Source organism: Microtus pennsylvanicus, chromosome 17, assembly GCF_037038515.1.
Source record: "Microtus pennsylvanicus isolate mMicPen1 chromosome 17, mMicPen1.hap1, whole genome shotgun sequence".
Classification (NCBI taxonomy): Eukaryota; Metazoa; Chordata; class Mammalia; order Rodentia; family Cricetidae; genus Microtus; species Microtus pennsylvanicus.
The window spans coordinates 1,995,689-2,139,867 of record NC_134595.1 but is presented as its reverse complement, the minus strand read 5'-3'; positions in this window follow the sequence as shown (position 1 = coordinate 2,139,867).

Below are 144,179 nucleotides of genomic sequence, written 5' to 3'. Positions count from 1 at the left end.
CATCAAACCTTTTTAAAGTCAATATGCTAATGATTGACTTGTGATTATTTTTCAAATAGTGGTTTTCTATGATTTAATCTTATTCGCTCTCAGGAGGTTTTCATGCACCCATGTTTCCATCATTACATGCTTGGAGCTCTCTCTCTCTCTCTTTTTCGTGGGGTTCACACTGGATTAAGAGCCTACCAAGAATCCAGGAGCTGCAGAGGCAAGCATTTACCACAGACTTTCTTCTAAACTTGAGAGACCTGTGACCTGTTCTTTTTTCTGTTCTTTAACATCTAAAGAGCAAAAATTGCACATGGTTTAACTCTGAAGGTGATTGTGAAGGGAGGGAGGAATCTCTCATAAAAATACCACAGAGCCCTTTGCCAATACAAAGTGTGAAACGGACACAGGTGGGCATTTGGCTGGGTGCGCAGGGAGGCTGCAGATATTCATTATCACACCATGGAGATGCATGCCTCCCTCTCACACATTCCTGGAGAGAAGTGTTCTGATGCAGGTGAGCATGCCAGGCCTGCAGTTTGGAGAGCTCAGCGAGAGCAAGAGCTATTCCAGGAGAGTGTGCAGTTCAGTCTGTCAGCCCATGGGAGTTTGGGGTCTGCGGTCTGGCTTCCTATGTGTTCAAATCCTCCATCTTCAATCTCTTTACCATTTATTTATCTGCGGGGTCATTTATTGGTCCCTTATACACCCAGTTTCAATATTTTTGATGGTGATGATAAAGTATCGTGTTGAGAATACCATGGCCCACTCTATACAGTACTGAGCCAACAGAAAACACTCTTGCTATTGTCACCCAGAAATATATGCAGAAGTTTAGAGATATTCAGGTAAAGGGAGTCCTCATTTCAGGGCCTTACAGTGCAATCGGAGCAAAAGCAAATGCGTCCAGTATCTAGGAAGTGCTACAGGACTTCAGGGGGTGGAGATTCACTCTTCACTAAAATCCAGGCCTCGTCTTGTTCAGAAACTTAAGAGGAGGAGGGAAACACTGGCCACAATATAGATAGACCTAAATTGGATTTGGATTAGCCAGGACTAATCACAAGATAGGTCAGCATTTCTATTGCACGGGATCAGGGTTTAAAATTTCTTAAAAGGGAATGGTCCTTTTAGAGAAAACTCATTTAGCACCATGCCCATTTGTGCGCTCTTTGTGAGCAAACTACCTAATACATGCTGTCTTAGTTAGGAGAGTGTCTTAGTTAGGGTTTCCAGTGCTGTGACGAAACACCATGACCCAAAAGCAAGTTGGGGAAGAAAGGGTTTATTCAGCGTACATTTCCACAGCACAGCTCATCACCAAAGGAAGTTAAAAAAATAAAAGGAACTCAAACTCAAACAGGGCAGGATTCTGGAGGCAGAAGTTGATTTAGAGAAAATGGAGGGGTGCTGCTTACTGGCTTGCTTCCCTGGCTTGCTCAACTTGCTTTTTTCCAGAATCCGAGACCACCAGCCCAGGGGTAGCACCACCCACCATGGGCTGCACCTTCCCCCATTGATCACTAATTAAGAAAATGTCTTACAGCTGAACCTCATGGAGGCATTTGCTCAACTGATGCCCCTTCCTCTCTGATGACTCTAGCTTGTGTCACGTTGACACACAAAACCAGCCAGGACACATATGCTGATAGAATCCTAACTGGCACCATTACAGTTATTCTTTCTAGATGAGGATACCTTCTAGCCCACTGAAAACATTTTAACTTCTCTGCAAGTCTGCTTTGGGACAATTTGAGTTAGAACTCAACAACTTTGAATACAACTGGATACAATGACTGGAAGAGTTTTGTTATTCTGAATTTTCCTTGACAGAGGCAAAATAGGCTGTAATCTCATCAGTCTCTCCTTATCATTGCTAGCCTGGGTGTTGGGCTGTCTCCTTAGCAAAAGAGGGTAAGAGTCCAAAACACCTTCTACCTAGCCTTTGTAACTGTGGCCTTGCTTGTATCCTTTATTAGCAGATGGCTGGATTAGGAAATGTCATCAGCTGAGGTGAAGAGATCCTAAGTGCTTGAAAGAGGCAAGCATCCTCCATCAGTCAGAGAATTCAGATTGAGTTTGGGTCTGAAGAGAAATGATGGGTCTAAAAGGTATAGCAAGAATGTTCAATAAATTCTTGTGGGGCTAAGTTGGAGGAGAGCAAGGATATGTAGGTGTGGTATAATGAATGTCTATTTGGTCTCTGCCCCTGGTTCTTGGCATACAGCTCCTAAAACCCTTGATGTGCCATTGTGTGTGCTGCCAAAATGACTGATGTCCAGGAGCTCCTAAGAGCCTCAGGATAGGGCCTGCTTGTCAGGGGAACTAATCATATCATTAGAGGGCTAAAACTCTCAGGCCTACTCTCATTGCCCCCAGGAGAAGGAACTGAAGGTCAAGTTGATTGCTGGTGGCCAATGATATAATCAAGCATGTCTGCATGAAAGAACCTCTAGAAACATCCCCAGAGGACCGGCTTCACAGGGTTTCTGGGTTGCTGGAGGGGACATGGAAAGTGCTCATACCTGCCTAATATCTATAAGAGGTGGGTGGTATCTCTTACAAGTGGGTGTTCACCCCTAGCCCTTACTATATCCTTTGTTAGAGTATGGCAGTAATTGCAAGTCAGTGCTTCCTTGAATTCTGTGAGCCTTCCTAGCCAATTAGTCAGACCCAAAGCAGGGACCCTGGGAATCTGATTTGTAGTTGAGTAGCCAGAAGTACAGCTGCCAACTGAGTACATGTGACTTGCTCGCAGTGTGGAACAACCCTGAGAGACTGAGCCCTAATCTGTGAAATCTGAAAGTATCACAAGGTAGTGTCCAAATAGCATTAGACTGTAGGACACTGAGTTGAGGTTCACTAGAAAATGTCTGGTGTATGTGGAAAAGTCATACCCTTCCAGCCAATACACACACACACACACACACACACAAAATACATTTGGTAAGCAAGCAGTGGTGAAGTCTCTGGAATTATACTGAGTACATCAAAAATGAAAATATTGGTTTTTTTTTTTACCTGTCTCAAAAAGGATGAAAACAGAAACCCCAGAAGGACCATGACCTGAATAGAGGCAGAACCCTGAAAAGGATGACAGTAGCTGCCGACATTAAGTGAGCACTTACCACGTGTTCTGTTCAGTCCTCACAAGGGTCTGTACTTTCTTTGCATAAAGGACCTGTTAGCTTTGCAGACCATATGGTCTCTATCACAGCTATTTGGCTTTGCCTTCCTAGCATAAAACAGCCATACACAATATGAAAATGAGCTGGAATGGCTGGCTTCAGCTTCTAGTGGACTAGCAGACCAGATGTAGCCCAAGGGCCACAGTTTGGCCCAGTCATTGCTCTGGGAGGTGGGTGGTATTATTCCCTTCATCACAGACATGCAGAATCAGGCTCAGCTGCTTGGAGAGAGAGTGCTTTAGTCCCCTGGAAGGATACTCGTAAAGAGCAAGCATGAGCTGCAGCCAGAAGAGAGACATGGAAAATGCCCAGCAACCAGAGTGGCGAACACTATGCTCAGATAGCCGCTGGGCACCTGATGCCTCCAGAGAGTGCTCACACAGCAGCTGGAGAAAGAGTGGCCATGGCAGGCTTTGTGAATTTTGCAGTTTGGGAGAACACTGGGCCTGAAAATATTAGGAGGAAAGACACACTGCCTGGTGGAGCCTTCAGCTGCATCCCTTGGGACCATATCTCCCTCATCTGTTTCCTGCTGAGAAGACAAGGCAGACTGGTCTTCAGCAACTGGGCAGTCTTCAGCGACAGACAGCCCTGCAAAAAGCCTCTGTTTCGCCCACTAACAAGTGTGCAGTCTTGGGCATTGGGCAGATGGGCCTCTGGTGCTCAAGAGCCTGTGATTGAGCACAGAAAGAGCACAACAGATTTGACATTAGCACAGATATTCTGAAGTGGCTTTGCTCCTGCATCCTCAAGACGAACGCATAGAATTGTATATTTGCTATTGAGGGCTTGCATTTGACACTCCTTTAAGGTTACAGTCCTCTGCCACTGCCTAACTTTGGGTATTTACAACCTCATATTAGTAAAGTAAATATGAGAAACAAGGAATAGGGCCAGTATTTTGATGATTAAAAGTCTGATATCTTCACTAACACAAAAAAGAAAAGACTAGGAGAAAACAGTTTTGACACTATACTTCTTATTTCTGTCTCAGGGGAAAGACCAAAATCACAATGATTTCATCATTCCTGGCCAATTTTTCTAGCTGTGGGAATTCATAGACATGGTCTACAATTGGGACAAGCTAGTAGCTTTCATGCTATTTTCCTCAGAATAAAACAAGAAATAACTTACAGTCTGCTAAATTTTCTGAGCACCCTACCTTGTGTTGAAGCAATGTAAACACTTGTAAGCAATGTGTACCATGGCGCCAGAGTGCAGGCTTTGCTTGAGAATGACAGTGAGCCCTGTTGGTGCTTAGTGAAGGGTTTTGTTTTTTTTTTTTAAATTGGACTTTTCTGACCTGAGTCTTCCATGATGTCATTATGGTTAGCAAAAATTCATCTTTGAACTTGAGTAGTGTGTTGTATAGATTCTGTGCTCAATGTAAGAGGCCATTAGCCACATATACTTGCTTAAATGTAATCCCAGAAGATTAAAAATTCACTTCTCCAGTGTCCATCGTCACTTTGACTGACTGCTATTGTATAGCGGTCACACTGGAAGCACAGGCACAGAACATGTCCACAACTTATGGAACTTCCCCAGAGGGTACTGGCAGTATAAACCGGTAACTGTAGGCAGTCAAGGTACTCACTTCATAGCCTCTCCCTCTGAGAGCCTACCTGAAGGAACTGAGGGCCATAGGCCAGTATGGTGACAAGGTGAAAATCATTGCTGGCTTCATCGTACTTAGGCTACCCAGCTTAAAACTTTACATATTAACAAGGTAAAACCTGCTTGAAAATAGAGACACGAATAGATAACAAAAATAAAGCAATGAGAAACCACGACTGTTTCAAATGATGGGAATATGAGCAGTCATTTAGTTTCAAGAGCTTTGTAGTGGATTGTCCAGTGGTTTTGTCTGCCCTCCACCTCCACATGGGGTGCCCAGGAGACATTCACTGCTTGAGCTCCTGGAACTAGCCACGCCTGAAGCTCTTCATCTAATCCAGCTGGATTTCCTCATTATATGAGCCATCTAAGCTGATGGAATTGGGATGTTATTGCTTACAACCAAACAAATACAAATAGTAATTTGTCACTTTTATGATTTCTATACCTTCTGCAGTGTGCATGCATTACTCTTAAAAGAAAAAAATATTAATATTCAGAGCTTAAACACAGTCAACAGTGTTCTACTGTGTTTTCTACATCAACCATGTGCTGGTATTCAAGAGCTCCTACTGAGCAGTGTATCTGAATAAGCTAGAGTTGATTTGCAAAAATCCACAAGGAACACAGCATAACCTGCCAAGATAACTTTGCTTATTAAAGGGGAATTTGAGACAACTGTTATTGCTGAATTGTTTGGAGTTCTGGCAGAAACACTCCCAAAAATCTGATTGGAAGGTCTTTGGTAACTCCTATGGTCGGCTTTGGTTGTAAAATACAAAGTAACATCTCACTTGACCAACAAAACTCAAATTAGCATAATTTATCATTAGAGAGAATTCTCATCTGCTAATCTGGCTCAGGCCAAGGATACTAAATCACAATTTTCCATTCTAACAAATGAGCCTATTTGCAAGTCTTCTAGCACACATAGGTTTGGCAGTTGAAAGGAATCTACATGACTTGGCTCTAGGTACCGGCTAGGGAGCTTGCCCTGGGATGGTATTTTGGTTGGCGATGCTACTGAGATTTTTGAATCACCCCATTCAAAAGATCCTTCTTCCTTCTTAATTGACTGGCTGGCAAGAGAGTCACATGAACACTTAACAGCTCTTTACCTGTTTTGAAACTCTGCTAAGCATCGAATATGTATGTCCCCTTGCCTATAATTGTTCACATAACTAGTCAAAAGCTAACAGAAAATGGCCCGTTGCTGAGGGCTCCTTTTGTGTTTCTGGGCTTTTTTTGTGAGTGTTTTGGCAGTGGGTTTGACTGGGACTTTAAACACATTAATCCTTCCCTTGAAGTCACACATTCCAGTTTGCTTGGAGGTGGCAGGGTAATGTTGGCTGGAATGAGTTGCTTGCTGACCCAGGCTCCCCCAAGAGATTTGTCACTGGCTTGCTATAGCAACCGGCAGCATGGCATTGTACTCCCCCTTCCAAGGGGACAGTCGGCCCTCAGGCAGGGTCGTCTAAGGGCAGGGCATCTGCAGCTGTGCAGAAGGAAGTGATGACCTGAGGGAGGGGATGCTTCATACCTGCTCCTCACGCAGCCCCTCTTCCTACTATTGTTTTCTGTGGACTTTCCCTTCTCAGTTCCAAAAGGCACAAGTTTTCTTCCCCCTCCAAACTGGTTCTTGTTCTTCAGCAGTTTGTGACCCAGGTTCCCAGTGTGGCTTGCCAAGCCTACGGTGGCTGTGGCTTATGTAATCAGGGTATTTCTTTCAGCGTTGTCTTGTGGGTAGGCTACACATCTGTCAGATGTCAAAGGGCCTTTAAGTTTGCTATCCTTTGGTCTCCCATTTGACCCTCAGGCCCTCTCAGCCTTAGATAAGGTAGGATTCTCCCAGCGTTTAACAATGAAAAGATTATTGTATTTCTTTCTTTCTTTATATCTAATAAGATTTTTTTTTCTTTTTCATTTGACTTTTTAGTTCCAAGAGCTGCTGTGAATGACTATCACAGAGGAAATGAACGGCCACAGTGCTCCAAGATCATAGAATGAGGGTCATTGAAAGAGTCCATCACAGTGCCCGTCACCAAGAACAATTGTACTAGTTATCTATGGTTGGGGACTTTTATTTAATTCCTTCAAGGAAGAACAAAATATGTTCTTATTCCAGTTTTCACTGGTAGAATTAGTCATATAGTCTGATATTTGTCGTGATTATTAATAATGATAATTATTGTGATTTTTATATGCTAGGTACTCTGTTAAATACTTCAGATAGATTATAAGACCACAATAGAGTCTGAATGTTGTTATAATTGACAAAGGATAGTAGTGTTTACTGTGATATTTTCATGTATGCTTGGTAGTATGCTAAACACTATGGACAGATTACATCATCTACTCTTGCAACCAACACTGCAAAGCAACTCTTTATGAAGACTAAAGTGACCACAATAGAGGACACAGGAGGGGTGACTTCACATCTGATCAAGAACACGGAACTTGTCAGCATGCAGAGAAGTGTGAGCTGAGTGCTGGCCACAGATGGGGCTGCACATCTCATCTGAAGCTCAGGGACCAACTCAGAGGAGAAAGTTTGTCTCCCTGCAAAACCACTCCGTCAACCTAAGAGGGCTGTGCTAGCCAAGTAGGAGTCTTCTTGAGTTGTTCCTTTCCAGCACATTGGAATTGCTCCAGAAATGTTAGCTTTTATTTATGTTAGGTTCTAAGTTGAAATATTAGGAAGCTTAAGTGCCAGCTCTGTTGAATTTTTCTAGTCTGATCTTTTTTTTTCCTTTCTTTCTTATTTTTAAACAGCGTCTCTCTGTGTAACAGCTGTCCTGTCCTGGAACTCACTTTGTAGACCAGTCTGGCCTCAAACTCACAGAGATCCTCCCAAGTGCTGGGATTAAAGGTGTGTATATGCCACCATTATCCCAGCTAGGTTTGTTTGATTTTAGATTTGCCTGCATGCATGTATGTGTACCATATGTGTGTGCCTGGTACCTGAGGTCAGAGGAGGGCCTCAGATCCCCTGGGACTGGAGTTATAGATGGTTCTGTGTGGTGCTGGGACTTGACCTTGGCTGATCTGCTGTAACAAGTGCTCCAAACCTCTGATGCATCTCTTTGTCTCCCAAACACTTGGTTTGACAAGGTAAACAAAAACAGTCTTTGTGGATGACAAGCGATGGAAATAGCTTACAAGCTGATCATTGTCGATGACCCCAGCCCCACTGTTGACTCACGCCACCTCCGGGTTAGCTTTTCTTTTTGGTTAAAACCTTTTCCTATATGGAAGGTGGTGTTCCAATAAGGCATCTCGTCTCTGAAAGGCCAGAGCTTTGAGAAGAAGGGACAAGGTGACATGACATCACCAGAGAATTTGAGGACATGAGCACCAAATAGAAGTACCTCACCATACACACACACACACTCTCACACACACACTCAAGCTGTTAGGGGCGCCTAGGGGTGGCGACGGGGATGGGGGGCAGGAAAGGAGCTGTTCAGAGCGGAGGGGAACCTATCTGCACAGTGCATGAAGCTGCACTAAGGGACCAGTACATGCCAGGAAAGGGCTGTGGGTGGGGCGCCAATCCACAAAAGCACACCTTGGAGCCCAGAGAGCAGGTGTCTGGCACCTCAGCTTTGCAGCCGGTGTCTACCTCAGCTGACATTTCAAAGGCATAACGGTAGTGTGTATCTCTGCCAAGGATTTTGATGTGAGATTTAGACAGTCTGGGCAAACCTACCCATTCCATGTGGAAATTGGCTCCCTTACTCATACAATTAAGAAGGATACAGAAGACCAGAGGGAAAGGTTGCTATTTCATTGTGGTAAGTTTGGGTCATAAAGTTTGCTTTATAGCATAATTCTGGATTGCCAAGTTTTATTTTGCTGGAAAACAAAATAAAACAAAAAGAACCTCAATGCAAACCTTTAGATGAGAGTTTTCTCCCCATCTAAGATGGCACTGGTCACCATCTGCAAAGTTACTAGTTGACCTCTGCAGGGTCAGAAATTTCAAAGGTGAGAGAAGAGCATGGTAACCTGGGAAGTTGTTAACATGGTAGCCTGAGAAGTTGTTAGGAAGAATCAAACTTGGAGGCTTGCTCTTCTTTGATTAAAGCCATGTCAGAAGATTCTTCCAAAACACTCTGCTCCACGCTTGGCCGAGTCTGCTTGGAGGTGACTGTAGAGTGGATTGATCCTAGCCTCTCAGGACTCCTGGATGGACTTTCATTACCGAGCTTCCTCAGGTCATTTCCCAGAAAAGTCTTCACCCCAAGGACTGCAGGCCAGTCACACTCCATGACGCTCTGCATGGCTGACTCTGTGAGCAACCGTGTCGCCCAGAGCTGTGAGCTCCACCTTCCCAGTGCTCCCTGCGGCAGTAAACACATTGGAAGAGAAGGTGTGCCATTCTTCTTGAAGTAGAATTTGTCTCCCTGAAGATAAGCAGACTGGAAGGGTCCTATGACTGGAGCAAATTCCCATTAATAACGAATCTGTGGGACATGGATGGTGAGAACTTATGGGTCCCCAAGCCAAGGATGAGGTGAGCCCTTGGCCTTTTTCATGTCACTAGTAAGCTGTGTGGACCTGTTTACTGCTTCAGAGAAAGCACACAGAAAGCACATGGGCAGAAGCAATTTCTTAGACCCTGACATCACAGTGAAACAAACTAGAGAAGTAAGAAATGCACACGGCAAACTCTCCTACAGTTTAGGTGTGACCTGGACCCAGAAGTCACCCTTGAGTGCACAGAAGCCTTGTGGTGTCATATGCCTCCTAACCAATAGGGCCTAGGCTATGGTTTTCAGGATTCATCTCTCAAACACACAATTTATTGAACATTAGCTTTTATTGATAGTGTGAAATCTGTAGCTTTCACGTTAGCGGGGACTTTAATCAGGTGTGCTCAGAGGGTCTGAGCAAACGAAACCAGGCTCTTGTCCCAGAGGTGCTGAGTGATCTGAATTCCCAAAGCCCACCCCCAGGCAGGCCTGAACCAGTATTTATTTCTCTCCAACTGGAAAGAGTGACCAGAAAGCTATAGTGGCTGGGGTTTTCAAGGCCATTTAATAGCCAAGAGTCACTGATGCATCTTGCTAGAACTGGCATTTGGGCTTGAGCTGTGACTTCAAAGTTTCCTTAATCCTGAAACATCCCAAGTGATCAGGGGGCTGCTTATCAGTAAAGACAGAGCAACTGAAGAGGTTCTGAAAGGGTCCCTGTTGTTACAGGAAAGGCTCCATGCTCACTCAGGAAGGTCTGTGTCTGTTTAAATGCTATACTTAGGAATCAAGTTTTATTTCCCCAAGTCTTGATAGTGGAGAGCTAAAAAGGAAGGAATTTTAAATTTATCTAAAGCTAAAGCATGTTTGAAGCCCTCTAGTAAACAGTTTTGGTGACTTAGCAAAATATTCAGATAGCCCATACCATTACATAGACACATTCATAGATTGTGACTGGGTACACAAGGCTTGCGAAAGATCAAGCCCCAGCGTGGATGGGGCAGGCTTATAAATCCCACCTTCTGGCTGAGAAGCTCTCTGCCAGCAATGGCTGATGTGGAAGGGCCGGTTCTCTGCAGGGTGACCACGGCCGTGGGAGAGCTGGTTCTCTTAGGGTGACCACGGCTGGGGAGAGCGGGTTCTCTGCTGGGTGACCACGGCTGGGGAGAGCCGGTTCTCTTAGGGTGACCACGGCCGTGGGAGAGCTGATTCTCTTAGGGTGACCACGGCTGGGGAGAGCGGGTTCTCTGCTGGGTGACCACGGCTGGGGAGAGCGGGTTCTCTGCTGGGTGACCACGGCTGGGGAGAGCGGGTTCTCTTAGGGTGACCACGGCTGGGGAGAGCGGGTTCTCTCAGGGTGACCACGGCTGGGGAGAGCGGGTTCTCTCAGGGTGACCACGGCTGGGGAGAGCGGGTTTTCTGCGGGGTGACCACGGCCGTGGGAGAGCCGGTTCTCTGCAGGGTGACCACGGCTGGGGAGAGCGGGTTCTCTCAGGGTGACCACGACCGTGGGAGAGCCGGTTCTCTTAGGGTGACCACGGCTGGGGAGAGCGGGTTGTCTCAGGGTGACCACTGAGAAGCTAACTCTGCTTCAGAGGTTGGCTCTACAGGCATGTACATATGGGCGGCACTAAGTGAACTCAGTCGGGGGAAGAAAGAACCTATGGGAAGAAAGGTACTAAGAGGATAGGGAAAGAATTGGAGGAGGGGGGAGGATGGGTGGTGGAGTTTATCAAAAGGCATTACATGCATGTATGAAACTTTCCAACTAAAAACCAAGTGGTTGTGAATTCCTTGAGAATGAGCTTGATAGCACTGCTCTGTGGCCCTCCCCTTGCAACAGTGCCACCTGCATGTTCGTGGGGTGTTTGCTGGGCAGGAACCCAGAATCTCTAACTAGAATACTGTAAAATCCCTAGTATCAGGACCTCTTCCGCACGGTGTGGAAGACCTCTCGCTGTTCTGTTGATTGCCAGTGTGACCAAGACACAGCGTTCTGTGCTGTAGATCTCTGCGTCCTGCCTGGACCCCCGAAGAGTTGAAATGCGGAATATTTCAACTTTAAAACTGGACCGCTCTGCTATCGACGCCCTCTGTCCCTGACTGTCACACCAGGAGCTCCCTGACATCAGCCATGTGCTGCAGAGGCCCTTGTGAAGCTGCCTTTGGGAAGATGAATATAAACAAAGGTTCTAAAGAGCCCACTGTCAGTCCCAAATGGGTTAAGAAAAACTGTCCTTCATCAGAAATGGGGATTTTGAAATTATGGGTAAGAATTCCAGGCTTGTATTCTATATAGATTGTGTCCTCCCCCACACACACACCCTGAAAACAGGGCTGCCAAAATTAGGGTTGCTTCCTTGAGCTATTTTGACTTACTCCTTTTTTTTTGAAATATCTTAAAATACAATTTGAATCAAAGACTTTTCTACATCTAAGTCTCTCCAAGGATTTGGTTGCTACTTTGTAAGTTCTGTTTTAAGCTGCCTTCTTTCATGTGCAAATGGGTTAAAGCAAATTGCTATCTCCCGGAGCAGATGCCGTCTACTCATTCATTCACTTATTCTTCAGTCATTCATTCACAGAAAATCCTCAGTGGGAGATAGACTAAGATAAGCTCCCACATCATCTCTGAATGGCCTGGCGAGGAAAGACAGCAGAAGGCACCAAGCAGAACACTCACGAACACGTAACGCGTAGCCACTTTGAATCAAGACAGCCATCGCAATAACGGACACAGGGACCTGGGCTGTGTGTCACACATCAGAAGAGGAGGCTCTGACTTCCAGTCACCATCAGAAGCTGTGTTATTACAGAGGAGTAAGAAGCAGAAGGGAAGAGGTAGTAATCAAATGTCAGCTTCATCTAGAGGCTCAGTTCTGGAGGAGCTTACTGGGGAACATACCAGAAGCTATTGTTTAGGGTTAGAAGGGAACAGAAGCAGCAGGAAAAACCATCCACCTGTTACCCCGGAAGCCTTAGAAGAGGAAAGAAATATTGACTGCTGGAGGGGGTGGGGAATCCGTTTTCTTTAGGGGTGTGGTCCCTGAGAAGTTAGTTCACCATCACCTTCCCCCACCCCCGCACTAATTAGACTCTCTGTATTATTTAAAAAAGAAAAGAAAAGAAAAGAAAGAAAGAAAAGGGAGAAAGAAGGACCTGAAGTTGAGAGCGGGGCAGGAGGGGCAATTCAGGTGGGACTGGGGGAAAGTACTGGGAGGGAACTTATGATGGAAATACATTGTATGAGTGAAATCCTCAAATAATAAATTTGAATATTATATTAATATTAAAAAGGTAGGGTCAAGCAGGCTCCACAGAAGGAGAATTAGAAAGTACAGAGGAAAACATCAGAGACCTTTACTAGGGTGAGATAAGATATTGGCTTCACTTGGAGACGTGTATGAAACTATTAATCTCTCTTCCCCATTCACGATAGCGGTCTCCCAGGATGGGTAATGACCAAGTGGCTCATTCCCAGACTCTGGGTGCCGGGTGGGAGGAAGCCGATGAAGAGGGCAGCAGTCTCCCCGGGGCTGCCATGTGGTAGGCCTGGCTTCATGAAGAACCCTTTGTTCTTCCTCTTGGTAGCCAATACAGTTGCTCTGTGTTTTATTTTCAATTAAATTTCTACTAAGCTCAAACTACAGAAACACATAGCTGCCGGCACGCCCCCTCCCTTCTGAAAACAACCTGGTCTGCAGAGAAGCCATTCATTGTACAAGCCCCGCCTTGTCCGCGCCGTAAAAGACGCATATGCCACCAGTTTGCCGACAAGTACTTTCCAAAAGGTGCTTAATGGATCCCCGGACCCCGGGCTTCCAAGGCAGCCCGTGAATAGAGCCTCTTGTTAGGGTGGTTGCTATAGCAAGCCTTTGTTTTTAATTCAATTGCACAGTAAATAATACTTTATACACAGTGGGAAACAAATGGTCACTATAAATTGCCTAGCCTTCATTTGGTCAAAAAGAGGCTTCTGTGCTTTGAGGGACAGAGCAGAGCACCTGCGTCCTTGGGCCCATTTAGGTTTCAACTGTTTCCCCACCTGGTGAGGTATTGAAACTTAGCGAGTTGTAAATACTTGTATCACCAATGAAAATCAGATTTATTAACATTAAAAAAAAACGTTTTAAACAAACACTTCCCTATTTGTTTGCACTGGAGTCTAAATGTCGAATTTCTACTCAGCCAAGATGCCCTGTAAGCTCTACATCTCGAGACACTGAAGAGCTGGAGAGAACACTACAGCAGGCACTAAAAAATAGACAGTGTGGTTTGGTCAGCTTCTACATCACATGATAAATAGTCGACAGCTTCGGGAATATCTGATTATTCGGGAAACATGGAAAATGGGGAGTGACCTGGAAGAAATCAGACGTGGATACAAAGGGGGTACCCTCACAGTAATACACAGTTGGGAGGGGGGGTCAGGAATTAGATGCTGCTGGGTTCAGAAAAATAAAAGGAGCATAGAGGTTAATAAAATGGGGACATATTCCTCTCTCCAGACACAGTGAGGTGAAAATTACCTCTCACCTGCTGGAGTGGATGTGCGAACAGGCCAGTGACCGAGGTGTGCTGGGGAATAGCCTGCACCGGATAAGCAGTCTAAAGCTAGCTAGCTCTCCAACAGGCTTCCGGCAGAGTAGCATCTTGTGGCTGCCTCGTCCTCATTAGAGGACAACAGCTGTTTCTTGCTATAATTAGCTCACAGTTCAATAGTTAGCTCCAGTCTCTTACACCTGTACCACACACAACACGGAGATTACAGAAGCACATGTTGTTTTTTTCTTAAATCACCTCCACTTACACACGTTGTTAAGCAGCTAATAGAAAACAACGTCCCTTCCCTAGTTCCTCCCCTCCCTGGATCACTTTTTAAAAGCAAGTTGGGAAAGTCTTTGTTTTTTATGGGCCCCAGTTCCCTTTCGCAGTCTCACCTCCATGCTCCACAGACCCCCGAATTAAAGAGAGGTCTCTAGCGTTGTCAACCAACCCACCATGCAGCAGGCCATAAAATCTTATTTCAGCCACCTGCGGGATGATGGAGGGACGAGGAAGCTGAATGGAGAAACGGATGGGGGTCAGGGGCGCTCCAGCTGGCCGCTGAAGATGGCTTCCACAGAATTCTTTGTGGGGTGGAAGGGTGCAGAATCTCGGGTCATTTCCTGCCAGGTCTGAGCTGCATGGGGGGAGGACCTCCGTAATCACGCCTCCTCACAGGTCCATTAGTGTCAGAACTCATTAGGAGACCAATCCACTCGGCAGCAGTGGGCACACAAAAGAAAGAACCAGCCAAAGTCTGCAGACCGACTGTTGCTAGTTGTTAGAATGGCATGGAGGCAGGCGGGAAAGAGGGATCATAAAATTCCCGGCTGGGTAATTAGAGTCAGCAGGGGGGCAGAGTGGCAATGACAGGCCTCTCTTTTTCTCTCCTGGTGGTTTTAAAGGATTGGCAAGGGGAGTTTTCTTCCACAGGGTGAGGCCATGGGCCCATGTCATCATTCATAAAGGAAAAAGGTCATCCATTTGCACCTCATTTCTGAGTGAAGCCGATCAGACAGACTGTGGGACCCTTGTTATTGAGATCTGGTCAGGGCAAGAGGAGGAGGAGGACAGTGAGGTTAGTTGCCTTGGGTGCAGCTAAAAAACGACTGAACGGCCCACCTGACATCTGCTACATGGTGCATTCGCGCTCCCAGGGCACTGGACAAGGTAGGAGGAAGTGTGTGGAGGTGTGAAAAAAATTATATCCTGGGCTTTCCAGTGTGTCATGCATAAAGTCAGAAAGGTCAGTAAGGGTTAAACAATAAATTGGCTCAGCTTGTATGTCAAAGTACAGTGGTGGACAGGGAAGATTTCTCAAGTCAGTGAAGTGCTTGCAAGGCAGAATTATCATCTAGCACAACTATCTTTGGCTTTCCAGTATGACATTCTGATTTTCTTCAAGTTCAACCACAGTGATTTGGGCAAAATAGACACAAAACAGCTGTCTCTGGCTGTACTTCTCTTTCACAGCAGTTCTGTCAATCACAAAGGCTTACCCACCCATAAAAGAATGTAGACACTTTGTAATTGAAAAGAAATCTATATGCAATGAAATCCACCCATCTGAAGTGTATAATCAATGAGTTTTGACAAATATGTGCCTTTGAGGACCTGAATTCAATCCCTAAAGCTCATGTTTTGTTTCTTTAAATAAAGCCTGCCATGGAGAGCAAGTGGCCTGCACTTACCACCCCAGTGCAGGAGAGGAAGCGACAGGAGGACCTCTGGGACTCACCCGCCAGCCAGCCTCGCCTACTTGGCAAGTTGCAGACCAGCAAGAGACCCTTGTCCCTCCCTCTGTCCAAAACGGTGGGTAACACTTGAGGAACAACGTTTGACGTTGTTCTCTGACCCCCACATGTGCACAGACACACACACACACACACAACATTATGGCAAATTGCTGCCTGCTTGATTAACTTGACTCTGACATGCCTGCCGTGTCCTTTGGGCTTCATGTAGACTAAGGTGTGGGACTCAGAAGCAACACCTCTGTGGCATGTGAGGGGTGCGCCCTGGAGGAACCAAAGGGCTGCTGTCTGTTATCCTGTGCTGGCTCACAATAGGCCATGGCTCAAGCTGTGCTTTCTTCTGTGGTTCCCAAAATAGAGTTCTGAACTAAGAAATCATTTTAAGCATCAATTTGAAACCAGAGCTTCATTTTTATGAACACCTAAAACCCAAATGATTGTGTTTGCATTCTGTTTCCCTACTTCCTTTGTTTAAAGTCCTGACCTTAACTTTGCTATTATGTGTTTTGGGATTTCTGGAGTCCAGCTTTACCCAGAAGGACAACAAGGAAACAAATAAGCTTAAAAATCTGTTTTCCTACCTAACCTTACGTCCTAAGGTCACCACTGAAAGAATCATAATGAAAATCTGCAAGGTCTTAAGGCCAAGCCCAGGGGAAAATCAGGAAAACTAGAAGCCGTGAAGGACACAGATCTGCTGAATGTATTAAGCTTGCATATGTGTGTGTGTGTTTTTCTAATGCTCTAAGGTAAATTTATACCAACCCATACAGATGTACTCTTTTCTGTTTATTATTCCCAATTGGGCAATGGAGGCTAATGTCATGCAAAGGAAAAAGAAAAATCCAGAGTTTGACAGCACTCCCTCAATTCATCTGAAAGCAACACAAAGCAAATGAGAGCTTGGTCTCTGTGCCAGCATTCATCCCTCCACACACCCATGCAGACTGGATCGTCTTAAATCTGATTTGGGATTTGAGTATTATTTGGATTAGCTCATTAGTGGGGCACCATTCTGACAAGCCACTAATCTGGGGCACCGGTGCACAGCGCCATGACAGTATTATGTTGAAAATGAGAAATCTAAGGAGAGTCGACGGGTCCTTGTGCAAATGGTCCGAAGGTGCTTTTTAGGCAGCTCATGAGTTTGGGAATGCAGGATGTGGACAGATTGAGGCATCAGACTCCCTTGAGCTAACACACAGCCGCTCTGGCACCCACGGGGAAGAACCTTTGGAAGACAGCAGCGATTCTCCATTTCTGAGCAGGGTCCTGGGAACATCAGACAATGACCCAGATTAAAACTGATAATCATACAAGGTGATGACTTTAGGGGTGGGAGTATTAGCGATCAGAGAGGAAACTTTCTGGTGAGAGTCTGATATGTTCTGGTGTCTTTGGAGCACAAACAGAAGCTGGAACCTGCAATTGCATGCATTTCAAGGTTGCTTGTCCAGTATCTGCAGTGCAGCAGAACTCTGCCATTGGCCCAATGTTGCAATCATTTCCTTTCCTTCCTTCACTTGCGATTTTAGTCATTTTTCAGTTAAGCAGAACATGCTGTCTCCCTTTAACTTAGAGTGGTCTGTTGCTAAGATCAGAAAATGCTAGACTCCAATAATGCATGATTTATAATGTCCAGATGTGGTTATAGGGCAGCAGACAACTCACAGTGGAAGGGGACTTTATGCCTCCCCCATCTCTTTCCCTCCTTGTTCCCTCAAAGGGGAAAACAAAAGTTTCCATGGCATTTTCTTGCTTGTAAGTGGAAAATCAAGCTATCAACAGAGGCCTGGGGTTGGACCCTGGAAATAGTTCTCTTCGTATTGTGCTACTCTGCCACCTAACGGTGGCTTTTAGTACTCTGTGAAAGGCCTGCCCGTTTGTGGATGCTCTTCAATTAAAAATTCTTCCTTGACCCTAATGGAAAATTCAACATCAATCGTTCTGTCAAAGATCATTAACGTGAACCTGTGTAAAACACAGAACACACACTTTTCATTCGTGTTAACAACAAGGGAAGTACATGGGTCACTTGTGTTTGTATTATTTTTCCCTACCAGGCAATGAATGGTCGTTTAGATACAAAAGTCAAAACAAAAGTTTACTGTTAAGATATTTGTAAATGAGTTCAACATAGAACTGGTTTCTACGCTGTTACTGTTCTTTACCAAAAGTGTTTAGGAACTTGGAGGAGACAGTCTTCCTGAAACTAGTGATTAACACATTTTAGTTTCACCCCTGCCTGAGGAGTCTTCACTGACTGGACTGAGGTTAAATAAACACCAAGGTTCTAGTCCCAACATGAGGTAAAAAGACCACAGACAGCTTCCTGCTGCCACAGAAGCCTAAGACATCTAAGGCAGACAGCAGGACTGTGGGGAGTGGGTGGCAAAAGGAAATCTGTACTCAAGAAGCGCGTGTTCCCAAGCATTTTAACCTTCGCAGCCAGAACCAGAAGGCAAGTTCAAAATAGTTTCCAGACTACAAAAATCTCAGAAAACCTGAATTCTTAGGCTCTCTGGGAGACAACTGTGAGGAGTGTGTTAAGTTGCTTGTTAGAACCAAGCATGGGTGTGTCGATAAAACACTGGACTGTCTGAGAGAGAGTGATTCATCCAAAGATCATTTTCCTAAACATGGTAGTTCACAGAAATGTGAGCAGCAAGGAGTTGGAGGTTTTCAAGCCCCTTCAACAGAGTCCATTATGATTTCAGTTTGCCGTTTCTTCTTGAGCCTCATAAAGAGCCTTTACCCTTCAGCTGCAACCAAGCAGTTGTCTATTATTTCACTTAAACACACACCAAAACAGATGATGCAGATTAATCAGAGTAGAAGAAGCACACACGCTTTGGAAACAAAAACTCAGTGCTTTCAAATGCAGTGCCCATTGGCCATAAGGAGCTCCGTTGCCAAGGAGATGGTTACCAGGCATAGGTGCCTCGAGAGCAGCCGCATTTCTGGAGGGGTGGTCTTTGATAGCTTACTGATACCCTTTGGATTGACGTCATGAAAGAAGGCTTTTCAAATATTTCATTTTTGCTGTGTGTGTGTTGGCAAGAAGGGACTGTGTTACAGGACTGCTTTGCAAAGGCAAGATTAAGGAAGGAGAACAGGAAGCACTGGGGAACTGGAGAACGTGATCAAGTGCACTGAAAACGGAGTATGGAGAGAGGCAGAGGCGTGGTCAGTGGCAGGAGCCATTTAGACTCAACTCTGAGCTGGTCCAAGGCAAACACACGGAGTACAGGGGAGCCATGGTGTTGTGATTTTGCCGTGTGAGTTTTGAGAAGCATCTTTTCTGGAAAGATGATTGCATAGCAAGCCCTCTGCAGCTGTCTCACACACTCCATCATCTTCATGTCTGTCCTCACCCTCAGCACCCATTCATCCCCTGAGCTCTGGAGTGACTTAGGCAGTGACACCTGTCATCAGAATGATGAGTTCAATGTAAAGGCTAAATGTCTCTTTGCGGAGATGGAGCAGAATGGGCGTGTGAGAAATCTTCACATTTTTGGCAACTTCCAAATTTGGTCTTTCAGGGTCTCTCTTAGAAGTCACTAGAAATTTTCTCACGATTTGTGGAAAAAATTTCCCAGCACTCACTCCACCTGAGGAAATATTTTTGGATGGAGTGTATATTCACAGATGTAACTGCAGACACAGGACTTGCCTTTAGTGATACTGAGAATCGCCATAAGAAATGGAGGTAGCTAAGAAAATAAAAAATAATAAAAAGATAGGGATTAATAGATATTTCTACCAAATCCAGTAGTTAGTAATATCAGCTAGAGCACCTATGGTTCTTCACCCTTAGCTGGGCTAAGGTGGGGGTGGAGCCCTCCAGGCCCAGGCTGTGATGGGTTTTGCACGTGTTGTCAGGCTACAGCTGTGGCAGCTGACATGCGCGCACCAGGCCACATGGCCCCATTAGGAAAAGGTGAGGTTGCGAATTACTTTCACAGCCTGGAAATGACATATCTCATCCATCCAGTGCGCTATTTACGTCCAGATTGAGTGTGAGGACTTGTAAGTCATCCAAACATGCCTATTTCTTTATCTTTGAGGACTGGTGAAAAGTGTGCGTGCGTGCGTGTGTGTGTGTGTGTGTGTGTGTGTGTGTGTGCCACACAAAAAGGTGGGAGAGAGGGTCAGGGGAGACTGATAACATTTCAAGGGCTCATGAGCAGATCTGGTTTCTGGTAGAGATGATTCCTTCTCAGTGGAGGCCCTACCACACAGGAGGGCTGAGAAGGCATGTGTGCTTTCTGATGTAAACACTTGCCAGTCATTACAAACCCTAGGTGAGGCCTGCGGGCATGAAGATAAAACACCTTCCAGTTGTGGGGGGGAATTCCCTGTCTGTAACGTGTCCATTCTTCCGCTAGAGGGTCATGAAAAGGGAGGGCAGAGACTGTCGGTGAGCAATAAATTACTTTTCTACTTTGATCCAAATCTCACCAAAATTGGACCAGGTATTTACTGACCACCCTGCCTCCCTGGCAGTTATCCAGAGACCAGCCTGACTTCAGGAAGCCTCCACCTGAGGGGAAAAGTTAACAGCCTGAGTGTGAATACTTCCTGCACCATTTAGGTATCTTAGCAGCAAACCGCCCTGTCTTCAGTCCCATTTAAATAAAAACATCCAACAAGTAGAGACTGTTTTCCCAGATGATTGATGCTTTTCCATTTATTTTATAATGCATTTTCCCCTCAGCCAGGGATTGTTCTCCAGAATGCCAGGAAGGAAATATTTCTTCAGTCATGTGCTGTGATTGGCTGGGGAGGCCTAGTTAGATAATACAAACAGTCAGGTGGGAAGATGGAGGTGGGGTGGGGTCCAGAGATTTCCAACTGGGGATAAAGAGGTGATTTGCAATGCCAGCCTGACTGTTAGCCACATCTTTTGGCCATAATCAAACTGTCTCTGTCTTTGTGTCTCCGTCCCTTGGGTATGTGTGTGCATGTATGTGCGTGTGTTTATCTGTCCGTTTCTGTGTCTGCCTCCCCGTGTTTGTGTGTGTCTATGTGTGTGCTTATGCCTATGTGTATGTGTCTGTCTGTCTTTATATCTGTCCCTGTGTTCCTCCCCATGTGTGTTTGTGTGTCTATGTGTATCTGTCTCTCTGTCTCTGTGCCCCCGTGTGTGTGTGTGTGTGTGTGTATGTGCGTGTCTCTCTCTCTGTACACTCTCTCCATACATATATGTATATTTGTGTGTCTGTGTCTGTCTGTCTCTCTCTTTCTTTATACGCATACATACACACCTCTTCAGATCTATCACTGACAGAAGACTTATTAAACAAAATCTCAGCCAAGGGAATTAATAATCTCAAAAATTCATTTCTTTATCAAATCTTGTGGCTTGAAGGAAAAGCACTTTGTGCTTGCAGAGGATCACAGTACATTAATCACCTGAGGGGAAGGGCAGGGTTTCTGCTTTTAGTATTTGTAAAATGAAGGGAAAGAGGAGAGAGAGAGAAAAAAAACTAGAGAAGGAAAAAGAGAGGGAAAGAGATTGGACTTGCTCTCAGAAAGTGTATGTAAATACAAGAGGCTAGGCCTGCTTTCGGAAGTGTTCCTGGTGGCAGAGGTTTGGAGGAGAGAGGGGGTGAGTCTGGAGTGAGAGCTGGGATGGGCAGGCACAGACCGAGAGGAGGGACCCAAGTGTCATCAGTGTCTCTCCACTCTGAGAGTACAGTAACTATAATGCCTTTGCAATCAGTCAGAGAGAGGTCAAGGGGGATCAAGGCGGACAGATGCCGCAGCCGTGGGCTCTGGGGTGGGCTCTGGGCGGCACCGCTACTTCACAGGGCAGACCACTTTTAAAGCACAGCTCTACGCTGTACTCACTTGGGCGGTAGCTGTTATGTCCCAGCAGGCAATCACACGTGAAGGATATGAGGTTGGGGCAGGAAATAACCTCTCTTCGTTGCTCTTGACCTTATTCCCTGGGACACTTGTCACTTGTCAGTCTTGTGATCCAGGAGGAGACAGAAGTCAAGAGGCTCCTGAGAAAATGAAAATCAGCTCATCTTGGTAAGGCGGCCACGATTATTAGCATCACAGACTTAGCTGTCAATTTGCTTAAAGCAGTGGTCAGCAGTACGACAAAGCTGTCTTCATCGAGTGTCCACGCAGCCTGTTCTGAAAGTCTGATTATTGTGGGAAGAGAGCACCCTCCTCAAGTTTTCTTCAAAGTAGCCAGGTTACAATTACAAATCACAGGTACTGGCTCATTGTTTTTCCCATTGCCGTCATGTCTCCTTTCCTGACTGCCACTTCCATTCCCTTTCCCCTGCCTATGACTGTCTCCCAGACAAACTGCCTTCCTTCAAAACGCTTACCTTGGACACCACTTTCAGGACAAAGTGAATCCAGACAGCAGTTGTGGAGCACAGACAAGGACACAGACACACACAGACACACACACACACACACACACACACACACACACACACGGAACCTCAGCTGAGAAAATGCCTCCACTAGATCGTCTGTTGAAAAGTCTGTAGGGGCATTTTCGTGGTTGACAGTTGATGAAGGGGGTCTAGCACTCTTCCACTTCAGCTAAGGTTCCTTGTCCCATTTGGCTCTAGCTTGTGTCAAGTTGACAGAAATTTAACCAGCCCAGCTGGTTTGTGCAAAGTTTCTGCACCCCCTATAAACCTCTCTGCCAATGCGATAATCCAAATCAGACCAAATCAAACCAAATTAGAAAAAGCCCAGGTTTAATGGATACCAATGCTCCCAGATGGCTTTCCAGCCCCCTAGAGAGGAGCCGAGGAAGGAAGACCAGAAAACCATGTGTTTGTTCCCTGTACAGTTTAAATACCTTGTGGGAGTGGTCTTGAGCATCTCTGGGGTGGGGCTTTCTCAGGGATGCAGTCTGGACTGAGGCAACTCCCAGGGGAGGTAGCTTGGGATGGAACTTCCACCCATACATTCCGGACCTTGGGATATATGGATGCCAGGGGTTGGGGTGACACTTTTACCTGAACAGTTTGTTTGCTGGTCAAAGCTCAATCTTATCGTGTGCAGGTTAGATGTTTTCAACAGACACACTTGATCTTGTTTCACCTCTGACACTTACCCTTCTAAACAGGTTGGGACATTGTGAGTAATAATGAAATAAAAAGCAGAACACTTGCAGGAATATGGCTGGCATGCAATAAGCTGCCAATAAAGGCTGATATTGACAACTAGTCCTGTATTTTTTTTGTTCAGCTTAGATCCAACCACCTTACTAAATGTTGTTTTTGACTATAAGAACTTAGAAGTTGACTTGAACTTTCTGGGCAATGATTTCTTAGAAAACAGTGTGAGAATTCCAAAATTTATTTATAATGTCTTTGTTTTGTTTTTCTGATGTGATCTCTCACAGTGTGAAACAGTAGCAGTGATGGCAGGTCACCTCGGCTCTGCCTTCCACAGAGACGCTTCCACTGCGTTACTATTAAATGAGGATAGTTGCTATGGATCTGAAAGAGATTACTCCTATTGCTTCTATTCTTACATTGCTTAAAAGGTTTTCTTTTATATAGCTGAGGGAAGTTGTTAGTATTCAATAATTGAAACTAAAACTGACTCCTTTGTCAAGAAGAAAGAGTATAGTGACTAGCCACAGACTCTCTGAACAAAGGTTACTGTAGACATTAGGGTCAGCCATTGCTGCTTTGGGATTATGTCATTGTATAACCAGTAATTGGTTGGCATCAAAACTAAAATTATGTTTTGGGAGGTGGCGAGTCTTGTTGATTGGATGGAATTGCCACTGGAGTGACTGACTCAACAATGGATTAGTTGACCCTCAAAAAGTATGGGCCCATCACTGATTGTTTGCCATGTAGCATACATCAATGAAGTCAGTGGTGATGGATAAGTTAGATTGTAGTGATTCACCATCGACTGGCCAAACAGCAGATAAGATGTGATGTCTGGAAAACAAAAAGAAAAACAAGTAGGTGTCATGGTGAACAGTTGCCATACAGCACCCCAATAAGATGATATACATGGAGAAATGCCTGATGCTAGGAAGTGGGTTACAAACCATAAAAATCTATCGAAACTAATATCAGAAAAAAAAAGGACATGATAAAATGAGAACAGGGTTGTCCTGGTTATCCTAGAAAATTATTATTTCATGATATACAATCAATATTAATGGGACATAGCACGAATGAAAAGAGGGACTATTTATACATCTTAACTAGATGAACAAATTGAGAGAATTTTAGCAGGAAGAAGACTACTGGACAGTTTTTTGATGCTAAAATTTTGATCAGGAAAAATAATATAGAGAAAGGGAGAATTCAAGTTCTAGATACTGGGATCCATGTCAGACTGCCCATGTCTAAGATCATAAGATACATACTCACAATCACATAGAGCGATGCATGCAGACAGATGAAGAGCTGCCAAGGGAAGAGCTACTTAGGTGGGAAAATAAAGAATTCAGGGATACTTAACGGATGGTGATGTACCTACTGACGATAAGTGAGTCGTGCCTAGGGCACAAGGAGAAAAGAAAGGCACAGTGGAGCTCAATCAAGTAAGTGGAGAAAGGGAGGAAGGATGTCCTGGGGTGTGCTTGGTCACAGAAGAGCACAATTATTCCGGGGGTAGGCAAAATTATAAAGCTCAGAAGAAGAGAAGGAAAGACAACTGACCTCTGTTCTCGATGCCGCCCTTCTGTCTAGACTTCCCTTGGTAGACTCCATTGGCAAGACAGCCCAGGTGGTAGAGTCTACAAGAGGGTCAGTGCACTGAGGAGGAAAGATGACGACTCTTGGGAAATGGATGAGGTTGGCTGTGAGGGAAAACCACCGCCATATTCCCCATGTCGGGGAAGACAATCTAACAACAAATCCTTGGTGTTTCTGAAGCTCTTTGGGGATTTACGCACTTGCTGTAGATGCCTACCCATGAAAGCTGTGCTTCTCGTTTGGTGTGTACTTTACATAGGGCTATGCTCAGCACCTCTTCCTGGAGTGGCTGACAGGGAGGAATGACAGGAAGTCAGAGCTGTAACAGAGGCTCCGTGTTTTTATCAATGGATCAAATTATGATGCTCAGAGGAGGCAGGGGAGCCGGTGAACTGTGGGGCTTTGTAGTGTTGATTCAACATCAAGACAGAGACCCACTGCTACCGGGAACCCACAGGAGCCTCATTAAGAGATAGTGAGGGTGGGAGTTTGCCTCGTGTGCCTGACCAGCTGGAGTCGCTGCCTCCGTCCAGATGCGGGGTTTTGTGAGTTAATGGTGTGTGACGCAGAAAAGGAGATGTGAAGGGAGCAAATCTCTCTCTAAAGTGAACATTTTATAGAAATCCCATTTTCTCTGGGGCTCAAAGCCAGACCGATTTAGTGGATTAAGCCCTGAGGTTTCAGTACTGGGATGGATTTCAGGTCAACACCGGCCTACAAATCTGAGTGGAGGTGAGGAGAGACTCACGAAATTCACTGGTGATTTCTGGAATATTCCCTCAAGATGCCTGAGGCTGTGTCACAGAAGTGTGTTGAATTAACTCGGGAGGTGATGATGAACAGAACGGGTACCGTGCTGTCGGGATAGAGCTGACATCGAATACCCTTGCTGTTGGATTTTAACCTGGGGCACTTGTCTGGTGCCAACTCAGAGGAGAACAGCTGTATTTGCTTTATGCCCGTCGAACGCATTTTTTGTCAGTTCCGGACAAACTTTCATAATTATTTCTGTCACCTCAGGATGATTTTTTCCCCTCCAAGTCACTTCACACAAATCAAGAAGCAGGTGCCTCTTGCCTCAGATGCCTCGGCTTTGAGCATCCACAGCCTCCAACACAACCAGCTGCTGTGGTCCGTATGCATTTTCACCCAGGGTGAGAACACGTGATGGGTGATGCCCAGGGTGCCTCGCAATCAGCGGGCTTCAAGTGACGACTGCAGAACAGGCCTGGCATAATTAACACGGCATTCTGTCACGGATGAACACATGCTCCCCATCCCTCTCTCACTTCTCAACTGAGAGGCCATTTCTGGGTCTGATGATGGAAAAATAGAACGAGGAGCTACCATAACCTTACTCTTAGTTCAAAGGAGCAGTTGCTCTGTCCCTAACAATGCGCCCATTTTCTCTTTGGGCTCTACAACACGCCTAACCTCCTAGCAGACATTGACATTAAAGAGCATATCTGGATGGGTTTATTCTGAGGCAGTCAAAAACAGCATCAGCACTCCGGAGGCTTTTAAAGTTGATATCTTTTATAAGCATTTGTGGTTAAGACCCTGGGCCGTTTCTATTTGCCTCCTCTTCTGGAGTCCAGCAGCTCTATGGATGTGAGGAGCATAGTATCTCACTGGCGAGAAACCTGAGTGCCGTCTGTCCTCCAGGCTGTGCTGCGCCTGTATTGTGCCTGAGCCTGAATAAAATGCCAAACACGCCAACCCACGAGCAGCCTGCGCCGCTGAGAATTGCTTGCCGTCCTTTTAGTGCTTGTGGGAAAAGCAAGGTGGTTTTCCTTCAAGGTCTCGATTGCTACCTTTTGCTTTGTTTTTGTTTTCTTTAAGTTTTGTTCTTCTCTTAATACTTGCATTATTTTTTATAATTTCATACAATGTATTTTGACTATGTCTCCCCTAAAACTTCTTGTATATACTCTCTCCACCCTCACCTCACCACCAGTTTTGGGTTTTCTTACTTCCGCCTACCCCTGCCCCTTTGTCAGGATTGTGTCGCCCAACGACACTTTGGAATGTGGCCTGCTCTGGTGTGTGGTGACGCTACCAGAGTCACATCATTAAAGAAACTGTCCTCCCCTCTCCCATGAGCTATAAAATTCCAATCATTTCTCAGCTAAAGGTATAATTCCATGCAACTTCCCCCCCCCCATGTTGGGGTTTTATCTGGTTTAGATTGTACATGCTGGATCTCTAGCCTTTAGATGCTATGATTATTCCCACAATGAAATGCTCATTTATTCCATTGATGGATGTTTATTGAGTGCTGGGCTGGAGCCGATGTAGCACAACTGGAAGGCTTCTACACTCGTCCCCAGAAGAGAAAACAACAGCACAGGCTAGAAGAGTAAACCTGAGACAGCAAAGACTGCATGCATTTAAGAGGTATCCTGGCAAGCCAGGTAGTGGGGTGCTGGCCTTTAATCCCAGTACTTGGGAGATAGAGGCAGGTGGATTTCTGTGTGTGAAGCCAGACTGGTCTACAGAGTTCCAGGACTTCCAGGGCTACACAGAGAAACCTTGTCTTGAAAAAAAAAAACAACAAAAACTAAACAAACAAACAAAAACAAATGCTGGCAGCAGATCTGACGAGATGAGCTCTATGCCAGGTCCTGGGCTTGGCCCTCCGGCTATAGTGATAAATAATACAAATGAGATTCTCACCTTTTCTCTCATGGGGGTGATACTGCAATAGAGAAAATACAGTAAGTAGTGGCACACATTTAAAAACACAGATTTTTTTTTGTAGCTCAAAAAGAGAATAACGGCATATCTGAGAAAGATTATAGGGAGAGATTAAGTACTTTATTGGGTGGTCTCCTATTGGAGAGCATCCCACGTGGATGAGATTTGGAGGGTGGAATGCACTAGACAGACAAGATGCTGCTAAGTACATTCCAGATAGATGGAAGAACCAGCATGCTGGTCTTAAGGCAAAATGAGGTTGACACATCTCAGGAACTGTCAGGCAGCCTGAGGCTGTCAATAGACAGGGAAGCATTGCCACAATCATGTACAACTGGATATGGTGCTAGATCTTTATCTTAAATAAAATTAGGAACCAGTGAAGAACTTGGTATAAGCTAGGAGATATGGTTTTCACTTCATTTTATTTCTGATCATTCTGTTAAAAATATCCTGGAGTTGGGCTCCCATTGAGTCATAAAGGCCGAATGTGAAGTGTTTGTTGAAGTCCTAGAGAATGGCTTGAAAAGGGGGGGTAGCAGTGAAGGCAGGAAAGACAGACTGTATGCAAGATATTTTCTGGGGAAGCCTGTTCTTCATTGGATTTAGGTGAGACAGGTCAAGTTCAGGAGGAGTGGGCTTGTCTATTGCTGAGACAGACACCATGACCAAACCAACTTATGAAGAAAGCATTTCACTGGGATCTTCCAGATGCAGAGAGTGAGTCCATAACCATCATGAGGAGGACCATGGCAGCAGACATGGCACTGGAGTCGTAGCTGAGAGCTCACATCACATCCGTGAGCCCAAAGCAGAGAGAGAAAGAGAGCTAACTGGGACGATGTGGGCTTTTGACACCTCAAGGCCACTCCCAGTGCTACACCTCCTCCACCAAGGCCATACTAGCTAATCCTTCTCAAAGAGTTTACCCACCTGGGGACTACCATTCAAATAATGAGGCTATGGTGACCATTCTCATTCAAACCACCACCAGGAAAAAGCAGGAAATGTTTCTGTTTTCAATAATTGCATGGCGAGTAAGAACATTTAATGAATTGAAGACTGAGGCAGATCAGAAGTTGCAACATCCCTTTCCTTCCATTCTGCTCGCTCTGTCCCCCAACATCACATTGCTTATGCAGTTATGGGGCATACAGAGCACCAGTAGAGTGGAAAGATATGTCTTTCCCTCCAGCTCATGAATCTCAACTAATTCATCATCATTCAGTTTTCTCGTTGCTGCTTTGGACTCTGACAGACAAACCAAGCTTTAAATTGTATTCATGTGCCATGCATAGGGCTAAGGTGTCTTCTCACAACCTTAGTCAGTACCACCTCTCAAATACCTAATGCAGAGGAAGGGACATCAGTCCTTAGGGCTTAATATAATGTTGGTAGTAACGATGGCACTTGGGTGGCAAATCCTTGATCTCCAAAGTAATAATAACCATAGCTCCACTGCCAGCGTACTAGAAGAATCACTGAAATACAGAACTAGAAATTTGGATAGATCTTATTGTTTTTAAGCACCTAAGACTGTATCCATTTACTGCAGGTTACTGTTTAGACACAGTTATCAAATAATAATTTCACTAGTTGATTTTCTTAAAATAACGTTTATAAGGTTTTTTCAATTGCAGAGTGTGCTTACATAGAGTCTTACTTCTGTTCCTGGAAGTACCTTGGATTAACATCTTGCAAAGGCACTTTGCAAAGTTTAAAGTGCCATGCAGATGCAAGATGCTGATCTGTCAGCTAATTGGACAGAGAGTAAAGTAGCTCTCCTCCTCTGGTAGGCATGGTTTCAAATTCTGGGAGCCCTTTAGACTTCGGATCCTTATACTTTGACAGCCCAGGGTTACACTGTGGACATACTGCATTCCGTAGGTCTATTTTGATGCTGGTCTCTGTTAAAGAGATATTTTTACATAGATAATAGGGGCCAAAGCTCAGGTAACTGATTGACTCAAAAGAAAGAGGCACTGACTCTTTAAATCATCAATTAATCCATGGGTTGGCCAGCAACCAGAGAGGCCTATGTCAAGCCAAGTTGAGCATCTCTATAGCTATTGAATTTTTCTTTGGGATCTTTGGAAAGTCTTCAGCTAACTGGACTGCAGTTGTGTATAGAGACAAGCTGTGATGTCAAGTCAGGAACACTCTAGGCTCCACCAAGTGGAGGCCATGACTAAAACAGTGTGGTAAGGAAAGCCCACCACAGCCTCATTTTGACATGACCCTCCTTCCTGTGGCCTGCTAACTGCCACCTCCAACAAGATCTGTCCTTGACATCCTCATCTTTGCAGAAGTCAATGTTTTTATGTTTTCCTTTGGATCTCTACTCTCTTACTCTTCAGCTTCTCTCTCAGTTCTTTGCTCCTCCCTTCTTCTTCTTCTTCTTCTTCTTCTTCTTCTTCTTCTTCTTCTTCTTCTTCTTCTTCTTCTTCTTCTTCTTCTTCTTCTTCTTCTTCTTCTTCTTCTTCTTCCAGTTTTTATTTCTTTGAGGACCTCTACCATTTCCACACAAGTCAGCTTATGAAGATTACACAAGATATATTCTTAGGATGAATTAAGATTCACTTTGATTTTCTGGCCATGAACTTCATTTTCTAACATAACAACACAGGTTTGAACTTATGGCATGACCTCTGTCTTGTCTTTTTCACTGCCATGCCACAGGTCTTGAATGCCTTCTCCTCCTTCCTCTCTCAGTGGTGGCCACCCCACTCCTCTTACACATGTTCTGTTTTCACTCTTATAAATCTGTCTTAGGTGTGTGAATGTTTTATAGATGGATCCATTGGGACTAGGCTCCACAAATCTGAATTTTGGTTGGCTGTGGTTTTCTATAGCGGCCTCTGTTTCAATGAGAAGAGGAATAAGAATTATACTTATCTGTGGGTATAAGGACAAATGTTTATAGATTGTTGTTAGATATGCCAGCTTAGCAAGTTAGTGACTGTAGATTCTCCTTCAATAACCATGATTTCACCAGCACTGATTAGTTACTGACTTTTCCATTACCAGGCATGGTCTTTTAAGTTCAATTAGAGAGCTGCCGATTACTGCTCATGTGCCACCACTGCATCTGTAGTGTTATTGTGCCATGCTGGTCGGTGATGTGGTTCCCAGGCATCAAAGGTGGAGGAGACTGCTGGTTGCCTCTTTCTTGCAGGAGCTTGTATAGTGCCTTCTAGTAGCATAAAAGCCAGTCTTGAGAGAGGGAGCATTCAGGTCAAGGGACCCTGATACATCTACAAAACTCTCCCACACTTAAGGCTCAGGTAACAGTCCAGAAGAGGAAGCATAAAGATTGCAGGAGACAGGAAAATACCAGCTATGAGATTGTGTCTCCTGGTAACATCAGAAGCTACACCCATAAAGTTTCATCAACATGGCTGCTCAAACATGAGCTGAATGAAAAGGACATTAACAAACACGCCAGACTTCAGAGAGAAAAGCTCATGGGGCCTCAGCTCCACACAACAACTGAGACACCGAGCAAAGCAGGGAGCAGGGAAGAGGACAGCAATGGGATGCCCAGTGCCAATAGCCAGCCCTGAAACCTGCATACAAACAACATTATAGCCGGGCGGTGGTGGCGCACGCCTTTAATCCCAGCACTTGGGAGGCAGAGGCAGGTGGATCTCTGTGAGTTCGAGACCAGCCTGGTCTACAGAGCTAGTTCCAGGACAGGCTCCAAAGCCACAGCGAAACCCTGTCTCGAAAAACCAAAAAAAAAAAAAAACAAAAAAAAAAAAAACAAACAACATTATATGGACTCAGCAGGTTATACTTGGGAATATATACACAAGTACATATATAAATGTAATAACAATTGATTAAAAAAAAAAGAGGCCCTGAATTTGAAGGAGATTACGGAGGAGTGTATGAGAGGGATTAGAGGGAGGAAAGGGAAGGGAGAAGTGTTGCCATTGACATTACAATCTCAAAAACAAACAAACAAAGACACCCAATCTAAATCCTGGAAAAAGAACAACAGAAAAACAAACAGATTTTAAATATATGACAAAATGGCAATGTCTTAAAATCAGGCGATGGCTATAAAGGCTTCATGTTACTATTCTCTCTGGTTTTTCTGTGTTTGAACACTTTGTTTCTGTTTTCATTTTGTTTTATTTGGTTTGAGACAGGGTTGCACTGTGTGGCACTGGTTGTCCTGGAACTCACTCTGTAGTCCAGGCTAGCCTCAAACTCACAGAAGATCCACCTGCCTCTGCCTTCTGAGTTCTAGGATCAAAGGTGTGCACCACCATTGCCTGGCAAGTTTGAACAGTTTTATAACAAAAGTAACATTAGAAATTAAAATTGAGAAAAAAATCTATCTTAAATGATTTCTTTGGGTTGTATTATAATTCATCGACTAATGCTTTCTATCATGTAGCCATTTCCTTAAGAAAAGAAATTACTACTGAGAACTCAAGAACAATGGCAGTGGGTTTTTGATCCTACTGCACTTACTGCCTATGGGGGAGCCTAGGCAGTTTGGATGCTCACCTTACTAGGCCTGGATAGAGGTGGGCGGTCCTTGGGCTTCCCACAGGTCAGGGAACCCTGATTGCTCCTTGAGCAGATGAGGGAGGGGGACTTGATCGGGGGAGGGGGAGGGAAATGGGAGGCGGTTGCAGGGAGGAGGCAGAAATCCTTAATAAATAAATAAATTTAAAAAAAAAAAGAAAAGAAATTACTTAAAGAGCTTCATATTCAGTTCCTATTACACACAAACTGTGCCTGGGGCAAATTTATTCCACCGAGGAGGGTCTAAGAACTTGTTGATTTCTAAGAAGAGACTCCTAAGTCCCCATTTCACATTATAGCACTTACATCTAACTGCATTCGTTTCAAGGTGGTAAACTGTTTCTACCTCAGCCAAATATGTAGCCTTGCATTTGTTGCATTCTAGAAGCCTGCTCTGCTTACACATACTTGCAAACCTCAATCCACTATTTAAAACTTTAATGTGAGCAGGCTTATTCAAGCAAGGAAACTGTGGATTGTAGTGAAGGAAAACTGATCTTGTGGGGGTTGTGCTATCTTGGGCATGTCAGATGGCTAAGAAATAAATAGGCTTAAAGGGGGAAGAAGATATCCTTGGCTAAGAGCAAGGGAGTTTGGCAAGGGAGAGGAAAATAACATGAAGGAGTAGGGAGGTGGCAGGAGGCAAATGTTTTTCACAAAGTAGCTTCATCAGGATGTGGCCATTAGTATAACACAGAGCCCAGGCTGACACTTGCCCTTTCTTCAGAGGCTTTAATTGGGCCTGTGAGCATTCTCAAAAATGATAAGATGTCAACACTCATGAAAATAGAACAATTTATTCTGGAAACTTCTACATCAGATACTTCTTTAGTGCTGTTCTATCCACGGTTCACAGAGAGTAGAAACTTCTGTGTTTCTGTTGGAAGGGATGGTCTTACTTCCATATGTCACTGCTGAATATTCCCAGAATTACCCAAAAGGAAGAGTGTTGGCCTAGATATTATTTCAAGTCATTCATAATGTAAATATTTAGTGATCTTTTTATTTCAGTAGTAAAGTTAATTTATGGAGCCTGATCTGAGTCAGACTTCCCAGGAGGAGACACACACTCCCCCAGAGCTGTTCCGTCTCTGTGTTCTCAGGCCATCTCCAGGCTTGCCCAGAGAAGCTGCTGCTCAGTTGTTCTCATCGTGCCCAGGAACCACCATTAGGTAAGAAAAAAGTGAGGGCTGGAAAGGTGGTTGCATGTCCCTCCCCTACCTCAACCATGATGACTCCTAACATGATGACTTTACATTTGTCTGTTTAACATACATTTTCACTGTGGCTTTCAAAAGAAAAATGAGAAAAGATGAAGCTGGGAGCTCATGTACACTGAAAACACAGATGTAGTGACTTGAGTAACCTGTGCTGTCTCGCTTCTGCAGCAAGCCCTCTGGAGAAAGACAGAGCTGGTGAATGTTGCCTTGGAAGTGTGACCTAGAGACTCGATTTTTGAGCTATCCCAGGTCCTACCAATAAATAAAAATTTCCTACCATTTTTGTTCTGTTTTTGTTTGTTTATTTTTGGAGTCTCCTATTATAGGCAGATCCTCTGCCACCAGGGTATTCAGAAGCCAGGGAAAGTGTGGAATGTTTATCACTAAATGTTTTATTTTAGACTTATCATCACTGCAGGCATCTGGGAAAAGAAGAAGAAGAAGAAGAAGAAGAAGAAGAAGAAGAAGAAGAAGAAGAAGAAGAAGAAGAAGAAGAAGAAGAAGAAGAAGAAGGGAAAGAAGAAGACTGGAGTGGAGATTTTGCCTGTTTTATTTATGAGGCACTGAGGAAAGGATAGGAAGGAATGCATAGCTGGATAGTAAGCACATACTGGAATATGGGACTAATAAAAAGGGAGATGTTATGGGAACAAACACAAGCTCTATCTCATTAAACGTTTTACAATTTGCAAGATACTTGCCATGTATTATTGCACTTAAACACACAAACTTCTTATGCTCCATAACTGGGAAAGGAAAAAGGTAAATCTTTCATCTCCAGTTCCCTCTGTCATGTCCACCTAAAGCAACCTCTGCTGAGTTACCCATACCATTTAGTTCCTCTCTCTCTCTTGCTCCAGATTATCGAAAGCTTTTGGAGAATCATGCACTCTGGGTCTATGAAACACTTCAATTTGGCCATTGTCTCTTTTCAGTGATTCTTCTTATCCTTCTATTCCATGTTCCAAGATTGCCTTTCTCCATCCAATCTGTACCTTTTTCTTTACCTTTTATAGGTGGTAAAATATAGCTTGAAGGAGATAAACGTCCCTGGTCTAATCTAATAATGTTAGTATCTCCTAACATTAACTCATTTGGAATAGAGTATAATTAAAGTAAGGATCTTCAGATACAATTATTGTCGACTCTCCAGTTGATTTCCAAAACTAATGAAAAGTGAGAGGAAGGAAAATTTGAGAAGCACAGAGGAGAGAATGTGTGAAGGCAAAGGCAGGGTGCGGAATATGAAAGACAGGAGCAAAAGTTGTCAGTGACACAAGAATCTGGAGGAGGTAAGGCCTTTGGCCCTTGAGTCAAAATTCCTTTAAAGCACTATGGCAATTAATTTTATGTCCTCCAAAAATGGGAGGTTAAAATTATGTGTCTTCTTAAGCAGAATAAACAGAGATACATTGGATAGTTCTGGGAGGGCAGTTCAGTGAATACAGAATGCCCGTGTTTATTTCTCACGATCTTTAAATACCACAACTCAGAAAAGGAGAAAGCAAAAGACTTTTATTAAGAAATCAGGATACAAAAAAACAAACAAAGTGATTACCATTTTAATACCCAAACACCAAGTAACCACACCCTAGGCCAACATATCTTTGTTAGTAGCCAGTCTTAAGTTAACTCTCTTGTCAATAACCTGGAAAGAACAAGAATGGTTTAAACTCTCTGACCTTTAGTCAAGGTGGAACAGATTCACTTCTGTGGGCCCTCACCAAGGTTGGATAGAAAACAACTTCACTCTATTGCCTATGGGTGTTCAAGAGCAACTTTTGTTACCAGAAAAACGTTGACCAAGAGATTCGCCCTCCAGCCTCCCAATATTCTCCTGTCCCATGTGACCCTCACCTCCTATGTGTCCCAGGGCCCCATTGTCTTCATTTTAAAAATGGCATTCTAGCCAAAGCTAAGAGTTTTTTTTTTTTTTTTTTGGTCTTGACATTATTTCTCGATGGTATTTGCTTGTTGCTTTTAAGTACTGTCAGGTCTTTAGGGAGTCTTATGTTGTACTATCCAAGTCTGCTATTTCTTTGTTTCTTTCCCAAGAGGTTATCTACCTCCTTTCTAGTCCTTAGATATCAGTATCCCGAGGCTAGATTATGAACTCCTCTGACTCACCGCTTTGCTTCTATTCTCGGTAACACTTGTTTTTCCTTGTCTGGGGCCGGGTGGTAGAATTTGGTCTAAATCTGTAGTTAAAACTCTTTTTGAAGATGTATAAGACCCAGAAGAGCAGGCGAGTTGCCAGAGGTTGGAAACTGGACAGAAGTGCCATGCTTCATAGGAAGCCACCCATGAGGCATACAAATGCCATGTTTTATCTTAGCATTTTACATGTTGCTTATATCTTGTGCTATAGCTGTCCATGTGGCCGGATTGTAGGAAGTTATTATCCTACCACTTTGGTCACAAAAATATATGAAGTCTTCATTTATAAACACAATCATTTAATCATAATTATATCACTGTGGCCAAGAAAGTATTTTTAAATCAAATTATGTTAAGCCAATTTTATTATTTGACCAATTTTTTCTATATAAAGCACTTAAACAATTTCCGTTTTTTCCATTTTCATTTAACCAAAATTGTTTTCAAAATCAATCCTTTCTCATGAATTTTATGATAAAAATTCAATTTACCCGTCAGGTTTCTCCCGCAAACATATCAAATATTTCCTATTATATTTTCTGCTATTATGAGTTTCCTTTTATGACTCTCATTCTCCTGAGTATAATTGTGCAGGGTCAAATTTTACACATAAAATACTTGTTTAAAATATTTTACTCTTCTGTTACTTTTTAATGAAGAAAAAAAAAATGTTCCATAGGAAATTTTAGGTTAGTAATTGTCTAGTTAATGTCAGTTATTTCAACCAAGTCGACTTTATCTGAAACTCACTTTTGAATTTTTAATATTATCAAAGAAATAGATCCTTTACCTATTTTTAGGTAATTTTGTAATAAACTCTATTGTTTACAAGCTTTAGCCATTGCCAATTTTGTTTCATGATGTTTTTTCTGTGGTATATTAATTATAGACAAAAGATTGAAGTTTTTCATTTTGTGAATCTGGGCCCAAATACCAAGGAAAGTCCCTCTACGCACTAAGTTGTGTTCTAGACACTTGGGATATGTCTGTGGAAGCAGATAAGCCTTCTGCTCTGTGTAATTTCCTTCCTGCTGTGGGTGAGAAGACAGAACACAAGCAAACAAATAAATGTGAAAAAAAAATACTGAAATAAGGACTGTGAAAAAAATTAGTGCTGTCTGACTGTGGCAGCAGAGAGACTGTGTTAGATTGTTGGTCCAGAAAGACAGGTGTCATCTGGGAGCTGAGACTGGATACGTCAGTAACAAGGACAGAAGATGTTTCTTAATTATTGCATTTGCTAAAATTTTGCTTTTTAAAAATTCTTTTAAGCTCCAGAATACATTGCTTACACATTGACACTCCACGTACAGACCAGAGAACAAAGCGTAGGTCAGAGAGAGCCGCAGAGGGAAAATGACCATCTTTCCACGTGGTTTTGTTGCTTGGGACCACATTTGGAAGCAAAGACATGTGTGAAAAAAGGTGGTTGTGCCGGGATGATAGGAGAATAAATACTTTTGCTCCTTTGATGAGTTAACGTTTTTGTTACTAGTTTTCCATAAACGTATGTGCTGTGGTGCCAGCTCCATCTCACTGTCCCCAGTATGGACATGTCTGATGAGGCTGGCAAGACTGAAGGACCAGTCGTGGAAGCATACTGTCTTTTAGTCTTCCTCCATCTTGCTTTTCACTAAAAATACCACGGGTGGATTGTTCCTAAAGATTTTATCTTATCAAATACAAATGATAGATTTAAATATGGATTTTTCTGATAAAAAGTACAATTTTAAAGCTTAAAATACTGAGTTCTTCCAAGATTCACAGTGAGACCAAGACTCTGAATACACATAAATCACTGGAGGGCAACTGTGGGCCTTTCTCTTTCAGTGTGATTGCTGTGCACCGGCTGGTGTTACACACACTCTACATAGCGACATCATGCCAACGGTTCTCTCAAATTCAGAGCAGTTTCTGGAGGAAGGGACTTACTTGCTGAATAAGAACGGAATGAAGTCTGTTGTTCTAAGAGTGAGAAGGCAGCTAACAGCTGCCACACAAAGACTGAGACACCACTGCCATCTGTGGTTTAAATGGCAATCACAGCTCTGCTTGCACTTTCCTCAAGGATATTAGCTAAAACCCTCTAGGTCTTGCCCTCGGCCTGCAGGGGCTTCAGGGGTTTGGCATGCATCTTCCTTCTGAAGGGTAAAGGAGGTGTCTTATCCGCCTCTCCCCGCCTCCTTCCCATTCTTCTAATGTATAAATTGGCTCTTTTGTGCCCTCTGACACTGATCACGTAGCAAAGCAGAGGTTTTGTTTACAGAGACATTTAAAACAAACAGATGAAGCACACACAATATTTTTATCTCTAAAAATCTGGACTCCTTTGCATTCACATGGAATCATTGAAAGCGCTCCAAGGAAAACTGTATAATATAATGTAGACTGCCAATACTTAAATATTTTTTCCTCATAGACTCACAAAAATTATGTTTAAAATAAATAAATAAACCCAGCCTCTCCTTAGAAGTTTAGATTTATGTGGTGTGGTTATATATAAAACAGTAGGAATAACATTTAAATCATTTTGTCTTTGCATTCTCAGTGAAAAATTTGTCGTTTTTGAGTACACACCCCAGCAGAACAGCAGCGTTTGGGGTGGCTTTTCTAGTACTACTGTTGAAGCATTAGCAAGCCGTTTGCCTAGGAAACTCTGCATTTCCTTTGTGAAACACAATATGTTCATCGGCTTGCTCATATCTTAGATCCATCATGTGCCAGCAAATTTTTAGAGCTCAGGATAGAATAAATAAATAAATAAACAAACAAAAAAATAATACAAAAAAATAACCGTGTGAGTCTTGTCCTCAGAAATCTATTGGCTCACAAGAGGGTAGAGCACAAGTAAACAACAATATGGTGTGCTCTGTTTAATATCTTCACTGTCCTTGAATCACTCAGTGCCTTAACAACACGTGACAGACACAGCGGCTGTACACAATGCAGATCTGTCCCACAGTCCTGGAGGTCAATGAAACAGTTCTCTCAGGAGAGTTCGTAGGAAAGTCCAATTCTTTGTCTTGCCTAGCCTACAGAGGCTGCCTACATTCCTTGACTCATAGCATCTTCTTTCATCTTCAAAGCCCTGCGCATCAATCTGTGGCTTCATCACCACAGCCTGTTTTTAGACTTTCACTCTCTTGTCTTTCTATAAAATCCCTTTTTCAGTTTTATTTGTGTAGGTCCTGTGCAGGCAACCATGGCCACTGTAAGGTCCTGTGTGAAACGGCCTTGTCGTGGCTAAAAGATGCTGCTTGCAGGAGTCCTCCCAACCCCTGCTGCTTATTCTTCCTGCCTCCTCTTCCGTGATGATCCCAAGTCTTGAATGGAAAAAGTGTGATATAGATGGACATTAATGATGAGCAGGCTACAACTGCATAGTTTTTGACTTTAATCAGCTGGGCCTCTCTGCAATAACCACCTCCATTAAAAAAGAAGTGTCTCTAGAGTTGGGCTTTACTGATCAATGGGTATATAGATAAGTGTTTATGAGTATAAAGATGAGTATTTAGAAGACAGTACGGTACTATGTCCATTTAACAAATAATAGAAGTAAATTCTCCCCCAAGGTTTATGAGTTACCCAGTCAAAGATTCTTGGCCCAGTTTGTAGTACCAGGTACAATTCTGTCCTTTAGAGTGGGACTTAAGTCTAAGCAGAAAGTGGTTACCCCACAATATTTGTGGCACTATGGTAAACATAGGCACAACTTATCAGACCAGTTGTTATGAGAGCTTTAGATTACAGTGGTTCCAGTTGAACACTTCAGGATAACTTCCTAGTCCTTAATTTGGGCACATTGACCAAGTCTTTTTTCCTATGTACATATCCACACGTTCTGGGGTTTCTAGCACTGGCATCCCTGGAGGACCATTTTTCCTACTAGTGTACTTATCATAGTATAAAGAGAAGCAAAAGTGTAAAATAAAATGTGAGCTTAGGAGAAGGTGAGAAATAAGATGGGGGCCACATTGATAAGGGATTCAATGGCAACACGGTGTTTTATCTGGTAGGCTTGAAAAGGGGGGAATTTTCTAAAGGACCAGAAGCCCCAAAGTCTTGGGTTACAAAAAGGCCAGGTAGAAACTCTATTTGAACTGGGCGATGGTAGCACACACCTTTTATCCCAGCACTTGGGAGACAGAGGCAGGTGGACCTACAAAATGACTTCCAGAAAAGCCAGAGAAACCCTATCTCAAGAAAACAAACAAACAAACAAAAAAACGAAAGAAAAGAATAGAAAGCAGGATGCCCAAAGAGGTAGGCTGAATTAATCAAAGGGTAATGAAGCCCCAGCAGTGGCAGGCCATATAGAGCTTGAGTCCCAACCCCCACCCATTTCTTTATGCAAACTTCTGAGAAAGCCACCAACACTTAGATATATGCTCAGGTCCAGATGGTTGGGATCTCTGCCTGTTTTCCATTTCCATAAAATTAATGCAAACTTAATGTGGAAATCAACCAATTGTTAACTGGCAAAGTACAGTGTTTGATTTTTAACTGAGAAACACAAATATCCTTCCAAAAAAACTTCAGAGGCCTTCTGGGTTGATAGTCTGGAGCAGGAAGAAGGATATAAATAAAGATAATGAGACGTACTCATTTTTAAAATGACAACTCTATAAGCTCAGCAATTTCTTTGTAGAATATGAATTGGCAGGTGTCAGTGGGAAAAACTGTCTGACTAGAGAGTGGATGTTTGTTGAATAAAACCCATTAATGCTTATAGAATTCACTGTCCCCGGGAGGAGCGCGTGACAATATGATGTTCACAGAGATGTACTAAATGGGCTTTTTATCCATTATTTCAGTTGCTGGCAGGAAGAGGACCAGATTTGACTTGCTATCGGCAGCCTGAGTACTTCACAAATACTGATTTAACTGATGGGCAGGACACAATGAACCCTAATTGTGCCACCACAATGGTGGTACTTCAGTGTGACTGCACGAATGTCCTGTTTGTGATTACTACTCTCCCTTCAGAAAAAGATCAGAGACTTCACCTTAATCTCTTCCTCGGATTTCTCCCTGGGAAAGTCTCACATCCATATACAGCACTTGGCTTTGAAATTACGACAATGAAATGGTGGGTAGTTTTACCTCCTTACTCCAGTCCTGTGTTATTGAGAGCCCCTCATGCCTTGTTAAAACAGTCATGTGTATGGCCAAGCTTGTTGCCTAGTTTAAGGATCTCACTATGCCTAGCTTTTTCCTTAATTCTGTATTTTGTCTTTTGGAGAGAATGGCATAAACTGCATGGGGATTTGGACAATAGATCTAAACTAGAAGTTCAAAAAAAAAAATTCTCCACCACCAGATTTCTGTGAATTTGGAAATTCCATCTTCTTTTTCTAGCAGCCTGGAGGGAGACCAGTTGTCAATACCTCTGTGAGAACACTAATGTTGCAAAGAGATAAGAAGGATGAAGCAGGCTGAATCCTGATGGAGAATTTCTCCACTACTTTGCAGGGTGTATGCTGACTGGTAGATTAGTTACAGGTGAGTACTAATGTTTGGCAATGTCCATGCAAACACAAATAACCCAGGAACACATGGAACTGGTAACCAGGGATCCTGTGACGTGAACAGGCTTCATGCCTAGCAGTAAAAGTGATTGAGCTAAGGACAAATCCCGAAGTAGATGTTGAAGAGAAAGACTGGAACATTTCATAATGGCGAGACAAGGAGCAGGAGAATCCAGGGAGAAGAGAACTGTGGTGTCAGACCGGGAGAGGCATGCATTCCATTTCTAAGCCCTAGAATGGAAACTGCACCCAAGAACTCAGACCAGGCAGGACCAGAGTTTGCTTCCTCTCTATTCAAGAGGAAGCAGGATTGAAACAGGGACTCTCTTGTTGAGAGCATCTGGAAAGTATTAACTCTGAGTAATATTTATGCTACCATTAATAGTAATAATGGGAGTAATTTGGGCTGGATTGTGCAGCTGGGCAGAGAGGGTTCAAAGCCAACTCGCTCTAACAAGCAATCTGTGAGTCGGCTTCATCCCTCTGGAATTCAGCTTCACTGAGAAAAATACCACCCTACAATTTGTTGGTGAGGACGCAGTGAAACAATTTCAGTGAAGGGTTTGACCCCTGGCTGTGCCCAGTGAATGCTGACTTCCTTTGAGGCACAAAGCTTTGCCACTTTCTAGGTACAAAACTGGAGCAGGTTTCTGTCCTCATTGTCTCCCATTCTTGGTTCTTTAGTGCCTTTTCTGAAATTTCCTATCTCTAATTTTTATGGTATGATGAAATAATATGGAATTATAGTATAATTTTTATGGTATAAATGGCTGGTTGACAGGCATGAGTTTTAGTTTCAAATTTAGGGATGTTAGCTAGCACCTGGTCATGTGTGCATATGTATATGCACATACACACACATACATATCCAATGGTTTAACATTCTAATTTTGAAACTCCAAAATATGAAATCTCCCCAAATCTGAAACTTCTTGAATGACTACACGAATGTACAAGTGGAAAATTTCATACCTGGTGTGATAACTGGTACAGTCAAAACATAGGTACACTAAAAAATATGTAATATTACCTTCAGGCTGTGCATGTATGTGAAACATAAATGAATTTGATGTTTAACTACATTCTATATGTGCAGATAGCCTAAACTCTGGAAAAATTCTGAAATCTGAAATACTTCTGGTCCTAAGAATGTCAAAGAAGTGATTATATATGCACGTGGACATGCGTGTGTGTGTCTGTGTGTGTCAGTGTGTGTATGCTATCAGGACACACCATCCTCTATACAAACACACATATAAGCCTCTGTGACAAACTATTCCTGATGTCCTTTAGTGGATGACAACAGCAAGGATTGGTGGGAGCTCCATTTTGCACAAGGTAATGCAGGTCTGGTCAACTCACAGCTGGGTATTTTTTACCTGTAAGTTTCTCCAGAAAGAGGGCCCTGGGGAGGCGCCCCATCTTTTCAATGTTTCATGCTTTGATGAGTTTTCTCACAGCTTGTTGGCAACAGTTGTTTATGTGACTTTAAACAAGACTGTAAGAGAAACTGGAGATTTTTTTTTTAATCTCTTCATAAAGTTCAAGTGTATTTAGACTTTGGGGAGAGCAGTTGCAAATTATAGACAAACTCCAGCTGAACCAACTATATTAAAAAGCAAAGATTTTTAGTTCAAATTCGAGACATGGTTCGATTCTAAACCAAGCATTATAGGGTCCAGAGATTGAAATCAGGTAAGTCCTATTTCTTTTGGTCTCTGAGTACATTCTTCTTGCTTCGGCTCCTGACATCAAGATATTTTTATCCATGTATTAGTAAAAATGGCTGTCAGCAGCCCTTAATTCATATACACTTTACTTCTGCCTGGTGACACTACTGGAATAAACTAGCCTTCTTTTATTTATTCATGGAAATGTCCTAAGTAGGATCTTGGTTGTTTCTGCTTGAGTCACATGACATGCTGTGGTAAGGATGGGAAACCAGATTCATCGTTCCTCAAAGAGCGTAAGGCAGGTTTTGCACTGGAGTTCTGAGTTCTTTCGGGATGTGAGGGCAGAGCTGTAGTCACTACACACACCAGCTACCTGTAAATGTATCGTGTGGGGCAGCCACTTGCTTGTGTAACGCCTGCCTGAAGGAGTTATATTGGAAATTATCAGGCAGATGGGCAAATGGCCCCTCAATCGTCTTCTATTTTATAGAAGTAATGGTTGTGTCATTTGTAAATTTAACACAGAATGCAGCTGGGAGATGTTTGAGGGGGGAAAAAAGCACTATGATCAATGATCATAAAATAGCTCTTTTAAAGAAAAAATACAAGAATGCATCATCCTACAGGGAGGAAGAATTTTTCAGGCTGGCTTTATGGGTTGCTGTGTGGCTGGCCTGGATTACTGTGTATCTCAATCTCTTCCAGGAATCCGTTGCTCCATCTCCCATGCCCATCAGCCTGAATTCAATCCTCTGCCTGCCAGGCTTCCATCTGAACGGTCATCTAACAAAATAACCAATTACATTTGTGGCCGTGGCCTCCTGACGACTTCCTCAGTTCTGTTCCGAAACCCATGTAAAATGCATTTCTCGTTTTACTACACATTCAAATTTTATTCCTCTGGTTATAGAGCTATGAATGTCTGCATTTCATATAGACTCAAAATGAAGGGTATATAAGCATGTATAAATCACACTGCAAAAGTTGCATTTTCTTCATTGAATTGTACTCAATATTTGGCTGGATGAAAATTACATTATCTGGCAACTGTGCATTCTTTTTCATATCTAAATATGCAAAAGAGACCCCCACACAGTGAATTCTTTTTGTAATCTGGCTACAAAAGACCGTGTTTTAATGTGAAATAAAATTTCTTTCTGAAATCTAACAATGCTCTAGTGGGTATGTGTGTTTTTTATACCCATATGATTGGAGTTAAGTTTCATTATATAAAAATTTGGGAAGTTGAGTTGTTGGGAATTGAAAATTGATCTACTTTGCAAAATGTGCAAAACGGGAGCTATAATGTTGACCCTGCTTCATGAAGGTGACTACAAAACACAGACCTATCTTCTGATGACACTTGGACTATTGGCTTCAGACTTGAGGCTGGAGAGCTGAAGGCCTCTGGGGCTTTGCACAAATAGGAAGGGAGTGACTTTCCTTAACTCCTGGCACTTAAGATGCTATTTATTTGCTCACTTAAAACAAAAACAAAAACAAAAAGTTCTTAAAATAAACAAATACCCAGATGCTAGTTCCATCAGAGCATGCAGTGGTGGCGTGGTTCAAGGGCTACATCCTCTGCAGCTGTGGGTACCACACAGCAGGGCGGCCTTGACATCAAGTCCTTGGCAACAAAGAAAACAAATCTCTTTCGGAATTTTGAAGAGTAGACCAGGACCCCTGAATTTAACCTAATGTTCACCCAACCAGTACACTCATGTCCTTAATCACTCCTAGACGCATAGCTTCCCCAACCATCTGTCGGCGGCACTGTGGTCTGTGTACAAACATGCCAAACTAGCAGGATCTCTGGAATAAACATGTAGGAGCAATTGACGGTGGCTCAGTCAATGAAGAATTTGCCTCACAAAGGAGAAGACCTGAGTTTGCTACTCAGAATCCACATAAAAACCAGGGCCTGGTGGCACAAGTTTCTGATCAACGTGATGGCAAAATGGGAGGCAAAAATTGATGAATCTCTAGAGCTCTTCAGAGAGCTGACTTGGAGACCTTGTCTACTTGGTAGAAGTCTAGACTGATTAGAGACTCTCTCTCAAGCCTAAGGTGGAAGGCACCCGAGGAACAAAGCTGAGGATATCTTCAGACCTCCACATGCAGAGACAAGAGGATGAATGACGCTTCATTTCCTGAATAAGCAACATCCTTGAGAAATCTATTTATGTCTTAGTCAACATAATTGCTATAGCTTTCAGGAAATATGAACACACATGAAGAAACAAATTCTGAGATGATGAGTTTCTCTTCAGCTTTCCAGTGGCTGGCAAGACCACACAAGTTTCTAATACGTTCTTCTCCTTCCTAAACCTTGACAAATCAAGTAAGAGATCCCCAGCAAATCGTAGAGTTTTAATTATGTAAAGCAGAGATTCTACTTCCAGGAAAAGAGAGATGCGACTATTGTTAACTCTACAGACAAAATCCACACTGCAGAAAGCTCCATCAATAACAAATAGGCATGAGTTCATATCGCTTGGCAAAAGCACCCCTTTCTGAAAGAAATTTAACAAAATCTTTAACTTGGTTTATATGAGGTTACCAATATCCCAGTAGCTCACTTTTATCTCTTCTCTTTTTTCCTGGTGCCCATGTGTCTTTCTTTAGATGTTTGTACTCTGTCGCAATTTACCATTATAGATGTGACCTGTTTACTTTCTGTGCAGTTATGTTTGCTGGCCTGCAGCTAAAAGCAATGGTAGGAGATAGTCTCCTGGGTCCTGATGGCCTCTCTGGAGTCTGCCTTGGGTGTGGAGTTGTCTCACTCAAGACAACGCCATTCTTGGGACAGCTCCATTCAGAAATAGGACAAGTGGATATGTAAAAAGTATGGTGGTTTCTGCCCAGTCCAGGACAATCTGCAACAGTTTTCAAAACAACATTCCTGCCAGATTAGCTGAAATTTTCGCAGAGACACAGGAGAGAGAAGCTTGCCTTTTTCTTCTGGACAATGTCGCTTCTTTTTCCCTCCATAAATGTGAATCCTTAAGCTTTCTGTGCCTTCAATTCTGACCCAGTATCTGCTCTGGAAAACCAGGCCCGTGACTAAGTTAGTCTCAACCTCTTGACATACAGAAACACTCATCTAAAAGCGAATTAAGCAAAAAATATAAAATAGTAAAGTTTATTATACCCAGAGACTCAGTTGACTTAATCAAGATATTGTCTTTCTTTTTCTCTCATGTCTTCCCCTTCCAGCTTTATTCTCAAACAGATTCTGCATGTCGTTGCCACTGGCATTCTAAACTTATCATTTTAGTGAGATCAACATTTTCAGAAAGTTCTAAAACTGACTTTCATTGATATAGATTACTGTTTTATTTGTCCAGCGTTAAAGCAACCATTAAAATGAGATACACAATGTGTGTGTTCCAGTACAAAATAAAAATTCAACACATCTTGTTTTTTTAAAAAAGGTAGGAATTTCACAATGGGACTAGCTGCCCTTTAAATTAATAGAGGACTCTCTGAGGGGTCCAGAGAAGTTGCCAAAATTGTAGGCTCCTAAACCCAGATCTGTCAACCACTGTGACTGGGGAATATGATCTACCTGGTTCCTAAAGTTGAGGTGAGTGCTCCCCAAAGAGAAATTGGAGGCATTGCTGAAGGCTTTAGCAATGCCTTTGATATAGTGTGACAAATTCATATTAGTTTCATACACCTGAACAGGCTCAATGAGGGAAATAATAAACTTCGGTTTCACAAAATCATGGAATCCTGAGTTGGATATCTTTGGAGGCTTGAATTCTGCAAGTCTCATAAGTTCACTGAAAGCAAATGTTCCTTCCTTACAGCAGACCTGAAAAGAGCCTTTTCTTGGGAGACTCAGATAAAGCAATATCCTTAAGTGATTGCCATGTGCCTACCAGAGTAGCCTTTAAAATGCTGATGGTGGTCATGGTGGTGGTGGGATGGCAGAGGGAGAAAGGCAGAGTCTCAAAATAGTATGTCGAATAGAGTGAGACAGCAACACTTGAATTCGTGTCCAAACATTTGGACAAGGGGCATTTTCCTTAACCTCAAGCTCCTCAATAATAAGATGAGATTTCAATGTTTCTAATCTCTCAGGATTATCCTGAGGACAGTTGGTGTAGAAAGCCTGGCACCAGCACAATCTTTGGAGGGCAGATAGGGAAACCCCTCCACAATAACTCCAGACCTGGATAGTTACGCATTTCCTGGTCTGGATAGAATGATATAATGACTTCTGTTGAATATGAGCGAAGGACAAGCAGGGCGCGTGTAAGAAGAGCAAACATAGAGCAGTGTGTGCTGCTGCATCGGAGGGAAATGCAAGTTATACGGAGAGATGGTGAAATCTTAATGCTCGTTCTGTCTAGGTTTACCCTCTCCTGTTCTTTACCACCCTATTCCTCACATCTGGGTTGAAATCATCATCACTTCATCATCTTGAGGCCTCAAGAATCACTTAACACAAGTGTTCCTCGTGGGCAAGCAGACTTCTAAGCCATGGGTTCTTTGTCATAGCTGTACCACCACAATGACATTTTAGTGTCAGACCCAAGTTTTACTTTGATACCTATGTGCGTGTCATTGTATATTAAGCAAACGTTCAATATTCGGTGATCATTTCTACAACATGTAGAAAGTATAATAACTACAACATTCACTAGGGGCATTTATTTAGGTCCAACAGCTTTGAAATTAAATTAGAAAAGTATTGTTGCATCATGCTGGGAATGTAATAAGCATGTCATATTGACTTGTTTTATTTAAAAATAAAACTGAGACCAGTTGGAAATATTTTTCAAATGATTGAGAAACACAGTAATTGATAGTCTGCAGAACTGATTTTGCTAGGAACATTTTTTAAGGCTCACAGGAAGACTCAGCAGAGTGGGTTTTTTGGCGGCGGGGGAGCTTCTTTTCAAAGCATTGTGTTCTTCTGTATTCCCCTGACAATGACCACAGCTCTCCCTGGTGTAATGAGCAAGAGACTAAGTCAGTTCTGCTGAGACACTCATGGAAAAGCTGAATTAGCTTGACGTTCATGGTCATGTCACCAGTGCTGATGGGGAGGGGGCAGGGAAGAGCCCACCAGGATCTGTCAGTTCGAATTTGCAAAGAAAACTCAACTGGAGGCCAGCGAGTGACCCTTTGACCAGTTGTGATTTCTGCGTTCTTGAAAGCGGATTCCCCACTGTCTTGACAAACTGAAAGGAAGCTTGCACCTCGTAAGAATGTGCACAAAGGTGAACTGCAGGGAAGTCTCTAAATTCAACTAAAAACCATTCAAAGTAAGCAAGATAGCACAGTACGCCAAGGAGAAAAATCGCAAACCAGAACTCCATTTAGGTTAGAATTGCAATTAAGACCCTGATTTGGATTTTTTTTAAAAAAATCATGTTTATTTCCATTACTCCATTACTTTTAGTATAATTAGGAGGACTGTGGACCTGATCCACCATCCCCTTCCCCCTTTAGCGCCCATATCCTGCTTTAAAGAGCCCAGCTCCCCTTCCGTCCCGAATTTCCCAATCTGCGAATCACTGCAGTGCTCTAATCCCGTGTAATTGTATTAGTCTCAATAGCAGATTAGCACTAAGTGCCCCCACAGAAAGGGAGCTGTCAGCTCTGCTATTGTTTTTCATTTAATGTGATTCTGCCACAAAGAAGAAAGGCAGCCGGAGCTCTCCGTCTCACATTACAGGCCACAGTTTCTAAACCAATTAAAAGGAAGGGATTTACAGTCCACAGGATTAGAGACTCTGTTTATAGCATTCTATGTTTCTTTTCATAATGCTTTGCATTTTCTGTCTCCTGCTCACAGCCATCTCCCTGGCCCTGGGATGCTGCGCTCACTCCCTTGTGAGGATCTCTGCGCGTTTCCTGGGCTTGCTGTTTGAGAACAGCCACCGATCTGCCTAATTCTCACTGACTGTTTTAATTATGTTTCAGAATCCTCATGCATTTGCTGTCTGGAGAACAGGAGTGATGGAAAGGCTGGTACCAGGCCCATACCTGATATTCAAGTAGACTTGACAGAGCAGTGTGTTTCTGTGAAAGCAATCATTCCAATTAATTGAATAAAAACATCCTGCAGGATGTTTATCAGAGAAATAACTCTTGGCTCTCAGAAAGCAAATTGGTCAGTATCCTGATAATGCAATGAGAAGTGCCAATTGTTTTTTTTTTTCCCTCTAGAATCCTATCTGATATGGAAGGTGAATTAGACTTCATTGCAGCAAGGAATACAGTGGAAAATGCTATTTAAGAAATAGTTTGAAAAAGTCATGGCTTGGTTTGAGGGTTGGTCTGAGGTCTTTCTTTACTCTACCCTTTTAAAGCTCTTGCCTCAAAGAGTCCAGCTGATTTTCTCCCGCCCAAGTGGATGGATAATTTTTCCCTTGGCTGGTACCGCAACAATAAAAAACTCACTCAATAGCTTTCTATTAGAACCAAATGGACGCGGGGAGGCATTTTTACTGTTAATGGAGCTTTTCTATTGAATTCCATTTTTCAGAATTTTATTTTAGTTTCAGTTGAATATTTAAACAGGTTTAAATTTTAAATATCTGTGCTGAACAAGCCCCGATATATATTTTTTAAATTGCTGTAATAGTTCACTGAGTTTCATTTTTAGCCCAATACAATATGCATAATCCATTATGTTAGGATTACATAAGTTAGGTATGCTCAGACACTGGGCTCGGTTACCCATTTACACAGCTAAATCATACCACTGCAATGGACTGTCTTATCAAATTATTTTTATAACAGCTTTGTTACTAACCAAGCATAAAGAGGGTTCTAAAATTCAACCCAGGGCTCATTATGGCAAGAATACCCATTCTGATTAATGAAACTTTTATTTAAGGTTTTCCTTAAGTGGAATTATTCTGTTCTAGTCTGTTAGCATGATCAGGAAGGAAAAGCCAGGTCTCCTTTGGGGAGAGTCATATTTCCGTGCCCATTAGTTTTGTAGTTTCTGGTTGTTACTCAGGGTTTTCTTGGGAATACTTTGATTCTTGGAAATAAAAAATTTCTTTTTTAATGTTTTAGGCATACAGAGGAGGGGAATAAGTAAATATGCAAAAATAGCATCCAGCTCTCAGGGAGCTTTGTTCAGTGAAAACCCAGAGGACTTTACAGAGGTGCACAGAGTACTAGATGGCAGTTCTAAATGGCTCAGGCTGCCTAGGTTTGGATCTTACTTTGAACACTTGTTCTATGATGTTGGACATGTCATTTCACCAAGGCTTTTTTGTCCCATCTGTCAAATGGAGGCAATATATGCAGTTATCTCATCTAAATGCTACTATTCAGCAAGATGCTACAATGTTCTTAACCCAGTACCTCTCTTGTGGAAAAGATCTCAGTTGGCATTGTAGTAGATAAGGGTCTCCTGAACGCAGTATAATGTATAGTCAATATCCTGTGAGCTGAAAGGGAGGGGTGGGTGTGAAGGTGGAGGCGGGCTGTCACTAGCAGAGAGATGGAACCTTTTGCCCTGTTGTTTAGGAACAAGCTCCAGCAACTTCTCCCATTGCCCGAAGCAGAGTCCAGTGCAGTCTCTCAATCAGCCCAGGAAGATTGGAATTGGCACACATAAAGAGGAAGGCGGCAGATGAGACAGCTGTGACTCTTTACTCCACTGTGATATTTAAACTTAACTAGGTGTATATTAGCAGTGCTGTAGAGAAACACCGCTGCTCCATCCGTCCAGCACAAAACCCACACTCACAATTCATGCGCTAGGTTTATAACGGTCTCGGGCTAGAGCAAATTGGAGAAATTGATGTTTACCCTGAAAGCTTGTACCACTCGCTATCTGTAGCTGCCGTTGCCTTGGTGCATGTCTGCCAGCGTGCCTGGACTTAAATCCCTGCCTGATAACCTTTAACTCTTTGCTAGGAGGCAAAATCAATCGAAGGTAGAACTAGGTAGAAGATGGAGAGGGACCATATGGAGGCTCAGGCACATACAGCACATCCCTCTTCAGACTTTAACACATTCTGGACATAGCCAGCCGTGCTAAATAGCCACAAATTCTAAAGTCCTTCCTGTGCTGAGATTTCTAAAGAGTTTCTCGTCACTGTAAGAGAAAAAGCATTTCCCCTCCATCAGGCTGATCACCTTGAGAAGGTGTGAAGAGGCTGGAGTAAGTGTATTCCTTACGTGCTCCCGTCCCTGTGAACCCAGTAGGCAGGACTGCTGTGACCGCAAAAGGCCACCATTACAACTGCGTTCCTCCCTCCTGCCACCTTGCTCTCTTGGTCCCTTCTTCCTTAAGAGACAGTCCATTGATTAATGCCTCAGAGACCAGAAATTTCTACCTTCTGATGTGCTTCTGTGTATTTGCTGCAGGTGTCTAGATGCCCGTAAAGACAATGTGAGGTATCTTGATGTATGTAAATTATGCCCATACTTTGAGCCTAATTGTTATTATAAAATGTATGGAGGATAAAACACAGGCAGCCCTAAAAATAGAACTTTTACTTTGATCATGACCAAGTTTTGGGCTCCCTTGGTAATTGGTCTTTCACAGGCTTTAAGGATTGCAGCCCATGTGAAGACGTTTCCAGTCTTCCTACTGTGTTCAAATCACCCACAGCACAGGAGCAACCAGAAGTCACTGGAGAAAGGTGATGGCAGGAACAAACTTCTCTGCTAAGCAGTTCCAGTCCACACTTAGGTTGTGCTATCAGAGTTAAACAGCAAAGGGCACAGCCTAGGCATCAGGACACACTCCACCAAATGGCTCGAGGCTATGGCTAGAGACAAGAATTTGTTGGCATTCCTCTTGACTATGGGGGCAGGCTCCCAGTTTTGCCTGAGGCTGCCTTTAAGTGACCACTCAGATGTTTACCCACGAAGTTAAAGTGAACCCCACACCCTTCCCTTCCCTACTGCTTGCGGTTAGGTGTTGTTCCCTGCTTCTGCCTACCTCTTTGAATCCCCTCTCATGCTCTGAGAGCAAAGAGCTGCCCGCTGTACACACCCCATCCTCCTTGCTCCGATTCTGGAGTGATAACTTTTGAACTCACTTCTGCTGAGGCAGTGTACTGAATTTGTTTCTTCTGATCTGAAGAAGTCGGAAGGACACAGGCCTGGGACCCATCTTCCCAACCACCAGGAAAGACCAAGAGGTGTGGCTCCCAATACCTGTCATGTCAGGCATATCAGGTGGACATGGGTCAGATAAGTGTCAGTAGGGCATCTGCCAAGCTGGGCTAATTTCTGTGTGAAGGTTTGCAGTCACAGTTCAGGTAGCTAGACGTTATGTCACCTGCTTGGTAATAGAAGTAGCCCATGAAAAACACATTTTAAACACCCACATCCAACACTCCTTTTACAGCAAGACTTTAAACTATATGAACTATTCTGGAAATGAGACCCCAGTGTAGCAGAAGTTGTCAGAGTAGATGAAAATAAAACAAATATATGGGTCAAAAGCAGGGATAGTATTAAAAAATTGAAGATGATTTGGGTGGTGCCTGTCCTCCTGGCCTGATTCTCCTACAAGCCCTTTGGTGACCTTAACACGGCATTGCACTTCCTTGAACAACAAAATGAATAACTTAAAAATTCTCCAGGGTCCATTCCAGCTTGACCATTTTATAAAGAACTGCAATATGCGTTCTACTGTCTCAGAAAGTAAAACCTACCATCTTAATGAAGTAGAGAACTGTCCAGAATCATAAAGTAGGTACTGGTGAGGAAGAGTAGCCCCCACATTGAAGAAAACCAAAACATCTTGAATAAAGAGATTGTTCTGTGACTGATGTCCCATGGGTGTGACATCCTTATTGTCATACAAGAGGAGTAATTCCAACATCATCTACCCTAGTGAGTAGCAAGTAACATTGCACACAGACAAGCAGAAATCCTCAAGTACTGGACAGGGAGGCTGTGCTGTGACAGTTACTGTTGTATTTCTCTGTGTGGTACTGGACAGGGAGGCTGTGCTGTGACAGTTACTGGTTGTATTTCTCTGTGTGGTACTGGACAGGGAGGCTGTGCTGTGACAGTTACTGTTGTCTTTCTCTGTGTGGTACTGGACAGGGAGGCTGTGCTGTGACAGTTACTGTTGTCTTTCTCTGTGTAGTACTGGACAGGGAGGCTGTGCTGTGACAGTCACTGTTGTATTTCTCTGTGTGGTACTGGACAGGGAGGCTGTGCTGTGACAGTTACTGTTGTATTTCTCTGTGCGGCCACATTCTCTCAGACTCCTAATGTTGGGAGGCTCTCCACAGATCCAGTACAATTCTAAGTCCTCCACATGCCTCCAACTAGCAATCCTTGAATCAAACAAGCATGCACAGATGTGTGTGCTATGTGCTTTTATACGTGTGCATGCAGACTGCGTATATGGAGATGAGAGGGAAATATTAGGTGCTGGTCCTGATCTCCCACATTGTCTGAGATGGAGAGTCGTGTTCACCACTGTGACCACCAAGTTCTCAGGCTGTGAGTTCTCAGGTATTCTCCCGTCTTGCCACAGGAACACTGAGATTTCAGACATGTTCTGCTGTGCCTGGCTTTATGTGGTTGTGTGTCTCTGAACTCAGGTTCTCATATTTGCAGGGCAAGTGCTTTTACTCACTGGATACTCTTCATCTCTCAGATGAGTATTAAATAGAAATTATGAATTTTACCACTGAGTTCTCATTATCCTTCTGATTTCAAGGATTAGAAGCTACCAGGTGTTGAGCTTCTATGGGAGGGAGGCAACATAGGTAAAGAGTTGGGGGCAAGACCTGTGGGGATACAAGTTTCCGTATTCAAGTGAGTCCAGTAAGCTAGGAAAGCTGACACATTTTCTCTTCCTACTGAAACTCGCATTAGCATATGAAAGGTTCTGGACACCCTGCAGCAAAGTAAGAGAAATAAATCAGTATTTGCCATCCTAATATCCTCAAGTGCTCACCTCTAAGTGGAACATCTGTTCACACACAGCCCATACGCACATACACATACACACACACCCATATACACATGGACAAACACATTGATGCACACACACCCCAATACTCACATATACACACATCCATCCATGCACACCCATATACACACATATACACACACGCACCCATACACACATATACAAGCACATCAACATGCACACATATGCACCCCCGTACACATATATACACACACCCATATACACACACCCCCATACACACATGGACAAACACATTGATGCACACATACTCCAATATACACATATACACACATCCATACAAACACATACCCATAAACATACACACACACCCATATAAACACACGTACCCATACACACATATACAAACACATCGACATGCACACATACACACCTTCATACACATATATACACACACATACCCATAAACACACATACCCGCCCATATACACACATATATACACACGCACCCATACACATACACACATACCCATACACACATACCTATACATATACATACACACCCATACACACACACCCATACATACACATACTCATAAACACACACACCCATACACACACATACACATATTCAACCATACATATACACACACACATACAGACACATATAAGCACAAACACACACACACACACATATACACACATTCGGCCATACTAACATACACACACATACACATATGCACATGCAGACACATATATGCAGGGACACAAACACACACACACCATTAGGGATCATCATGGAAGAGAGGGCAGCCAGAAGGTAAGAGCTAGCGATAGAGGACATCTGTAGAAGAACACTGTTTGCTAGGCATAGCAGGGCTATGGGCTTGTGAACTCACATCGGCTGTCACTGCATGCACAAGGCTTGCACAGATCAAGTCAGCCAAAATCCCAGCATGGTTGTGGAAGGGGCTGATGAGATTCCACCTATAGCTGAGGATCGGTTTGCAACTGATGACTGCAGGAGAAGGAAGAATCAATTGGAATGCAGACCCATCTAGGGTCGCCATTGGTCCAATAGGTAGTCCTAGACCCATGCATATGGTAGCAGCATTAAGTTGACTCAGTGGGTGTAAAAACAAAAAAGAAAAAGAAAGAAATGATCACACAAAATTGGAATGAAAAGGTGCTGCGGGATTGGGAGGAAGGGAACGGTGATGTATGAGAACTAAATACATTATGTGTACCTGTGAAATTCTCAAAAAAATCAGAAAGTGCAAAACATATTTATTCTCAGAGACTGCAGCAGAGCTTTACAGGATGAGCTAAAAGACTGACAAGTTGGTTTCTTTCTGTCACTGACATGACAACCTCAAACTGCTCATATTCCTAGTCAGAAAAACTGTTGTCTTCATAGGACAACCGAGAAGCTCCCCTGCTCTCTCTCTCTCTCTCTCTCTTTTCCTTCTTTCTTTCCTTCCTTCCTTCCTTCCTTCCTTCCTTCCTTCCTTCCTTCCTTCCTTCCTTCCTTCCTTTCCTCCCTCCCTCCCTCCCTCCCTCCCTCCCTCCCTCCCTCCCTCCCTCTTTCTTTCTTTCTTTCTTTCTTTCTTTCTTTCTTTCTTTCTTTCTTTCTTTCAGACAGGATTTCTCTGTATAACAGTTCTGGCTGTTCTGGAACTCACTTTGTAGACCAAAGTTGGTCTCGAACTCACAGAGATCCGCCTGTCTCTGCCTCCCAAGCGCTCCCAAGTGCTGGGATTAAAGGCATACGCCACCACCCAGCTGAGTTCAACTTCTTAAATCATTGCTGCATATTGTCCCTGAAAGCTGTGTGTGTGTCCTCCTCTAGACTCTCCTCTTCCAACATAGGAATCATTCACATACATACAAACACACACACACACATGTTCACTTCTTTCCCATTTTCTTTAACTCATGGGAACTTCAGGCTATGGCCTCCCGATCTCACCTGTCTATCTATACAATGAGTATTTATTGAGTCCCTGTCTTGTGACTGTGATCATAGTGCCACACACGGTTGTGAAAGGGATTGCTGCCCATGGGACTTTCTGTCTAGATGAAGATGCAGACAGATATTATATAACTAGAATGTGATATGCTAAATGCAATGATAACAGTAATAGTAACAGCTAATATTTATTGAGAGCTTATTATGTGCTTTGTATATATTAGCTCACTTCTGGCAACAGTTGCACATGGTGGACTTTATCACATATTCAATTTTCATAAGTAGTATCTGAGGGGTCTCTATTGCTGTAGTGAACTATTATGACCAAAAGTAACTTGAGAAGCAAAGGGCTTATTTTGTCTTACAACTCCCAGTCAATGAGGCAAGTCAGGGTATAAAGTCAAAGCAGAAACTTGCATTCAGGAACTTAAGCAGAAACTATCGAGGAACACTGGTTACTAGCTTGCCCTTCTTGGCTTGCTCAGCCTGTTTTCTTTTTTTAAAAAGAATTATTTATTTATTTGTTATGTATACAATATTCTGTCTGTGTTTATGTCTGCAGGCCAGAACAGGGCACCAGACCTCATTATAGATGGTTGTGAACCACCATGTGGTTGCTGGGAATTGAACTCAGGACCTTTGGAAGAGCAGGCAATGCTCTTAACCACTGAGCAGTCTCTTCAGCCCTCAGCCTGTTTCTTATACAACTCAATATCACCTGCCCGGGGATGGCCATGAACAGTGTGTCGGGCCATATTAAACATTAATCAAGGATATGTCCCATAGCCTTGCCTAAAGGCCAGTCTGATGGATGTATTTTCTCATTTACCTTTCCTCTACTCAGATGACACTGACTGTGTAAGTCAGCAAAAGCTAAGCAGCCCAAGAGAACACTAGGTTTCTAGGAATCAAGATATGCCATACAAGTATATATTAGGTGGTCCATAGATGTCTTTCCTGAGACCTTAAAGTAGAATAGGAGTGAGTTGAATGAGGCACGGGGCGGTGAAAAGAAAAAGAAAAGGGATTTATTGCAGGACCTAAGAGAAGTCTACAGTTGGAAAATGGTGGGTTCCAAATTGTGTGTGTGTGTGTGTCTATGTGTGTGTGTCTGTGTGTGTGTGTCTGTGTGATGGGGACATGAATGGGTACTGGTGACCATTTATTAGGTAGGAGATTGAAATAATTGCCACATCAGAAAGGGCACTTACCCAGCTTTAAGACATAAAGGGAGTGGCACCCACCTTTAATGCCAGCACTCGGGAGGCAGAGACAGGTGAATCTCTATGAGTTTAAGGCCAGCCTGGTCTATAAGAGCTCAGAACAGGCTCCAAAACTACAGAGAAACCCTGTCTCGAAAAACCAAAAAAAAAAAAAAAAAGACATAACTTTAAAACCATGTTAAATAGATACCAACAGGGATTCTAAGTAAAATATTGAGTCTCAGATGGGGCTATGACTTTTAGTCAGCTCACTTTGCTATAGAGCGGAGAAGTGATTTGTTTCTGGCTACATCATAGTGTTCATGCTGATGTCATGACATAGCACAGAGGCAGCAGTGGTAGGGTGCTTGGGTATATTGAGAGATAAGAACTAGGAAACATTTGCCTTCGGGTTTGCACAGCTGGGTACTAGTTCACACTGCTGGTGGTGAGGGGGTAAGACTAGAGGGATCAGAAAGATCTGGGGATCTTACCGGCTATCTGACTGGACATATCTAGTAGGTTCTTGGAAATGCTGGTGAGAAGTAAAGGAGTAATACAAGCGAAATATGGCCAAGAGCAGGTGGGGAAAATCGCCCACTTGGCTGTCTGGGTGGAACAGTTTACACTCTGAGTAGAAGCAGCAAGGAGACAATCAAGAAGCAAAGGAAGGTTGATCCTGAATTTCCTGAGAAACCGCCACACTGCTTTCCAAAGTGGTTGCACACGTTTGCATTCCCACCACAACCTCTCCAGCAAAGGCTATCATTGGTGTTTTTTTTTATTTTAGCCATTCTGACAGGTGTAAGATGGTATCTTAAAGTTGTTGATTTGCATTTCCCTGATCGCTAAGGAAGTTGAGCATGATCTTAAGTGTCTTTTGGCCATTTGAACTTCTTCTGTTGAGAATTCTCTGTTCAGCTCAGTGCCCCATTTTATAATTGGGTTGATTAGCCTTTTACGGTCTAGTTTCTTGAATTCTTTATATATTTTGGAGATCAGACCTTAACCTTCATCAGGCGATGAAAGGAGACAGAGACCCACAGTGGAGCACCGGACTGAAATCTCAAGGTCCAAATCAGGAGCAGAAGGAGAGAGAGCACGAACAAGGAACTCAGGACCGCGAGGGGTGCACCCACACACTGGGACAATGTGAATGTTCTATTGGGAACTCACCAAGGCCAGCTGGCCTGGGTCTGAAAAAGCCTGGGATAAAACCGGACTCTCTGAACATAGCGGACAATGAGGACTGCTGAGAACTCAAGAACAATGGCAATGGGTTTTTGATCCTACTGCACATACTGGCTTTGTGGGAGCCTAGGCAGTTTGGATGCTCACCTTACTAGACCTGGATGGAGGTGGGTGGTCCTTGGACTTCCCACAGGGCAAGGAACCCTGATTGCTCTTTGGGCTAACAAGGGAGGGGGACTTGATTGGGGGAGGGGGAGGGAAATGGGAGGCGGTGGCGGGGAGGCGGCAGAAATCTTTAATAAATAAATTAAAAACAAATAAGCAAAGGAAGGGAAGAGTCACTGTTCCAGCACAGCAGGAGCTCCTTGGCTCATCTGTCACCGTGGCATGTTTACAACAGCCCAGCACTCAGCAGTTCCCCTTTCTGTATGCAGAGCATCAGTAGCCAAGGGCCATCCTTGACAGAGAGTGTATTCTGGGTGGACACCCCTTCCCATTACCTCAGAGAGCATGACTGTCGGATTCTACCGCATCCCTTAGATGGCCCCATGGGTTTGTAACCCATTCTCCTACAGCAAGAGCTCAGTAACCCACTTAAAAAAACTTTATTAACTTCCAACTCTCTTTTTCCCTGATGTCCCCACTTTGGCTTTCTGGGACCATTCCAAAGTAATCTGCCTGCTCCCAAGCCATTGTCCATAAACTTAGCTCAAGCTAAAAAAAAAACAAAAAACAAAAAAAAACAAAACCATTTCCAGTTAGTTACTTACTTTTCTTGTTTGCCCCTTTTGCTCATTTTTTGGGTCATATATATAATATTTATATATAATAAATTTATATTACTTTTAATATTTTCCATATCTCTCTATTAAGATATATACAGAACATAATATAGGTATATATGGAATACATAATAAACAAACAAAACTGATATCTACAAAGATATACCCAGAGTCTCTGATGGGAAAGCAAAGAGGTAATTTAAAGAAAAAAGTCAAACGAATACAGAAGATGCCTTAAAAGAGTTCCCTTGGCAATGTTCAAGAAAGAACATGAAAGGACGAAAAAATTAAAATATTAAAAAATCTTAAATCTCTGTTTTCTATCACTGAAAGTGACTCTTACATCAACGTCTTAATAAGAAGTCCTTAATGAAAGAACATGGAGATAGCCTCTGCTTAGAAATTTTTAGCTATTTAGTTAACTAGAAAAGGTTCTCCTTTTAGAATTTTCAGGTGATAAGTGCAAAAGTAGTTCTAAAAGTAAAATAATTTTCATTTTGCACTAGTTAATGAAATAAGCTAATTTAATTAAAGACCAATACCATACAAATACCTTAAGTGGCTGGTCTTTCTTGTGATTTCGTACATCACGTGATGATCTGCTACTTTGAGAAAGACAGAAGAGACATAAGAACCAAGGGGGACAGCATGAAGTAGCAAAATATACATATCCACTAAGTGTTTGAGGCCTCAAGCTCCAAATTCATATGTTAAAGTTTTAGCCCCAAGGGTGGCAGTCACCATAATTTGAGATATTAGGAGGTGATTAGGTCAGAGTAGAGCTGTCATGAATGGGCTTAGTGTTTTTGTTAATAAAAGCCCGAGAATGAACCTTCGTTCTTCTCCCATGTGAGGACATAAGAGGTACCATTTATGAGTGAATGTTTCCCTTCTGACATGGAGTCTAATAGTGCTTTAATATTACACTTACAGTCTACATTTGTAGTCATCTTTGAATGGTAGAAATAATAATATTCTTTCTCTTTTTTCCTCCTTCATACCCTTTCATAACAAACTAACATTTTTATTGAAAAGTTATGTGACATATTTGTTTAAAGTTGGAATGGAATACTTAAGTAACTGAGCACAAAGGTAGAGCTCAGAATAATCTGAAAGAAGTTAATCCCTCTAGACCAGCAGTTTTCAACATGTGGGGAGCAACCCCTTCGGGGGTCTAATGACCCTTTCACAAGGGTCGCCTAAGACCATCAGAAAACACAGATATTCACATTATAATTTATAACAGTAGTAAAATTGCAGTTATGAGGTAGAAATAAAAATAATTTTAAGGCTGGGGGTCCCCACAAAATAAGGCTTTTAGCATTGCAAAGGCTGAAAATCCCTGCCCTGGATAGAGGGGAAGCCTTGAAAAGAAAGCAGTAAGGACAAGGTTTGAGTAGTGCTGAATCAAACTCAGAGACAGGCTCTTGTGTGGTGAGCATTTGAGGTGGAAGTTGATGTTGCAAATACTTTATGAATTAAAGCATTCATTTTTTTATAATTGCTGTTGAAACGCGTAAAATGTGTCAGTTGGTTAAATCTCTTCAGTGAAACCACAAATTCTGTGTGAACTGATGAAGAAGATAAGGGGACAATGGTAATTGTGACTGCTGCCATGAGCTCAGGTGTCAAGATGCTGAAAGTCCCAGTGACATTTATCTCTAAGCTAAGTAAGACACCTCTCAGTTCAGGAGCTGCCAAGCAGTGTTTCCAGGAAATTCTGGGGCCCAGAAAACCTTAATGGAGAGGGTAGCTGGGGGTAACTTGATTTGCCTGGGGGTGTTTGAGATATTAGAAATGTAAGTAATTTCAACTGTGAAGAATTAGATGCCCAGAGAAACGAGTCCCGCTGTGTAAATCACATATCCCCTTGATGCTCAGTTATGGGCATTTGCCAAAATACTATGGGTCAGATCCCATCACGGCAAATTTAAAGGAAGGTAAAAGATCATTCACTGGCTGGAATTTTCTATCATCATCATTGCTTGGAATCACATTGCCAGTGCATCTAGTTCATTTCTCTGGGGTCAAGGACTAAACATAAAACAAAGCAAGATCCAACTCCCCTCAAAGATGAGGTGAGTCATTAAGACTGTCCAGGCATACAGAGCAAGGCAGAATCCCCGTTATCTCCCTTCCATGTTTTCTCTCTGGGTCTTTCTCCTGGAAAATGGGGCAGTTCTCATTCCTTTTAATTTCTTCAAAACATTCATATTTTTGTTTGTATTTGGGTTTCCTAATTAGTGCCACTGTGTTGTATTTTTTCCTGTTTGCATTCTACTAACAGTCAGGTTAGATGTTTTCATTATAACAGGTCAACAGAACTGCTAAAGACCACTGATTGTACTGGTACATGTTTAGGGTGTCTTTCCCTCTGTTTGTATGTGTGTGTGACTGTGTGTGTAAAAACACCTGATGAGGAATTTTATTAATAGAACCAACAAAGTCGAATTCTTATGCCATTATTCAGAGCATAGAGACTGAATTTTGAGATTCAGTGATATTCATTAGTGTTTGTCATGTAAGAATTATATACAAATCCTCCATGACGAAATAAAAAGCAAATTGAAAACACAAATGTGAATCGAAAGTACAAAACTAGAATTTCTCTCATGTCAAAGGCTACTTATGGATGTGTATGAAACTTTCTCAATTGAGAAAGTTCATTTCAGTGGGTGAGGGATTAATGGTACTTTGTCAAGCTACCCCACAGAAAGCAGTTATAATATCTTCGAAACAATACCTACATATGTTCACACACGTGCACACACAGTCCATTGTTATTTGACAAGTCAGGAACTTGACTGAGAGTGAGAAGAAAAAGAAGTGGCATTTGCCACAAAAGGGAACTAGAAACCTTGAGATTTACGTTTAGAGTTCTGCTTGAAAGCTCTGCCCATCTGATGAGAAATTAACCCCTTAAGTGGCAGAAGGCCACAGTGAACAGGGTAAATGTAGATCAAGAAATCAGGCAAAGAAAGATGATATCCACGATAAAGGAAAACACAATAGAACAACACTCTCCCGGAGAAGCAATAGAAGACAGGAGGCAAGGTACAATATCGTCAGAGTGCTGCAAAGTAAAAACCAGTACCTTGGAATTCAATGCCTACTGAATATATCTTTTAAAACTGAGAAAAACTAAAACATTTTAAGATGAACAGAGCTACATGAATTCCCTGGCTGCAGATATGTGTGAAAAGATGCCCTAACGAATGTTCTTACGCCTGAAGGGAAATGATGCTCACCTCTTCATGAGACAGTGAAGATGTCCGGAAATAGAATATGTGTGGATAAGTCTAACATGCTTATTTATGCAAACACACATGTATAATACAGTCCAGTCTTGTTATTTGTGGCGGTTTTGTCCTATAACATAGCTGTAAACACTGAACTAGTGAATGCTGAATTATCACTCCTGAGGGCAAGGAAGTGTTAAGATCTTGTAAGTCTCTCAACACATTTTCATCCAGCAATCAATATACAACACTGTTTTATGGGAGCTGCTATGTAAAGATAAGTTAATTAATATATGTGAAGCTTCATTATAATCAATAGCACTTTGTGACTTACGCCTGAAGGGAATTTCTCATATGCATTTTTCCACAGCCTTGTACTTGAGTAGTGCTAGAAAGCATGTTGCTTTAGTCTTATACATTCTGTGCGGTGCCAGGGGGTACAAAATCACCAAGAGAAAGGTAAGTGCCCTAATTGGACCGATGCAAACATCAGTAAAGCATTACTAAGGATAATGCAGAGAACATCAGTCTACAGTGTAAGGTATCAATCTCAGCTGGGAATATACACATCAGATAATTTACATCAGTAAAGCATTACTAAGGATAATGCAGAGAACATCAGTCTACAATGTAAGGTATCAATCTCAGCTGGGAATATACACATCAGATAATTTTTCTGTTTTCCTTTTGACTTACTTCACCTCTCTGCACATGACTATGAGAGAGTCACTAACACTGATTTTTGAGTTTCAGATAAATTTTAGTGAGAAAGTGAATTCTCAAATATAGAAACCATGAGTAGTGAGAACTGACTATAAGTTGATTCTTTCTTATTGATAAAAATACAGGACTTACTGTAATTAACAAAATGCTAAAGCGAGCAGTTTTATGACACAAGTCGACTTAACACAATGAGAAACTCACACAAAAATTAAAGGAATAATACATCCACGGTGTTTCAAGGTAGCCTGATTTTATATACAGTAATATACTACTAGTTCTGAGTCAATTATAAAACCTCACATATAGTAGTGCTTAAAGCTATCTTCAAAAACAATACAAAAAGAAACAGGTAAAGTCAATAAAGGAGACAAAATAGAATACCAAGAATCTATCAGTCTCCCTACCTTCCCCAAAAATGATAAGAAAAAATATTAAAACAGGTAAAATTGAAAACTAAGATATCATGGCAGAGGTAAGTCTAGTCAGATCAATGTTTATACTATTGAGTAGATCAGCACTGTGATGAATGCCGCCTATCAACAGAATGGTATCAAAAAGACCAACCTCAATACCACCGAGACTGTCCACAGAGGGTGCACTTTATCAACCACCCAAATACTGTTTGTGAAATTATTAAAAGCAGTTAATCATGCGAATTACAATAAAACAGATGAAGTAAATTTATTATAAACTACACAAGATAAACACCAAGAAAAGAAGCATTTTGGGGAGAAATAATATTTTTTTATTAATGGAAATATCATCAGGAAAATACAGCAATTTAAGTTCTGTGGGCTTGACTTCATTTCAAAACACATAACTGAGCATACATACTGAAGGGAGAAACAGACAATATAAATTTATATATAAATATTTAGAACATTCTTCCTCAGTAATTGATAGGAAAACAGTAATTACGCTCAAGTTTGGTGCTAAATAACCATTTGACTTTGTTTTCTGTACAGAGAACTACCGGACAACTCTGAGTGCAAGTTTATTCTCAGAACTCATGGAGCAGCCATTGTAATAGACCACAAGCTGATGCAAATAAAGGTCTCTCTATGCTTCAAAGCACTGGAGTTTTAGGAGATCCTTCACTGACTTACATGAAGACTAATCTGGAACTCAATAAACGGTCTAGAAAAACCCCAATATCTAGAAATTAAATGAGAAATTTCCATGTAACCTATGGATTAAAGAAAGAATTACAAGAGAACCATTAATTTTAAATAAAAAATTGGTTAATAAAAATATAGCATGAAAATTGTGTCACATAGCTAAAGCCATGCTTAAGGCATAGGGGAGATCCAGCTTTTGACTGCAATAATCTTTATACATCAAGGAGGAGAACTGAAAGAAACTGTTAGAAGGTAGAACTAATAAAGGCAAGATATCAATAAAACAGAAAGGACAAATAATTTTAAAACCCAAAAACATTTAATGGAACTTTAATACAATTGATAATCATATAAAGGACTGAAGCAAGGCAGCATAACACAAATTACCAGCATCAGAAATAAGTTCTTGTGGCATAAGATTAATATACAAGAAAAAATTGCTTTCCTAAGTGCTATGCTACTATAAAAGATCAGTATTTATAAATTCTGAGATTTGGGGGAGCTGGAGGAAAGGAATGGGGTGAATATGGTCAAGATACACTGTATATACATGTATAAAATATTCCCAAGAAAGAAAAGTAATTTCTACTTGTTCTATTAACAATGAGATAATATAAATAAATATAAATAACAAGTACTTATTATTTATACTTAATATTAAAATATATAATAAAAGGTGAGCTTCATCTTTGTACTGAAAATTATGATTGACAGAAATGAAATAAAACATAAATAAACAGCTCTGCCGATTAATAGATTAGAAAACTCAGTGTTTTCAAGATACTTGTTTTTTCTGATTAATTCACAATTTAATGAAAGTCAATTCAGAATCTAGGTTTTTAAATGGAGTTAGAAGCTGATTCTAAATTTTGTGTAGAAATGCAAATACGTAGAATATCTTATCAATCTTCTTGTTAAAAAAACAAATTCACAGAACTACATGTATAATTTGCCTTCAAGACTCCTTACAGAGTTATAGTAATCAATGCAGAGAAGTATCAGCACAGGGATAGACAAACAGATCAATAGGACAGAAGGCAGAGAACAGACAGAAGTCTACCCTTACACTGTCAATTGATTTTTTTTTCCTCATAAACTCGCCAAAACAACCACCTGAGGAAAACAAGTTCTTAACAATGGTATGTGAAAAAGATGGGCATCGGCTACAAAAGAAGAGAATTCGAGAAAATAGATCCAAGCAAGCAGGAAAAAAGTTTAGCTTATTGAAATGAGCTTTTAATGGCAAGGAGGAGGGCAGTGGTTACCTTTTAAGTGGCATTTAGTTTCTGGTCAAGTTACAACCATTGGCTCAGCCATTTCATTACTTACTATTTATGCAACGGAAATGACAACAAATGCCTGCCAAAAGATTGGTTCAGGGGCATTTGCTGCTCGACTTCCTTCATAGTAATTGATGACTGGAAACAGTCCAAATATCTGTCAACAAAAGAATCAGTAAGCAAACAGTGGTGTTTTCATACAATGAGATACTACCAGCCAAAACAGAGGTGGGGCAGGTAAAGCATTGCTTATATACACAAGAACATAAATAAATCTCACAGACATTAGGCAAAATGAAGAATACAAGAAATAACTATATGACTGTACATCTAAGAGATTCTTAAGAGAGTGAAATAGCATAGTGTCCACAATGACTGAAGTACACAAGGGGACTTTGTGAAGAGGTAGTGATGTTTCATTTTATAAGACAGATAGACCCCATTGTATGTGCACAGGCAAGATGTGTGCATTTCGGCGTGCACACACTATATTTGAGATGGTAAATAACAGCCGAGTGTGGCAGTGGAAATACAGAAAACAAAAATACAGAATATTCACTATTAGAGATGGGTGATGAGAACAGAGAGGTGCAACAATCGACTTCACTTAGTTTATACATGTTTGGAATTTTCAGTAATATTGTTTAAAAGTCTACAAATCTAATAGTAGGGCAGGGTCATTCAAATCAGGCCATTGACCTTTTCATAGAACTTTCTATGAACATTTTAATTTTTTCTAGTTCCCTAGAGGAAAACATTGTTCAAGTTGAAATTTATTTTAGGGATTTGTGGTCAATATTCCATCAACAAATATCTGTGTTCTTCCTATCAGGCTCTGTTATTGAACTGATCTGAGTAAAATGTTTAAAGGTGTGGTTGTCTCTGTGAAAGTAGAGTTGAACCTCTTTTCTTTGAGAAAGAGATTGAATGCTGAGGTTAATTTGCTCAGAAACTTTGGAGCGTCTGAGACCTGAGGGGTTTCATCTAAAACAAGGGCACACATGGTGAAGGTTATGCTGGGCATGACTTGCTTCATCTGTTGCCTTCCTTAACTTTCCTCTACCATGGCTTTCTCTATCACCTGCTCCCTGCTCACTCCAAGAACAGAATGTGCCCTTTTGTTGTTGTTCATTTTGATTTGTTTTGTTTTGTTTTGTTTTGTCTTGTCTTGGACCTACATAGACTCCTGTGTTCTTTACCAAAATCCTATGAGGATAGAATCTGTCTCATTAAAGTAACTTCTTAGAATTCCTCGGTGCTTCTCCAAAGAGGGTTTCTTGGAGGAGGTAATGGATGAGGCTTTTCTGATCATGACAACAGTTAACAGTTAGTTCTGAGCTCATGGGGAGTTCCCATCCGTAGCACAGAACCCCAGGCTCTCACCTGTGCATTAGAGGTAAGGATGCCACCTGCAAGCCCTACCCTTTCTACTTTCTATTAATGCCTTTAATGGACCATTGATAACTGTGAGCGGCAATAGACAAGAAGACACGAGTGGTGACAGAGTCCAAATACTCTGTCCCCCCCAAAATGGGGAAATAATCAAAGCAGGTTGCTATTTTCCTTACTTCCACAAAGACATAGAGATGTTTGAACACAAAGCCCTTGCTCAGTTCCCTCTTCATTCATTACAGTGAATCAGACTCTCCTTTACCAAATTATACTTCCCCATGATAGTCCATCCACTCTCCTCAAAGCACAGGTACATGCTGTGGGAGCTCTTCTGCTGCTTCAGCCAATAGTCTTTAAGATACCAGCCCACATGTGTATGGTCTCTTATACTATAAATGCAGTTATAAAGCTTGAGCTCACTCTCTTGCTTCTGGCTCTCACTTCTGGCTGCTAGGCTCTGTTCCTCTTCCCCATTTGTGCAAAGAACTGTGATCTAGGATCTGTAAGTCTACCCTAAATAAATAAGCCTTTATTACACTTAATTCTGAACTAGTGTGGGGTTATTTTGTATTTTCCACTATCATCTGGTGCCCGAATGTGAGAACCAGTCCACACTTTTTGGGTTTGGTTCACCAGCCACGTGGTGTGTTGGGCACTGACTCTCCCACCCACAGTTTTAGTTGGCCCTCAAACGAAGCAGTCTACTGTTCAATGCTCCCTGGCTCATGGCCCACACACTGCTGCCTGCGATCCCTGTAGTGCACACAGTCCACAACTTGCACTGACAGAAAACTTTGAGTTTTCTCTTCATCCTGGGTCCCAACTCTCGGTATTGTTTGATTGTCTTAATAACTGTTCTTAATTTGTTAAACAAAGCATAGTTTTAGTAAGTAAGCAACAAGTGCTGTTCACTGCTGCTAGTATCTCTCAGTCACATGGCTGCAACTGCGATACCTGCTGACCAATAATGATTATTACACTTGCTCCAAGTCACTGCAATTGCCTTATGACAAGTAAGATCTGCAAAACTACAAAAAATGACTGATAATATCCAAGAGTTCAATAATTATTTTGCTTATATTATGAAAGGTATTTTGCAAGACTTACACTATTTTCCTTCCCTTTATTTGATTCTAAGAATTAGCTTTTTTTCAATATCATTTCATTAAAAATGGTTTAATACTACAGAGAGGGATAGCATCAATTTGACAAAATTAACTTAAAGAATTTGTACTGTTGAATCTAACTGTTGGAATCTGTTGAAAAGTTATGATATGTCCAAAAATGAGACATTATCTTTACTTAACAAGTTGGAATCCTCAGTGAGGACATTAGAACAGAACACTGGACAGGGGATTCAGACTTTTAAAAAGGCAGTAGTAAAAGATTTGAAAAGATTGAGGAATTTATTGAAATTGATGAGCATGGACAGAAGGTACAAGGACAGGATTTAGCCTCATCAGTACATGCCAGACCCCTGGATGACTTATACAGAGTTTCAACTGCATATTTGGTAATTTCCTCAGAAAGACCATCTGGCACAAAGTACACTAAGGCAGTCAAAGGATATGCATGGTAACCAATACGTATGAGTGATCTAAAAGAACTAAAAACAAGCACTAGTTTCTGATGGGCTACATTCACCATTTGTCAGGGGAATGGTGAAAATGTGGGCTTCAAGCACTAAGGCAACCCCACACGATTGGCTTCAATTAATCTCAGCAGTCCTAGAAAATGGACCTCAGATGCTTTGGAAGTGTTATTGAAGAGAAGAGGTAAAAAAAATTTAAGGCAACAGGGAAAAGCAAAAGGATTTGAGACTCCCCAAAATCAAATTATTGGTGAGAGTCATTATTCTGATCCTCAGGAACAGGCTTGCTATGATGAACGCACCTTGTCCCTATGTAGCACAGCAACTTTAAATGCTTGGAACAAGATTCAGGATCCAGGAAAGAGGACTGAGTCATATGTTAGGGTTAAACAGGGCCAGAGAGAACCCTTCACTGACTTCTTACACAGATTAACTAAGGCTGTAAAATTAGAAGTGATAGACACTGAAGATAGATGTGTACTAATTGAATCCTTGGCTTTTGAAAATGCCAACTTAGAATGTAAGAAGAACCTTGGGCCTTTAAAGGTCAGATCAGCACCCATAGATGAATGGATTGTACATACAATGAATGTTGAAACATTTGACTATAGTACTGAAGCTTGGGTAGCAGAAGTGATTTCCAATGGTATGAAAGACACTAAAATGCCAAATGTTTCAATTGTGAAAGAATAGGACATCTATGAAGGGATTGTAGACAAGGAATTTCTAGGAATAATATTTCCTCTAGGAATGGCAAGAATAGGAGAACTCGGCCTTCTGGTATATGTAGGTCAACAAGAGACAGACAAGGCAACCAAATACCGCTGGGAAACTCCTTGGGAGGCCTCTCACAGGCCCTGATGTCAAACAAGGCCCAGTCATTTCCAGTCACTATGGAGAACGTGTCTCATCAGGAAAATTAAAGAATCCAGTGACTACTGTAAAAAAAAAATCATACTGTTCTGGATGATGAAATAGATCTGGAGGATGAGTCAAAAACTCCAGTAGGAAATAGGAAATGTATAATTTGGCAGACTTCTATAAATGATCAAAGACCTAAGCTAAGAGTGTATATAAATGACATTGTAATTGAAGGATTACTAGACACAGGTGCAGCTGTGACTATCATTACTCCAGAATCTTGGCATCCAGATTGGCCTCTTCAAGAAGCAGATATTCAATTCCTAGGTATTGGAAGCCTATCTCAAGTAAAACAAAGCACAAGGTGGATTGAATGCATAGGTCCAGAAGGACAGAAAGGAAGGCTGAAGCTTTATGTAGCTAATATTGGAGTAAATTATTGGGGCCTTGACCTATTGCAGCAAAGGAATACCCAGGTTAACATTCATGCAATCCCCAAAACTCATGTTTCTGGGAAGGATTTATAAAATATTATTAAAAAAGATTACCAGCCATTCAGGCTGTATAAGAAAACAAAGCAACTATTAAACCTTCAGAAGTAATACCAGCCTTGCCTTTAAAATGGTTAACTGAGAAATCCATATGGCTTAAACAATGGCCTTTAATGGAAGACAGACTGCAGGCTTTAGAACAGCTGGTACAGGAGCAACTAGATGATCACCCTATTGAAGAATTAACCAACCCTTGGAATTCTCCTGTATTTGTTGTTAAAAAGAAATCTGAAAAATGGAGAATGGTGACAGATTGAAGAGCTGTCAACAAGGTTATCCAAACCATGGGCCATCTACAATCTGGAATTCCTCTGCTTTCTCTATTACCAAAAGGATGGTCTGTTATAGTTATTGATTTAAAGGATTGTTTCTTTACTATACCTGGACAAGAAAAAGATTGAGAAAAATTTGCTTTCACTGTGCCTATTTATAATAATTCTCATCCTACCAGGAGATACCAGTGGACCATCTGCCCACAGGGAATGCTCAGTAGTCTCACCCTGTGCCAATACTTTGTAAATCAGCCATTGGAAATAATAAACAAGCAATTTCCTAAGTCTATAATTTACCATTACATGGATGGCATTTTGTTATCTGATTCAAATGCAGATACTTTAGAAAGAATGTTTGAAGAAGTAAAAAAAGTTTTGTGTATATAGGGATGACAAATTGTTCCTGAAAAAATACAAAGGAGATTCTGTCAATTACCTAGGTTACAAAATAGATTTACAGAAAATTAGAACACAAAAGGCACGAATTAGGAGAGACTGACTATAGACTCTTAATGACTTTCAAAAATTGTTAGGAAATATTTTTAGTCTGTGACCAGCTGTTGGGATAACAACTGGCCTAATAGTTCATTTAAACACAACCTTAGATGATGGCAAATACTTAAGTAGTCTCAGAGAATTAACAGCTGAAGCAACAAAGAATTGATGGTTGTTGAAGAGAAATTACAGGAGCCACATATAGATAGAGTATTTCCAAATCTTTATTGTATTCTAGTAATATTTCCTTCCAGAATTTCCCCTACAAGAATTTTAATGCAGAGCGAAGATATTATCTTAAAATTGATCTTTTTTCCACATAGACCAAGTAAAAAATTTAAAACGTATGTAGGAAAATTCTCTGAATTAATTATAAAAGTAAAATTGAGACTTCATCAACTAGCAGGTATAGACCCAGCAGAGATAGTTCCTTTTACTGCTGATGAAATTTTAAAAAATATATGGGAAGACAATAAACCTTGGCAAAGAGATTGTGCTAATTTTTTTTTTTTTTGGAGAAATTAATAGTGGCTGGGCGGTGGTGGCGCATGCCTTTAATCCCAGCACTTGGGAGGCAGAGGCAAGCGGATCTCTGTGAGTTCGAGGCCAGCCTGGTCTACAAGAGCTAGTTCCATGACAGGAACCAAAAGCTACAGAGAACCCCTGTTTCGAAAATCAAAAAAAAAAAAAAAAAATAAAGAAAAGAAAAAGAAGAGAAAAAGAAGAGAAATTAATAGCAATTATCCCAAATGTGATAGAATTAACCTTATAAAGAAAACTACTTGAATTATTCCCTAAATTGTACATGTTGCACCAATAATTGAAGCATATACATTTGATACAGATGGAAATAAATCAGGAAAGGCAGGTTACAGGTTATTAAATGTTATGGTCATCATGGCTATACCTGCACAAATAAAGACAGACAATGGTCCAGCATATGTGTCTAAGAAAATTAAACAGTGTTTTGCTTATATTAAAGGATATTACAGGTATACCAAATAATCCTACAAATCAGGCAGTTAGAGAAAGATCAAATCAAACTATAAAGGATATGCTAAACAAATAGAAAGGGATAGAAAATACCCCCAGAAATAGATTGCATAATGCTTTATTAATCTTGACTTTTCTTAATGCTATTGAGAAAGGAACAACAGCAGCAGAGAGACATTGGATAATAGAAAAAAAGCTTCTCAATTAAATCAACCAGTATATTTCAAACATGTGCTGACCTCACAATGGAAACCAGGAGATGTGCTATGTTGGGGAGGGGTTTTGCTCTTGTTTCCACAGGAGAAGAAAAGCTATGAATATCATTAAAATTGATAAAGATTCAGTTTGTAAAAGAGAAACCTTTTGAGAAAGAAATGAGAGCTTATCCACAGAGATGAGAATCATACAGATGAGAAACCTTGGACATCTAGATGCCTAAAGATAAAAAGATAGCAATCCAGAAAAAAATCAACAAGCAAAGAAAATTCTACCTTATGATGCTGTATTATCTGCATGGTAAAATTTGATTATTTGGACACATATACATCTTTACTTAAAAATAAGAGTTGGCTTTGGAGTTGGACAATGGCTGTCCTTCCAAGCATGTCATTAAAAGAAAAGCCAAAATTTCTGTCTCATGTCAGGAGCCATCTGGTATGGGACAGAAAGAAGATAGATTTTAAGGAAATACTTTACTTTTCTCCATGCCTATTTTATTTATGTTGTATCTCATTGAATATATATCTATATGAATAATACTTAAGATTTCCACATTGAACAGTAGATTTTCCTGCAGTAATCTTTGAAGCTTCTAGGAAGAAGATGGAGCCCCAAAACAACAACTCCACCTGGTTGAGATGACATCCTGATGCTGATGGTGCTACTATGAGACCAGTTTTTGGGTACCAGCTGCGAAAATGGTACACCTTTTTTCAACATTCTGTCTGGAACTCTAAATAAGAACATCAAAACAAACAAACCAACAAAAAGACCTTATCTAGTACTCAGAGACCATTTGTAATTTTACAAAACAGCAATTTTGAAAACTTACCCATCATTTTACTTTTACAGGATTCCATAGAACAAACATTGCCCAACATGACATCAGGAAGCAATTCTAGAAAGCAACATACTCTCTCCCAACAAAGTTTGTTCTCACAGTTAGAGACATCATTTAGGGGTTATTAATCATGTAGGGTTGGGGGTTGGAGTAGAAATTATGTAGGCCTAGAGATCTCAAAGAAAAAAAAGGAAAAGAAAGATTGAATAGGATGATAGGTAATTTAGTGTGAACTTATTCACATTAATAATAATAATAATAATAATAATAATAATAATAGTGCATTATAGAGTGGATACCTGTGAGCTATTATTTATGGACAATTTACACTGGTTTAGTTTCTTGTATATCAATACAAGTTCAAATTATATTTGTTATTTCTGTTTACAATATTTGCACCCCTATACAAAGTTATTTTGTCATATTGTATGGATGCATGCATATTTCTACCTCTGTTTAAGACATTTTGTATATTGATACAATTTTATGATATATTTATCATATTGCATTATATATTTCTACCTCTGATCAAGGTATTTATACATTGTTTACATTTTGATGTCATTGTCCTCCTTTACTGCACAGTTGTTTAAAGATTGTTTAATATTCTTATATGAAGTCTTAATCTTTAAGTTATATAAGTATTAAGTATTATAGATCTATAGTCATATTTGTTATACTTTTAGTCAGACTAATTAGGTTCTTTAGATATATAGAAATTGTACTCTGCATAGATAGGTAACCTTCAACCACTTCAAAGATCTGTAGAACATGGCATTTAAATAACTTAGGATTCTGTTGACATGAGACAGGACTGCTCCAGGACTGCTCCTGGCAGCACCAATCTATTCCCAGGAGAGTGTTGAACACCAAAGACAATACACTTGGAGTTTGTCTTCTTCTTGATACAACTGGCCTTTGGGCAAGAAACTGCCCATGCCTCAATCACTGATAAAATGCACAGTGTCCAGACTAGACAAGCAGGATACAAGAAAAAAAGACTGTCAAATCTTGCCAAGACAGGATAAAATGGTTTTGAAAAATTCCCTGCCTCTGAAAATGGTCTGTCAATTACTCTAGGCCTTAGCCAAAGTTGGTTGCTTCAACATTGCAAATGAGACTTTGGGTGATTGCAGGTAGTCAGTTGTCTTTGTCATCTAGTGCACATTTTGGAAGCTACTTGATTGCACTTCCTGCCTACTCAAGTAATATTATCTCCCTTCTCAGGCCTTTGATGGGATTGAAGATTAGATAGTCATAGTTACTTTCCTCTTATGATCTAGCCAAGCTGTTTCCAATACAAGACTTAGACTCCTTAGGATAGAATATTTATTAAAACATTTAGCATACATTCCTTTCTTAATATTGTTTATGCTAGATGTAATTCTAATCTTATACTTGATATCTGTTCCTAGGGTATATAGTTTGTATTGGGTTTGGAACTCTCTTATTTAAACAAAAGGAGGAGGTGCTGTGGGAGCTCCTTCTGCTCCTTCAGCCAATAGCCTTTAAGATACCAGCCCACGTGAGCGTGGTCTCTTATACTATAAATGCAGCTATAAAGCCAGTGCTTGCTCTTTTGCTTCCAGCTCTCACTTCCAGCTGCTAGACTCTGTACCTGTTCCTTATTCATGCAGAGGACTGTGATCTAGGACAGTGATCTGTAAGTCTCCCCTAAATAAATAACCCTTTATTATATGCAATTCTGAGCTAGTGTGGGTTTATTTTGTATCTTCTGCCCTCAGGCACACAAGTGCACAGTTGTCCCTCTTTCTTGGATTTTATTTCTAAAAGTTCTTGTGTCATGTAAAACTTACATCAAATAAATAATGGGGTTTTCTCTTATTAAGTCATCCTTTGTTATAGGGACTCAGACACAAACATTGCAAAATTTTAGAAATTGTTGTCGGCGTAATAACCAGGCTAGCTTAATATGAAACAGCAAATTTTAATGAAGGAATATCTTACAACACCAGGGATCCAGCGATGAGCAGGAGATACAAAAAAAGAGAGAGTGGCGGGGCTCATGCCGCCAGATTTATATGTAAACATTAGCCCAAGGCGAACACACCCCCCATTGGGTGGAGTTTCCCCTACAAGAAATTTAAGAAAAATGGCTAAAGTTGCACTGTTCAATGTACAGTTTGGTGACAAATGAGCTATTGTAAAAACCACATCCCTTGGTAGTGGTTCTCAATCTTCCTAGTGCTATGACCCTTTAGTACAGTTCTTCATATTGTTGAGATCCCCCAACCATAAAATTATTTTCATTGCTACTTCATAATTGTAATTTTTTGCTCTTTTGAATAATAATGTAAATTCCTGTGTTTTCTGATGGTCTTAGGTGACCCCTGTGAAAGGGTCATTTGACCCCCCTAAGGAGTATCAACTCCCAGGTTAAAAAGTTCTGCCTTATGTTCACTGAAGAAAGTGAGAGAGAGAAGGGGAGGGAAAAGTAAGAGGCAAAAAGAAGGAAAGAGTAAATTTGATTCATTTTTTTTAAAACTGCAGTTATTTACAATATAAAAGAATTACACACAGTCAGATGGTGGTGGTGCACACCTTTAATCCCAGTACTCAAGAGGCAGAGGCAGGCAGGTCTAGGTGGGTTTGAAGTCAGCCTGGTCTACAGAGCAAGTTCCAGGACAATCAAGGCTACCCATGGAAACCCTATCTCAAAAAACAAAACAAACAAACAAACAAAAATTATACACACACACTTACACATGCACAAACATACACATGCACACATGCACACACACTTTCAAGAAGTGTAATAGAGTAAGGAAACGTGCCTGTTCTCTCCAGTGGCATGAACATTCTTTCCTCCTTTGGAATGATGGGAAGAGGAACTTGTGATGGAGGGGAGGAAACTGAAAGTCAATTTCTTCACAGAGCTACGCTTGGCAATGCCCAGAACTCCCTAAAAGCAAGGGAGCCTCAGAGGGTGGAACTTTGCCTTTTTCTTAACAGGCTCAATGTATTTTTCAACTATGCCAGTGACGATGACCTGGTGCTTCCATTTAATTGGAAAGCATAATTCACTTTTACAGTCAGGTATCTCTGACTTTATCACTTTCCTGGCTGGTCCTCCCATACCCATGGTGAAACCTCAAATGAATTAGTTAAGATTAAGATTCCTCTTCTGATAAGGTGGAGAGAATCAGAAGAGGACCTAGCAGGAGGGTGTAGACACTAGAGGAAGTAGCAAGGATGGTTTAAACTAAATGGAAGCCATCTCCCTTCCACTTTCTGTCTCCCCCTACCCAGTAAACCCTTTCCTGATTACAGCAAATATCTTCTTAGGATCAAAAGGAAGGATTCTGAAATGAGCTATGTCCTCACAAAATTCATTATGGTAATGCTGCCACCCTGCCTCATTTGGTTCTGCTGCTGTGCCCTTGTTTCTACTCAGGCAGTTCGTCTACATTCTGTTGGTGTCGGACTTTTTCAGTACTCATCCCTCAGGTTGTGGAGCAGCTCAATAGAATTACAAGAGACAGATGTTTTGCCAATATTTTAAGAGATGCATTCTGAAACAGCACGTGCTGGGTATTTCTCTTGCCCTACCCCTGCAGATACACTCACTCCTCCACTCCCTCTATGGTGTGTCCCTCCGCCCCCGGAAGAGCTCCTTTATTCTTCAGCCTTCATATCTGCAGTGCGGGTTTCCAGCGGGCACAATTTATTATTCATGATATAGCAGTTTAGAGCATACACACCTCCCAAGCCTCAGAGGCCTTTGGTGAAGAATACCAGGCCACCTAATGGGCACTGAATGGTGCCACCTTGACCTGAAACAATATCATTTTGCTCCTGTGGTTCACCAGGATGGCTGCTGGTTGTAAGTCTGAAGATAACTGCAAGGGACTTTCTAATTGGCAATAACGTAATTTTGGCCTCTGGGAAGACCAGAGCATTTTGATCCAACATCTGTGCATGACTTGCCGGACTCTGTATCTCTCTGCTGCCCTGTCCTCAAGGCTCGCTTTCCTCATCTACCTCCCTCAGTGCCCTAAGTGCTTTCCCTCAGCTCTCTGAAGCATCTTGAACTGTTGACCATACCTTTCTCAAACAAGTTAAAGCTTTAGCTTCCATAATTCTCAGACACCAACTCCTCCCTTCTTAACTGCTCATCTATGCTGTCTGCACTTTATTTCAGGCTGTTTATTTTCTCTTGCCACTTTTTTTGTCCATGACCCTTAACAGATTTCCTTTATTTCTAGATATAAAGACAAGGATTAAGTAAATTTCCATGTGCCTGCTGTGGGAATTCCAGCATTTCTACATTATTTCTTTTCATCACCTAAGAGCTTTGGGCACTGGGTGGAATGTTCTGTCCAATTTTGATATCACCATTATTATATCAAATGTCTTCCTTGTCTTGACTGCAGGGTCCACATCTGTCTCAGTTCACTTCCAGTAACTACGTGGCACATAAAAGGAGCTGAAGATCCATGTACTATCAGCTTTAACTGACGGATAACACTGTATTTTGCAGATGACTCTGTTGTTTAGAAACTTTGACTTCAGTCATATGGCATAGGAAAGTTGAAAACGGTGACTCTGAGTCCAGATCTTTTCATTACTCTAAGTGGTGAAATAAACCAAATACCTTTCTTTGTCATCATGCACAGCTAATGGCCAGTCTTCATCAGTTCATGGACCAAACTATAAAGCGTTCCAGTTTACCTAATCACTAGTATTGCTTGGAACATGCTGGAACAATGAATGTTTCTAGATGCCACTCTAAGTGTACTGTGTGTCAGTAGCTAAAGAAAAGGTCTAGAACACTCTTCCTTGCTATCATTGTGATCACATGACTTCAGTGGTGCTGCTAAAAGCAAAATTAATGAAGGACTGGGATCTGAACAGGAGAAATTGGGTTTCAAATGAGTTTTAGATGTTAAAAAGAATTAATAGAATCGTTACCTCCTGTCCAAGAGACAGCATTCTTAGTTTAAGGTGGATTAGAATTCCCTGAAAGCATGCTGCTAAAGCCCAGCTGCTGGGCTTCATCTTCAGATTGAATTCAAGTTTGAGTTAATATGTCTATCATCAGGCCTAAAAAACTCCTCTTCTCACATGTTCTATGTTATGCTGAAGACATGTGATTACATGTTTAGAGACAGCGGTTCAACCTAGTGTTTCCTGTGCTGATGATAACCACCCAGACCAGAGACGCACACTGGGTCTATGAACTGTTAACTCTTCTCCAGAGCCCTGTTTTTTGGGGTCCCTGCATTTTCCTCTTCCTTTTAGGAGTTGAACTTTGGTCTAGCAGCACCACTGATGTCATGGAATCACAAAGATAGTGTGGAAGAATGTTCTAGGCCTTTCCTCTAGTAGATCACCATGCCTACATCACGCATTTTGCCTTCGCCTTCCCATTTGACTGGCTTTCGAGCCTGCTGCTCCGATTTGAGACATATCCCTGATAGCCACTCAGTTCACCTGGATCCAGTCATTTCAGTTCACTCAGATTTCCAATCCTGTTTCCAAAGAGCTTCTGACCTTTCCCTGCAATTCACCAACACCTCCAGGTGGAAATGTGGGCTTTCTCCTTTAATTCTTTTCCAGAAGCTATCTACCCAGTATTTTCCATCTCCACCTTCAGAGCTGAAGTCAGAGTTAGTAGACACATGAGAGAGTAAAAGAAATGAAGTAGGGTTCCTGCCAAATTAGAACACATGTGTGCCTTGTAGGGTAGTCTGTTATTAATGTGCATTAAGACTTGGGCACACTAAGTGCTTAATTCATGTCAGTAACTATAATAATATGACACAGCTTGAGGAAATGGTATTGTGTTTATACCCTCCCTGCGTGGGTCACTATTCAACATGGTCAGTTGGACATTTGGACTCAGGCCAGTTGGTACCCAGGCTGGACTCTGCTAAGAGGCTACTGCAGCTGCTATTATCCATGAATCCCTTGTAATTCTGTCTAGCACCCAGCAGGGAGATGCAATTGTCCGGCAAACAGATTTAAGAAATGGGCTAGAAATGCAGTTTCCCGGGAAGCATTTGAAAAACTAATCTCTCCATTTTTAACAACCACCACAAAAGAAAATGAAGAAAAAATGCAGTGCACTGTGAGAATCAGTTAAGATGGGAAATAGTCAATAATTTATAACATTTATGAAGCATGCTTTCCTAGAAAATTTTACACAAATTGAATCTTCATTTTTATATCAAGGAATCATCTTACCTCATAACTGTGTGGCTGTTAGAGGTGTGCTTAGTTAGCTGGATGACAGGGAACAAATGAGTTCTGAAGGCCCAGAGTCTTGCCACAGAGAAAAGCATTCTTGAGGATTTTTATGAAGCAGAAAGAGCAGGACTCTTGGCATCAGAATATCAAAAAGCTTTCAAAAGGCACTAATCTCACAATGCTATATGAACCTCAAGCCCCTTTAAAGTCCAATCGATTGTTCTATAGAATGGGAACAATGATTTTTCCATATCTTTTGACACAGCTGTTTAGAGAAAAACAAGAGCTAAAATAGACTTGCTAACATCTATGCTTGGTTTTGCTCTAATATTATTCTACAATAAATAATCCTTAAATGTTTGTAACAACAAGTATATTTCCCTCATGAGTTTTTAGACTAGTAGTGTCCTCTTTGATCATGACAGTGTTTGGGTTCAAGTCTGATTCAGTGTTTGCCAGGCTGAAGGTACAATGGCCATTTGTGTTCTTTTGACTGTCAGTTGCATAACAAAAGAGCACACGGAAGCTCCCCAAGGCTGTGAAAGACTGAGATGTAAAGTAACACATCACTCCCCGAAATGCAAGTTCCATTGGCCACATGGCGCAGCCCAATGTCAACGGGGCCAGTGAAACACCTCCAGTCTGCTGAGAAAATGTGCTTGAGAGGAGGGCAAGTGGTGAATGGAATTGTTCTGGAAACTACAAAATCACACGCAGATATTGAGATAATAATGGCGATTATTTTATATTCAGATAGTTAGCAGTCTGAGATTACTTTATAAATTATATGATTTGGAGCTTTGTAGAAATAGAAACACTCAGACATAGGGTTCCTCTTGCAAAGCCTACAGTTATTTGTGGAATCTCAAAGCATACTTTTCCAACTAAATATGTATCTAATAGACAAAAACAGATGGTTGGAAGATGTGATGTTGGCCGGAATCTGATCAGGGAGGACAGCTTCTAAAGTCCTCTCCGTCCCTCACTGAAGGTGCATTGGAGATGGTGGATTCCGTGTGATCAGGATGTACTTCAGTCCCAGTCACACACAAAGCCAGTATAATTTCCTTATGTAGTTGGTCATAACAATGACATCTATGTCTAACAATTCTACAGTGGGTAATATATGATTAATCATCCTGACAGCACTCTGTGACACAGGACACAAGTGAACCCCTTTGTTATCAAGCCAAGGAGCCCATAGAGAACTCGGCCAACCTACCCTGCCTATTCTCTAAGTGTTCTTTAATCTTTAACTAGCAAGTGCTTATAAACTGTCAAGAACAGTGGTCCATAAGCTCAAAATATAGACCAACTTGGAAGGTCAGAGGAGTTAAAAGAAATTTATAGGACTAATTTGGATGATGCCATCTGAACACAAATGATAAGCTATATAAGTAAAAGTGGACCAATTACATATAAATGTGACTGGAATAGATGGGTAATTCCTATTCCAAAGTGACTCTGATCCCAGATACCCTAGAGTAGCAAGCAGATCCCACTCTGGAGTCAAAATAAGCACAGACAGAATCCACTCTTATTTATAAGGACAGACAAAGAAGAAAAAGAATTTAAAAGAAGATTTTCAGTATAGACTAGAATTCTTGAAAATATATATTATGTAAAATTTGTGCTTCTTGAAATGTGAGGATAGAATAAACATTAAGGACAACTCATTAACATGAGATATGAATGAAGACAATTTGTAGCAAGGAGCACAGATGCATCTCAAAAGTATAGAATTATTTCTAATCCTGGGCTATGGTTACTTTCCAGAAATGCAAGTATGTTATTGATGGTCCTACCACGTTCCTTACTGCCTTCCTAAGCCTTATTGGAACCATGGCATGACTATCACACCTTCCCTAAAGTAGAGAAAATACATTTAAATAGTTTCTTGCAACTATCAACTCAATCCTCCAGCGATTTCTTTCTGTCAGTTGGGAAGTCAAGGGAAAGAGAAACAGTCTGGCAGGGTTGGACTCTGCTCAGTAATAGAAATGAAAAATGGATCAGAAGGAAGAAAGCGTGAAGTTGGGAATCATGCAGAGTCAATTTAAATACTGACTCTTGCACTAGGTCATCTCTAGCAGAACTGGATGTTGGTTTTCTTACCTGTATAATAAGAATGTCAGCTTGGCAGGGCTGCTATGATAATGCATTGAGCTATTGTGTATGGGGGTGAGAAGTCCGTCATATTAGAACTGATAACCCACACTATATTCTTCTCTTTTCAACATATTAGTGTGTGTGTTTTCTAAATAATTTTTAAAAATAAGAAACTTAGAACATTTATGCTATGGGAACTTTTATAATGATTTCCTTTAATCTGAGAAAAATATTAAGGTTTTACATCTATAAAGGTATTTATTTATTTTCTGGCTTTTCTGTTAGTTCTCAGTTTTGAAGAGAACCTAAATATTGCCTTGTGGATAACAGACAATACAAGGTAGAGAAACTTAAAATTGTAAGTTGAAAATTCTTGGATTCTCAAACATGTAAAATTGTTTGAAACACGAAGAATTAAGCAGTTTGGGTAATTAACTCAAACAATTAGTTATTTCTGGTTATCTTTCAAGTCCTAACTGAAAAAAAAAAAAGAGAAAGAAAAAGAAAGCTGACAAAGTACAATGTGTTTCATAAATTTGCTTTTATGAAACATTAATGATCTTTGGTATGGATTATATCTATCCAAATGTACAAAGACACACAGAAAAATTATCCATAGAACTGGGGAGATGGTTTTGTCAGTAGAGTGTTTGATTTGCAAGCATGAGTGTTGGGTTTGATCCCCCCAAGCCTCCTAAAACATTACAGGCTATTGCTGTTATCCTTGGTTACTCCACAGAAGAGAAGGTGCGCAGGACACCATGGTCCCTGAGCTGAACCTATGAGCCTCCTCTCTCAGTACTAGCTTTCATGGTAACAGAATGGGATCATGCAATTTTTCAAAGGAGGGAAGCAACCAATAGTCCTACCCAGCTATGACATCTATGAATCACAACAACAACCAAAATAAAACAATAACCCTAAAGATTCAGTAGTGGCACACACACCTTGATGGTAACCATCCGCTCTCTAATTGGACTTAAGTTTCCCCAACAAGACAAAAGGTATGCCTAGAATGGGAAACCAAGCTAACTACCAATATATTAGTAAAGATATGGAGGAGAATCTACAACATCTACATCAAAGAACCAGCAAAATCCCTAACTAGATCCTAAATATGTGTCATTATACCCACAGATAAATGCCGTCTTCATCCTTCATCAAAGAAACTTCTGTTTGTAACAGATGGAGACCATTGCAGAAAACCACAACCAATCAGAATGCAGAGCTACAGAACCAGCTCTCAATGGATCCATCTTAAAACAACTCCTGCACCTAAGGCTCAGGGTACATTTGAAAGACAGGGCTGAAAGATCATCAGAGAAAGAAAATCAGCGAGTTTCCCATGAGATTTTGACTCGTAGTAATTTCAGAAGTGATATCCATAAAGTCTCAGCAACATGACAGCCCAAACATGAACTTGGACAAGAACAACAATAGATGTGCCAAAGTGGACAAGGATAAGTTCAGGAGTCCTCCACCTTACACACTGAACAGCCAAGGAGCCTTGAGAGCAGGAAAATTAGTCCTTTCCAGGTAAGAGCATATCAGTTAGTTACCCAATAGCAAATGGTCAGTCCTGATTACATGTATATGAGTAATTAATTACACAGACTGAGCGGGGTATATTTATGTATTTAGGAATATATATGAATATACACATGGGTATGTAACAACAATTAATAAACAAGGAAAACATATATTTGAAAAATAGCAGAGGGGGGAGAGGGGTGTAGGGGAGAGTTATAATCTCAAGAAAAGAAAAAATGCACAAAATTAAAATTGTTCTTAAAAATAACAACACATAGACATAAGCCAGGCTTGGAATGGGTGTTTTGAAACCTGAAAATCCACCCCCAATGACAAACTTCCCCCAACAAGGTCAAACTTGCTAATCCTTTTAAACAGCGTTACCCCCTGGTGACCAAGAATTCAAATCCATGGGCCTATGGGGGCCATTCTTACTCAAACCACCATAGTGTAAATATTTGATAATCCCAGTACTGGGGAGGTGGAGACAAGTGGATCCCTGAGGATCGTGAGCTACTCAGTCTAGCCTTCTTCATGAACTCCAAGTCAATGAGAAATCACATCTAAAAACAAATCCAAACAGAAGGACGGATGGCACCAGAAGAGCGGTACCCAAAGTTGTTCTCTGGGACACACACACACACACACACACACCACCACCACCACCTGTGTATGTACTTATACACACACGAACACACATGGATTCTTACAGACAAATTGTTACAGAGATGATACAAATCAATGAGTGAAAGTTGTTTGAGTACCATCTGGCATGAAGCAAAAGCAGAAATAATGTCAGTTGCAATAGTAGTATCATTAATATTGACTAAATTGGCCACAAGAACTCCTTGGAAACAGCCGAGTAATCTCAATGCTACTGAAGCCCGAGCTTTCGCCGTAAGAGATTCAGGTAGAGTGAGCTTGTCCGCGAGGAGAAAATAGAGGGTGAACAGTTTGGCTCCAAATACCACTGCTTCTGGTACTAGGGTGCTGCTTCTGCTTAAGGTTGCCGGGAAAATCGAACTAATGTGACAGCCATTTGTGGATTCTGTCCAGGAAACCAATATTCTGGGGACTGTACTTTCCTCAGAAAGAGCACCTCTGGCCAGTGTCCAAAAAGACTGACAGAAAAAGCCCAACTGTTGTCTTGTGTTTAGATTTTTAACCCTCCAGTTTCTATGGAAAAGAGGTTTTTGCATTTGTTTTTTAAATGTAGTAGCAGGAGAGCCAAGGAAATATCAGACAGAAGAACACTAGAAATTAAAAGGAGTGTAATCACCAATGCTCTATGAGTATGGATCCTTCATCAACAAGCATCCTGGGTGTGTTCTGCCTGTCTCTCCATGAGAATGAATGGGATCATGTCCTCTCAAGTCACTTTCTCACAACTGGAAGTGGGATAGATCTCTCCATCTATCAGTTAATACCGGAACCAGAATCGGAACTACGACGCCAAAAATCTATGTCCAGCATTTTTCTCTGTCTTTTTGGTAATAATGGTTCACAGACTCAGACAAGATTCTGAAGCAATTTCAGCTATAAAGAAAAAGAAAAGGAAACAAACTCGCATTAGTTTTTGTTACAGAGTTTCCAAAATTGCCACACAAACCACCACCACCACCAACAACAACAACAAATTTTTAAAGGAATAGACTAGCTTTGGGAACTGTGATAGCTAATCTCCATTGTCAACTTGATGGAATTTAGAACCACCTAGGTGTGTCTATGAAGAAGTTTCCAAAGAATGTCAACTGGAGTGAGAGGACTCACCCAAAAGGTGAAGAGCACCACTCAATGGCCTGGGTCCTAAACTGAATAGAAAGGAAAAAGAACTAGGGTGTGCAACTCATCTCTGTGCTTCCTGACATCAGATGACCAATTGCTTCACATTGCCGTACTTTCCCTACCATGGTGCACTGTAGCCTCAAGCTACAAGCCAAAATGATACCCTGCCTCCATTAGGTTGCTTCTTATCAGTTATTTGGTCATGGTGAGACAAAAATAACTCACAACTGTGAGAAACTGTTGCTAAAATTCCTTCCTAGGGGAGACATAAACAATGTCTTAAAGACAACCTCTGCATGGTTCAACCAATGAGTTTATTGGACTTACTTACCATGGTGTAATATGGAGTAAGTTTTTCTCCAGAGCCATACAGGAAAGTCTACCATGCAGGAATGAGGTTCTCCATTTACATAGAGTCTTCCTCTCCTAGGTTCCTTTGCCTATTTGCTCTGGTCACTTCCCAACGCCTCAAGCAGTTAAACAGCATTGCAAATGATGCAGAGTGGCTAGATACTCAGTGAGGACTCATGATGAAGGTCCTCTAGGAGGGGATGTAATCAGTCAACTAGCCCAGCAGTGGGTGATCTTTGCAAGTTATCACAGTTGAAGACCTCAAGGGTGGTTGTTTAACTCAGAGGCCAGTCCTATAAAACAGCAAGGAATGCACTGAAGTGTTCATTTGCCCTCCCCCTTTGCCTACTCTCTCAACTCTTCCTTAAAAGAGCAGGGTCTACAGTCAGATATTTTACTTTTTTTTATTATTATGAGAGAGCAGGTCACACCATGTAGGCCAGACTGGCCTCAAACTCATAATAAATCCTGCTCTAGCCTTGAATTGCTGGGGTTACAGCATGAGCTACCATACCCAGCTAACAGCCAGAATGCTTTTCTTGGCCTCCTTGGCATCCTTGTCTTAGAACTTGAAACTAAACACTCTACTTTGAATTTGGAATAAAAGCCTCATTTAGGAATTAAGGGTATCTCAGTTGAGAGTGCTTTCTTAGAATGTACAGGGACTTGGGTTCAATCTCCAGCATTGGGTAAGAAAAGAAAGAAGAGAAAGGAAGAAACATGTACACACACACACACACACACACACACACACACACACACACACACACACACAAGGGGAGGGGTCAAATTAAAGGCATTTAAAAAATAATTCAGCAGCATCTGACCCCTCTAAGTTGCCTCCTTCCTCCTTGACTTGAAGTTCTTGGGTAAGCTATGAAGAAGTTGAGGGGTTGAGTCAATGGAAATGGTCCTCAAAGTTCTAAAGACATCATTCCATTTTGGGAGGGCATAGTTCTGAAACTCAATCCAGCCTCAGAAGGCAGCTGCCTTGGCTCTCGGCAGCGACATGTTTGTGTCCTGTATTGGCAGTGTCTTCATGACGCCCATATGGCCGGGCAGGAACTATGTCCCCAGGGGAGTGGGGCCTGATGGAATTGTCGGGTATGATTCCACTTTTCCTGAAACACATTTTCCTCTCTACCTCTTCAGCTATTTGTTCTCTGTCAGTGACTTCACAGGTGGCCTTGGCTCCTAAAAGCCAGCCATCAAAAGATCATGATCAAAGAGAGCCTTTAGCACAGACTGCGGACCACCTGCCCGGAGAACGCTACAATCAGAATCCCCCTCACATGCACGCCCCCATTTCCAGTGTCCAGAGCCTCACATAATTTTTTACTTTTCTCTCTGCTGTGAGTTCCAGGCATCGGGCTGTGTTATTAGATTTTGCAATCTCCCCAGCCCCCCAACTCTCCAACTGGGAAGGCTTTCCGCAGTCTCCTCTACACTCGATGTTTTCATTTCAACTCAAGTCTTCCTCCTTCTGAAGGCGGTGGCATTAGAATCATTAGGATAAGGCAGCTGAAAACATGAAGTAGGGCTTATGAAACCCAAAATTAAATCTCCGTGCTCACCAGACCTGGCACGGACTTGTCTGTCTTGGGGCTTCAGTGTGCCTGGAAAGAACGAGCTCTGTTACAATCGCTATTCCCCGGTGGCCAGGGACAAGGGCTGTTAAGATCCTATGTGCTGCCACGCTAATGCTTTGAATTTACAAGGTCTGTTTGTGAAATGCCCTGCAGCTTGATTTCTCTCTCCTGGTTACAGAAAACCCCCGGAAGGCCCAAGGATGGGGCTGGTATTAATAGAATAAAGCTCCACCTCACTGCGAAGCATGGAGTGCAATACCCTCTTTGATACCGGAAGCTAGGTGAACGGAGGTAGAAGTAATCTAGACACACATGGAGGCATTTAGGGTGTCAGACAGAGGGGATCACAAAAATAAATGAGTTAAGCTAGCAACAAATGAGCTGGAAATGTAAAACATACATCTGAATTTCTCGGGTCGAAGGTAGAGAAGGGACAGATGGGATTGCCTCAAGTCTGGAGAGAGGTAGCACAATATGTAAAGGGAAAATTAGAGGAGAGGAGGAGGGGACGGAGCCTGGGAAGCTGAGAGAGCAGACGACTCTGAACTGCCCAGCAGAGAAGGGCTAGAAGGCAGACTATGGCATCACACAGACAGGCATCTGAGTCCCGGCATCTAAAAAGAGGGTTCCATCATCCAGCGCTCAGCCAATGGCCTGCTTGGCCTGTAGAAGTGGGGAAAGTTGGGAAATTCCATTCTGATTCCTGTTCAAAGGAAAGAAGTGGCCTGACCCTCAAGAGTTAACCTTGCTATGGCTCAGAGAGGTGACTCAATTCTTATGTGTGCTTACCCAAGTTCAGTTCCCAGACACTGCCTTGGGTAAACTCCTACTCCTAGTACCAAGTCTTTGTTCAACTTAGTTTGTTAAGTGTAGTTTTTCTGCAAAAAAGAAAGAAAAAACAAAGAAAGAGTAAATGCAATTTCTCTCTCTCAAAAAAATTATGGGCTTTTTCTTTCACTGTAAAAATAAGTAAGTAAAATTGTAATTATGATTCCGTATTCCCTCATCAGTTTATTTACTTTTCCTAGGAGCAACTATAGATTCCACCACACTAGGAAATACAGGGGGAGCTCAAATCTGACCCCAGCTGCCTCCTGAGCTTTCCTCCTCATCCTGCTGACTGCTAAGAGCAGCTCTTTTGAAAGCTTTGTCCCTCAGTTACAGAGGAAACCCAGGCAGGGGAAGCACCACATGGACTCAAAGGCATCCATGCTGATGAGCTGATAAGTGAATTTCTAAATTCTTGTCAGTTTCAAGGAAGGACGGGTTATTTGGAATTTGGGGTTAGGACGGGATTTCTGAAGCAGGAATGGGAGACAACATCAAGTTAGAAAAAGCAATAGAAAAAAGATACAACTAGAATACTTTGTTCCTATCTGTGGACCAGAGAGAAACTGTGGCAACAAGTATCCAGCTCATATATTCCATGGCTACATTATTCATACTGTTGTGTGTTTTGTTTCCATTTGTTTGAGATTACAAGTTCACCCATTCAACTGGTGCTTAACACTATTGGATGTAGATGTTTAGATGAATGTGGGAATTCTATTAGCTGTGTGCATAGGTTCAAAGGACAGAGGCTTATGAAGGATATTAATAGTTTTTGGTGTTATTTTCATATTTGACCTGTGATTTCATACCATACCTTCCATTAAATATGCCCATATAGTTGCTCCCTGAGAAACTGCAGAGGCAAAGGTTTTATAATATCTCAGTACAGCAAGCTCTTCTCTCCTGTGGCTGTCATTGTTTGTTGAATGCTTTCCTACATTGAACTAAAAGCTGTCTCCCTGTGGCTCTTTTTAATTGTGTTCCAACTTTGTCTACCCAGAATACCTTATTTTCTTCCCATGTGGCAATTGTTTCCTTACAGAAATATAATCCTTATGCCCTTATGTCCTCCCCACATCAAATCTCTTCTGTAGGCTCAGTGTGCTTTATTCATGCACGCTTTCCTTGTATGTGATGTCTTCCAACTTTTTTACCTTGGTAATAGATTGGCCAATGGATCTTGAAGGTATAGCATAAAACATTCAAAGATGGTTTCTGACCGTCTTAGACTATGACGGGGACATTGATTCCTCCATCAGAAGAGTGAGAACTTGCTTTTAGTGTTACCTCACACCCGGTCAGCTCATGGGGAACAGTGGTGTCCCCTCGGTCATTCTTACAGGTCTGCCCTTCAGCTGTGTCTGTCAATGGACATGTTCAATTTTCTTGAATCCGAAGTCTTCACTCATTCCATTTTTAAGTTTCAGTCTGCTAAAACGGCTGTGCTATTTCAGCTGGTTGGCACTACTGTAGGATGTTTCAGTCACTGAACGCAATGGCTGTCTTTTCCAGTGCCATTTCTTATCCTGCCAGGTTCCCATGTCACATGCATCCAACTTTATGCTTACTGTTGGCATACAAAAGGTCTAGATGGGCTTTGTGCTATGATATGGTGCGAGATTTGGACCTTGGCGGGTGGGTCAGAACCACCGTGGGTAAGGGACAAGCACACAGTACAGAGTTTATGTGGGGAGTTTTAGTGGGAAAAGGGGAGAGGACGGAGAGAACAGGGGAGTGCAGAGAGGCCTCATGGGAAAGAAAGAGAGAGAGAGAGAGAGAGAGAGAGAGAGAGGGGAAAGGAAAGAGAGAGAGGAAGAGGAAGAAGAGGAAGAGGAAGAAGTAGGCCAAGTTTCACCGTTTAAAGGGATCTGGAGAGACCACACAGCAGATCAGGGTACTTGCCTGTTATCCATGCAAGGGTGACACACTCTGCCAGGTGCTCAAGGGGCAGAGCCAGGTGTTCCTGGATGCTAACACTTTATAAATAAAGATGCCAAACTATCTCTGAAAATAATATAACATTTTCTCTCCATCCTAGACACTGACCACTAACAAAGTAAGCATATCAATTTCATGCATTGATAGCAACATAACCAATGTAACCTTTCTGTTATGAGAAGCCAGATTGTGTTAAGTTATAATTTACCCTAATCATCACAAACTATGTTTAAATTTGCAGATTACATCTTTTAAAAGATATTTGTGAATTTGTTTTAGAATCCCGGGAAAATGATTTTGACACAATGATTTCAAAGTAATATCTAGGCATGACCTCCTCCTAATTTAGCCTAAATTTTCTAACTAGCTTATGGATAGCATTGGGCTTTTCATTCTGTAGTTTATTTATTTATGAATATGATACTTCTCTATGAAAAAGATAAGCTCCTTGAAGGCAACCATCATCTGACTCATTTTTGCACGGAGAATCTAACAGCATACTAAATAACAAGGACTCAATAAATAGTTATTGAATGTCTGAATTGGTGAGCTACTCTAAACAGAGAATAATAATAACTCCAATTTAAAAAAAGGATTTGAGGATGGTATCATCTTTTGAGGTTCCAAGACAGGACCTCATAATTGTATTTTTTCTTTTATATTTAAAACAAACTTATGCCCCACTGCTCCACAATTTCTGAGTAAGAAGCATTTGCCTTTAAGCCCAAGGCTTCTCATTTGCTACAGAAAACTCTTTTATTTGTATATTTTCTCCAAAATTGGTTAGTGTTTCATCTAACCTGAAAGAGACAGTCAAGGTCTCCCAATCTGCAGTCATTATCTCTACAAGGTTAATTAGTGTTTTAAAGCAATGACACAGGCCCTTGCCTTTCCTTCTCTTGTTTCTTAGCAGAATGCTCCTGGCATCAATTGCCTTGGAAGCTGCACTGCATTAGAGGGAAAAGGGTGTCTCTGTAGATGCCAAAAGATGTTTTTCAGGCAGAGAGAGACAGGGAGGGGGGACAGTTTATGGGTATTCTGGGAGGCAACTTAGCTCCAGGCTTATCATTCTGTGGCTGCATAATGTTCCAAGATGCCTGGGACTCTCCCATGGCAGCTTAAAGACCCAAGGAGACTGCTCGAGTGCCAAGCTAGAAGCGTAGAGGCAAGAGACATCAGTGAAAATGGGACCAAACATCCCTCAAGTAGTAGACATTTAGAAAGCCTGCCATCAAAACAAATAAATAATCAAATAAGTAAATAAATATGATAGATGACTTGTTGATAGGTAGGTAGATGATAGATAGAGAGATAGATAGCTCTCCTACTAACCAAAGTAAAGAATGGAAATTAGATGAAGCTTCAGGCAAACACTAAGCTTTTGTCTAGTCTGTTTCATCACCCCTAGTGTTACATAATTCCCAGGGGATTAGTAGTCCTGCCTGCAAAATATTATGTGTCTTTCACTGCCCTTTATGGAGGAGAATGATGTGTAGACATGCTATTAATATGCTTGCTTTCAAGTTATTTTTTCTTAGCAGCATCTAATATGAATGGTGTGATTTCTAGATTCATCTTCCAGGGATCATCAGCTGTACGTCTTTATTTCTGAGAGAGTGTCAGGGTTGCCCTTCATCTCTCCATCTACACTTAAGGATACACATCAAAGAATTCCTTAAGGCTATGAAATTGCCCAGTATGGCGTGGAAAGGAGCTGATGTGGGGAGAATTAAAGAAGGTACATTAGACTAGGTTGGGACAACATTCTCTTCTCTCTCAGAACCGTTCTGTTCCAGGCCCTACATCTCCTCCCCCACTCCCACTCGCTCACCCCATGGAGCTCTGCTCACCATTAAGCTCCTGAAAGTCAGAGCAGGTCACAAGAAAAGCTTTGAGATGGGAACAATGTGAGAATTGTGTCTCTGGCACATGAGTCCTGCTGGGCTCTGAGCTCTCTCTGTGGGGTCAACCACTTCCTCTGTCCTGAATGTGGGGCTGTCCTAACCAGTGGTCCAGTAACAGGGTCAGCCAGCATCACCTGTCTCTGGTTCAGTGGGACAAGGTTAACACTAAAGCCCTCTAGACTGGAGAGTCAGCTGAAGTCTACGTGGTTACACAGAGTGGCTCACAGAAGCTCAAGGCCTGGGACACCAGCCATCCACCCCCAACCACACAAATCATGGGCCTAGGAGAAAGAAGATTAAACTTCTCTCTTCTCTGGGAAACAGCACAAGGAAAAAATTAGGTCCTCAAGGTGGCTTTCAATCTTGACGGAAAGGCTGGCCTGAAGAAGAACCACTCAAATCTTGTTTTCTGTTGTCTCTCTCCAGGGTCCTGGGATAATCTGTAATTCAAACTTGGAAGGAATCCTAAGTTTTTTCCTTCAGAGTTATTCTTTCCACATGTAAAATGAAATAATTAAAACACCTCATCTGCTTTTATAACTTGCGTTTTTTTTAAAGGCAAGAAATTTCTGATTGAATCCATATTTCTCCAAATCTTCCACTAATTTAATTTAATATCAAAATTATTTCTTCCTATGAACAATGAATTTGCATACAAATGGTTCTTTGAAAGTAGATCTTGAAATTTATATTTGTTAGTAAATCATGATAAATCTGTCATTCACATCCTTATTAATCAAGATATGTTCTCTAATACTTGAAGTTAAGAGGCTCATGCCTGCTTCAATCCCCTTAAGGAGTATTGTTCATGCTATGCCACAGAATGTTCCAAATAGCTGAGACAATATCCAAGGACTGTTAAGTGGACACGTGCAATGGTCATTAATCTAAATTAACAAAGACCTCATAATTATGTCTGTGATTATTCTAGCTAATACATGCTTATTATATGATAGGTCATTCATCAAAGTAAAAATCATCTGAATGTAAAAAATGTCCATAATATCAAAAAGGCAAACACATGATCTCACTTCCATCCAGAATGTAAGGAAGTTTGACTTGCAGAGAGAAGTGGGGTGGTTATCTGGGATTAGGGAAGGGGGAGTAAAGGAGAGGCATTCTCTATGTAGCATGCTGACTACAGCCGACAGGGAAGTACTGCATGCCGTGAGGAAATAAATGTATAACGTATGCATATACCTAAACAATATGTTACATGTGATCAATTTATCCATGTTTATTAATTTACAAAGATTTGATAAAACCAAAGGAAAGAATTTCATCCTAGAATGTTTTTTCAACCAAGAGTCCTGCTTACAAATAGGCAGTAGTGGCTTCTGGAGGCTATGGGCTGACTTTCAGGAAGTAATTATCAGAAGTATTTTTAATTTATCTTGAATATTTCTAACAACCTAACAATTTAAGAATGACCTCAGGCCACATGTACCCCAAACCTCTTGAACAATGTCTTTGTAAAATCATCCCCTGTTGCCACTACCCCCCAGTACTGTCATCAGCCAGGAGAAGTCTTCCCGCCTTGCCCACTTCTACCGCCTACAACGCTTTACTGAATGACTGTATGACTTCAGGCTCTTGGTAACTTACTTGTTGTAGGAATAGATGATGCTGTAGTTACTGGCTGGCGATCTTAAGGAAACACAATAGCAGAAGATTTACTTGCTGTCTGTCTTTCTCTTCTTGAATAAGACTTGGCTGGAAGGATTGTAAGAACTCATTCGTTGGATTCCATTTTTCTTCAGATCTACTTTCTTGCAGGACTTTCCTTCCTAAGCACCCCTACACACACACACACACACACACTGGGGGAGAGGGGAGAGAGAGAGAGAACCACTGGGGTCTGTTTGAAAGTGCTGATGAGAGTTTGTCATCTGAGTAACAGCGCATCCCATTCTCCTTGTGGAGGTCCGGACCCCTATGCTCCACAACTGTCCATTTCACCTGTTGAGCCTTGATGGAGGAAGGTCATTGGTTAATTATAATAAAGAAAGTGCTTGGCCCTCATAGGTTAAAACATAGGTGGGAGGAGTAAACAGAACAGAATGCTGGGAGGAAGAGGAAGTGAGCTCAGAGGCCATGCTCTCCTCTCCCAGGCAGACACGAAGCTCTGACCCAGGATGGACATAGACTAGAATCTTCCCGGTAAGCGCACCTTGGGGTGCTATACACATTATTAGAAATGGGCTAGTCCAGGTGCGAGAGTTAGCCGAGAAGAGGCTAGATATAATGGGCCAAGCAGTGTTTAAGAGAATACAGTTTGTGTGTTGTTATTTTGGGGCATAAGCTAGCCAGGCGACCAGGATTTGGGGTGGCAGGAACACAGCCCACATCTCCTACTACAGAATGCCCATGAGCTGGGGAGGCAGGGAAGCGGCCCACAGCCCTTACAACAGAGCTTCATCTCTCTCATGCACTCAGTATTCAGGATACTCTGTAAAGTCATCTTCAAGACTGTATGCTTGTACACTGGGATATTCTCAGTGCTCCTCTGTGTCCCCCACCATCCCTACTTCAGCTTTTCCCTGGAATGCCAGGCCCCTCCCATCAGCCCTTCCTAATCTAGCTCAGGTAATATTCCTGCAGAAACTTTCAGGAATGAACTCTGTGCATGCCACGGACTTAACTCCATGATTGTGACTTCTGAGCACCTTTTAGATTCCCTTGGAGTGCTGGTAAGACTGACTGGACTCCTGCTAAAACAATTAAACAAAAACATTTTATAGTAGAGATAGAATGCAATTACAGCACCGTTTTAAAGTTCTCTGGGTGATTTTAATAGGTAGTCAGAGCTCAGAACCCTCAATATGTAGGGCTCTCTGTCTCTATCTTTCCCTCCCTCTCTCTATCTCAGTCTCTCTCTCCTTGTTTCTCACAATAAGGGATTATGTCTTATCTACCTTTGTCTTTTTGGCAGCTGGCATAACGCCTTCATACATGGGAGGTATTCAAGCATTCTTTGTAAATTCAAAGTCAGAAAACTATGCAGAAGACAAACCACCAAGACAAAACTTAGACTGTTCATAAACTTGCTTTTTATAGAGTTCCAACCAGAACTCATGAATAAATGTGTTTATTTCTTGCTGATTATAAATGAATGAGTGGTGAGGTAAGGAGTTACCTTTTAAGTTTTGTAAAGATGGTTGCCACCTTTTCTAAAATAAAAGTCTATTATGTTGATATGACAGTGCTAAAACTCCAGTTTAAAAAACAAGAAAATTTAAAAAAACCAATGGAAAATAACTCTCAAAGATATCTAAAGAAAGAATCTAAGAATGAAGCCTTACATAGCATGGCTTCCCTTCTGTCGAGAAATAGAACAGGGCCACTCTAAACTTCTATGTGAGGGTCTGCTGATGTTCCCACCACGGTGCCCCTGAGTTTGGCCCTGGATGCTGGTTACAGACAGATGGTAGGTAGTGTGCCCCTGAACCACTAATTCTGGTTACTACTTCCACTTATATGGTGACCTCACTCAACGGGAGCCCAGTCCCCGATAAGCATCAGAAGCTTCCTGGGTGGTTTGTTAAAAGGGTGGAGTTTTCCTTATAGCTTAAGACATAATGGTAACTGTGGTAGCTCTAGGGAGACACAGTTTTTTTCACATGACAAAACAGGCCAATACTGCAAACTGAAGCAGAAAGAACCCATTGGCATGTTCTTAGACAAGAGAAAGTATTTCCTTATATAAAAACATAATTTTGTTTAAGTCCAGACACTATGACATTTTCAAATGCATTATTGACAATCTGCTTAACACACAAATTTAATTCCTTTGTTCCAGACATGATGGAAAGGAAAGCGTGCTCATTTCCATCAGAAAGAGTTTAGGCACAGTATTCAAATAATTCAATCAGTTGAAAATAGAAAGATTTCTTGAAAAAAAATATTTTTAAACTGTCTATTAAAGCAGCAAGTATACTAACATATAAACAACATTTTTATTGGTTAAATACCTGTCAAAGGCAGACTGGGCAATAGCTCCACCAAGAAGCCATGATCCTCTTCTCCTCTTGTCACTGCTCCTCAGGAATCATGAGTCTTCTCTTTTTCATCATGAGGCTGAAGTTTGTGGCTTTGACCTCTGCACTCAGAAAGAGTGGTAGATGGCACCTAATTTGTGTATTCTAACCCCTTTCTTAGTCTTTGGGGGTGGCAGTCTTCGAGAAAGATAGCTTGACTATGGCTCACACATGAGCATGTAAAACTTCCATGTACTGGCTTGGTGATGCTTCATGCTCACCAGTTAATTTCACATTATTATGGACGTCTTGAGTTCCTGGAGTTAGAACAGAGAGTGTCCTTCATGAGGAGTGCTGCACAGCAGGCCAGCAGAGTGTTTCATTTTTCTTGACCCCGAATAAACTTTTTTGGTCCAGTTACCACTTGTCCATTAAGTAGATCATCTTAGCAATGTATCAGCCCTGTTCATAGGCACCACAGCCTATGACACACTAATTCAATGCCTGGAGGTTTCTCTTAAGAAAGTAATCAAGATGTTGTCTATGACTTCATTTAGAAGGAACCTAAAGACGATCATGATGATTTTATTGAAACATTAGAAATAAGAGTCTACCCCTTTAATTTGTTAGATTATGTTAATTTAACAAATTAGTATTTAACTAATTTAACATAATAACAGACTTTATTAAATTATAGTTCAAATAAAGAATGGAATACTTTGCAGTTTGTGCAACATTATAGATTAAAATTTTATGGTATAAAAGATGTTTGTTTAGTTAAAAACTAGGTAACAAAGTAATGTGGGTTTTAAAATAAGTGACAAAAGACTTAATATCTTTGTCAGAATGATAATAAACAAAATTTAAAATAGTAGTTCCCCTTCTGAAAGGAAGACTAGTTATGAGGTAAAGGAGATCCATTGTGTTGACAATATTTCTGCTTTGGGATTGATTAAATAAGTTTATTAATTTTTTTGTCTGCATAGTATACACATTGCTTCAAATGTATCAAATATTAAACAATAAAACACTGATATTACAAGAGCAATGCGTCTTCATTATAGGGCCATGCATGCAGTTGTCCCAGCTGTCCTCTGACAGGGGTATCAGGGTCCTGGCACAAGAATGTTTCAAGTCAGAGGAACTGGTGCCCTTTTCCTTGTTTGATAAAAGGACGCTCTACTTGCCAAAGCAAGCAGCTCCAGGGGCTGCATCTGCCCAGAGAGGTCATCTCGTTTTCAATGTGGTTCCCAAGGTTAGACACATTATTCAATTTTACACACTGGTTCTATGTGCTCTGGCTGAGACATGTGTGCCTGCATAGGTTTAAGCCCACTCACATACAATGACCTTTGTGACTATATATATAGCGATAGATAGTTAACTCTGAATGGTGAAATTTTTGCTTTGAATTTTCAGTTTTGCTTACTGACATTTTCAGTTTTTTTCTTCATTTACCACTTACTAATTTTCACGTAAAAATGGTTAAACAACTCTTTTCAGACAAGGTGCTTCCTTTCTCAGGGGGATGGCTAATCCTAAAAATATGCATTCAGAGATGACAGGAATAGCCTGGACAAGTTCGTGTCTGGCCTGACCTCTTGGCTTGCACATTGCTCTCCCCTCCTTCCTCTCTCCTCCAAGCCTTGCTTCTGACAGAGGTTCCCTGTTTTTCATAGACTCCCTCACAAACACAATCTTCCCGCAGTTAGAACCCATCTTTGGAGATATTCCCATGCAGCACCTTCTACTCTGTGGCCCTCAACAAGCACTGCGATTCTTACATATTCCTCTGCATATCGTGACTCTGGGACTGAGCGTAACAGTGATGCTACCACATTTGATTTTCACACGGAAAAATTGAAGGTGAGAGAGTCGAAAATAAACTCCCAACGTTAGTAGGGATTTTTACATTAATTGCATAGCTACTTTAATCTCTAATGTGTGAGTTTTATATGTATGTATGGCTAAAAGGACAAAGAGAATCTACACAGGATTTCTCTTCCCCGACAAGCATGGTTTTATTGTTTCTTTTTCAAATTTAAAAAGGATATATATGTATATATATACATATACTATATATGTATATACACATATAGCTATATATATATATCGAGAGAGATGTATAGTTACAGATATTTATAAAATGTGGAAATAACTTTAAAAGAGTTTTTTTTAAGGAACCTATGATAATTGCCCCTCTAGTAAGTGACAGCTATTCACATGTTGATTTATTCTTTCAGAAGTTTTAAAAATATATTGTAATTACTTTTTATTGAGAACTTTCAGTGAGTCAGAGAGTATGTTAATCTAATCATGTTATATCTTTAAAACAATCTTATGATTAGTGTCACCAACCTAAAATATTATTAAGAATCATCCCCTTGTGCGGAAACTAAGGCTTGTTACATAGTCAGTCAAGGATGGAAGGAGAAGTAAAGGGAAAGTGGTTGTCTCCAAAGTCCAATATCACATGACAAAACAAATTAATGCATGTTTATGCACAGAATATGTGTATGACTGAGGTCCCTGCCTAGAAGAATGTGACCTTATTTGGGATGATATGGTTGTGGGTATAACTAAATCCAAGGATCAGAATCTTCACAGGACCAAAGACACAGAAACAGGAACTGTGGCTCTGCTTGATGATGACCTGTGATCTAAAGTTATATGTCGAAATAAACCCCTTCCTCCTCAAGTTGCTTTTGGAATGCAAAGTCTAGGACTTTCTCCTTCCTGGGCAAGGCATTATTCATCATCAAGATGGGGTTCTCAGGGAGAGGACTCATTCTACAAGATGGTAACCTTGAAAGCACAAGGTTCAGTCTCTAGAACCAACCTACAGTTGTGGTACTACTCTTCTCTAGTGCCAGCCCTGGGGAAGATCCCTGGTGCTTTCTGGCCAGAGAGCCAAGCTTACCTGGTGCTCGTCAGGCAAGTGAGAGAACCTGTCCAGGAAAATAAAGAGGACGGCTCCCAAGGAAAAATGCTTGAGACTGTTCTTTTCCTCTACATGCACAAGCATTCATGTGTGCAGGTATCCACACACACACACACACACACACACACACACATACACACACACACGTGGTATTCTCAGGACATTATAAAAGACACTAGGCATATATTTCAATGATGGGTCTCATACCTAGAATATTCCTGGTTCAAACACCGCTGCTGAAGAGAAATATTAACAAGAATAGTGCCACTACTACCAAGCTCAGTAACTAGTAAGTAAGATTCTTGAGGCAAAAATCAGGAGATTCAGGCTAGTCAGAATAAAGAGTAACACAGTTTTTCTATATTCATTGACTTATCAGCAGTCTCCCTCCATTTAAGAATGAACATGCATTCTTTGCAGGTAGCAGAGACTAAAATGCAAGCTGGATCAAAGGAGATCCTCCCTATAAAGACACCCGGCAAGAGCCTGGCACAGTCAGTGTTCTATAAAGGCAAACCCTGCTAATATTAGGGCACGTAATAGCCTTGTCATGAATGTGGCCAGTTAGTGCGATCAACTGAGTTCATTCCCCCCAGGAAGCCAAGGTCATGGTTCAACCCCAGTTAACTTGGCTCTGTTCCATAGTCACAGATTGTATACTGATCCTAGCCAGCTGTCACCTAGGCAGCCTGGTGGCTGCATAATTAAATCATCAAAAGCCATTGTCACGGCAGTCCAGAAGGACGTGGAGAGGCTCCTCCCACTGAGACTGTCACCAACCGAGAATGCTGGAAAGACAGGGAGTTTTGAGGAATACCTGGACCCTATGAGGCAGGAAACTTAGGGAGGTAAGGCATGAGTAGTCTGAATTCTGAGAGGAAACCACAAGAACGCGAAGTGTGGGCCTGCTTTTACTGCAGCTGGCGCTGGCAGCTAGGGTCCATCCGTCCTTGTCTTGACAGCCAGTTGACTTCGCCCAGCTAGAGGAAGATAACAGAGTGAAATGCAATATGTTCATTATTATGGCTGTAACCACCTGTGCGAGGATAAAACGTTGTCCCTAAACCTTACAGGAGAATTTGTGTCAGAAGATTTTTCTTAATAAAATGTATAATCTTTAATCTTACTTCCGGGCTACAATACTAATGGGAGAACAATGAGGTTTACCTTATGAACTCACCGAGGGAGGGACCCAGTCCAAGCCAGCATTAAAAGAAGGAAGAGAAGTTTCCATAGATTTGACAAAAAAGAACTGAAGTCAAAACAATCTCTAAGAAGATTTATCTTTGAAAATAAAAATACAACACCTATTTCTAAAAATAGGCACAAATTGACCTAAGATCAAAAAAGGTTAATTTTTGCTCTCCATCTTTATTAGAAACACATGCATGCACCCCACTTCTATCCTTTTGGGAGGACTGTTGAAGAATTTCCACACCATATCAGTAGATAGAGTTAGTGTATTAGGCTTAAGGAGCAGATGTATTCAAATCTAAGTGCCAAGGAAGAGGTTGCCTTCTCTAAAGTACAGCATTTCTGTTCTTCATAGACACCATGAGAGGTCTTCCCCTCTACCACTCTGCCTGTCTGGAAGCCCAGAATCTCTTGGATAACTCTAATCAATAGCTCAAAAGAGAGCTTCTCATACCTGGTGTTGGTATTTTTTGTTAGATGATCCTTGGCTCCTGAAGGGAGCATTATCAGCCCAGATGAGAAAATTCTATTTAAACTCTCTAAGTATATTACTGTATATTGTGAGCTGCAGGCCATCCAAGATTACCTGGTGAGAGCCTACTTCAGAGAGCAGAGAAGAGAGAACTAGATCTTCAAGTATTTATATAGAAAACCTTAAGCCCAAAGTAACGTAAAGCAGACTATGCACAATTATTAACAATGCATTTCATAGGCAAATTCAAAAGTGATAGAACAGAGATAGCTTGGTTTTGAGTCTCTGCTTCTTTGTTTTACCAGTTTGTGACCTGGACAATGTCATCTAACCCATTTTTTCTAAGTGTATATCTACAGAATGGAAATGCATAGCATTAATTACTAATGACATCATAATATTTCTATAAGCTACCATTTATTAGTTACTGTGAAGTCAATGAAAATCTATGCAAGGTGAAGTGTTCTTGGGATAGTGACGTTCATTCTGAGCAAGGTACTCAGGAAATTGAATGAATGAGCTAGTTTGAAGCATTCAGCAGTGAATTTGACATTTCCTGGACTTAGTGAAGTCACAGACCCTGAAAAAGCAACCATCAAAGTTGAGATATTGTTAGGCATGTTATCACATGCCTTTTACCTCAGCACCTGGGAGGCAGAGGCAGGAGGATTTCTGAGTTCAAGACCAACCTTGTTTATATAGCAAGTTCCAGAACTATACAGAGAAACCTGTCTAAAAATATAATAATAATAAAGTTGAGATATTGCAGGGAAGTGAATCTTCCTTCAAGATCAGTTTGACCTTTACTTCTGAGTTCCCTAGTACTTATTTCATCATGATGATCCATTCTTCCCCCTGACCATGTTAGTAGGACTAGAAGACCCAAGTAACAAAATACCAGAAACAGAAAGCCATATTTTCTCTAAAAACACAGGTCTGTTGTAACCTTCCACAGGGTAAAGCTTTTCAGTATTTGCATTGCACCCTTGCAATAAAGTCCCCTGTGTTGTCTATTCAAGGGCTTGTCCTTCACTCTGTTTCTCCAACCTTATCTCATTTTTCTCTTTGAACTTCAGTCATTCCTGTTCTCTGGATGCATGCTGCTCTGTGAGCCTCTCTGTGATGACTGTCCTTCTCACATGTCCACCTTACATTTCTTCTTTATTAGATACTACCATGACTTGCTCAGGCCTGTGACATGTCTCTTCTTCTCTAAACTCCTTGTGTAAATAATCATAAACTTCAGTGAAGGAAGATGCCTCATGAGACTGAGCTATAAAAAAAAACAGTGTAAATTGTGTTCATCGCCATAACCCCACTGCCTGGTCATTGTTCAGTTCAGATCTGCTTAGTTAAGATATTCTAAAGATTATCATGGGTAAATGGGTAAATATGAAGGATTCTAGCAGTTCTCAGCCTGTATGTCACAACCCCTTTGGGGGCCATATATCAAATAGCTTGCATATAAGATATTTACATTAATATTCATAACGGGAACAAAATCACAGTTATGAAGCAGCAATAAAATGGTTGTGGGTAACAGCACAGGTAACTGTTCTAAAGGGTGGCAGCGTGAGGAAGGGTGAAGGCCACTGGATTAGAGCTTAGCTGAATAAGTGAAGATTCTATCAGTACTGTAATACCTCCTATCAGGTCTGGGGAAGCCATGTGGCTTCAAATCAGGAAGAAGCCCAAACAGAGTATAGAATGGGGGCAAGGAAAGCAGCTGTCCAGATGCATGGGAAGATTTGGTTCCTGAGCATTTGTGGGGAAACATGAGTGTTCCTCAGTTCCCACAGTGAGTCCAGGAGTTCTAACGACTTCTAGAATTGGTGGTCACAAGACCATCAGTGTATGGTTGTGCTCTATGGTAGGGTCAATGAGAAGGTGAATCAGTCTGAAACTCCTTCCTTCAATCCAGCACTCTAGGTTCGGTGTCTGACCCTTCAGGGTACTTACCCAGCTCACACAGAGCATGGGGTTGCTGCGAGTTATGTGCAAATTGTCTCTGAGTAAAGGAGCCCATCTGAGAGAGCCCTCCTGAGAGAACCTTTCACTCACCTCAACATCGGGAGGGTAAGAAGCTCGTTTTAGGAGAGGTTTTAGGTAAAAAGAAACCTAGAAAGGGGGAAAGTGTGATCCAAGGCTTGGACCTGTGCTTTTGGCTATGGTTTTGTCTCTCAAAATTATTCCAAGAAGGAGCCATAGGTATCCTATATACATGGAAGACTAAATCCTCTCTCGGGCCTCATCACTTTCACTTTCAGGTCCTGGCTAGCAGGCAGCCCAGAAAGGAAGATTCTTTGGTGGAAGCATCATATGCACCTATGCTCATACCATTTCCATCTGAACCTCCAGAGATGATGTGCTCTATGGGATTGGGGACTGGAAGGTATGGATCACTTTAAACACAGGCTGTACACTCAATGGCATCTCAATCGCCATTTTCCAGCTACTGTGTGTGGACATACATCTCATCTTTTCTATAAAAAACAAAAGAAGGGAGGGAGATGGGGAGAAGAAAAAAGGGGAGAAAGGAGAAGGAGAGAGGGAGAGAGGGAGAAAAGACATGCAAACATGTCTGTCCAATTTCCTACTGCAGAGGAGGTAATTAGCCTTGGCTCTACTGCTGCACTCTGAATGCGTTTACCAATCTCACACTGAGGCCGCATGTCCCATGGGCTGCACGTGTCATCCAGGTGATGACTGAGACCTGGAAGATGTGGAGGACTGGGGTCTAATGTCAGACATGGGAGATAGATGTCTTCTGTGGTCTAAAGACTTCCCATTGGAGTTAACTTCCTGGTGGGCCTGCCATCATCCTTCCTTCCTCAGCTCTGACCTCTCAGTCTGCCCTCACTCTCCTCCCTTTCTGTCCTTTCTCTCACAGACATTTCTCCTAATCACTTGTTTCATATTTAATTCCTTTTAGGTATCTTTGTGAAGGATTTATACTAATTCTAGAGTTAGCATTAACACGGAAATGTGTATGTGTATAAGGAAGCTTCCTGTTTCCAGGAAAGAGTAAATGCTAAGGGTTCACTCACATGGAATTGATCATTGTCTTCTTTCTGTAGTTTTCTTAGGCACTTTCTGCTCCTTATAATAGTGGCTGTCTAGTTATCATCTCTGGCTCTTACAGCCGTGGGAACAGAAAAGAGTGGGAGAGACTTGTCCATTCCTTCATTCTTGTTTTTGGAGGTAGAATTCAGTCTGCTAAGCTGTTGCTGCACAGAAGAAAACATGGGAAGTCTCCATTTGCCAGCATCTCTTGCAATTAATAATCAAATGGTTAAGACTGACAGAAAATTGTAAATAGAAGTGATGTACACAATCTTACCATGCTGTATTCCACTTTCTCATCTTTCCTCTTGGCTAACTAGAATGCGGAGATGCAGCCATGATAGGTTTAACCGGGTGCGTAAGTGTACCAGAGCAGATAGATGTCAGAACATCATGATAGAAGGAATGGGGTCCTCAGTCAATCTTACGGAGCAGAGCTGTCTATTCTGGGCATCTTACCTGCCACTGGTTTTGATGCTGTTCATTGTTTACTTTGATGTCATTTTTAACTGGATGGAAAATGAACTTTTTGTTTGCTTGTTTGTTTATTTTTTGTCATATTTTTGGTATCTTTTGTTATAGCTGCTTAGCCAGGACCATACCTAATATATCTTTTTCGTCTATTCCAATTTTGTCTATTGCTTTGCTTGGTTAACTCATAACTGGTTGACAAGCTGGCTCCTTAATCCATTAATGCCTACTCCTCAATATGGCATTTAATTACATTTGATGACTTTGAGGGACAGCAAAACTAGTTCCCTTTGGGCACAGGATTATCTCAAGTCAGAGTTAATAGCCTTAATGGTTTAAAATGGCACTAAATGGTTCTCTACATTTGGGGAAGGCCATCTGGTCATTTACAGATAAGCATAATAATAAGCACCCGGGCAGATTTCCACATATGGGCTGAAATGCAGACATGTTCCAAATTATATACACTATAAAATTTACTCACCATCACTAAAACCCAAATCACAAGCTATCCCTTACTTGACTTGCAATAATGAGTTGTCACTCAAACAATATGATTGAAATGAGTCTGCCGGCAAACAAAGACCCCACTGGAACGCAGATTATAGTCAAGGTCAAAAGACAACCGTAGTTTGGGATGAGTTTCTGAGCATTCACATCAACAATGGCCCTCAGCTCTGCCCAAGCACACACACACAGGCACACAGACACACAGACACACACACCACAGACACAGACACACACCCACACATACAGGGCCAGCATGGTTTGTTTAGAGTTGAGCCATGACAGTTGGCTAAAATCATGTTCTAGAAACATTTACATCCTCTGAGTGTGATTGATAAGTCATGAAAGCAAATTGAAGGGGTGATAAATTAATTTCTTTGTCGTGATAGCATTTGCTTCCATTCCTTGCCTCCCTCTTTGGCAAGTTTTTTTTAAATCTTAAGAAATATTAGCATTATGAACATTGAAATGTTCATAATGATCACTACTTCATAGGAGTAACAGGAAGGAAACATGAAGGGGTAAACATAAACAAAGTTTTGAATTTTACCATTAACATTATCTGAGGGTATTTATATAATCAGTAAATTTTTAAACATCAGTGCCTTCAGATACATACTTCATCTGATTCGTGAGTTATCTGCCAAGGCCCCCTTGATCCTGTGGTAGCATTGCTGACCATTCTTCTATTCCCTTTAATGACTCACAAAACCCTAAAGCATTTAGAAGGAAGATGTCCTTGTAATGAACGAAGCAGCAAGGAGTCCATTGGCTGGCTTTTTTGAATGTCTTTGGTAATCCTGCCCCAGCTGCTTTTAGTAATCCTCTCCCCAAATGTAGAGAACCATTTGGCCACGTGACTACCTGGTCACTTACCTGGAAGAGTGTTACAATGAAAAACTAAAGAAAGCATAGCAGGGACACATCTCAGGGTATAAATGAAGTTTCTATATGCAAATTGCTATGGCTTGTTTCTTTTTCTAAAAAGTATTGGCTATGATCTTGAGTTAATAGTCAAGACTTATAATTCTGCTTAATGATTTTCTTGTTGTTGTTTTAGCCCTACGAACTAAAACCCAAACAGTAAATGGATTGAATTTCCTTTGTGAGTAGCCTGCAAACAGGAACGGCTGAGGCAGCCCTGGTTGTTCCTGATTGGATGGGGTTTCTTTATCAACCAAGGCAGGCCAGAACTGATTGGCTCTGGGCTGCCCTTTTGTATTTTAAACTTGCACCTAATTTACCATCCGGCTTCGCACCTGGGTCTTTTTTGGCAACAGTATGGTCCAGATTTTTTTTGGGGGGGGGGCGGCAAAAAAATCTGCTTTTTAAATTATTTTTTTCCCAGATGTACTTTTCATGTAGCCAAACTTAGCCTTGTTTTATCATTTCCTGTCCCTCATTTCTAACCTCTTTGGGAACATTGTGACCAGCTGAGTGTTGACAATACAGGCCATTTAAAAGCATCTGTGATTTGCATCAATAAGCAAACTTTTTAATATTTATTAATAAAGACAATACGAAATAATATTTCTGTCAGAGACTGTTCTCTGTATGTGGAAACACTGGCATTTCTACAGGGGCACTTCATTTATTAATTCTTAGCCTATTTCCAAACCACATTTTTTCTTTATCCTGATTTGATTTTGATGCCAAACAAAATAGCAAATCACGCTCTTTGTGGAAAATGGCTTGCTCATTGCCACAAACATGCGCTTCCCTTCATTGGCTGATGGTTCCATGCTACCCAAGTAGCTTCATTTGAGCCAGTCTGGTGTAGCAGGTTCCTTCCATGTGGCTCATGGATCCATTTTCCTCTTGGATTCTACACAACTTTTCCTCTGTATTCGGGGATTTTTTTTTTCTCACAGAGTTGCTGAACTCCCACTGCCTGCTGGAATGAGTGTGTACTTCTTTAATATTTGCTGTTGTTGCTGACGCTGAGTGTATGAAATATTAGGCTCTTTGTGAAAACCATTTATAACAAGAGATTTCTCTTCCAGATAATGTGTCAGGGATCATGGCTTATTCCTAAGCGAGTCACCTCATGCCTGCCCCCCATTTTATTCCCATTGACACCCCATTCTCTCCTTGTTTTTGTCTCCCTGCTCCCCTGCCACCCCTTCCCACGATACATGAGAGCTACAAGGTAGAGAACCCCAAGGGCCCTAAAACATGGCACCTTCACTCTCCCTGTTGAAGAACACTGGGCATTAGACTACTGACCAATTTTTCATGTTTTTGTTTGTTTGTTGGTTCATTTTTGTTTCTGTTTTCTAGCTGGATGCATTGAAGTTTTTACCAGAAGCAGAAGGGGCTATGTGATCCCACATGCCTTCTGCTCCTGATACTCGAAGAGTGCTGTGACCAGATGTTCACATGTCAAAAGCATTTGTTCAACTATGTTCATAGCAGTATTATTTGTAATAGCCAGAACCTGGAAACAACCTAGATGCCCTTCAATGGAAGAATGGATGAAGAAAGTATGGAATATATACACACTAGAGTACTACGCTGCGGTAAAAAACAATGACTTCTCGAATTTTGCATGCAAATGGATGGAAATAGAAAACACTATCCTGAGTGAGGTATCCCAGGCCCAAAAAGACGAACATGGGATGTACTCACTCATAATTGGTTTCTAGCCATAAATAGGGTCCACAGAGTCTACAATAGGCGAATCTAAAGAAGCTAAGTAAGAAGGTGAACCCAAGGAAAAACATATAGTTATCCTCTTGGATAAGGGAAGTAGACAAAATTGCCGGGGGGAAAAGTGGGATCTTGGGGGTGGGGTGGGATGGGGGTTAGGGGAGATGGGGAGAGAAAAGGTAGAAGGGAAGGAGGGTGGACTTGGGGAAACAGGAGGATCGGGATAAAGGAAGGTTGGATAGGGGAGCACGGAACCACAATTCTTAGTTAAGGGACCCACTTTAGGGTGGGCAGGAGACTTGACCCTAGAGGGGCTCCCAGGTGCCCAAGCTGAGGTCCCCAGTTAGTTCCCTGGGCAGCTGAGGATAGGGAACCTGAAATGACCCTACCCTAGAGCAATACTGACGAATATATGGCATATCATCCTAGAACTTGCATCTGGCGATGGATGGAGATAGAGACAGAGACCCACACTGGAGCACTGGACTGAGCTCCCAAGGTCCCAATGAGGAGCAGAAGGAGTGAGAACATGAGCAAAGATGTCGGGACCACGAGGAGTGCACCCACCCACTGAGACAGTGGAGATGATCTACTGGGAGCTCACCAAGGCCAGCTGGACTGTTACCAGAAAAAGCATGGGATAAAACTGGACTCTCGGAACATGGCGAACAATGAGGGCTGATGAGACGCCAAGGACAATGGCACGCGGTTTTGATCCTATGCAATGTGCTGGCTTGGTGGGAGCCTAGCCAGTCTGGATGTTCACCTTCCTAGATATGGATGGAGGGGGGAGGACCTAGGACGTACCACAGGGCAGGGAACCCTGACAGCTCTTTGGACTGAAAAGGGAGGGGGAGAGGAGTGGGGGGAAGGGGAGAGGGGTGGGAGGAGGGGGAGAAGAGTGAGAGGAGGGGGAGAAGAGTGGGAGGAGGGGGAGGGAAATGGGAGGCTGGTGGGAGGAGGTGGAAATTTGTTTTTTTTTTCTTTTCTTTATCCTCCTTTTATCAATAAAAAAATTAAAAAAAAAAAAAAAGAGTCTTCCGAACATAAGAAGAAGAATGAAAAGCAACTTGATACCCACTATGCTAGGCATGCAGGCTTGACTTTCTCTTGGGCTGGAGTAAAAGGACCCTTGGCTAGCTCAATTCTCTGCTTACTGCTCAAAACTTGCCCGGCATTGAGTTGAGCCTACATACTTCTCATTTTACCCTGTTCATCTACAGGTAGAAGTGCTGTTTCTCTCTGGGGTCTTTGCCTACTCCCTCAGCTTATCTTCACCTTACCTTTGCCCTACCGCACTGCCTCTGAATATTAGGTAAATACCTTCTTAGTATTCTAATCCTTTCAGCGGGCACGCTTTCAGCCATCCGTTACATCTACCCAGACTGCTGTAATCAAAGCAGCACATTCTTGTTTGGCTCTATAGCCAGGAGATTTTTGTCTTGTTGCTCTTTTTTTTTTCATTTTCTTTCCCTTTATCCATACACTTTTATTAGACCTTTGTGAAGCCAATTGAGATAGCAGGGAGTATACGTTATAATTCATTTGAAAAAGAGTCAGCTGCATTTTGATGAGCAGGATCTATGCAAAGCATGCGGGAAGGCAGGCTTTTGTGCCCCTCTCTGAAGCAGGGTTGGAAGGCGCAGGCTGGCACTTGTTCTTTTCTCGCCTCTGGCTTAGCAGTCCAGTCACATAGGCAGCCTGGCACCGATTGCTAGCCACATCTCACCCTCACTATGGCAGCAGGCAATCAATAGATGGATTAATCACACTTTGGGGAGCTCACACTCCAGGGAGGGGAGAAAATGAGGTTTGGAAGAGGAGGCTGTAGTCAGTGTGTTCTGCCGGAGATCGCAGGATGGTCCACACAATAGAGAACCACAGAGAAATCCACTTCACCCAGAAGGGTGACCTTGACTGGTTGTGCAATGAAACCTTCTCAAAATTTACAGCTTGATTTCAGCTGATGGGCAAGGCTTTACAGATACACACAGACACACAGACACACACACGCAGACACACACACGCAGACACACACACACACACACCGAAGTCATTACAAATCCATACAAAAATATGAGACTTATTGATCAATAAGATTATATGAAAAGAATTTTGTGTGTGTAATGTGCATATGTGTATATGTGTGTGTATATGTATGCATGTGTATATATCTCTGTCTGTATATACATGTTTTAGTGAGTATCTAAAGTCACTGAAATTTGAAAAGATACAGAGGATTTTTTTGTTGCTATTTTCTTGTTTCTCTTATTTATAACTAAAGGGTTTATAATGACAAATTAAAATCAAAGTAAGTTGTCAGGAAACAGGATAACAAAGTCCTGATTATTGGAAGGAGGTCAGGGTGGCTCTGGAGACCCAGATTTACTGTAATGGGAGCTATTATGTGTTCAAAGAGCAGTGCATTTTTATCAAAATTGAGTCTTCTCTCTGCTACCAAGGAGCCAAATGAAAGCAGCTGAATTTCTCAGCTGTTCACCTCAGCAATGGACTGAACCTGTCTCACGAAAATTAATGCAAGAGCAGATAGAAACCATGCAGACCAACGCATTTCACCAGCAGACACAGGTTCTACAAATTTAATTATTGTTATTCAGGCACACTTCTAGGGAAAAGCAACAAGGAAGTTAAATATCTTCAGATTTGGCTGCTTTCCCGTAACCTGGTTCCACAGCATAAAAAGACATCATAGAAAGTGATGTTGACTTGCACTTGAAAAATAAAAATAAACACTCCAACGACTAAATTTTCTGAGCAAAGCTATTTGCTCTATCCATACTTTCAAAACCCGCTCTCTGGGACCCTTGGCCTACAAAATGCCCTTCCTCCCACTTGGAATAGAAACAGCATCATTTACAAAACGCTTTGATTAGCATTTGATTAAGGAGTTCTGACCTTTTTTGGAATTAGTCTTATAATTATAGGACTGTGGATGGTCCCCAGGCTCTCTGCAGCTCCCCTGGTTCAGACGACTTTGCAGTGGCCCTGAGTGACAGGTCCTGAGGAGCAATGCCCCGCTAATGCTATAATCACCAGGTACCACTTAAGCAGAGCTCCTAGCATCTTCCTTCCAGAGTGGAGTGCAAAGGGGAAGCCGCTGTGTGAGGCTCTGCTCCCTTTCCTGTGTTCTCGGTCGCTGCTTTCAGCAGCTTTCTTAATTCAGTCACGGCCTCTAACCACATAATAACCAGAAGAGGGTGGAGGAGGACAGAAGAGAGTTTGGGGGGAGCTGAATTAAAGTCTTCATTCCCATTTTCCCTGAAACAGCTCCTGTCTGGGAGCAAGCACCAGCTGGGCGAGTAGGCTGAGGGGGCCTGGGCTGCAAAACGACAGCAGGTGTTCCCTGTAACATAACACACTTGAGCCAGGCATGGCCCAAAAACATGAAGACGGGACCTTCGTCTGCTTCATAAGCACGCCTCCCATTGGCCTCCAGAGCTTTCAAAAGCGTAAAGGAAGTGAGTCAGAATGTGAGAATTTGCCTGTTCAGTGGGAATCGTCATGTTCCTCTGCTCTGTTTTAGTGCACTGGTGAGACAAGAAGAAGGAGAAAAAGCAGAACCCCCAAAGCCTTGCGCTCCACACTCGACTTCTGAACACCCACGAGCTAACGGTGCTTGGCTCCTGCTCTCAGGAGTGGCCTGAGGATTGCTGCCCAAGTTAGCATAAATCAGGTCCAACGTTTTCCCAAGCGTGTGAGAAGTAAATAGGACTCATGTGAGAAAAATGTTCTGGATCTAAATAAGATTGAAAAATTCTGGATCAGATATATCTGAACAGGTTGTTTCACCATGGGACTTCGTGGGGGCTTGAAATTACTTGATTTACTTAATGAATCTCTAAAAGGAAGGCAAAAATGTGCAGCCCATTGCGAACTTTCCAGAACCATAAAGCTCTTGTATGAGGTAGCACTGGGCATGACAAGCCAAGTCCCCGCAGGTCGTCCGTCTTTAGAGCTGCAGATATCCCTTCCCTTTGTATCTGTACTTTAGAAGGCGTTGTTTCCATGCACACCAAGTGTGTTTTTAAAAGTGTAACTTGAAAACACTGCGTATAATTGTAAGGCCCCAAACATTCCGGTGCCAAGAACTCATTTGACTTGCCTTGTGGAGAAAAAGCCCTGTAGTGGAACCAGTGATGGCCTAGCTCCACATGTTAGACCTGCAGTCCACAGAGCTTTGGTCTTGTTTACCTTCATAGAGCTATGGTATAAAAGGAGAACGGTCCCTGGAGGTGCCGCAAGCCCCGTGGGGATAGAAGGGCAGTGTTGTGTGATATTTTGATTGCATTCTGACAATGAAGTTTATTTTGAATCAGAGGGCAGAGCCACTAGCTGATCAAAATTAACCAGAGAGGTTTTGGAGGATTGAGGAAGTAGTAAGGCGGGACTTAAGAGGATCTTGGCCCGTTAGGATTGGGGAACAGAAGAGAGAGAAAGGAAGTGACTGGCAGCTTCTCCACTCCTCTGATTATTCAGGTTCTTACCCTGTTATCTGACTACCAATTTTTTATTGATAAATAATAATTAGATAAACGCTTCACTGTAGCAATTATATATGATTATATATATTATATAGTAGTGTAGTATACTAATACTGGGTATAAATCTTGGATCTGCCTCTCAGAAGCTAGAAGGTCCTGGACAAGTCAGTTTGCCACACTTCCCTCTTTTGATAAAGTGGGGTTGACAATATCAAGGCTCACTGTATGGATGAAATGAAGCCACCTCCTCACAGTGCTAGGAAACCTGACTCATTCTTAGGTCCCAGCTGCTGTGCTCTATCCCCAGACAAGCTGCATGCTAGGTAGAATTTGTAGCTGGTATTTATCACAGTGAATCCAATACTGAGTCTCCAGACTGTGAGCTACATTTCATGCAATCCTTTTTCTCCCCATACAGAAATCAGCAGATGGTGGGCATCCAAGTGGGAGGGGACACAGAGAAAATTAAATAAACTGTCCCCTAGGGTCATTCAAGATGTTACTCTTTGCAATTTTATAATTTATTTTTTAGGTTTCAAATGCGATTTTGTTATTGGGAACATGAAAAAACAAAAAAAAAAATGCAATAAAATGCTTTATGAAGAAAGATGCTCACCCACAGTATTATTTATATTGGTGATAAAACAGAAACAAAACAATTTCTCAACAATCAAGAAATGCCTACGTAAATTATGTTAGCTCTGTGTGGTGGAGTGTCATGTAGCATAATGGCTGTGTTTTCTATTGTAATAAATAGTTTTATGAGGAGTTTTATAAAAAGAAAATGGTTACAATAGAATATTAGTGAAAACTGAGATGCAAGACAGCATAAGGAATGTGATCCCAATATTGTGAAAACAAGGCTAGCAAAAGATCAGTGAAAATGGCTTTGGTTTGCTTGATAATGGATGCTCTGAACTATCAATTTCCTAAATTCCCATAAAGAACTATAAATTGCTTATATTCTTAATAGATAATTTTATTTAAAAATAAAAATAAGAAACAAAAGCATTTGAATTCTTACAAGCTTATTGATTGTTCTATATACAGGGCAAGAGGACTCATGGCTACTTAACCTTAGGTCACCAAACAGCTCAGCCCTGGTGTTACCATGAGCTGGAGCTAGGACTGAGGTAGAGTACCTCCGGACGACTTGAGGCCAGCCACACAGAGAAGGCTGAAGAGGACAAAAACATGCCCACTAGATCTTCTACATACAGATCTCTAGTCCCTTGAATCTATGATGTTCGCAGACAAATGGGCAAAAAGGCAGCTTGTCCAGACTATCGCTCTGACTAAAATGGCCCCCTTTCATCCTCAAATATTTAAACGGTCTTCTATTTAAATTCCTGGTTATACCCACCCATACCACCATAAAAGTTATAGTCACCCAAAAATTTGTCTGTGAATGTTTAGCCACCATTGCCCAAGGTTGGAAACAACCCTATAGTCTGTGAACTGGTGGATGGACAAACAAATATGGTAAGTCAGTGCAATGAGCCAGGTGTGGTGGCTTGCTTAATTTGGCAGTGTAGAGGAATGCGTAGGTTGATTGTAATCTCAAGGTCAGTCTAGGCTACTTAGTGAGACCTTATCTAGAAAAGCATGATGAAGAAAACCCTACCTAACAAAGGAAGAAGCACTGTAGGGCAACTCACAAACCACACGACAATATAAGTAGATTCCAAATGCATTATGCTAAATGAAAGAAATCAGCCTTGAAAGGTTACATACAATAGTATTCATTTTACATGATACTCTTGGAAAGAAAATAGAGATAGAAAACAATTTAATGCTTCCTAGGGGGCTGAGATGAGGAGAATGACTGGATATAAAGGACGGGAGATGCAGTACCATTTTGGAGCGATAGAGTTGTTCTGTAACTGGAATGTAGAAATGGAGCCATGAATGCTCCAATTCAAGGTTCATAGCTGCACAGATCAGCTGTGCTTCACTATAGGCAGATGATTCCTTGTTAAGCCAGACTTTTAAACAGACAAAGCAGCACAGACCAGTAGTTTTCCAAGTTCTTGGTTGACATTGATAAGAAGAAGCCTAAGGACGTCTCACATATGATAAGATTTATTGTATTATGTTTTAAAGAGAGAAAAAACATTTTAACATCAGAATAGTTTCATCATATACTAACATAGGCAATGTGTTTTTATGAAAATTTCTATGGTTTACAGAAAGAAAAGGTTTAGAAGTTTACATTCATTGAACACATTTTGAAGACATAGATACAGTGTGTGTGTGTGTGTGTGTGTGTGTGTGTGTGTGTGCATGTTCACACATATATGCAGAGCCTGGAGAATAATTTGGCTGTCTTTTGCACTCATTCAATACCTTATTTCTTGAGAAAGGGCCTTCCACTGAAACTGGAGCATAACAATTTAGCAAGATTGGCTGGCCAGCTAGTACTAGGAAGCCTCCTGTCTCTGAGACTCCAGCATCTGGCTTATAAGCACACGCTGCTGTGCCCCAATATTAACATGGGTGCTGGGGATGGAACTCAAGTCCTCATGCTTACACAGCAAACACTTTACTGACTGAGCCATCTCTCCGCACTGCAAAAATCTTTGCTACCTAACTGAATAGAAGACATGGGATTCTATTTTTGTTTATTTACCGATGCTATGTATAATCAAGTAATCAAGCAAAGAAATGATATTCTAATGTTTTCCAGATTAATATAGATGTTTTTTGCACAATGAAAAGAGGTCAACATAGTAAGAAGAACAATTTTAATAGGAACAGTTTGACCTTCCAGACCCCTTGACAGTGTTCACGACCCACACCCAGGACTCTTGGGGTTCTTTCAGAACTATCTGAAACTTCTTCATTCCCACACCTTTCTTAAAACTCCAGTAGTGGGTTCATTGACACACTGCAGCTCTCATTTCTGTTTCTGAGTTCCCATGGCCCTTTTCTGTCTACCCCTGTTTCTTGTATTGCCCACTATCACCTCTCTTGTCTTTCTAAGTTGCTTTTCTAACTTCTTGGGAGAGCTATCTTTCTGTGAGCCCCTTGTCCCACCCTTGCCCTGGTAATTCAGAGAATCTTATAAATAGATTTCCATGGTGTGCACATGTAAGAAGGTAATCATAAACAACAGATAGCTCTAGGTACACGGAACAGACTCATTGTCGATGCCATGTAAGAAGGAGACACTTCTCTGACATCATTCACTTCTGGATATTAGCAGGCTCCTGAAACCTGAGGCCAATCCATTTGAATTCAGATCTTCTGCTTGTGATGATTAAAAATGTATATTTTCCCCTTAACCTGGCTTCACCTCAGCACAGGCTAAAGGACGGACACTGATCTTGCAGAAATGGCTGAGGTTTTAGACGAAAAGGATATGGGCCTGTATTCTACTTCTGTCATTGACAAGATGCGCACACTCTCTGAGACTAACCTAGCCCATCTGATAGAGAATGGGATTGCTGCCTTGGGCACATCATAAGGTTGTAAGGATTAAAAGAAATAACATCAAAAATGCACTTAACCCATAGATTTGCTCAAAACCCTCCAGTTGCATTGGACTGGCTTCCATCTGGCCTTCTGGAAGCAAGTACAGCATCTCCCAGCATAGGCAGACTGCCTGTGCCCACCAGAACTTTGCCCATGTTTCCCTCTTGTGTTAAAAAGATTCTTTTTGTCTTGTCTCTTTACCATTTTTCCCTTGGTCTCAAGTCATCTTCTCCTTGGGTTAAGTCTCTCTGTAAGTGTGACAATTTCAATCTTTGAACCTAAGCCATGGTCTGATATATCTCCAGCCATTAGACAAGGGGACAGATGGACTCCATAAAGGGAGAAGCAAGAAGTCTTTTACCAAATCCATTCTCATTATCTAAGAGACAGTTTCCTCATCAGACAAACTTTTTATGTTTTCCACTTTTAATTATTGAATGATTTATTTGTGGAACTTTTGTAGAGATATTATCATTTACAAATTTTGTTTGAGGTAAGAGGGCTAATTGCTTTGTTTTCTGTTGGGCTTTGTTCATTAATTCAAGTAGGTATTGGGAGAAAAGACTTAATATGTGCCTGGCACTGTGCTAAGCCATTGGGAATTAAAAAAAAAAAGAAATGCTTGGTTGATATGATAGCAGTCTGAGCTGTATCCTGAAAAATAAATAGCTTTGGCATCTCCTCAGCACTATTCAATACGATCCTATTACATTTAAATGCTAAGCCACAGCCTGTAGAATTCTGATTCACCGGAGGACTAATGTTACTGATAGCCACACAGATAGCCTAGTCGGATATTACATTCTGAGCAATAGCAGAGCAAAACCCTCTCAACCTCCAATTCTTCCAAATGCCCATAAACACAGCTTTCTGGGCTAGGGAACATCCACAAAAGGAGAGAAATTCTGTAAATGCATCTACAAAGAGTGAGGGATTTAAATAGCAAGAATGCATTTTATGAAAACTGCTAATCCCAATGTTTTAGATTTTGGCTAAAAGTTTCCCAGTATGTTTTGTTTTGTTTTAAAAGCTTGGGATCCACAGAATCATTCCACTCTTCCATTCTCAGAATTTTATAGTTGGTCAAAGGCCCTTCGCCAGCTTTTGTTCTATTATTTTACTGCCTCTCCCCCATAGCATTTTCTTCCCTTCATCCTGCCAGTCTATAAACGTATCTGATATATGTCCCGTGGATGTAATTATTCTTGCAAAATTTATTATTGTCTTCTATGTATATACATTTAAAATTTAATTTTATTCTAAGTCATTTCTTACTCAAGACTGTGTTTGGATATCAATACATATCGATATAAATGTGTGGGGTGTGTGTGTGTGTGTTTCTACATTTTGAAGTATACAGTGCATGCACTGGCATTTTATTTATGAGTTCCACTACTAAGGGCCCCTAAATGATCACCAGTGTCTCACAGTAGACAGTGCATCTGCGCAGTTCCTTTGTGTATCTTTGTGAAGAGTCTTTAAGAGGAGAGGAGAGTCTCCTATTCTTCTCCAGAAAAACATCAAATAGAAACTGATGCTTTGTAGCAAGAAAGACCAGAGACTCCAGCTTGGAATGCACAAAAGTTTCCACAGAGGCTTGGGCAATGACTTCCAAGGAGGTCATGGTCTGGATGTGGTCTTGAGGTCATTGGGCTCATGGAGACAAGGCCCAAAGTGAATTCCTGTTTCCAAGATGGGATGCCAGGCAAAATATGATCAACTATTAGAGGCAACTTTTTCTTTCTCCTTCACACCATGGAACTTTTCCCTGGGCAGGAGGGATAATGCCTTAAGGATGCTGTGTTTAATCTCATGCCAATGTAGAAGCAGGCTCATGCTGCCCCGTGAACCAGGCTTATAGCTTCTACCAGGTTCTATAATGGTCATACTGGTCTAGCTATTCAATCATCTAACAAGAAGACCACAACCGCCTGACGAACCACCATTTTGGTCCATCTACTTTGTTCCTGTGTGGAGAGGCAACTAGGGGATCAGATGGGCAAATTCCACCATTTCCCCTGAAGGCCTCATGGCTCTGTACACCTCATCCCCATGCCAACAATCACTGGCTGTTGTCACTGACCAGTACTGCTGCTGATGGCTGCTGTGCTTCTGCTGTGTGTGTGTGTGTGTGTGTGTGTGTGTGTGTGTGTGTGTGTGACAACATTGCCACTGTGGATAACTTTTCCAAGGCTGTCTCTGATGCCATCTCCAACATCTACCACTACCCGACTCCCAACCTCTACAAAGAGATGGTGTTCACAAAGTTGCCTTATCAAAAATTCACCAATAATCTTGTGAAATTCCACACCAGAATCTACAAACGAAGGACCTGGGTTCCAGCTACGGCTACACATATGAGTTTCTGAAAGACAAATGTGAGGGCCCATTGATGTGGATTCATTCTACCTTGACCAATGGTCAGGAAGTTCAGACCTCTTCTTGCTCCTTCAAGGTTCTAACAAGAGGCTTGTCACAGGGTGTGGCTGCCTACAGGGTGCTTGGCCTGAGGTATGGTCACTGGCTGCATGTCCTGCATAAATATCAGAATACTTAACTCAGGATACAGATGCTTGATGTTTCGGGTATTGAAGAGGTAATTACTTTGTTCCTTGCTTGTGCCATAGTAAAGAAGGCTTGCCGGGCGGTGGTGGCACACGCCTTTAATCCCAGCACTTGAAAGGCAGAGGCAGGCGGATCTCTGTGAGTTCGAGACCAGCCTGGTCTACAAGAGCTAGGTCCAGGACAGGCTCCAAAACCACAGAGAAACCCTGTCTCAAAAAACAAACAAAAAAAAACCAAAAAAAAAGAAGCCTTGCCTTCTTCCCCCCTTTAGGATTGGGCAATTAAAGAATATGGAAAATAAACGGGCACAAATTCAGTATTCACTGTGTTGTCCTTCTGACTCTATGGGTGTCTCTGCCTTCTTTTGTATTTCTGTTTTTTCTGCCTGACATTTCTATCCACAAGCCCCTACCCTGGAACATATGAATCTGTTGGGGCTGGGTCCAGACAGATGTAGCCCCTACATGGGACGACAACAGATGGCCCTCAATGTGGGGCTCCCGACAGACAAACAGAATGAATGGAGCTTACTTTTTTTTAAAAGATTAAGGCTAGATTTGTATCACTGAACTCTAGCCCAGACATATTTCAGTTCACTAGACACTTTCAGGTTACCGATCAAGGTACCCGCACCAGCTCCTAGTCCCCCAGCAAAGCATCTTCTCATTTTTCAGTTTCTCATATTCAACTAGCTTTCTGGTTGTCATGAAGTATCACTTCTTTACTACTTTAAATTTCTCTATTATTTGATCATCTTTTTATTTTATTTATTTATTTAAAGACAAGGTTTCTCTATGTAGCCTTGGCTGTCCTGGAACTCACTTTGTAAACCAGATTGGTCTCGAACTTAAAGAGATCTGCCTGCCTCTACCTCCTTTCTGGGATTAAAGGCATGTACCTCCACTACCACCACCACCCAGTTTAATCATCTTCTTTATATTTATGTGAGTTAGTATCTTAAGTTTGTTTTAAGTTTATCTTCTTGCTTGCTTTATGGCTGTATTCTGATAAAATTTACATTCAAAATTTGAATGGAATTGTGAATACTGTTTTAATTTTTAGTGAAATTTTCTACTTTGTTGCTGGTAACAAAAACAATTTACTTTTGTACAGTAATTTTGTCTATCAGCTTTTTTGGACTTTAGAAATTTCTAATTATTTGATTCAGTTAGGTTGAATTCAAGGCTGACTGAAGTTTCAATAGAGACAATCATACTATTAATAAAACGTCAGAATTTTATCTCACTTTTTTCTAAAACTTTCTTTTTTCCTTTTTTATATAAGTAGCCATGCATCCTAGCAATTGGTTAGCCAATATTAATGATAATAAATATTTTTATTTGATAAAAATGCCATTTAGGAAAAAAATCCAATTTTTTGTTAACATATTTGTTAGAAGCTTTTGGCATATGGCTTTTGGCAAATTAAGGATGCTTTTCTTTAGTTCTTATTCACTATAAAGTTATATTATGAATTTGACTCATGTACACATGAGTATGTGACCAGTGCAGATTTATTTCTCTGCCCTGAGTTGATGCTGTGATCTACTTGCCTATCCCCCTATTGAATTCTACACAGTTGGCTTTTCCAATGCTAGTCAGATAATGCTTTTTCTCCCCAGTCCATCGATGAGGTGACCTTTTATTTTTTTTTATTTTCATTTATTTATTTACTTATTTATTTTTAAGATAGGATCTTTCTACAAATCCCTGGGTGTCCTGGAAATCACTGTGTAGACCAAGCTGGCTTCAAACTCAGACCCACCTGCCTCTCCCTCCCAAGTGTTGGGATTAAAGATATGTGCCGTTATGCTAACAGAATGAAGTAACCTCTGATGGTGAATTAACTTTTAATCCATGGAGTAAATGCTTCTTAATATAATGTATTTCCGGGATTTAATTCATTATTTTGCTGTTTTCTATCTATTTTATATGTGTGATAGTCCTTGTCACTTTACTATCTTATAATGTTCTGATCCAATTTTCACATCTAGATAGTTACATTCGATCTATAAAAATTATTTAGATTGTTTATTTCTTTCCTGAAACAGCATGTATGTCTTGAAACTTCAGTAATTCTCACTTGTGAATACATCTGAGTGTCAGTCTTAGGGCAACAGAGAGAATCATGGATTAGCAGCTCAGATTCTTCACTGTGCTCTATGCCATCACACACACACATGCACGCATGCACACACACACATGCATGCATGCACACATGCACACACACACGCATGCACACACACGCATGCATGCACACACACACATGCATGCATGCACACACACACACACGCACACACAGCCTTCAGACATGTGTTTTCATCAGCTTGCAGTTGTGTAAGCAAAACATGATTCACATTTGAATGTTTTCTCAATACAATTTCTACTGGATACATGAATACTACATTTTACCATTAAAAATACAGGACACCTTGTTCTTCAGTCCCCATACATAAGGAGATAGTGGTTATTTAAATTGGTTTTTTTTTTTTTGCTGCAGTTGCTGCATAATCTACCTGAGACTCAAGAGCAAAAGAAAACATCTGGATGGAGTCTATTTTGCCTCAGAGCGGCCAGTCTCAAACTGTAGCATATATCGTCACCCAACCCGGATTCCTCATTAAAAATCAGCTTATTTGGCCCTAACCCCAGAAACTCTAATATGGTGTTTTGAGCTGGGATCAGGAACATTTTGAGAGAGATGATTTATAGACCAGGTTTTGAGTTACATGGTCCTAGATTCCCTGAAATGTCAGGATATTTTGCCAACTAATATTCTAGAAGGAAAATAGAAGAGATCCTGGCCCAGTTTTAATGAAGGATTAGAATTTTTACAAACAAGAATTAAAGTTTAAACAGTGTGTGTGTTTTTTTTATGTAGGTGAAGCTTGTGTACAGGAATTGGCTGCAGCCTTTTCAGCTGTGAGATCTTAGCATTTCTGCGACAACTATGACATAGCCCCTGTGGCATAACCGCCAGCTATGTCATAGTTAATGGTGAAAATGAATTGGAGGTTTTAAAGTTCTGCTTCAACTGCTTGATTCTTTCTGTTCTATAGTTCTCCCAAGCCAACATAAATTGTAATAGTATACATAGACCAAAGAGTTAGACCAAGAACATGTCTGAAATGGCATTTTTAAAATACTGGTGAGCTTTATTTCTCCCAGGTAACCCCTTCACTTCTTCTACAATTTGGGTTTCTACTTTCAGAGAGAACATTCAGCAAATGACTCCGTGGGATTGCTATTCCAGGCATTAATGGAGCAGCTGAGTGAGACAGCATACATCTGTAATTACAACACTCCGGGGGCTGCAGTGGGACCACTTGAGAGAGACCAGCCTGATTTATGGACCAAGAGATTGTTTTCACATTTATCGGTCAAGGCCCAGTATGATCCTCTCCTTTTGAGGCAATAAGCTCTGTAGCCTTCTCTGGAAAAACAACACAGTTTTTCATTTGTTTGTTTCTGTAGCTGTGTTTAAAAAAAAAAGAAAAGTATTCTGACGAAAGTCGCTTAAGGGAGAGAGGGTTTGTTTGGCTCACAGTCACAGGTTATAGTTCATTGTTATGGGAAAGTCAGAACAGCAGAAACTCAAAAGAAGCTAGTTGATGACACCACAGTGGAGCAGATAGCAAAGACTTAATGTGCACACCTCATTTCCTCCATTCTCCTATGAGCAAGGATCCCCTGCCAAGGAAATGGTGCCGTTCACAATAGGTGGGTCCTCCAGCTTCACCAAACCAGGAAAATCCCTTACAAGTGTGCCCAGTGACTTGTCTGCCACTGATTCCACGTCCAGTCAAGTCCACCCAGGATTAACCACGGCAACCATGTTCTGTTATTGGAACATGCTTGCCTTTCCCCAACATAAAGCCTTCACTCGCCCAGGTCCTTCTCAGGAACTACCTTCCTTACTTTTGTTTATTTTCTGGAATGAATTCCACTTATCCTTTAAACCCATGTCTAGAATGTCATATCCTGGCTTGATTTTCTGGCCTAGACTGATAAGTATGTAATTCTCATAATTTGTATTTCAACATTAACCCCCAAACTGCAACAGCTTAGGCACCTCCAGCTCAGAGTTTGAATTACCCAAGGATCCAAAGAAAATGCTAAGCATTAGGCATACCCAAAAGATGTTGAGTTCAAGCTACTCATTCTCAGCCCCTCTCTCAAGTAACTCCAGCAGACAGGCTGGAGTGTGTTTAAAAATGAGCAAACTGCTTTTAAGACTCACGCGGTTTCCCGAAGTTCTGAAACCCATTTCACCTCCAACCCAGCTCTATCTTACTTCCATTTCCTCCTGGTTCTATTTTCAGGATTTATTCAATCCTTTTCTAATAACCAGATGAAAACAGATTACAAATGGATATTTTCCACATACTTCTTTTTAATCTAATGTTGATGTTTCCTTTCTGTTACCATTTTGGAGTGCTCAGAATGTCTCAGTCCAAATCCCATTGGTTTCCAAGGACTAATTTCCCCTATTGCCTGGGAACCATCTGTTTTGTATTTTGTGATCACGACTTTTATCTCTAAGTGCAGTTCACCCACAAATAATTACTGTGCCACTCTCTTAAGTGTGTGCTCTCACTTCTGAGCCTTTCCCTCCATGACCTATTTCTGATGTTTCCAGAGTTTTCAGCCTCCTCGGAACCCCTTAAGACTCATTTTGCAAATGTTACTTCATCAGAGAAGAATGGCATCTTGACTAGGGAAGGGGCTTAAGTTAACATTCTTGGGTTCATATCGCCGCCCTTCAGCTCCAGCCGGCTGTGTCAGAATTTCAGCGTGCTAAAGCAGGGGGACCCGAGACAACACATTCTAACCCCTCTGTTTCACAGCTACGTTTTTAAAAATCTCATGAAGTTTACTTATATATTACCACTTTGGAAATAGCAAGCTCCATTTGGGAATAGGTTCAAATAAAGTTGAATTAATGAAGTTTTGTAAAGAACTCTATTTGTTTTATCTTTGATAGTAGATGAAAGAAGGTTAAAATACTAAAGCAAGAGTGTTAATATCAACTGCATTCAGGGATCTCGAACGGTAACGGGAAGAAGAGATGACTATAGCAATAGCTCCCACGTGCAGTTTAAATTTCTTGATCACACACTTGCAATCCAAACACAACAAAAGCAACATCACCGTGGTTCCTTAAAACCTTGCAGACCTGATTTACGTGGTGTGAATTATACCCTAAACAGCTATCAATATGGTATCTTGTGGAGATGGCTTTAGAGTAAGTCTTAATGCAAAAAAAAAAAAAATCTCACTATTGTGTGTGATGCATCTGAACAGCCATGTATATGAAAAAGACATACAAATGGCCAGAAGCCACATTAAACAGGTGGCCACCATTGCTGTCATTAAAGGAAGGTGACTTCAAAACACAGCGAGTTAACCTTTTCTACCTGCCAAGGGACTGTCAAATTTTAAAAGTGTGACGAGAATGTGTCCTGACTGGAGTCTTCATGCACTACTGGTGGGAAGGTAAAAAGGTCTATCTGTCCTCAAAGAGTTAAACATAGCATTACCAGATGGCCCATCAATTACCCTCTACAGATATACCCAAGGGAACCAGAAGCACACACTCATACAAAACCTTGTCTACAAATGTCCGTAGCACTGTTATTCATAATAGCTAAAACACAGGAACAACACACATGCCATCAGCTGATGAAAAGAAAGGAAAATGTGGTAAAACCACACAATGACATATTATCATCCACACTAAGGCAATAAAGTATTGATACATGATACAACATAGATAAACCATTAGCTCATTATTGCCATTACTGTGAGCACCCAGGACAAGAGAATTCCATGCACACAGGAAGTAGGCTCAAGGGGCCGCAGGTGCAAAGCAAAAGTGGTGACGGCTAGTGGCCAAGGGGTTTCAAGGGAAGACGATTTAAAAAATGGCCCTACACTAGTGGTGATGTTTGAACAACTAGCATGTCGTATTCTTTAAAAAGATGAAACCTATGGCATTCAGAAGTATAATAAGAAGAAACATTAAAAAGAAGCAACTATTCTGGCTTATAATTTCAGGTCCTTTCCAAGTGGAAAGGACACCGCACTCTCTCTGTTGTTTCTTTAAAGTTACTGGGTCCACTGAATCCCACGAATGTGTTTCTTTTATGGGCTGTACCTTCCACAACCTAGCCCCAGCACAGATATCCATCGCCCTAGAGTGATAGAGTCAAATGATTTCTACCAGACTCTATTTCCACCCTGGACATGGCAGCTGATAGCTTCATGTGTAAGGGTAACTCCAATTAAACATTTTATGATATATACAAACATATATTTGAAGCTTATGAGGTAGTAGGTTTTCCTAGGGCTTTTTCAAACATCCTTCCTACAGCCCCTCCTTTATCCTATCACTCCATCTGTCTCCATTTCCATTGTTAGTCAGAGTGTCCCAGAGACTCCAAAAATAACATGGGCTATTGCTATTGCTCTTGGTTGCCTAACAGAACTTGATGGTAAGACCCTGTTGCTGGAGACACGACACGTGTTTGTCACAGAACATGACAAATGAATTGGTACTTACCAAGAAGCTTTCTCCCTGCTGGCTGGGTCTAAGAGTACAAGAAAGTGCCGGTGTCAAGGGAGGGAATCATCAAAAGCCTTATCCAAGTGTGAACTTTGTGAAATGTAATAATGATGTGTGTGACAAAGGATGCCCCCGTGTGCAAAAGTGTCACCAGTCTAATGGGGTAACCAGTTACTTTCTGCTTGTATTTAAGGCACACTCACTCCAAAGGAGGAAAAACGTGCCTGGTTCTGCAACTCAGGCCAAGAAACCATGAAGCTCACAGGCCCCAGGAGTGAATCTACTATTATTTAGAGAAATAGAAATAGTATTAGATTGTACTCTAAATTTATATCTCCACCCATAGTTAATGCAGCTCTCAGGCCTTGCCAGAGAATTTCCTCTGGGCAGCAGATGGCAGCAATGCAGAAACTCACGAGACTGGGGAGTGGTCAGCTGCAAACTGGACATCTCTATCACACCTGTCCCAAGGTCATTGCCTCCACAAGACTGAGGCTGTCAGCGTTCTAGGGGAAAATGGGGAGGGCTTCATGGCCTTCAACTAAAAGATATGGATACTTGGTAGCTTCTGAGGAGGGGGAAACAATTTTCTCTAAGGGTGTGGCTCCCGGTAGGTGGACCATGCTACAGTGGGTGGCCCCACACCCAGAAGTACACAGGCAGCCCAAATTGGAGTCTCCGTGTTACCAAATTAAAAACAAAAAAGGACAAGATATGGGGATGGGGAAATAAGAGCAGATCTGGGAGGAGTTGGAGTAATAAAATCAAAATAAATTGTATGAAATTCTCAAAGATTTAATAAAATATTTTTTTAAAAATGTATGACTTCTCTTACATGCATATATTATCCATCAGCCTGAGAACCTAAAAGGATTCCTTGTAAGGGATCTCAGAGTTGGCACAGAGCACACTGAGACACCAAATTTTCAGCACATAGTAGATTTATTACCCCAAAGGTAAAGAGAAAGACATTCTCTAGGTCAGTCATAGAATCAGTTGGAATGTTCTAGAGGTAGACTTAACAAAGAGAAAGACCTACAGATGCTTCTCAGGCAGGAGAGAACAAAGCCAGTCTTCCCGGGAATAGTCAGGTGACATTGTTACCCAGCTCTCTGGACTCTTCCACACACACCCCCAAGGGCTTGCTCTCTCTGCTCCCCCTTTTTATATGCCCCTCCCTCTACCCTGTGCATTTGATGGGGCCAGAAAGGGATGAGAAGAGGTATGTTTCACCTTTGTACCTTTTGCAGTGGGAGACAGGACCCCGAACTCACCCAAACACCAAGACACTCATAGGTCTTTGGATACTTTGGAGTTTGGTGTCACAAATAGTTCCTTTTCTTTTCTTTCTCTATGAACTTGGTTGGACACATGCTTGGTTTGACCAATGGCTTATCAGCAGGAATGACGTAAGCAAAGGGACCACCGGCGCCTGGGTTTACAAATGTGGAATATAACACAGTGATGCTCAAATTAGCAACTCTCTTCTTTGAGTGGTGGGCAGGGTCCATAGGATGACAGTGAGAGACCTTCACTAGAGAGGTCTGACACAGAGGACCCTTCCCAAGGTGGATTAGACCTTACCACTGTGGACTACATCTATCAGCTGTGTCTGGTTGGTCAGGATAACCCCACCCCCAATGTCTTCTGGCTAAGACGAAAACCAGAGGCATAAGGAAGTCCTCCTAGTCCCAGACCGGACAATCAGCATTACTTTTCTTTTCTTTTTTTAAATCTTGATTGAATCACTCGGCACTAAGCCATCCTGTGATCCTTACCAGGTCTCTGAAAGAAGTAAAATGGAAATCTTTACGTCGCATGCCTAAATACTTCAAGTTACAAACCGAGCTAATGAATCACACGATAGCACAGGTCTTACCCTCCCACCTTGACAAATACTTCGGGGGGAAAACAAGTAATGACAACAAAATGGAAGGCTACACGGAGCCACGGGTTTCAGATTACTGAATGTTAGACGACAGCGTGCAAACATTGTGCCGGAGTGTTATGTTGAAGGGCTTCCGGTGGAGCATTTGTCAACAGATGCTGAAAGTTAAAAAAAAAAAAAAGCTTGGGAACACAGTGCACGAACCAACATTTTACATTTTATGGGTGCTGCCAGTGTCTCTAAGGCTCCCAAGGCCACCTGCGCTCCGTGTTTGCCATATAAACAGGCTTAGCTTTAACTACTTCATTTCTTTTTAACATACCAGTAAAATGGAAGAGAATAAAACCAGATATACTGTATCTGGAAAGTTCCTATGAGCCAAATCCTGTGTCTAGAAGAAACTCCAATCTCCTAGCTACCATATTAAAATATAAGAAAAAAGAAACAGTGAAGCTGATATTAGTGATATAGTTTACCGAGCACAACACAGCAGAATACTATCCTTTCAATATACAACCATTAGGAAATTTTCTATGAGATATATCACACTGTCTTTAGTGTATATAACTCTTTCATGTTTATACAAATTAATACATATATGTGTACTTTAGGCATGCATCATGTCTCAGTCTGGACTCTCTCTGCTTCCCATGTACAGTGGCTCCGTGTATCTGTTGCCTCCACAGTGTTAGGCATGAAGAGGGACCGTGCTGCTTCTGAGACACTAACAGCCATAGTAGTGTGGGTCTCAAAGTGTGGTCAAGCAGTACCTTGTTAATACAGATTCCCAGGACGAACCTCGGAGCCAAGTCCAAGGAACTAACAGGTTAGCTGAAGACCCACCAATTCCGAAGCACAGCTCCGTGGAGAGGCAGCTCCCCGCAGTCACGAAGTAGGTATTTTTGTTTTGTTTGTAATGTCTTTGTGACCTGGCTAATTTGATCAACTCGGAATAAACCGGGAGTTGATCGTTGCTATGGTATTAAAAACCCGTTTGCTGCCAGCCAGTAATTAGCAAAAACTCTTCTTCCTGAACTGGCACCTTTTATCAGAAAAGAATGGTGGCACTAATTTATGTCGCTCTGCTCCCCCAGGGGACAAACCCTTCGTAAACAGGAGTTGAGAATTTTGCCTCTCTCTCCCGGATCCTGGACTCCTGAGCGCTGCTTCCAAGTCCAGACTACAGTTTCATTTGGATCGAACATGATCGGGGTGGCTTTTTGTTGCGCTGTCTGGATCTGTTTCTCCAACTGGATGTTTTTGGCTTTGCACAGTACACCAGACGGAGGGGAGTTGAAGTGGCTGTGAGCTCGTGTGTACCACAAACTGCGCAGGCTGAGTTCCCAAATTCAGTATGCCCTGAATTTGCCACACACGTCCCCGCCGGGCCAGCAGCGTGAGGCTGAATTTTTAAACATTTTGATACAGTTCTTTCTCCGAGGACAGAAGGTTCTGGAAGCTCATTTATTTTGTGGTGTTCTGAACTTTACTAACTATAATTGACCTAAAATCCTCACAGTTTTCTAATATTAGAAAGAAAATTCTTTCTCAGTGTTTTAAAAGCATTCATATCGACAAAGAATTCCTGAAGGTTGAGTTGCAAGTAGAGAGGGAAGCATGAGGCAATCAACCAGGGATGTGGGCCTGATCGTTTCTTTCTTCCTCTTTCTCCTCCTCCTTTTCCTTTTACTCCTCCTACTTCCTGTTATTATGTATCTTCCTGTCAGTTTCCCCATTGTTCTCCATCCCCTACCCCAATAAGGTCACTGGAACTCTAATCTCCCCAAAAATAATTCTATGATACTAATTACATGTCTGGAAAGGGAAGGCCTGGCCTGCAGGTGGTACCCTTTAAAAGCTACTGCTATTGCAGTTATTATTATCATTGTTGTATTATCACATGGTATGGAGGCTTAGCTTTCAGGGATTGAATTATTCTCCTTTGGTTTTGATGCCATGTGGGTTTTGTGTGTGTTTGTTTGCTCTCCCACCAGGCATTTTTCTTCCTCTACGGATCTCCTTTTTTGTTCCTGAATCCAATACTTGGCACAAGAAAGAATTCTCAGATATGTTGAAGAAGACGCCAAGAAAACAAAATAATGCCTTCTTCTATCAATGTTAAATTGTAGAACTATTAATGAAAGGTGTGACATTTAATACTTTTATGCCAGCATTTGAGGTCCTATTCCATACCAGGCATTCCTCTGGGAGTACGCAGGATGGGGAAGCATCTCTGCCCTTGCATAAGAGGTAAACAAGAAGTGAATATGAGCAAAATGATGTCCAGAGTGACAAATGCAATGGGGCAGGGAAGCAGAGGACAGACCAAGGACTAGAAAGGCACTGGGAGGTTAATTAAGTCAGCCAGGTAAAGTTCACTGAGAAAGTGGCCTTCAAGTGAAGACCCAAAAAAAGAAAGACAAACAAACTTAGGGAACATCCTTCCTAAAGACGGAAAAGCAGATGTTATTGCTCAGGACAAGAGTTGTCTGGAACTTTGTGGACTCAAATCCCCAGGGAATTATCAGAGAAGAGGAAGAAATGGCACTGGGAAGAGAGTTTTTGCTGAACTAACAGCTTGCAGGGTTGTTTTTAACCCTTCAGACTCTCTCTGTGCTCAGTAATGTAGACAGCTGTGATAATGGTTAGACTGGGTCTTAATATGTCACTGGTAATAGCATGAGGTCCCCATAGAAGCCTTCAGAGCAGAGCAGGGAAGGAGAGGACGCTGCTAAAGCTCCGTGTTTAGCCTGCAGTGGGCTTACGAATACAAGTCAGATCCCATTGACCTGCTCTGGGTTCTGTGATTCCTGTCAGCCGCGCCAGGGTCTCAGAAGGTATCCCCTGTGCTCTCAGGCATCAACTGCCACAGCTTCTTTGCAGCAGTCGGTTTCTGCTGCTCGAGCCCTCGCTAGTTGCCTCTTACTGAATCCTGTATCTAGTCTCGGCCCTGCAGGCTACTGGTCAACGCTTCTGCTGCTGGAGCCCTGAGAAGGATTGGAGGTGCAATGCTGTCAACTATCCAGCTTTAGACCAACAGGGTCCAGACCAGCACAAAGGGAGAGGGACCTCAGTGCTTTCCTCACTGGTGGGCTGTCCCCAAAGGCCTGGGTAGGTGGCCCTGTTCCTCTTTCGAACCAGTGCTCTCTTTCCCCTAGGATGCTGTAGGCGTGATTGGAGCAGAAGATTTTCCCAAAACATTCACACAGCTGCTGTTCTGAAACGGGCTTCTTTCTCCCCTGCCCAGGTTCACTACACATTTTAAATTCTTCTTCCTTTTAAGTAAGATTTACCTTTATTTGACTTAATCCTCACAATGACTCCAAGGCTATTATTCATTAGTCCTATTTCATATGTGAGAAAATTGATTCAGACAAGAACAGCAGAGGCCTAAGTTAACAGAGGGGCTAACGGGTAGAGTCAAGATTTTGTGTCCTCAGAGCCCAGTACTTTTCCTTCTCCATCCTGAGCGTCACACATGGAAATGATGGTGGAAACGCCAGAGACACGCCTCCAAGCTGGCAGTCTTGTGAGCATACACCTTCCACGTGGGCTTCCTTGGTGGCCACCTTAGTGGCAATCTTAGCCTGGAACCCCGGGGTATGTGCAGCATGCTCCCACCTGTCTCCCTCCTGTGTTGCCCGTCCTTCAGGCATTGCCCAAACCAATGTCAAAAAGCTTTCCCACGTCATTTTTTTGGGCAACTCTAGTTACGATCCTTGCATTCAGATCTTTGGTTTATTCGAGTCAGTATCTAGTGTGATCTGAGACAAGGTCCAGTCGCCTTTTGTTCATGTGTTTGGTGCCTGGTTTAGGAAGAACTGACCAGAAATATGTCAGCTCCTTTCTGGGTCCTCCATTCTGTCATCTCTGTCTATGTTCTGATTTTTATACTGGCACTGTGCTGTGATGTGGGAGTCCCCTCTGTGTGCTGCGATTACCATTAATGAATAAAGAAACTGCCTTGGCCTGTTGATAGGGCAGAACTTAAGTAGGTGGGGAAAGCTAGGCTGAAGGCTGGGAAGAAGAAGGGTGGAATCAGAGAGACGCCATGGAACTGCTAGAGTCAGGCATGCCAAATCTTTGCCGGTAAGCCACTGACATGTGGCCATACACAGATAATGGGTTAAATTAATATAAGAGTTAGCCAATAAGAAGCTAGAGCTAATGGGCCAAGCAGTGTTTTAATTAATATAGGTTCTGTGTGGTTATTTTGGTTCTGGGAGGCCGGGGTGAACAAGCAGTCCCTCCTCCAACAGTGCTGGGTTTGTTCTGTTTTTTAAAACATTTCATAAATGTGTGTAATATGATCTAACCATAGTCATCCTCCCTACTCATGTAGACTTTGATCATACCCTCCCCTCTTATCATCCCCACCTCCTGCTAGCCTCTTCCTCTCCCCAACTATCCATCTACTTTCTTGTTTTTCTTTTTGAAAATTTAGATTGTACAGGACAGAAAAACCTATACTTGTCTTTTGACTACGGTTTTGCAACATGTTTTTAAATCAGATGGTATGATGTTTCTTTTTTTCTTCTTCCTCAAAATTTCTCTATGTGGCATCTTTTATGGTTCCATATGAATTTTGGCTGTTATTTTTTTCTGTTTACGTGAAAAAATGTCATTAGACTTGTGATTAGAATGGCATTGGATCTATGGACTGATTTAGATGGCATGAACATTTTAACAATATTAATTGTACCATCCATGGCCAAGGGATATTTTCATTTATTTGTGTATTCCCCAGTTTCTCTCATTATCAGTGTCCGCTGGTATTCGATAAGCAAACGTTTTCCCTCCGTGTTTAAATTAATCTCAGAAGTTTCTGATGCCACTCTAGTCAATGATTTTTTTCTTCCTTTCTCAGAAATTTCATTGTTACCATTTGGAAAAACCCCTGGACTTTTAATTTCAATTTTGTCTAAATAAAAAGCTTTTGAATAAAAAAGGAAACAATCAATATAGTGACGAAGCAGCCCATGCAACAGGAGAAAGTATTTGCCAGCCGTCGGTATGATGAAGCGTGGAGAACCAAAATGTTCACAATAAGCAAGATATAGACGCAACCTAGGCAAACACTGACGAATGAAGGATAAAACAAATGTTAAACACACACCCACGAGAGAGACAGAGACAGAGAGACAGAGAGAGGAGAACTCACCGCCAGCAAGAATTCAGTCATCCTCCACCACACAGGTGAAACTAGGCAGCACTATGTTAAATGAAATAAACCAAGCACAGAAAGACTAATATTACATAATTCTGTTTATATTCAGAATATCAAAGAGCAATCTCTTCAAGCAAAGAAGCAGCAGAGTGGAATGCTGGGCCAGGATCAGCGGTGAGGGAAATAGATAGTATCAAGGGTCAAGGCAAAAAGTTAGGCAGTAAAATAAGTTCTGGAAATGTGTTGCAAGGTGTGGTAGCTGTAATGAATAGAAAGTAGATCTTGCACACTAACCCCGGGGGAAGAGAACTGTGTGAGGTGAGAGTTATGTTAACTAGATTGAGGGTGTGGATGTGATCAACTCACAATGTCTACATGCGTCTGTATCTAAAGGACACCTTACACATTTACAGCTGTTCTTCATCGATTTCTCCTCTATAAGGCTGGGAAATCACACAAATAGTGCAACAAAGGTAAAATCACCAAGATATGCAAGATATTTCCTTTACTGTGACTTTAATCCCCAGAGGTGGTGAAATTCTGACTTCTTCAAACCACCCTTTAGGGACCATGGCTAATTTCCTTATCGGTTCCATATGTTTTAGTAATGTGGTCTCAGGGGTTGAGAATCAACATTCCTCTGTCCCCCAGGTTCCCTGGCTTCCAAGAGTTCAGAGTCAACCGGAGATGAATGTCAGCATCCAGATTTGCAAGGTTTCTCTGGGTCCTCAGAGACTACTTGCTCACCAACTTTTCTCAACGGCCTCAGCTTGTTAAATTCCTTGACTGGTGCCCTGAGAGTCCTGAAAGGTACTTCATGCCAGCTCTGTACAGGGCACTTGATGACTTCCTTGCTAACACCTAGGATGGATGTAGGGTGCCTCTCTCAGTGACTTTCTCATTCCTTTGAAATTAACCCACATGATGCTTCAGTTTCCATGGACAGCTTTCTGCTCTCCAAACAATTAAGTATACGGTCAGTCCAAAAAGCTCTGAGATCTCCCGAACCTCCCACACCTGAACCACCTCCTTCCTGACTGATCCTCCTTCTACACCCACCTGAAGGAGACAACATAAAGAGGGGAAAAGGTAACCAATGTCGTAGAGACTTCAGGAGTTTGGGGGTCAGAATCCTGGGTTACCACAGTCTAGTCATTACAATCATTTTCAACGGACGTTCTTCCCACATTCCCCACCCCCACTCCTCCTGAAAGAGATTCTGGTTTCATATTTTGTCATAGTCTCCAGAACGGCAGCCCCTTCCCGCTGGATGAAAACACATACAGAAAAGTCAAGGAAACGCCAGCATAGACCCAAAGGAATGGCACCACGATACTCTTTCGGCGCCTCCTACGTGCATGGAGGAAGATGGCTTGGAACTAATATTCCACATGTTACTTGATTTTTAAAACGGGGACGGTGCCAACTTTCCTATCATGGCCTTGGCATTTTACAAGACAGCTTCTCAAGTACCTGTCACATGCAGGCCTGTCACTGCTGCTGAACCCGTGGACAGGTGAAACAATCTCCTCAGCTAGCATCAGGAGGATGAAACAGAGAGAAATCTCTGTTTCTGAAGCCTGCCTCTAGTTCCAGAGTAACCTCGTGTAGGTTCCTTAGCTTCTGAGCCCTCACCTGTAAAATGAATCCATAGCTTCTGAGGCTCCAAACTCATTAAAGGAAATGGCATCCAAAACTCTTGACAAAGAGCTCTAGCCAAGATAGGCACTAAACAAAAGAGAAAAAAAAAATCCCTTTCCCTGTGGCAAAAGGCCACACACACACACACACACACACACACACACACACACACACAGCAATCACTTAGCAAGACAAGCGCAGGAAATGCTAAGCTGCTGTTTGTGGGTGAATGAGGTTCTAAGAGTCTGAAGACTCTGCGATGTACCTGACTTTACTGAGAACGGCTGGTCAAAGGGAGGAGAGGCCTTCCCTTGGATGGTGGTTAGATGGGCCAACTGTGACGCGGGAACTCCTTTTGCCTCCGATTTTGAAACCCACACCACAAAGGGTTGTGGCCACAGGAGTGCTTGGCCAGGTTTGGACTTCCTGGGCCTTTAAAAGAGGTGGCGGATACCAGCCCACAGTCATGACAAAGACACAAAGTCACTAAAACCAGCACTGCAGTTGGAAGGAATCAGAGTGAAATGTGTGCCCGACTGGGTTTGTGGGACCACGTTTTACATTTCTCTCTTCTCTGAGCTGTAGCTTCAGGAGGTGCAGTGTATGATGAAATACAAAATTCTCAGCTGCTGATATCAGCGGAAATGATTAGAAGTGGGTGGGGCAAAGCAGAAATCATCTTTTAGTTCAAATTGTTGTAAATCAGACCAGAAAACTAGGCTATACATTATGCTTTTGTTACTCTGAGAGTTAAATTACAAGGAAATGAACTGTGCATAATAATTTCCTCACGTCACCGACTTCCCTGCTGCGTTTACCTCCAAAGCTTTTGGGGGGGGGGGGGACACAAAGCACCATCTCTGGGCCAACAGCGCTCCCTAGTGGCTGGTTCGCGCAAGGCGGCTGGTGGGGGCGGGCACACTGTGGTCGAGACCTCCTGAACAGGGTCCCCAGGGTTAAAGACATTGGCCATGCAGATCAGCATAGTGGAGTTTCGGGTGTCGATAAAGAATTGTTAAGTTTCTATTTCAGTATGACTTTTCACAAGAGTCCCTGTTACTACCTCGACAGCCGAAGCTGGGAGATCCCAGTAAACAACCAGAAATTCTTCATCCATTCTTCCATTGAAGGGCATCTAGGTTGTTTCCAGGTTCTGGCTATCACAAACAATGCTGCTATGAACATTGTAGAGCATATACTTTTGTTGTATGATAAGGCCTCTCTTGGGTATATTCCCAAGAGTGGTATTGCTGGGTCCAGGGGTAAGTTGATCCCGAATTTCCTGAGAAACCGCCATACTGCCTTCCAAAGTGGTTGCACAAGTTTGCATTCCCACCAGCAATGGATGAGTGTACCCCTTTCTCCACAATAGCGGACAATGAGGACTACTGAGAACTCAAGAACAATGGCAATGGGTTTCTGATCCTACTGCACGCACTGGCTTTGTGGGAGCCTAGGCAGTTTGGATGCTCAACTTACTAGACCTGGATGGAGGTGGGGGTTCCTTGGACTTCCCACAGGACAGGGAACCCTGATTGCTTTTCGGGCTGGGGGGAGACTTAATTGGGGGAGGGGGAGGGAAATGGGAGGCGGTGGCGGGGAAGAGACAGAAATCTTTAATAAATAAATAAATTAAAAAAAAAAACAACAACCAGAAATTCTCTCCTTTAAAGAGACAGGACATTTAGTAAAAAGCTAATGTGGGTATTTCTGCCCATACCCACCAGTCCACTTGCCCCTTGAGCTCTCCATTCGTTCTCAGCTCCATTGTCTAAGGGAGAACACCCCTCCCTCTACCGCCATCCATATTCCCAAAGACCTGGTAACTGATTCTTGCAGAGCAGAGCGAAAGACCCAGGTTGTTTTGTGAACCTGCAAAGACTTTGACTGGTCTCAGACCAAAGTAGTTTTTTTCCCTTACATAGGAGTTTCAACTCGAGAGCTCATAAAGTGGCTTCTAACTGGCTCGGCTTAAACAACAACAGAAAACTGTCTCGTTGCAGCAGTTTCTCCCCAGGTCTCGCCAGGTTTCTTCTACTTAGAGGAAAGGACAGATTCTACGTTTCTGTTGCTTGCCCTTTGGTTATAACTATGGACACCAAGAGCTCTTTATGCTCTCAACACTCTCTGGCTCACACACGTTACCTTCTTCTGGCTCTTAAGTGGACAGAGTTGGGAGTCACATACCATGTGACTTCAAATTACACTAGGCAAACTCTTCCTTCCCCTTCTGTCCCTAACTCAGGCGGCACCCAGTCAGTACAAATGGCTAATGCATAGATGATCTTGCCATATTCCAAAGCCCAGTGTGCTGTTACACACACACACACACACACAGAGAGAGAGAGAGAGAGAGAGAGAGAGAGAGAGAGAGAGAGAGAGAGAGAGAGAGAGAATCTGGAAAAGCTTAATTGTTGCTGGGTGTACATAGATTCCAGGCTCTGGGTTCTTAATTGGTCTGGAGTCAGTAAGCATATGTGAGAGGCACCTGTGGGGTGCAGTCCAGACACCAGCAAGCAGATGAAGGCACGCTATTTAAGTACTGCATACAGGCTTAGCCACTGACGGGCTCTCAACAAAATTTATGGAGAGCCTCATTCATTGCAACAGCAATAGGCTTCATTTTAATGAATCCCCTTGGTAGTACAGTCATCACTCAGACGGGAACAACTGTTATATAGACCCATGCACCCTCTCGCTGACCTTTGTACCTTCCAACTGAAATGGAATCCTCCCCATCTCCCCCCCCCATTGTACAAATTTTCATTTTTAAAATGAATCAACGTGTGTGGATTGGAGTGCCGTGGGGGTGGGGAAAGAGCAGAGCGACAGTGAGCTCCGTGTCTAGTGAAGAAGGTAAGTGGGTTTAGTTGGAGTCACGATTCCCTTCGTAAATACCATGAAATAGAATTTCATGTAACAAATTAATGTGTGTGTGTGATTTTTTTTTTCAAAGCAAGCGCTTTGTTTCTGAGAGCTTGCAAGGCATCACGTGCTGCGGTTGCTATGGTAATTACTGGCCTCTGCTGAATAGGGACGCCAGGGTTACAAGGAAAAGAACCCAACGGTGAAAGTGCACCTTAGAATGAATCAACCCACTTATTTGTAAAAGGTCGCAAGAGCTACTCGAACTAACAAATAAAGGAAAAGAGGCTAGGGACACGGTATTCGCAAGACCTAACCAAACTGCAGCTTTTATCATAGTTCTAGAGCTAAACATCTTAAAATCCCTTGAGACGTTTCCCTGTAGGTTCTGTAGTCGGAAGACAGAGTCATATCTAAAACCAGTACCATATGATATAGCAGTATGAACAATAATAATAGCAGCTATAACAACAATAACACTAACAAGAATTGTCACTTACTGAGTAAATCTGATGTTTTTATTGCCTTATTATTTTTACTTCTTTGATCCACACAACAACCTTAAGGGATATGCATTAGCTTGTAATTTTATTTCATTTTCATTTTATTTTGGGGGTACCATCTTGCTATGTTGCCCATGATGACCTCAAACCCACATCCTCCTGCTTCAACCTCCCAATAGTTGGGATTAAATGCATGCCCCCCTCCACTGCCTGACTTAATTATTATTTTTTTCTTTTGTGTGTGTGTGTGTATGTTATGTATGTGCATGGATATACATGGATATACCTGTTCATAAATGTACAGGCAGTGTATGTTCATATATGTACAGGTATACATTGATCCATGCCATATGGAGGCCTCAAGTATTGTCCTTGGGTGCCATTCATCTCTTCTTTGGGTCTTTCATTGACTGGGCAGACTGGCCTTGGGGCCAGTGAGCCTCAAGGATCCACCTTTCTCTGTCTCCTCAGTGCCAGGAATTCAGAAAGTCACCAAACCCAGAACTTGTTTGTGGGTTCAGGGAGCTGTAACTTGGGTCTTCATATTAGCAGCCAAGCACTCTTGGCTCAGTTAAATAACCAACTGAGTTATCATACCAGCCCGTGTTTTGAATTTTTGCTATAAGGCACCTTGAGGATAAAAAAAAAAAAAAAAAAAAAAAGAATCGCTCCTTTGTGAAGCTGAGAGCAAGTGAAGAGACGGAATCTAAATAAATGCACACTAGAGCAGGGGACTAAAGGTCAAAAAGCTTTTGAGGTTGAGGGGAAATCGAGTCTTCTAGAGGGGTGGCATCCAGGTGGGAATCCAGAATAGTGAGTATTCTGCACAGGGCCAGGAAGAAGAAATGTACTAAGCCAAAAGGACCACAGGCCAAGTGCCCGCTTCCCTGTAGAGGACAGTTCATGGTGGTGAGAAGACCACAGAGGAGCTGGGATAGTGAGTGAGCCAGGAGGAAAGAGCTGGATCAGAAGGGATTCACAACCCCACAAAGGGGGTGGAACCTCGTCCCAAGACAATAGCAAATCACTGAAGGACATTTAGTTCACTCTCTGGAAAGCAATCCAGTGCGTGGGTTAGCAAGTTCCCTTTGCCCACGAAACACAGGATGGCTTTAAAGAGATAGAGAATAGGTAGGAGAGACCTGGAAAAGGCTGAGTGAAAGACAGGAGAGAACAGAGAACTCAACAGTGGCAGGAAGGCAAGCGGGAGGACAGGTGCGTGGCTATGGGGGAGCAGGGCTGAGGGAGAGGCCACAGAGCATCCAGAAGGTGGCATTACCTATATTTCACAATGAGAGTATTAACGTAAAGAAAAGCTCAGTTACTTGCCCAGGGTTCTGTTGCCAAGAGGCAGGAATGAAATTAGAATCCATGCCCCATGCATCCAGAGCCTCCCATTTTCATTTTGTTACCTCATGGTTGAAGAGGTGTCCCACTCAAATCAGCCCAAGTCAAAGGGCATCGCTCACAAGTGTAAAAAGGATATGGACTGGGTTTGAATGATCAAGAAATCCAGAAGTAAACTGGGGAGTTCATACATGAGCAACAAGCATGTCAAAGAGGAATGCAAACCAGAACCACGTATAAAATTTATGCCAATTCTTTCTTACCTTAGCCTCTTATAGAAATGTCATTTTGCACTTAATGAGCTGAATAAATTATCGTTACAGTTCATGTGTGCTGCCAGATCTGGTGACATAGGTCTGTAATCCCAGATATTCAGAAGGCAGAGGATGGAACATCACAAACTCAGAGCCTGCCTGGGAAATGTACTGAGACCCACTGCCAGCCTATCTCAAAACAAAAGGAAAATAGGGTGGAATGTAGCTCTGTGGAGTGCATGCCTAACACGGATGAGACCCCAAATTCACCCCCAGTAAAAATAAAGAAAAATTAGGGAAACAAAGAGTGAGATAGAAGAAAAAGAGTCTTTTTCCCCCAATTTGTGGAGAGCTTGATAATTTAGCAGGCTTTCGTTATATCTTAAGCTATGGAATTTTATTTTGGTTCTATAGTTTTATTCTATTTTATACTTGACTCATATTTGATGCCTTTGTTTGAAATTATTTCTTATTTTTTTCAACTTTTTTAACTTCTTCTTTCTCGATCTCTGAATAGAGGCCACTCCATTTATTATAGAGCACAAATAAAAATAAATACAGCAGCAATGGGACTGAGTTTTCACAGCCTTGTATCTTCATCTGGGATGTCCAAAACACCAAGGACCAGCTAGCATGTACAAGAGACTAGCCAGACTGTTATAGATTAATTTCTGCTGCTGTGATTAAAGTACTCTTACAATAAGAGGTCACCTTAGGGGAAAATTCCAAGAAACGGTCCATCAATGCTAGAAGGTCAAGAATGGAACTGGAAGCATACAGTCACAGCTACAGTGAGTAGGCAGAGAAGAGGCGCATGCACTCTGTGCTCAGCTCACTTGCTCTGCTCCTACACAACTGAAGATAACGGTGATGCCCGTCTTTTGGAAACATTTTTGCATCGCAATTAATGTAATAAAGCCCCCACAAACATGCCTATAGGCAACATTGATCTAGACAGTTCCCCATTAAGCCTATCTCCCAGCTGATTCTAGGTTGTATCAAGTTGACAGTTGGAATTAACCATCACACAGGCTGCCCAGGCATTGCCATTCCTGTGTGGATATAACACAACTCTCCATCAAAAGAGGTGGTTTGGAAAAACAGGGCACATTAACTCAAAACCTTGTGCATATTGAAAGCTCTCATTCATATGTGCCCCATATAAGCATTTAACCATCATCTCATGCATGATATAATCAATTAACCATGTAGTTCATAAAATGCTATTGAAGCAGGGCTTGTAATTTGGAGAAAGGAACTCATCAGATCTTTGCTCTTCCCATCCCCTTCTCTTACCACATTCGCACCTATTGTTCAAAACCTAGACCTTTGAGAGGCAAGCTGAAGCTGATTTGTGCTCAGCAATTTGAAATAAAAATTGGTCTAATCAAAGGAATTCATGGGCCTTATATAAAACTCCTTCTAATCATCTCACATACCATCTTACAGACCTGGGGAGGTAAATGACACTAGTCTCCTTTGATAGAAGCTCACAGAAGCCTGTGTCCATTGAGACCTGTGTAAGGACACAACACGGAGTGAGCCATTTAACAAGCAACCCAGAATAGAATCTCTCCAATGTAGCATTCTCTTCTAGGTTGCGTTGCTTCGATATGATGGAGGATATCAAATGTTTTCCACAGATTGAGATTTCTCTCTGATATCCTGTTACAGGAGATAATATGTAGAGACCTATTTGCATTCAAATAAGGTTGACAGTTTTTGTCAAGGAAGTTAGTGTTACCTCTCTATTTGGGGGCATGGACTTGGGAGAGGTGAACCGAAGTCTCACGCAATATCCAACTTTATTTAGGATATCGGACAATTAATAATCTGAGAGAGTTCTGCGGATTAGTCAAGGTCATGTGAGCAAAGTCCACTTGAGTTAAAGTGAACAAGGGTAAGGCCACATGAGTTTAGGCTTATACAGTCACAAGGGCAAGATCACATTAGTTCAAGCTGTATGCAGTCACAAGGACAACGTGTGCTTAGAAACATCATTCTCAATTATAGTGGGTAAGATGATGGGGATTCTAAAAGAAAACCTACCTCAATACCTGGGAAGGACCCAAAAGCACATTCTAAGATCAATCCATGTCATGGAGGAACAGAGGTCACAAGGCTCTTTCCTTGTTTACTTGGAGTTTTCTCACAAGCTCTCAGAAATCTCCTCACACAACTTCCTTCCTGGATGGACCATGTTCCATCAAATAGCCTTTGCTGCTTCCACCCGTAGAACATCACTATATGCTCCATACAATCAGAGTTCTAAGAGAATTTTAAAAAGAAGTCAAATACATCCAGATACAACCAGGGTATGCTCAAGTGGTATCACTGAGTTGCATGGCTAAAAGCTCATCTCTCTGAATCATTCTTCAGAGAATTGTGTGTGGGAACCCCCTACCTTTTTTTTTTTTATAAGGGAGCAGGGCATGTTGGTGAACACGCACAGAAACCAAGGCCAGGCTTTTGCCAAAGGGAAATGCTTAATTGCAGTGTCTGCAAGGAAGCCAGGATCTGAAAAGATCTCTCTGATTGGTTAGTAGGTTAGTAGATTGGTTGGTTGGTTGGTTGGTTGGTTGAGAACATGAGCTGGTTGGTTGGATAGAGAAAGGGGGACTGGGGTTGCAGGTCCTTTTATATAAGCATAGATGGTCATATTTCCTTCTAGGAGGACTTGTGTTCTTCACAAAGATTTTCACTTCTGCACACATTCATTCTAGGAAAGCAGGTACCAAGGACTGCCTGAGTCCATGCTGGACTTTAAGGGTTTACGCCTGAGTGAGCACTTGTCTTGTCAGCTACTTCTTTGGTTGATTTTCACACTTATGTTTTATGTAGTTTTATTTCAAGTCCATGTAGGACAAGGAATCATGACATCAGGACCTCTTCTTGGCTCGTGGGTCCTCTAACACCAGCCCCATGTATTCTTCATGAATTCTGACTAATTATGCCAGCTTGCCCTTAATCCTGGCCAAGACAACTTCCTCCACCCCACACCAGTGCTTTCCACTAGCAGGACAGTAAGTTAGCACTCTACCCCAAGCCCAACCGGGTTTTCTGTAATAACTTTTACATTCTGGGCTGACTTCCTTGAAACACTCTTTGTGAAATAATTACAGTCTATATGGGCCACAATTACAATCGTTTGTATATCTGAGCAATGACACATGGGAACAAATGCAGTTCATAACAAAATAGACCATACGCCCAAGTCCACTCACCTTTGATCTTTAAAGAGCTGTCTGATACATCATTAGAGTCAAAGAAAATTCCAAGATTGTGATTCAGTACAGAGAGTGTTAGATAAAGCCAGAATTCCAGTAGTTGTTACAAAAGGCCAACCCAATCTGAGCAATGAACCACTGCTGGTGTTTGTCAAAGGCTTGGTAACCACCCAGTGTAAGAGTTCTAGACAAATTGAAATGCAAGACACAAGTGTACCGCAAAGACACTTTCTTTTTGCACACACGTGAATGAACTTTTCACAAATCATGTCCCATTTTAAACATACACGGAGTGATTTATATTTGTTCAAATGCTTTGTAAAACTGGGGGATCCTCTTGATACACATCTTGGGGTCTTGATCAGATTCCTCTTTTTGTCCAGTAACAGAACTAAGACAGCAAATATGTGCAGCACCACAGGTAGGTGGGCCACAGACAAAATCAAGGGTGAAGAAAGGCGTTTATTGGGGGTGAGGAAACACACACATGCAGCAACCCCAAAGAGAAAAAGGACCCCCAGCACAGCACTGAGTGGGGGAGGGCAACAGGGGGAGGGGCCTCAGAAAGCAGAAGGATCCAGTGTTTTTGAGATCAGGGTGGTTTTTAAGACTTCTGAAGAGTTTTCCTCCCCTAATTTAAGGCTTGCCAGTTGAAAGAGATCTGGGATAGTTGATTACACAACAGTACAGTTGTATAACATATCCTGAGCTGAGCAGGTCTTGAACTTGTGATAAACTTGAGCCAGTCTATCAGCAGAGGGCCTACTGGGGGAAGACAAAAACCTACAAAGCCTTTGTTTTAAGATACCAGGCTTTTGTCTCAACTCAGGGGGGTGAGCAAGAAACTGGCCACCTTTACTAAATAGCCAAGGCCTCTTCCCTAACTATCCGCATAACAGGGACTCCTAGTTCTCACTCTGGATATGGAAATACCACATTTCTTACTAATTTCAATTTTGAATTCTGTGGAGAATTTTTCATGCTGAAGTACAACAGAAGGCTTCTATCTGCTTTGCTTGGATATGGTTCATTTATGGTCCCCACTTAAGTTGAGACATTGAATACTAAATATATCATGGCTCTTTGGTGGCCTTATTAGATGATTTAGCCATAGTACACCATTTTTGACCTGTCCACAATAATTAATAGTGAAAAATGAAGAATGAGCATGTAGTATTTACATGACAATGGGCATTTACATGTGGCTGCATGAAGCGAGCACTGGAAAATATCCTCCAGGAAGGAAGGGCCTGGGACCAGGGAATTTTGTGGGAGGACCCACATCTTGAGCACAGATTGCTGTTGCCATCATCACTGTGATGTGTGAGCAGACTCCAGCCCATGGCAGGCTGGAGAGCATAGCTGGAATATATTCTACAGCAGAATCCCAACCCCTTATACCCTGGAGCACAGGTGCCTACATACAACAGCCTACTTCTAGAACCTACATAGTAGGAAGACTTCATAAATGTCAAGAAACAACAAATTTTCCTAAAGCAAAGTGATTCCTCCATGGTCAGTGTATGGATGTATTGATGTAGAAAACTTGAATAAGTTTTCGGGAACTTTGCAGTTAGGCGAAGGATGCCTAAAATTGGTTTCTAGACACAAAGAACTTTTTAGAAAGTGGTTAGTCTTTCAAGCAACTCCTAAGAAAGCAAAGATTTTGAATATTCAATGAGACCCGTGGAATAACAATTACTTGTGTTTGCAAGGAAGCAGACAAACCACTTCCCATTTCCCTTACCTATAGCTTGTTTGCTGTTATTTTCTTTAAGACTATCAGGGTTGGTGCCTGCAATTGGAATTTGAATATGTAGGGAAGAGGCAGCCAGACTAAGAGTAAATGAGATTTTGAATAACCTCTGTAATATTTATAATCTTGAGCACTCTAAATTCCCATCATTTCTTACTCATCAAACGAACTTGAATGGATTTCTGGCCCATTTTTTTCACTTGGTACACCTAACACACACACACACACACACACATACACACACACATACACGTGCCCGCACACATGCGCATACACAGCTGCAATGTAAAACTGTAACTTTCAAATAAGAAGATATGCCTGAAAACCTGAAAGGTTTCTTATGGTGAGCCTTGAGTGGCTTTCTACCCAAGTCTTTCAAGTCCAAGTATGCATCTCCAAGTTACCCTGGAATCTCAAGTCAAAAGCGAAAAGAGAGGAAATGGATTAGTGAGTAATCAGGCTGAAGCAAAGCCAGGGAGGAACAGCTCTGGGAACAAGAAGGGATGTGCACGGGCAGGAACACAAATTCCCTGGCAACTGGAGCTGGAAAGCATCAAGGTTCTCAGAGCATACACAATTAGCTCCTGGAATGAGGTCAGCACACCTGCCTCCACAGAGAACACAAGCCCTTCCTGAGGCAGAGCGCCTCCGGCATGCCTCCCCTGGAAGCTGATAGTTGAGCTGTAACTGTCCTGACATTGGAGCTTCATCTATGCCTTGTGTTTTTTGCCTGGCCACTGTACTGGAACCTGCATGATCTTGCCTGGCTCTCTACATACTCCTGAGAATATTACAAAGGGCAAAGTATCACCTCTGTGGCAATCAAAATATAGAAAGAACTAGATGACATTGTTTCAAACCAGACAGCTGCTGGGTGACAGGGCTCACTGCAAAAGTCAGGCTTTCCCCTGCTGTACTGTCATGACCATAGTCATAGCCTTCAGCTTTATTAAAGGCTTAAGCATGTTGTTTGCAGCATTCTCTCTTCACCACACAGATGTAGCACCGAGCAGGGTGCTCAGCAGATCCCTACCCACCTTTGTTCTGATGAGTTAAAGATACACAGACTACATGATGAAGCAGGCTGGCTTGATGGTCTAGAATCCCCCATCCCTTTGCTTGTCTTTTCATATGAAATTAACCTCCTCTGTCCCTGGAAGAAATATGGTCATCTCTCATTCCTCAAACTAATCATTAAAGCCTGCTTTAACAATTTGCAAGGTTGGTGAGCTGAGCTATGATGCAGGCCACAAGTTTCCTCAGAAGATTCCCTGGAAAGGAGGAGATGAAGGTCAATCATGAACTGTGACAAACAGGAGGGCAGAGACCAAAGTCCATGCAGAGAGTCTGGGAAACTGGGAACCTCAGTGCTTCCTGTTTTCTTTCCCTCTTGAAGGTGAGTACAGAGGTTGTTCCAGATAGAAGTCTATTCCCAAGGGGGATGGCGCTTTTGAAAGCCCTAATGGTAACATTGCTCTCCTCTTCCAGGCCTGGTCCAGCATCACACAGACTCACGCCTTTCCTCAGCCTGGTGTGGTGTAATGGCTCTCAGTGATCACTTCTTAAACACATCTTGAAGGATGGAGAGCATTGCAACTGTGGTAGGATGCAAGGGAGAAGATTTGAAGGTAGAAAAGGACTCTAAGAAAACCTCAGCTGTATGTGCACAAAGGTCCAGGCCTAATGACACGTCTGCAGTCTGAGCATATGCAGCTAAGATTGTGCCACCAAGAGGGCAGAGGGTATGCTTACACTGGGACATCAGCCAAGGACCAGGAGGGCTCACAGGGAAAAATTTTAAGGAAGGGCCATTGCAGGGAGTGGGCAAGATGAAGGAAATGAGCAAAGCCAATGAAGCCCTGGAGGTTGGCAACCATGGAGAGATACTTCAACAAAGTAAGTAACCAGGGCCCATCGAAGAAGGAGCCTTGTGGGAGGGAAGCCTAGTGGTCACACTCTGGGTTCATTAAGAGGCCTGGCTATGACGGAAATAAAGAGCAGGAGGTGGGACATCAGAGAAGACTATCTCAGACTTTATCTTCCTCTCCGGCTTTGTCTGGGGCAGTGGTTCACAACCTGTGGGTTACAACCCCTTGGGATTAAACCATCTTTACACAGGCGTCACATATTTCATATCAGATGTCTCACATATCAGATACTTACATTAGGATTCATAATAGTAGAAAATTACAGTTATGAAGTAGCAATGAAATAATTTTATGGTTGGAGATCACCACAACATGAAGAACCATATTAAAGAGTCACAGCACTCGGAAAGTTGAGAACCATTGGTCTGAGGTTCTTCTTATTGACTACATCTGACCAGAAGCCAGTCTGCAAACGAATCCCAATGACAGAACACAAAGCAGTGACTTCAGAGTGACAGTGATTGTGGAGGCCCAAAAATGTGAGCCTATTTCCACCTCGTCTGATGATCAGAGAGTTTAGAGGTTGCTCAGTTGACTCAGGATGTGATTACTCAGTTCTTCTGGCATTGAGAGGGCTCATACAAGTAGATCCATAACATCCTGACAGATGGTCAGAATATGCAAACTTACTTCTGCTCCTTCTTTTGTAATATGAGGTTACTTGGGGAGTGGCTGTCTTCAGGATACTTGGTCTAGGTAGGATAGCTCCACTGCCTAAACAACAAAATGCTAATGACTTGATGTCTCAAAGTGTTCAAGCAATTAACTGTTCTAGTTGTCCTTTGTATCATGTTAAAGAAGTCTTTGTTGCCTTCTTCCCCTTTTGTATTGGGTATAAAAGCACATGGAAAATTAAACGTGGATGATTTCAGACCTCACTGAAATGCCCTCCTGGTACTATTCTATGGTTTCTGCTTTATTATTTTTCAAATGTCTTTGTATTCTTTACTTATATTTCTAAATCTCCATGCCCCTTCCCTGGCAAGAGGTGTTTTTTGTCGAGGCTTAAACCCACCATAAGGTACCCAATGTGGGGCACAAACCCACAACCCTAAGATTAAGAATCTCATGCTTTACTGATGGAGGCTGGTCCCCTGATGATTGATTGGCAAATCCAGACCCAAAAGAAAATCTTCATTACAAATATTAACTAGTGGGTTAAGTAAAAGACAAAAATTTGATTTGATTTTGCCAAATCAGCAACACAGTACAACAATTATCAATGCTATCCAGTAATAAAACATACAAAAATCTGTTTGGTTAAGTCACTAAATCATATGACTGAAA